This window comes from Eptesicus fuscus, chromosome 4 (assembly GCF_027574615.1).
Source record: "Eptesicus fuscus isolate TK198812 chromosome 4, DD_ASM_mEF_20220401, whole genome shotgun sequence".
Classification (NCBI taxonomy): Eukaryota; Metazoa; Chordata; class Mammalia; order Chiroptera; family Vespertilionidae; genus Eptesicus; species Eptesicus fuscus.
In genome coordinates this window covers 7,422,166-7,530,827 of record NC_072476.1, presented here as the reverse complement: position 1 = coordinate 7,530,827, position 108,662 = coordinate 7,422,166, and the positions used below count along the sequence as shown (strand labels likewise).

The 108,662-nt window shown below is 51.4% G+C and overlaps 4 protein-coding genes, 1 long non-coding RNA gene and 1 pseudogene across 8 annotated transcripts; 1 reads left to right on the top strand and 5 right to left on the bottom strand.

Moving 5' to 3' along the window:
- Window positions 1-30,575: 30,575 nt before the first annotated feature.
- Window positions 30,576-63,023, top strand: ITGAL (integrin subunit alpha L). Its single transcript, XM_054714139.1, has 31 exons — window positions 30,576-30,630; window positions 31,718-31,820; window positions 32,432-32,526; window positions 32,637-32,704; window positions 34,393-34,510; window positions 34,637-34,767; window positions 35,697-35,842; window positions 39,123-39,255; window positions 39,425-39,575; window positions 41,763-41,836; window positions 41,928-42,063; window positions 44,585-44,736; window positions 45,027-45,164; window positions 45,651-45,848; window positions 45,980-46,110; window positions 47,413-47,573; window positions 47,675-47,826; window positions 50,201-50,290; window positions 52,333-52,386; window positions 52,479-52,552; window positions 52,803-52,944; window positions 55,067-55,177; window positions 55,514-55,593; window positions 55,698-55,784; window positions 57,194-57,269; window positions 58,009-58,122; window positions 58,345-58,401; window positions 58,484-58,585; window positions 58,946-59,041; window positions 59,685-59,795; window positions 61,586-63,023. The coding sequence occupies exons 1-31, from the start codon at window positions 30,576-30,578 to the stop codon at window positions 61,757-61,759; spliced, it is 3,510 nt and encodes a 1,169-aa protein (XP_054570114.1). The 3' UTR covers window positions 61,760-63,023.
- A 4,390-nt stretch (window positions 63,024-67,413) lies between these two features.
- Window positions 67,414-69,992, bottom strand: ZNF768 (zinc finger protein 768). Its single transcript, XM_008152822.3, has 2 exons — window positions 69,523-69,992; window positions 67,414-69,228 (listed from the first exon to the last, which is right to left on the bottom strand). The coding sequence occupies exons 1-2, from the start codon at window positions 69,605-69,607 to the stop codon at window positions 67,736-67,738; spliced, it is 1,578 nt and encodes a 525-aa protein (XP_008151044.1). The 5' UTR covers window positions 69,608-69,992; the 3' UTR covers window positions 67,414-67,735.
- Window positions 69,993-73,936: 3,944 nt separating this feature from the next.
- LOC103296256 (transcription and mRNA export factor ENY2-like) lies at window positions 73,937-74,379 on the bottom strand (annotated as a pseudogene).
- Window positions 74,380-79,449: 5,070 nt separating this feature from the next.
- On the bottom strand, window positions 79,450-82,407 carry LOC129147064 (zinc finger protein 764-like). 2 transcript variants are annotated; one of them, XM_054714476.1, is made up of 3 exons: window positions 81,905-82,407; window positions 81,575-81,688; window positions 79,450-80,881 (listed from the first exon to the last, which is right to left on the bottom strand). In XM_054714476.1, exons 1-3 carry the CDS (start codon window positions 82,098-82,100, stop codon window positions 79,968-79,970), a joined length of 1,224 nt encoding a protein of 407 aa, XP_054570451.1. In that variant the 5' UTR covers window positions 82,101-82,407; the 3' UTR covers window positions 79,450-79,967. The 2 variants fall into 2 exon arrangements, with proteins under 2 accessions (XP_054570451.1, XP_054570452.1); XM_054714477.1 differs by lacking the exon at window positions 81,575-81,688.
- A 3,288-nt stretch (window positions 82,408-85,695) lies between these two features.
- On the bottom strand, window positions 85,696-87,401 carry LOC129148781 (uncharacterized). Its single transcript, XR_008555746.1, has 3 exons — window positions 87,099-87,401; window positions 86,494-86,617; window positions 85,696-86,076 (listed from the first exon to the last, which is right to left on the bottom strand). It is a non-coding gene; the product is annotated as an uncharacterized LOC129148781 (long non-coding RNA).
- A 4,956-nt stretch (window positions 87,402-92,357) lies between these two features.
- On the bottom strand, window positions 92,358-95,689 carry ZNF688 (zinc finger protein 688). 3 transcript variants are annotated; one of them, XM_054714478.1, is made up of 3 exons: window positions 95,211-95,689; window positions 94,798-94,911; window positions 92,358-94,064 (listed from the first exon to the last, which is right to left on the bottom strand). In XM_054714478.1, exons 1-3 carry the CDS (start codon window positions 95,686-95,688, stop codon window positions 93,541-93,543), a joined length of 1,116 nt encoding a protein of 371 aa, XP_054570453.1. In that variant the 5' UTR covers window position 95,689; the 3' UTR covers window positions 92,358-93,540. The 3 variants fall into 3 exon arrangements, with proteins under 3 accessions (XP_054570453.1, XP_054570454.1, XP_054570455.1); XM_054714479.1 differs by lacking the exon at window positions 94,798-94,911 and having other exon boundaries at window positions 95,141-95,689; XM_054714480.1 differs by lacking the exon at window positions 94,798-94,911.
- Window positions 95,690-108,662: the final 12,973 nt, after the last annotated feature.

Here is a 108,662-nt window from a genome sequence, read left to right as displayed (position 1 = left end):
GCATGGGTTCTGGTGCCCTTTCCACCACCAACTCTGTTTGAGTCTCTCTGTCTCTCTCTGTCTCTCTCTGTCTCTGTCTCTCTCTCTCTCTCTCTCTCTCTCTCTCTCTCTCTCTCTCTCTCTTTCTCTCTCGGCATCAGTTGACTCATCCAGACAACACAGCCGCTCACCTACTTTTCTCTTCTGAAGTTTCTGTATCCTCTAAGTTAATAGATGCAAGAATCTATGCTGTAGCCATGAAGGGTCGTTTGCCCGTGTCTATTAAAGTTATAACTGCACAGAATACCTTTGGCCCAGCAGTTCCAGTTCTAGAACTTGATCCTACAGATGTCACCAGCCCGAATGGAAAATAATACGTTATTGCTGTGCTGTTTATAATATCAACATACTGGAAACAACTTAAATGTTTATCCATTATGATTAAAATAAATTGATATCCTATATAATAAAGAGGTAATATGCAAATTGACTATCACTCCAACACACAAGTTGGCTGCCCTCATGTGGACACAAGATGGCCACCTCCATGAGGACACAAGATGGCCACCACAAGATAGCCACCACAAGATGGCCACCACAAGATGGCCAGCAGGGGAGGGCAGTTGTGGGTGATCAGGCCTGCAGGGGAGCGCAGTTGGGGGGACCAGGTCAGCAGGGGAGAGCATTTAGGATTGACCAGGCTGGCAGGAGAGGGTACTTCGGCATGACTGGGCTTGCAGGGGAGGGCAGTTAGGGGCAATCGGGCTGGCAGGAGAGCAGTTAGGCATCAATCAGGTTGGCAGGGGAGTGGTTAGGGGGTGATCAGACTGGCAGGCCAAAGCAGTTATGGGCAATCAGGCAGGCAGGTGAGCAGTTGGGAGCCAGCATTCCTGGATTGTGAGAGGGAGGTCCAACTGCCCGTTTAGGCCTGACCACAAACGAGCAGTTGGACTTCCCTCAAGGGGTCCTAGATTTGAGAGTGTGCAGGCTGGGCTGAGGGACACCCCCTGCCCCACCATGCACGAATTTTGTGCACCGGGCCTCTAGTATTTATATAATAAGCTACCAAGCAACTGTAAAAAAAGGATGAGAAATCATTGATGTAATTATATTGCTAATAGTTACAGTTCTAATAGGCACAGTTCTAAATCTTTACCTATATTAACTTATTTAATTCTCATGAAATCTTTTGAGAACGATTAAATGACCTATTCAAGGTTACAGGCAGCGTAGAGTGGAGCAGTATATGCATCCAATCTGCTCCAGAGACCACCAGGTTATGTGCCTGTGATGTTTGTTAAGTAAGCAAACTTCAGAACTGTACGTGTAGAATACTACTATTTGTTGTAAGAGGGAGAACTATATGCAACAGCATATTTCTGGAACTGTTAATATTGATTGCCTCTGGGAAAGGAATGAAATGCTTAGAGGATGCGAGATTTTTCAGTGTATTGCCTTTTTGTTTCTTTAACATTTAAAAATAACGTTTTTAAACATTTTAATGTATTACATACTTTTAAAAAACATCAGTGAGAGAGAATCATTGATCGGCTGCCTCCTGCATGCACCTTACTGGGGATCGAGCACACAACCCAGGCATGTGCTCTGGTCCGGAATTGAACCCTGGACCCTTCATTCCACAGGTCAACGCTCTATCCACTGAGCAAACCGGCTAGGGCAATGATAAAAACTTTTTAAAGCCTGGTCAGGGTGGCTCAGTGGTTGACCATCTGCCTATGAACCAAAAGGTCACGGTTTGATTCCGGGTCAGGGCACATGCCTGGGTGGAGGGCTCCATTCCCAGTAGGGGGCATGCAGGAGGCAGCTGATCCATGATTCTCTCTCATCATTGATGTTTCTATCTCTCTCTCCCTCTCCCTTCCTCTCTGAAATCAATAAGAAAATATTTTTAAAAAACGTTTTAAATGGTAAGAGTGAATGAATAACAAAAATTTAGCGTAAGGGTTACTGGGCTATGTTAAATTCTGTTCCTTGAACTGGGTGGTGTTGCACAGTGTTCTTAAAACCATACACATTTATTTTCCCACACTTTTTTGTAAGCTGTATTTAAACAATAAAAAAAGAAGCATACTATATTTCAGAATAAAAATACAAAAAGAATAAGGTCATGAAAAAGCAATAGATACAGAAACAAAAGACCTTTGGGTTTTGTCTGACCTTTGAATTTGCTCCCATTGAGCTGTCTGGCCTTGAGGAAGTTATATAATCTCTCTTTCTCTTTTTTTTTAGAAATTTTGTTGTTGTTAATCCTCACCCGAGAATCTTTTTCCATTTATTTTTGTTTGTTTTGTTTCAGAGAGTGGAAGAGAGGGCAAGAGACAGAGAGAAACATGGATGTGAGAGAGACACATCCACTAGTTGCCTCCCGCACACCCCTTGACCAGGGCTGGGGATCAAGGCTGCAACTGAGTTATGTGCCCTTGATCACATTCGAACCCAGGACCCTTCAGTCCACAGCCTGACGCTCTCTCCACTGAGCCAAACCAGCTAGGGCTATCTAACCTCTTTACATGCTAGTTTCCACTTCTGTAAAATGAGAGTCATAATCTCTGCTTAGAATCTTGTGAAGGGATCATATGAAACCTCAACTACCAAACGTTGTTTGCAAAATGTTCAGCATATTGTACATGTGAAGGATCCGCACGTCACTAAACAGAAACAAAAAACATTCTATTCCGCCTGTCATCACCTCACCTGGGTTAATAAGTGACTAGATAAGTTTGTTCCTGGTTATTTCTTTGGACTTTCCCCTTTGGACTGTTCCCTCTCAGCATTTAGCACAATTTGTAATTATTTTTTCTTCTAAGTTTTTATTATCATGACTTTTTTTTTTTTACTTTTATTGGTTGTTTTTTTTTTAATCTTTATTGATCAGATTATTACAGTTGTTCCTCTTTTTTTCCCTCCATAGCTCCCCTTCACCCAGTTCCCACCCCACCCTCTGCCCTTACCCCTCACCCCCACTGTCCTCTTCCATAGGTGTATGATTTTTGTTCAGTCTCTTCCCTCACCCCCCACTCCCTTTTCCCCTCGAGGATTGTCAGTCCACTCCCTTTCTATACCCCTGATTCTATTATATTCACCAGATTATTCTGTTCATCAGATTTTTTATTCACTTGATTTTTAGATTCACTTGTTGATAAATATGTATTTGTTGTTCATAATTTTTCTCTTTACCTTTTTCTTCTTCTTCCTCTTCTTAAAGAATACCTTTCAGCATTTCATAAAATGCTGGTTTGGTGGTGATGAACTCCTTTAGCTTTTTCTTATCTGTGAAGCTCTTTATCTGACCTTCAATTCTGAATGATAGCTTTGCTGGGTAGAGTAATCTTGGTTGTAGGTTCTTGCTATTCATCACTTTGAATATTTCTTGCTACTCCTGTCTGGCCTGCATAGTTTCTGTTGAGAAATCAGCTGACAATCGTATGGGTGCTCCCTTGTAGGTAACTAACTGTTTTTCTCTTGCTGCTTTTAAGATTCTCTCTTTGTCTTTTGCTCTTGGCATTTTAATTATGATGTGTCTTGATGTGGTCCTCTTTGGATCCCTCTTGTTTGGGGTTCTGTGCACTTTCTGGACTTGTAAGTCTATTTCTTTCACCAGGTGGGGGAAGTTTTCTGTCATTATTTCTTCAAATAGGTTTTCAGTATCTTGCTCTCTCTCTTCTTCTGTCACCCCCATAATTCTGATGTTGGTATGCTTGAAGTTGTCCCAGAGGCTCCTTACACTATCTTCATATTTTTGGATTCTTTTTTCTTTTTGCTTTTCCGGTTAGGTGTTTTTTGCTTCTTTGTATTTCAAAACTTTGACTTGATTCTTGCGATCCTCTAGTCTGCTGTTGGATCTCTATATATTATTTTTTATTTCAATCAGTGTATGCTTAATTTCTAGTTGGTCCTTTTTCATATCCTCGAGGGTCTCACTAAATTTATTGGCCTTTTTTAAAAAATATATATTTTATTGATTTTTTTTACAGAGAGGAAGGGAGAGGGACAGAGATTTAGAAACATCGATGAGAGAGAAACATCGATCAGCTGCCTCCTGCACCCCCCCCAGTGGGGATGTGCCCGCAACCAAGGCACATGCCCTTGACCGGAATCGAACCCAGGACCCTTGAGTCCGCAGGCCGATGCTCTATCCACTGAGCCAAACCAGTTTCGGCTATCGGCCTTTTCTAGAAAATTCTTGGAAAACCTTATAACTGTGGTTTTGAACTCTATATCCAGTCGTTTGCTTTCCTCCATTTCTTTCATTTGTGACCTGTTTCTTTGTCTCCACATTTTGGCTGCTTCCCTGAGTTGATAGAGTGGCTTTGTGTGCTAGGTGTCCTATAGGGCCCAGTGGCTCAGCCTCCCCAGTTACCTGAGGTGGACACTCTTGGTGCACCCCTTTGTGGGCTGTGTGCACAGTCTTGTTGTAGTTAAGCCTTGATTGTTGTTGGTATCACTGGAAGGAATTGACCTCCAGGCCAATTGGCTGTGAGGATCAGCTGTGTCTACAATGGGAGAACTTCTGTGCTGGAGACACCCTTATGAGGCAAGACTTGCTTCAGTGGGGCTTTGGTGCTCACTGAGTCTGCCCCCTGAGTGTATCCCTTATGGATCTGAGGAGTTGTAATCTGGATGGTCCTACTCTGACCCCTGGGTACACTGGCTCTTGGATGTCCAAGGAGGTGCTAATTTAGCCTCTGCATGAGGCCACCCAGCAGGAGCTACGGAGAGATCTGCAGATCCCTCTTCTTTGTTTGGGTTTTGGAGGTGCTCAGATGAGGCCCAGCTGTGAAGCAATGCAAGCTTCTGTGGGGCCTTGGGCCTTCTTTTGGATGTTCTGGGTCTCACTGACTCAGCTGCAGTTTGTTAGGTAAGTTTAGATTTCAAAGGACCCGGCCATTCATATGCAAAAGCCTCTGCACTCAGCTTGGTTGGAGTGGAGTCTCAGGGTGGAGCAAACAGCAATGGCTGACTGTCATCCTGGCCCCAAGAGGCCCCCGGGTCTCAGTGTCCCGCGGTAATCGCTGCAAGCACCTCTGAGAGAAAGCCGCCCTCGAGTTCCGCCTGCTGCCAGACAGTCCAGTTTCTCCCCATATGAGTCTGGGTCCCCAGAGTCTCGCCCGGAACTGGAGTTCAGAGCAGTCGGGAGCTTTGTCTCCCTGCAGATTGAAAAAGCCAGCCGCATACTCAGTTGCCAGCCCTCTCTGCGTGCACGCGCGTTCCTCCGTACCTCTGCCTTTACTTCCGCAGCTCTTCTTGAGTCTCAGTGTGCTTTTCTCTTCCCTTCTAGTTGTAGAATTTCCACTTAGCCAGCCTTCCTGTGGTTCTGGATGATGTCCGTTTTGTCTTTTAGTTGTAGTTTTGAAGTGGTTGTGCGCGGCAGCAAGTTCAGGTGTTTACCTATGCCGCCATCTTGGTTTCCCCCCTTTACTTTTTAAAAAATATATATTTTTATTGATTTCAGAGAGAAGGGAGAGGGAGAGAGAGATAGAAACATCCATGATGAGAGAGAATTATTGATTGGTTGCCTCCTGCACACTCCCTACTGGAGATGGAGCCCACAACCTGGGCATGTGCCCTTGACCAGGATCGAACCCGGGACCCTTTTAGTCTGCAGGCTGACGCTCTATCCACCAGCCAAACTGACTAGGGCTATTATCATCACTTTTTAAAAATAAGCATCCATATCAGTGTGGACAATGAGGCTGGGGGCAGAGGGGAGGGGAAGGGAGGGCAAGGCGTGGAGTAGGAATTCTCTATTGGTAGTAAAGCTCTAGGTTCATTCCATTGAGGATTTCATCTCCAATTTGTAATTCCTTTTTTAAAAAATCCTCACCTGAGGATATTTTCCCATTGATTTTTAGAGAGAGTGGAAAGGAGAGGGAGAGACACACAGAGAGAGAAATATCGATGTGACATCAATTGTTTGCCTCCTGCATTCACCCCACCCATGGTCCGGAGCCTGCAACCAAGGTACATGCTCTTGATCAGAATTGAACCCAGGACCCTTCAGTCCGCAGGCCGACACTCTATCCACTGAGCCAAACCGGCTAGGGCCAATTTGTAATTCTTTATGCATGTAATTACACCATGACTATCTGTTTGCCTCACTAGTCTGTCAGAGCCACAGGGCAGGGACTGCCTTTTTTCTCCACCCTGGTTTTCCTAGCACTTTACACGGCAGTAACATTTGTTGAATAAATACAGCATTTTATACAATACACTTTGCTGAGCACATATGATTTGCCCAGGCAAGGTGCTGAGCATTTCACACTTACATACCTGCTCATAGCAGCCACAGGAAATTAGTATTATTATTATTTCCATTTTACAGATGAGAAAACTGAGGTTCCAGATGGGTTAAGTCTTGCACAATGTCACCATCTGGAAATCAACCTGTGAAAATGCAGACCCAGGTCTGTTTGAACTGAAGGCTGCTATTCGACCCTCCGTCCTGGGGGCCCACTGGGTAATTTCAATAACCCGCACCAGGCCGCTTGAGGAAGCAGGACGCTTTTAGGGGAAGGTTTTTATTCATATAGTTCCCTATTGCTTCTACTTGGAAGCAATGTTCACTTGGGCCAGTGCAAAACAAGTCATGAATTTGTCTTGGCCGATGACCAACCCACTGGGCACAGAACAAGTTCATGTGCAGGCAATTCACGTGGGACTCTTGAGGGTGATTTTTGTGACAGTGTCATGGACATTTGAAAGCGTCCATTTAAACAAATATTTTTCTTGCCCTAGCTGGTTTGGCTCAGTGTATAGAGCATCAGCCTGCAGACTGAAGGGTCCCAGGTTCGAATCTAGTCAATGGCACATGCCCGGGTTGCTGGATTGATCCCCAGTAGGGGGCGTGGAGGAGGCAGCCAATCAATGATTCTCTCTCATCATTGATGTTTCTATCTCTCTCTGCCTCTCTGAAATCAATAAAAATGTATTTTAAAAAATATGTAATAATTAAAACATCTTTTTCTTATTTATTTATTTTTTTTTTACTGAGAGATCCATTAATCTAAATTTACCATTTGGATTAAAGTGTGTAGGTCAAAGATTGCAAAGGTAAAAACCTGGAGGTGAGGTTGGGAGAACAGGCAAAGGAGAAGCAAGAGAAGATCTGAGTACCAGTCCTCATTTGTTTTCCACAGACAACAAAAACATTGGGGCGAGGCTATTAAAGTTTATTCCCCACTGTGATAATAATTTAGAATTATAACACTACACTTTAAGGTTCAGTACACTTTTTTCCAATTAAACATTTATTCTTCATTATAGTTTACACACATATTATATTAGTTTCAGCTCTACAACTAGTGATTCAACATTTATATACCTTACAAAGTGATCACTGCAATAAATCTAGGAACTATCTGTCACCAAACAGAGGTATTACAATAATATTATGACCTCATGGCTAGGTGGGCCAGGACATTCTAAATTTCTAAAAAATTCTATTCCCTATACTGTACATCACATCCCTGTGACTTATTTTATAATTGGAAATTTGTATTTTTTTTTCAAACTTTTAAAAAATATATTTCTTTATTGATTTCAGAGAGGAAGGGAGAAGGAGAGATAGAAACATCAATGATGAGAGGGAATCATTGATGGGCTGCCTCCTGCACAACCCCCACTGGGGATCGAGCCTGAAACCCAGGCATGTGCCCTTGGCCAGAATCAAACCTGGGACCCTCCAGTCCACAGGCCGATGCTCTATCCACTGAGCCAAGCTGGCTAGAGCAGAAATTTGTATTTCTTAATCCCCGCCCCCTTTTCTACCCAATCCCCCATCTCCTACCTCTGGCACCATCAGTTTGTTCTATCAGTTTGTTTCTGTTTCACTTTACTTGTTTTTGTTTTTTAAATTCCACATATAAGAGAAATCATATGGTATTTGTATTTCTCTGTCCAATACTTATTTCAGTTAGTATAATACTCTCTAGGTCCATACATATTGTCACCAATGGAAAGATTTTATTCTTTTTTATAGCAGAATAATAAAGTATTTATGAATAGGTATGTACTTATTGCCATTTTATTGTTTCTGTGGATTTTTTTTTGTTTTTTTGTAGTTCTTCTCTGTTCTTTTCTTCTTTTCTTGCCCTCTTTTCTGGTACAGTGATGACTTTCTTTAGTGATTTGCTTAGGTTCCTTTTTCTTTATTATTTTTTTTGTATATCTATTATAGGTTTTGATTTGCATAACATTTATATATAAGAATCTATAGCCTTGGTTGGGTAGCTCAGTTGGTTGCAGCATTGTCTCAATGTGCCAAGGTTTTGGGTTCAATTCCCCAGTCAGGGCACATACAAGAATCAACCAATGAATGCATAAATAAGTGGAAAAACAAATTGATGTTTCTCTCTTTTCTTCTCTCTCTAAAATCAATACATAATTTTTTTTAAAATCTCTTTTTAAAAAGCTATATTTATAGCAACCTATTTTAAGTTGATGGTCACTTAAGTTCGAATGCATTCTAAAAGCACTACTTTTAGGTTGCCTGGGTTGTAAAAAAAACCAAAAAGCACTATTTTTAAAAAAATATTTTATTGATTTTTTACAGAGAGGAAGGGAGAGAGATAGTTAGAAACATCGATGAGAGAGAAACAACGATCAGCTGCCTCCTGCACACCCGCCACTGGGATATAACCGCAACCAAGGTACATGCCCTTGACTGGAATTGAACCTGGGACCCTTCAGTCCGCAGGCTGATGCTCTATCCACTGAGCCAAACCGGTTTCGGCACACTATTTTTTTTATAATTCACCCCCAACATTTGTTTTTGACATCACATTTTACATCTTTATGTGTTTATTTTTTAATATCTCTTTTTATTCTCACTGAGTTCATCTATTCTTCTTGCATGTTCATTGAGCATGCAAGAGACAATTCATTACTATAGTTACACATGCTCTTACTACTTTTGTCTTTTGACCTTCATACTAGCTTTATAATTGGTTGATCCACTACAATTACTGAATTTTTGCCTTTATTAATGTGATTTTTCTTTCCTATATTTTCTTTTTTTTAAATATATTTTATTGATTTTTTACAGAGAGGAAGAGAGAGGGATAGAGAGCCAGAAACATCGATGAGAGAGAAACATCGATCAGCTGCCTCTTGCACACCCCCTACTGGGGATGTGCCCGCAACCAAGGTACATGCCTTGACCGGAATCGAACCCAGGACCCTTGAGTCCGCAGGCCGACGCTCTATCCACTGAGCCAAACTGGTTTCGGCTCCTATATTTTCTTATTTTTAGTTTTGGCCTTTTATTTTTTAGTTAAAAAATATCTCTTTAACATTTTGTTTTGTTAATCTTCACCCAAGGATATTTTTTCCATTGATTTATTTATTTATTTTTAGAGAGAGTGGAAGGGTGGGTGGGGCGGTTTGGAGAGAGACAGAAAAACATAGATGTGAGAGAGACACATCGATTGGTTGCCTCTAGCAAGCACCCTGATCAGGCCCAGGGACCAAACCTGCAACCCAGGTATTTGCCCTTGTCTGAGACTTGAACCCACAACCCTTCCATGTATGGGCTCCAACCACTGAGCACACCAGCCAGGCTCTTTAACTTTTCTTTTAATGCTGGTTCAATGGTGATGAACTCCTTTAGCTTTTGCTTTTCTGGAAATTATCTCTTTTTCAATTTTGAGTAACTTTGCTGCATAGAGTATTCTTGGTTGTAGGTTTTTCCTTTTGTCATTTTTTTTTTTAATATTTTATTGATTTTTTTACAGACAGAAAGGGAGAGGGATAGAGAGTTAGAAACATCAATGAGAGAGAAACATCGACCAGCTGCCTCCTGCACACCCCCCACTGGGGATGTACCCGCAACCAAGGAACATGCCCTTGACCGGAATCGAACCTGGGACCTTTCAGTCCGCAGGCCGACACTCTATCCACTGAGCCAAACCGGTTTTGGCGTTTTTGTCATTTTTAATATATGATGCCATTCACTTCTGACCTGCAAAGTTTTTACTAAAAAATCAACTAATAATCTTATGCAGGAATTACTTGTATACAAATAGCTGCTTTTCTCTTGCTTCTTTTAAGATTCTTTAACTTTTAGCATTTTAATTAGAATGTGTCTTGGTGTGGGCCTCTTTGGATTCATCTTGTTTGGGACTCTCTGTGCTTCCTGGATTGGATATGTTTGCTTCATCAGGTTGGGGAAGTTTTGCCATAATTTCTTTTCTTTTCTTTTTTTTAAAATGTATTTTTAAAATTGATTTCAAAGAGGAAGGGAGAGGGAGAGAGAGATAGAAACATCAATGATGAGACAGAATCATTGATTGTCTGCCTCCTGCATGCCCCACACTGGGGATTGAGCCCGCAACCCGGGCATGTGCCCTGACCGGGACTCAAACTGTGACCTCCTGGTTCATAGGTCGAAGCTCAGCCACTGAGCCATGCCAGCTGGACCATAATTTCTTTAAATAGGTTTTCTGCACCCTAACTGGTTTGGCTCAGTGGATAGAGTGTTGGCCTGTGGAACAAAGGGTCCCAGATTCGATTCCAGTCAAGGGCATGTACCTTGGTTGCTGGCTCCTCCCCGGCCCAGGCCCTGGTTGGGGTTTGTGCAGGAGGCAACCAATTGATGTGTTTCTCTCACATCAATGTTTCTCTCTGTCTTTCCCTCTCTCTTCCACTGTCCCTAAAAATCAATGGAAAAATATCCTTGGGTTAGGATTAAAAATAAATAAATAAATAAATAAATAAATAATAAATAAATAAATAGGTTTTCTGTCTTTTTTTCTCTCTCTTCTCCTTTTGGGACCCCTTTGATTTAAATGTTCTCTCCACTAATATTAGCAACGAATATTTTAGCAGCTGATTGCTATGTCATTAGTCTTGTACTGACTTGTTTGGTGTGTGTAACAGGAAATATTTCACTTTTAGAGAACAAGAAAAAAAGCTTTATTTGTTTTTTGTTTTGTTTTGTTTGCTTGTTTGTTTTGTGTTGTTGTTGTTTTTTTGGTGGCCTGTACAGGGGGAAATAGCTTTATTTGTGTTACACTTATCAATTTATGCAGTTATTCAGTGTCTGGTAAGTTAATGTTCAAGAAAAAATATTAATTTTCATTAAAATGTTCTATTATTTTATGTTAACGATGACTCATTTATTTCAGCCCTTTGTATTCAGCATGTCTCTATTGAAATAAACCTACGTTTCTATGAAAATTGAAACTTTTGATTTTTGCAGCCCACATAAACTTAAACCTTGTTTATTTGGCCCAAGTTAGCCTTTGAGTTTGACATGCTTACTATAGGGTATTTTTAAAATTTTAGTTATTGTATTCTTCAGTTAATGATTGGTTCTTTTTAATATCTCTTTTTGTTCTTACTGAGTTCATCTATTCTTCTTGCATGTTCATTGAGCACCCTTAAAACTTGTGTTTTGAGCTCTTTATCTGGTAGATTCCTTGTCTTTGTTTCATTTACTTCTTTTTTCTGGGGTTTTGTCCCGGTTGTCCTGGTCTTTTGTTTGGAACATATTTTTCTGTTCCTTATTTTTGCTGTCTCTCTGTGTTTGTTTCTATGAATTAGGTGAAACAGCAACCTCAGCTGGTCTTGAGGAGTGGCCTTGTGTAGGAGCTTCCCCTCTGTGGACTCATGTGCTGTGTGCTGGGTCTGTTTGGCAGGCCAGCTGGAGGTGGAACTGGAGCTGGCATGGACCACAGGGAGACATGGGGGAAAGCCAGGTGAGAGCTGGAGTGGGCAAGTACCTATGGAGTCTCTGTGGCAGGCCTTGTTCAGGCTGCCTTGGCAGGCTGGTTGGGGCTGCAGTTGAAGACAGCTCAGTCCATAGAATCTGGAGCTGATGTGGGCCAGGGGGAGTCCCAGGGACAAGCTATGGAGCTGGTACGGGCCTGAGGCCTAGTGCTCATACTGACTGCATTGACCAACTGGCCAGAGCACCTCAATTGTGCTACTGCCTGTGTGATCAAGGGGGAGAGCAAGGGCCACAAATGACACTTCCCAGTGCCTCTGACACAGGAGAGCATTCCTGCAGTCCCTCCCGTTTGGCAGATGCTCTAGGCTTAGTAAGGCTTTCCTTTCCAGATAGTCTAGGTACCCTTTAAGTCACTGTTTATTTGTGCTTTTGTTGTTGTTTTTTAGATAGATTTTTACTGATTTCAGAGAGGAAGGGAGAGGGAGAGAGATATAGAAACATCAGTGGTGAGAGAGAGTCATTGATTGGCTGCCTCCTGCACGCCCCACACTGGGAATCGAGCCTGCAACCGGGGCCTGTGCTCCAACTGGGAATGGAGCAGTGACATCTCCGTTCATAGGTCGATGCTCAACCACTGAGCCACGCCGGCCGGACCTGTTTGCTTTGACTGTGCCCTGAGCCTTTGAGTCTGCGAGCACGCCCTTCAATGATCCCTGTCAACAGCGGGGCAGAGTGTTGGGTGGGGTTCCCATGGTACTCTATCTCTGTCTGCTACCATTTCTTAAGTCGTCTCTCTTTCTCATTTGTGGTGCAGAAGCTGTTCAGTCAGCCTTCAGACTTCTCCAGGGGCATTGCTCTGTCTGAAGATGTAAATGTGATGTGTTTATGGGAGGAGGTGAGTTCAGGTCTTACTACACCCCCATCTTGGACCAAAACTAACACGTTTAAAAATGGTCTTTACTGTGGTAAAATACACACTCAGTATATTTTCAGTACACTGAAAATACTTCAGTAAGTTCAGTACACTTTTGATTAATTGTTGTCATTGTAGAAAAATCACAAAGTGCAGCTTAGTAAGAAGGAAGTTGAAATAACTTGAAATCCCTCCTCCCAGACAGAAATAATTATTAACACCTTAGCTAAGCATATTTTAGTTTTCTTCATGTACATGGAGGGCCACCACCTCATACTGAACTCCAGGGGGCACCCTGTCACTCCCACCACACTGTGTTAAGCAGTGGACTGTGTGCTTTGTGTACTACGTATACATTTAAAAAACAAACAAAAGCAAAACAAAAATGGGATCATCTCGTGTTTTTTTTTTTTCTAGTAAGAATGCATGCACCCCTATGTTAATAGCAGCACAATTTACAATAGCTAAGATCTGAAACAGCCCAAGTGCCCATCAGTAGACGAGTGGGTAAAAAAGTGGTGGTACAGTTACACCATGGAATACTATGCATCAATAAAAAAGAAGGATCTCTTACTCTTTGAGACAGCATGGAAGGACCTGGAGAGTATTATGTTAAGGGAAATAAGCCAGTGAGAGAAAGATAGGTATCACATGATCTCACTCATATGTGGAATCTAATGAACAAGATAGATCCAGAGACATAGAGGCATGGAACAGACTGCAGAATCTCAGAGGGAAGGCAGGGGTGGGAAGAGATCAACCAAAGACCTTATAGGCATATATGCATAACCCATGGACACAGACAATAGGGTGGTGAAGGCCTGGGACAGGGACAGGGGCGGGGGCGGGCTAGAAGAGGTCAATGGTGGTGGGGGGCGGGTGGGGGGAATGGACATACGTAATACTTTCAACAATAAAGATTTTTTAAAAAAAAAAAGAAAACAATGTCACTAGACCAGAAAAAAAGAAATAAATAAAATAATGGCTGAAAAATATCTGGATCTAATAGATGCTCAACACCCTCCCTGGTTCATTCACGAGTATTTGTGAAAGGACCTCCTTTGTGCCAATCACTGCACTAGATACTGGAGCTATAGCAATGAACAGAACAGACAAAAATCCCTGTCCTCATGGAGCTGACATCCTAGTGGAGATAGCAATCGCCATAAAGAACCATTTGTTAGTTAGGGATAGCTACTAAGGAGAAAAAATAAAGTCTGCAGAAGGAGGGTCAGAATGTGTATTGTGTGATTGTGGCCAGATAAGGCCTGACTGAAAAGATGACTTTGAAGTAAAGGACTAGGAGAGAAATAATGCAGAAAGAGTCTGAGGCAGGGGTATGCCTAGGGTGTTCTAAGAGCAACAAGGAGGCCAGGGTGATGGTGAGCAATCAGAGGAGAGAGGAATGTAGGAATGATGTGGCACAGGGCGGGAAGGTAGCACAGGATGTAGGGCCTCATAGGTCATGGTAGGACTGACCTTGCTATAGCTTTTCATCTGCCCTCTAACCCCAGAGGTCCAAAACCTGTCCAGTTAGTCTGAGACTCCACCACTCTGGCCCAACATCCAGGTCAGTGTCCCCATTGCTGGTTCCTGACCTGGGCCTGACACAAGCCAGGCACGGTCCGGAGTTCCCAACCCTCCCCTCCCCTAGGCTGTCCCATGGGCCTTCAGCAATAGGCTCTGCCTCAGAATACTTGAGAAATAACACCCATGGCCACATCCCAAGTGGCAGGAAGCTTCAGCTTTGTATCTGGGGTAAATGTGAGAAGCCTTGGTGAATCACCTCTTGTCATAAGAACAAGAGAGAGAGAAGGAGAGAGAGAGACTCAGAGTAATGACAGAAGTCAGAGGAAGGAGGATTCGGAGCTACAGACAGGGAATGAGAGGGTGGTTTAAAGGTGGTGAGGGAGAAAGTGATGCGATAATCTGGGGGAACAGTATTCCAGGCAGAGAAACACCCATGGCAAAGGACTTGAGATGAAGCAAGCCTTGTGTGTTAGCGGAACTGAAAGGAGGCCAGTATGGCTTGTGACATGTGGTGAGGGAGAGAGCAGGAGGAGGTGATGTGAGGGAGGAAATGAAAGGCCAGATGTGTGTAGAGGGCACTGTAAGGCCTTTGGATTTGGCTCTGGGTAAGATAGGAGCCATCAGAAAGTTCAGACCAGAAGAGTGACATGGCTGTTGAGTGAGGTCAGATGGGATGGGGAGTAGATGCAGACAGACAGCGAGGGGGCTCCTGCAAAAACCCAGAGGAGAGAACATGGTGGCTTGTATGAGGTGTTACATTGGAGATAGTAAGAGGTGATAAGATTCTGGCTTTTTTTTTTTGAAGGTAGAGCCAACTAATTTCCTGATGGGTTGGGTGCAAGATCTCATGGGTCATATGAAGGATTTTTGGACTTTTTATCCTAAAAGAGAAGCCACAGGATTGGTTTTAAGCAAGGGGGTGACATGGTTGTATTTGTGTTTTTGAAAGATCATTTTGGCCTGGCCAGTGTGGCTCAGTGGTTGATCATGGACCCATGAACCAGGAGGTCAAGGTTTGATTCCTAGTCAGGGCACATGCCTGGGTTACAAGCTTGATCTCCAGTAGAGGGCGTGTAGGAGGCAGCTGATCAGTGATTCTCATCATTGATGTTTCTATCTCCCTCTCCCTCTCCTTTCCTCTCTGAAATCAGTAAAAAAACAAACAAAAAAACTACACTAATAAAAGAGAAAGATGCAAATTGACCGTACCTTCATGACGCCCACCAGCCAATCAGGCGTGGGTATGCAAATTAACCCAACAAAGATGGTGGGTTAATTTGCATATACAGGCGCCAAACGACCGGGAACGGGGCAGGACACTTGGCTCTGGGCCGAAGCGAAGGCAGAAAGGCGGCTCCGGCTAGAGCAAAGTCGGTGCCAGCAGCCAGGGGAAAGAAGGCCCATTCTTGCACGAATCTTCATGCATAGGGCCTCTAATATATAAATATATATATATATATGACCATCTGGCTGCTAGGAGGAGAATAGATGGGAGGAGTAGGATGCAGCAGAGAATCAGGAAGGTGGTGGCTTAAGCTAGGATGGAGTAGGGTGGAGGGGAAACAGAAAGCAGTGCAGTTCTCCCAGCTCTGGGCCTTTGCACAGGATGCTCTCAATCACCTGAAAGTCCTTTATTCCCACCAAACAGTATTATCTTCAAGGCTCCAGGAAGTCACTCCCCTGTGATCCCATAACCATGGGATTTACTCTGTTCTAGCATGTGTCATGCAAGGTTTTCTCTGACACCTGTGAGCTTCTCATAGCTGGTCTCCATAGCCCAAGGCCCAGTATGGGATCTGGTGCAGAAAAGGCCTAGGGAGCATTTGTGGAATGAGTAATTGGAAAGAATGTGAATGAGGGAAGAGATCAATACCCTGATAGAGCTCAAAAAGCACTGCAAATCCTTTATTATTAGTTTTTCTGTACTTTTAAAAAATATATTTTTATTGATTTCAGAGAGGAAGGGAGAGGGCGAGAGAGCTAGAAACATCAATGATGAGAATCATTGATTGTCAGCCTCCTGCACGCCCCCTACTGGGGATCAAGCTTGCAACCTGGGCATGTGCCCTTGACCAGAATCGAACCTGGGACACTTCAGTCCCCAGGCCGATGCTCTATCCGCTGGGGCTTTAAATATGTTTTTTTATTGATTTTTAGAGAGAGGAAGTGAGAGGGATAGAAAGAGAGAAACATTGATCGTTGCCTCCTGCACACCCCTTACTAGGGATCAAGCCGACAATTTGGGCATGTGCCCTGAGCCACATGGGCTGGGCTTTCTGTGCTCTTTAGAAATAAATTCAAACACTACAGATATATATTATAGTATGAAAGCCCCCCTCCCCAACCTCATCCTCTATACTCTAGAGATAACTCAAGACATCTCTACAGTCTAGAAATAACTATGCAGAATTTAGTAAAATTCTCCTCCATCTGTTTTAATATGTAGACTACAATAATAAAATGTTTAAGAGGCAGAGATGTGGGACAGAAAGACTGCCTGCTTAGCAGACAAACAAGATGTAACACACACAGTTTTGTAATTTGTTTTTTATAAAAAATTATTTATTGATTTAAGAGAGAGAGAGAGAGAGAAGAAAGAGAGAGAGAGATTTGTTGTTCCACTTATGTATGCATTCATTGGTTGATTCATGTATGTGCCCTGACCGGCGCTCGAACCCGACACCTTGGCATATCAGGAGGACTCTCTAACTAATGAGCCACCCAGCCAGAGCCTAATTTGCTTTTTTTTTTAACTTGCATTATCATGACAATCTTTCTATATTAGTACACGTCAATATGCTATATTTTGTTAAATAGTATTTTACAAAATGGATTTTTAAATCAATATAGCTAACTTCCTATTATTGCTGGATGTTTAATTGATTTTTTCCCCTTTTATATGAAAAGATTTATTGGAACACCTTTGTTGCATTTATTTTGAGACACCAGATTTTAGGAGGGTAGTTGAAACAGGTGTTTCTCCTGCGGTGGCAGAGGACTTGAGTCTGTGTCTTTGGGGAATAGTAGGTTTAACTGAGAATGTGCAGCCTGAAAGAGCGGAGAGTAAGGGGTGACATGAGCCCTGTCCAAATTTTTAAAAAATATTTTTTAATTGATTTCAGAGAGGAAGGGAAAGGGAAGGAGAGATAGAAACATCAATGGTGAGAATCATTGATTGGCTGACTTCTGCACGCCCCACACTGGGGATCGAGCTGCAACCCAGGCATGTGCCCTTGACTGGAATCAAACCCGGGACCCTTCCATCTGCAGGCCGATGCTCTATCCACAAAGCCAAACCATCTAGGGCCAAATTTTTGAGGGGGCTTCCAGATGGGGAAGAGAACAGACTTGTCCCGGGCCTTTCAGCAGGGAAGAGCCAAGTCTAAGCATGAAAGTCACAAGAAGGCAGATGAGCATGGAATACAACAAAGTATTTCCTGCCGGCAGTGGTATTGGGAACTCAAAGGATCTCCTTGAGAAGTCTCTGGAAGTGGATCAGCAGCGTCTGGTTGAAGATTTAGTACAAAGTAATACATCAGGGACTTGAGTGAGATGGTGGAGGGTTGAATTAGGTGATATTCAGGAGTCGCTTTTAAATCTGGAATTTGTTACTACACGTCTAGTCAAAGGCACCCTAAAGAATGGCCTGGAAACATTGGCATGATGCCTTACAGGACCGGGAAGGTTCTGACAAGCGGCGATGGGGGATGTATATTTCAGGCAAAGGGACAGGCCAATGTGAGGTAGAGGAGGAAAAGTAGGAATTGAGGCTAAAGAAAGTTGGGGCCAAGTTATGGAGTAAGACTGAGCTTCACCCCAGGTAACAAAGAATTTTTGGTGTTTCTGCCTACCCCTACAGCCTCTCCTGGAGAACTACCACCCCCCTCCCAGGGGTCGAGGGTGAGGCGGCCAGATTCTGGTTTGCATTTAGGATGTGACCCTGTTCCCTTGGCCGTAGCTGACGACTGTATGGTGGACATTTGTCTCCAGCTGGCCCAATCACATCCTCCCTCCTGAGTGTAGAATTCAGAGATCTCAGCGTCTGTGGCCTTTTCAATGAGTATATGTAAATCTGGGATTCGTCTGCCCCTGAGGGGCAACCACCTTCAACCTTTGCTGAGGTGGAGAAAGGTGGCCTGCAGAGCCACAGAGAAGGCTAGGGGAGATGAGGTGCTCTTTCCTACCACCTGGAAGACCCGATTGTGTTGGGGTTCCTCTAAGGCAGTGGTCGGCAAACCGCGGCTCGCGAGCCACATGCGGCTCTTTGGCCCCTTGAGTGTTCTAACACCACTTCTTCAAAATAGACTTCGCATGGGCCACGAAGTTTCAATCGCACTGTATGTGCGCGCCCGCACGTGGTATTTTGTGGAAGAGCCACACTCAAGGGGCTAAAGAGCCGCACGTGGCTCGCGAGCCACGGTTTGCCAACCATTGCTAAGGGCTTCATGATATCCTGTAAACAAACGTATCCTTTTTGTTTTAGTCAACTCAAATGAGTTCCTATTGCTTGCCACAATATGAGATTTGGCAAAGACCCTCTATATTAATCATCCATGTGTTTTTTGTCTTGTTTTTTAAAAATATATTTTTATTGATTTCAGAGAGGAAGGGAGAGGGAGAGAGAGAGAGAAACATCAATGATGAGAGAATCATTGATCAACTACCTCCTGCATGCCCCCGACTGGGGACTAAGCCTGCAACCCGGGCATGTGCCCTAACCGGGAATCGAACCGTGACGCTCAACCGCTGAGCCACGCGATTGGGCCATCCAAGTGTTTGAAGGGCGTCACCCACAGCTGCTGAAGGAGCCTTAGCATAATCAGCTGCCAGAGTTGTGGCAGAAGGGGTTGAGAATAGTCTGGTTGGTGGTGAGACCAGATTTTAGGAGGGTAGTTGAAACAGGCTGGCAGGGAGGAGGCCTTGCTATCATTTAGATATTAGCACCAGCTGCTGCTTCCTGCAAACACTTCACCTCAGCATGCAGTGCAAACACATCCGACAAGAATGCAGGCTACAGGTTCTGTTTGATTTGTTTCCTAGAGCCGTGGTCGGCAAACTGCGGCTCGCGAGCCACATGCGGCTCTTTGGCCCCTTGAGTGTGGCTCTTCACAAAATACCACGGCCTGGGCGAGTCTATTTTGAAGAAGTGGCGTTAGAAGAAGTTTAAGTTTAAAAAATTTGGCTCTCCAAAGAAATTTCAATCGTTGTGCTGTTGATATTTGGCTCTGCTGACTAGTGAGTTTGCCGACCACTGGGCTAGAGGCACTTACGCTACCTATTGAGAAGACAGGAAATGCTTTTCTTTTACCCACGGAGGTAGAAGGACGGAAGGGAGTTCATTTTCCTTGATGTAGCAAATAGAATACACTGGGTTGCCCTAGCTGGTTTGACTCTGTGGATAGAGTGTGGCCTGCAGACTGAAGGGTCCCGGGTTCAATTCCGGTCCAGGACACGTACCTCGGTTGCAGGTTCAGTTGGGGCGCATGCAGGAGGCAACCAATCGATGTGTTTCTCTCACCCTGATGTTTCTCTCTCTGTGTCTCTCCCCGTCCCTTCCACTCTATCTAAAAATCAATGGAAAAATATCATCGGATGAGGATTAACAAAAAAAGACAAAGCCCTAATGGTTTGGCTCAGTGGATAGAGCGTCGGCCTGTGGACTCAAGGGTCCCAGGTTGGATTCCGGTCAAGGGCATGTACCTTGGTTGCGGGCACATACCCAATAGGGAGTGTGCAGGAGGCAACTGATCAATGTTTCTCTCTCATCGATGTTTCTAACTCTATCCCTCTCCCTTTCTCTATGTAAAAAATCAATAAAATATATATTTTTAAAAAAGACAAAAACAACACACACACTGGGTATACTGATATCCCCATCACATATGTAGCAGGCCAAATTTGGGTGTAGGCCACTTCAGAAGTTCAAGAATGACTGGGCCTGTCTGGAGAATTAAGGAGGTGACCCTACAGAAGACTCTTCAAGAGGGAGCAGAGGAATTTCCTGAGGGTGCGGAGAGACTCATAATAGAACGAACTTGACCCAGAAACAAAGTCTTAGTTGTCAGAGAGGAGTAGTGATCCTTCATGTACATGGTAGCTATTTTTTCAAGTATATGTCTGGCTCAGTCCCCTGAACATAATCAGGGTCGAATAGGGAGAGATTGAGAACACCTGAAAGAGCTGCCCTACCAACCTGTACACACTGGAGCCCAGGAAGTAGCACCTGGGGCAGGGGTCCTCAAACTTTTTAAACGGGGCCAGTTCACTGTCCCTCAGGGTTGGAGGGCCAGACTATAGATTAAAAAAAACTATGAACAAATTCCTATGCACACTGCACATATCTTATTTTGAAGTAAAAAAACAAAACGGCAAAAACACCCACATGTGGCCTGCGGGCCATAGTTTGAGGACGCCTGGCCTAGGGGGACACCTGTACCATGATGTAACTCAACCCAGAGAGGTTCTCCTCAACTCCACCACCCTCTCCCCGCAGCTTTGGCATTTTCAAGGGTTTGAGACCAACAGTCAAGAATTGCTATATCTAAGGTCTTGGCTATAAAACAAGAGCCAAGGTGTGAGCTGGAGCAGTTCACGCACCAGGGAGTGGAGCCCAAGTAAAATACCGCTGGAGACTTTCTGAAATAACACAGGAGTTTGCAGGAAGCTGGAGACCTTGTAGCAGCAGGTGGGAGTAATAAGGCAACAAATGGGAGTCTTAAGATTAATATGGACCCCTTGACCTCACAGGTTGGTGAGTCCTATAGAAGTCTGAGCTGTGGACAGAGGAAGGAAGGAAGGTCCAGAGAGGTGAGGAGATTCATCTGTACAACATAACCAAACAGTATTGCCAGGAACTGCTTCCCAGGTCTCTGGCCCTGAACTGTATGTTCTTTTGGCCACAAAAATCAACCACATGCCTAGAGGCTGGAATGGAGCCCCTGGAGTGAGGTCATCCCATGACAACTGGCCCCATGGACTGGACTACATGTGAATGCCCAAGGCGTGACATACTGAGCAAATCCCTACCTGTGGTGCGTTCAGCTCAGTCCACCCTCAGAAAATCCAGGCAGAGTTTCCAGAACTTTAGAATGCTCTGCCCACTTGGCCATCTTATATAATAAAGAGGTAATATGCAAATTGACCCTCATGCCATCGCACAAGATGGCTGCCCCGATGTGGTCAAAGATGGCTGCCACAAGATGGCCGGCAGGGGAGGGTAGTTGTGGGCGATCAGGCCAGCAAGGGAGGGCAGTTGGGGGGAACCAGGCTGGCAGGGGAGGGAAGTTAGGGGCAACCAGGCCAGCAGGGGAGGGCAGTTAGGGGTGACCAGGCCAGCAGAGGGCAGTTAGGGGAGACCAGGCCTGCAGGGGAGGGCAGTTAGGGGTGACCAGGCTGGCAGGGGAGGACAGTTAGGGGTGACCAGGCTGGCAGGGGAGGGTAGTTAGGGATGACCAGGACAGCAGGGGAGAGTAGTTAGGGGCAATCAGGCTGGAAGGGGAGCAGTTAGGCATCGATCAGGCTGGCAGGGGAGTGGTTAGGGGGTGATCAGGTTGGCAGGAAGGCAAGTGGTTAGGAGCCAGCAGTCCCGGATTGTGAGAGGGATGTCCGACTGCCAGTTTAGCCCCGATCCCCCGAGGGGTCCCAGATTGGAGAGGGTGCAGGCTGGGCTGAGGTACACCCCCCACCCCCAGTGCATGAATTTCATGCACCGGGCCTCTAGTAAGATCATAAGGGCCTTGGAATAGGGTGGCCTCCAAGCCCCACCCACTGTGGGTTCCTCTGGGCTTCAGTGACCTCCTTTCCTCTGAGCCCAGCCTCCTTCTCTGGGGAAGTCCTCCTTGGAGCCTCCTGGCAGGTGGGAAGGAAGGGAAAGAGCACTGTGGTGATTCAGACGTTTCTGTCAGAACCGTCCTGACCTCCTGTCGCTGTACCGGGAGGAAGTGGTGGGTGGGGAGTCTGGGCCAGGAGATCACAGCTGATGGCAATCAGCAGCATTTGCACCAGCAAATCTTCTCTGTGAATATGAAGAGAGAAGGAGGGCCTTGTGGACAAAAAGGGGGTTCTATGGAAAGTAACCACACAGGGTGACCTGATCACAGATTCCAAACGGGCAGGTCATGGTGGGCAGTCCTGCTCCAGGCTTATAACTTCTTCAGTAAAAGGCTTCTCTTTACCATAGCGGAGATTTGGAAACAGCCTAAGTGCCCATCAGCAGATGAGTGGATTAGAAAACTGTGGTACATGTACACAGTGGAATACTACGCTGCTGTAAAAAGGAAGGAACTCCTACCATTTACAACAGCATGGATGGACCTGGAGAGCATCATGCTAAGCAAAATAAGGCAGTCAGAGAAAGATAAATATCTCATGATCTCATTCATTTGTGGGATATAATGATCAACATAATTTGAGGAACAAGAATAGATCCAGAGACAGAGAAGCATCAATCAGACCGTCAAACTCAGAGGGTGTAGGGAGCGGTTATAGGGTTAAGCCTCGGACTGACCTGCTGGCAAAGCTGCAAACAAGTCCCAGCTTGGAGGGCACAGCCCTCTTAGCATAATTAAGCTTGATCTTGTGGCTGCTCCCTAGATCCTTCCTGGGTAGCTAGTGGGCTGTGGGAGGGGCAGCAAGTGCTGCCAAAACAAGTGAAACTCACAAGAACATTGTAACTATGGTGACCACTACCTTGTTTACCTCTGACTATAAAATAAAGGCTCAGCTGGCCGTCTGGATCTGTTCTGTGGTCTCAGGCACAGAAGATCCACCTAGACCCAGCTTATTCTCTCTGTCTGTCTTTTCTTCATCCTCCGCTGGCCCTCCCTCAGGCTCTCCAAACCCTTGGCTGTGCTGGCGCGGCACAAGAGGGAAGATAGGGGAGGGTGGGGGGAAGGGGGAGAGATCAACCAAAAGACTTGTATGCATGCATATAAGCCTAACTAATGGACACAGACTCTAGGGGGGTGAGGGCATGAGGGGGTGGGGGGTGGGGAGCAATGCGGGAATAAGGACACATATGTAATACCTTAATCAATAAAGAAAAAAAGGCTTCTCTTTGCCTTAAGCAAGCCCTGTCCTTTGTTTCTGTGCATTTAAGTTAACACACCTTTGAAATGCCTCCTTTCAGACCCCTCCTTCTAAAGCAGACCACCCTCAGGAGAGCACACAATCTTTTTTTTATTTAACATATTTTATTGATTTTTTACAGAGAGGAAGGGAGAGAGAATTAGAAACATTGATGAGAGAGAAACATCAATCAGCTGCCTCCTGCACACCTACTGGGAATGTGCCTGCAACCAAGGTACATGCCCTTGACAAGAATCGAACCTGGGACCTTTCAGTCCGCAGACCAACACTCTATCCTCTGAGCCAAACCAGTTAGGCACACAATCTTAACTGGCCTGTAATCTGATCCCACCTTGCTTCCTCCCACCTCCATGCAATCTTCCCTCCTTAATTTTAAATGCATAAAGGAAATTGCAAAACTTATTCTCTGGAGCATTTGAGATCCTGCTCCCTGGCATAGTCAGTCTGACTCAAACTCATAAAAATTCTCTACAGGTTTGGATGTTTCTTATCTCCACTGCTGATTAGTGCTGAGTCTGTAGGCAGTCAGGCCTGGTGGGCCAGTATGGGGGTGGGGAGGCCTCAGTCTGCTTTTCCTGCTGCCTGCTACATCAGCCAGAGCCCATGAGTCCCCACGCATGCCCAGAGGCTTTTCTTTTTTTTTTAATACGGTTTTTAAAATGGATACTTTTAGCCCGGGGGGGGGGGGGGGGGGGAGGCGGGGGGCGAGAGAGAAAGAGAGAGAGAAACATCAATATGAGGGAGAAGCATCGATCAGTTGCCTCCCATACACACCCCAACTTGGGGACCAAACCTGCAACCTGGGCATGTGCCGTTGACTGGGAATCGAAATGGCGACCTTTTGTTACACGGGACAATGCTCCATCTACTGAGCGCACTGGCCGGGGCACACCCCTTCTTTTCTACATTTGATTCATTTAAGAGCCACGAGAGAGAAAGAGTTCAGTGTAAGTGTATGTGTGGACGGGGACTAGAGAGGCCACTGGGAATGGAGGTTGCCTTCCAAGTTATTGCTGTTCCTCGCTCATAGATCTCAGGATTCCTCTCTCGTGACATCTACTTCTCTGCAGGTCTGCACCATCTTCCCTTATTTCTAACTGTTCGATCCTCTCTACATTCTTAGAAGGTACCAACTGATCGCTTCCTTGCCTCCAGTTTATTATTTAATTTTATATATTTAGTAAATACATTCCTGGCTCTGGAAATTCAGCCCTCTTCCTTGGACTCCTTCCACCTGTCCCTTTTGGAGGTATAGTGTTTTGCTTCTAAGAGCCTAGACCTTAGAAAGCTAAAAGGCTCCACTCTCCTCAGGGGCGAGGGCAGCCCCAAGCAAGCATTCACTCACTTGGTAAATAGTTACTATGTACTTACCTACTGTGCTCCAGGCACTGTTCTAGGTACTGGGGATACAGCAGTGAATAACAACAGATACTACTACAGCCCCAGTGGAGTTTACATTCTAGTAGGGAAGAGGGACAATAAACTGGATGAGTAAATAAATTAGAAAGGTAAGCAGATATCTGTAAGTGTTAAGGATCAAAGATCTAAAGGAGATAAAAGAATGAGATGTGAGGCTTTTTTGAGGAAGCCAAGCAAGACAGCAGCAAGTTTCGGGTGAAGCTGGGTCCCAGGTCCGGGCGAGGCCATGCGCCCCTGGATCCGGGTGAGGCCACGCGACCCTGGGTCCGGGTGAGGCCACGCGCCCCTGGGTTCGGGTGAAGCTAGGTCCCGGGTCCGGGTGAGGCCGTGTGCCCCTGGATCTGGGTGAGTCTGGGTCCCGGGTCCAGGTGAGGCCGCGCACACCTAGGTCGGGGTGAGGCCACATGCCCCTGGGTCTGGGAGAGGCCATGCGCCCCTGGGTCCGGGTGAAGCCTCGCGCCCGTGGGTACGGGTGAAGCTGGATCCCGGGTCCGGGTGAGGCCGTGTGCCCCTGGATCCGGGTGAGGCTGGGTCCCGGGTCTGGGTGAGGCCACGCACCCCCTGGGTCCGGGTGAGGCCACGTGCCCCTGGGTCCGGCCGAGACCAAACCAGAGGGAGTCAGACCTCCGTTACCACCATTTGTCCACCATCCAGAGCTGAGGGGTCAGGGCTGACATGTACACATAAGGAACTGGTGGACATTGAAATTGGGTCTCTAAAGAACTGTTGGTCCAGAAAGAAACTCACTACAGACTGATTCATTTGCTTGTCAGCATAACTATTATTGCTCGTCTCACATTCAGTTCTTATAAGTATATCTCTAGTGACACATGATCTCGCTCATCTAGGGGAAAAGATGAACAACATAGACTGAAGAACAAGAACAGAACCAGAAACAAGGAGGCATCGATCGGACTATCGGGCCTCAGAGGGAGGATAGGGGAGGGTGGGGGGAGGGGGGAGAGATCAACCAAAGGACTTGTGTGCATGCATATGAGCCTAACCAATGGTTAAGTTCAACAGGGGGTTGGGGCATCCGTGGGGAGGGGTGTGGGATGGGAATGGGGGGATGAGGACAAATATGTGACACCTTAATCAATAAAGAAATTAAAAAAAAAAAAAAGACAGCAGCAAGTGCAAAGGCCCTGAGGCAGCGGTGTGCTGGAATGATGAAAGAATGTGACTGGAAAGGAATAAGCTAGAGAGGCCAGAGAGATGATGAGAAGTCTCATAGGTTAAAGCTTTCTGGGCTACCTGGAGAACTTTGGTTTGTAGCTTGAGTGAAAGGGAAAGTCAATGGAAGATTTTGAGTAAGGAAGTGACATGGTCTGACAGAGTTTTAAAGGGTCCCTCTGGCGGCTGCGTGGAGAAGAGGCTGTAGCAGGGATAAGGTTGGAAGCAGGTGGCCAGTTAGAGGAGTAATGCAAAATCCAGGAAGCACAAGATGATGCCATCTTGGACCAGGGAATGAGCAGTGATGAAGATGAGAAATGGCTGGACACAAAGTCCTGTTTACCAGTCTCCTATTATTGTTGTTGTTGTTAATCCTCACCCAAGGATATTTTTCCACTTTTAGGAAGAGTGGAAGAGAAAGGGACAGAGAGAAACAGCGACGTGAGAGAAATACATTGACCGTTTGCCTCCTGCACGAGTCCCGAGCCCCGACCAGGGCCTGGTCCAAGGAGGATCCTGCAACCGAGGTACGTTCCCTTGACCGGAATGGAACTGGGGACCCTTCAGTCCGCAGGTGACGCTTTGTCCACTGAACCAAACCAGCTAGGGCCTGTTTACTCTCTTAAGTGGAGCAAGAGAAAATGCTCTCTCATTGTTTTCTCATCCATATATAGAGAAATAAGACATTATTAAAATAATTTTACTTGACAAAGGACACAGAGGACTTGAGGCATCCAGACCACTGCCTCTGTCTTAGAGGCACAGATTCTGTGTACCCCAGGACTTCCCAGTCTAGGATCTCATTTGTGATTCGCCTGTGAGATTATATGTTTGAGTCATTTTCATGATCCTGTATGAAATAATCTTATATATATATATGTAAAAAAATGACCCTATATAATAAAGTTGTAGTATGCAAATTGTCCCCTCCAACGGGCATTCCTCCGGGAGTTCGACCAGGGGACGGGGCTGGCCGGGGGAAGGGAGGGAGGTCCCCGCCAGCAGCAGCTAGGGACCCTACCAGTGCACGAATTTCATGCACTGGGCCTCTAGTTCATAAGTAACCAAGGCATCTGAAGAGAGCTGGTATCTGTTGGGTTCCGTCTATCCATGGCTGCCTTTGCCCTGGGCCTTGATTTTGGGTCCCGTCAGCCATCACCTCACCAGCAGGGTCAGTTCCGACTGTTCATCTGATGTAGCCAAGATGACATCATGCTGCTGAAACTGCTTTCCTCGAAGGGGCTGCCAACACTGGAGCTTCATGCCCTCCTCTCTAGGCACTTGGTCTGTCTGAACCCCGGACAGAGATTTGCTAAGCTAGAGCCCAGGGCATGAGAGATCGTGAGGCTCTTGAAAGCCATGCCAGCAAGCGTGGACTGGACTTTGTGTGTGCAAAGGGGCATGGTGAGAGGTTTTAAAGCCTAAGAGAGACGCGCTCAGGCTTGTCAAGGTTAACTTGGTGGTTTGTGGGAGATGGAACCTTCCTAGGGGAGCCAGCTGAGGAAAGGAAGGACGGGAGTCGCAGTAAAGGTTCTGCTGAGAACTCATGGAGATTCAAACAAAAAGAACAGAATGGAGAGACAGTTCAGGGTACTTGGGCCCTCAGAGAACTGACAGTGTGAGATATGAAGTCAGCCAGTCCCCTGTGTGTATGTGTGTGTGCGGTGGGGGGGGGGGGGGCACATCCTGCCTCAGGGCATCCCCACATGGTCCCAGCCTGAGACCTCTGAGGTCCACCCCTTCAGGGGAATTACCTGCTCTCGGGGCATTGACCTCTGGCTACTTCCCAGAATCCTTGGGGCTTGCTTACTTGTACTTTGTAGCTTTCTCAGCTTTGTAGTCCTCAACCAGAAGGGGAAAAAGTATTCTCTTTTTTTTCTCTTAAACAGACCATGATAAATATGTAAACGAGTACACTTGCCTGCTGAGACACACAAAGGAGCTGTAACCCAAGCAGTGGAGACAGATTATTTCCTGAATGCCTTTTATCCCAGGGGTCGCTACTGACACGCTTAAAGTTTCTATAAACTTAAACCCTAATTCAAGCATCCAAAATTGTTTTTAAAATAAGCATTTTTATTGATTTTGAGAGAAGAAGGGAGAGGGAGGAGAAGCATCCATCGGCTGCCTCCTGCACGCCCCCTACTGGGGAATCGAGCCCACAGTCCAGGCTTGTGCCCTGACTGAGAAGCCACACGGGCCAGGGCGCATCCAAATGTTGAAGACGGCCCAAAGGAAACCTCACTGGAGAGAGCTGATTGGACTACTAATTCTCGGTTGATGTTCTCTGCTGAGATAATTACAGTTTTTCCAAACAGGCGAGACCTGTATGGTTGACTAGAACTAACAATATCTTGTCATGAAGATTGTACGGCTCCAAACTGTTAACATTGGTTACTTTTGAGATTTAGAAGCAGGAGGTGGATGTTAAAAAGAGAGTCTTTATCCTTTTACTTTACACACTTCTGTAACTTTTGAGTTTTAAAACACATAGTTTTGTAATTTCAGAACAAAACAAAAGATTTCGGTTAGATGTAAATTGGAACTGCCATACAGAGCATCAAAGAAGCCGTCTGAATTATCTGATTTTAACTGAATTTGAAAAAGACTATCTGACATCACCTAATTCCCAGGAGCCAGCTTGCCACCTGGCAGCTGTCGGCCGGAGATGATGAGTAACCTGCGTGCACACGCCTGCCCCAGGGCGGGACACTGGCAGGGGCCTTGCAGGGGGAGCAGGCCCTCCTCCCACACAGGGAAGTCTCGGTGTCCTTCCCACTTTCCCATAAACAAATACAGTGCTTCCATTCCGTTACGTTTTTAATATCTTTATTCTTTCAAAACTTCCCGTTATACATCCTCGTTGTAAAAGATGATTTTTCAGGCAATACAGAAAGTATAAACTTACTCTGTTTGGAGTTTATGTAGGGAGCAGCTCTAGAGTTAAGCCTCGGATTGACTTTTGTGGCAGAGCCACAAACAAGTCCCAGCTTAGAGGGCAGAGGCCTCTTCGCATAATTAAGCTTGACCTTATGGCTGCACCCTAGATCTTTCCTAAGTAGCTAATGGGCTGTGGGAGGTGCAGCAAGTGCTGCCAAAACAAGTGAAACTTACAAGAACATTGTAACTATGGTGACCACTACCTTGTTTACCTCTGACTACAAAATAAAGGCTCAGCTTGCCGTCTGGATCTTTCTCTGTGGCCTCATCCAGGCACAGGAGATCCAACCGAGCCCCCACTATATTCTCTTTGTTTGTCTTTTCTTTAATCCTTCGCTGCCCCTCTTCAGGCTCACCGAACCCGTGGCTGTGCTGGCACGGCACAGTTTAGTTGTGTGTCCTTTCGGATTTGCTTTACACTCACACACACACACACACATAATTTCAACTTCTATTCTTCATTTTTTGAGGTATAATTTACACATCATAAAATTACCATTTTAAAATGTATAATCCAGTGGTTTTTAATACATTCATAAAGTTGTGCAACAATCATCACTATCTAATTCCAGAACATTTCATCACCCCAAAAAGAAACCCTATACCCACCACAGCCACTCCTCATTCCCTACTCCCCCGATCCTCTCAACCACTAATCTACTTCCTGTCTCTCTAGATTTGCCTATGCTGGGCATTTCACTTAAATAGAACCATGCAGCAAGTGACCTTTCGTGCCTGCATTCTTTAACTTACTATAATGTTTACAAAGTCCATCCATGTTGTAGCATGCACCAGCACTTCATTCCTTTTTACGGCCAAATAATATTCCATTGTAAGGCTACAAACCACATTTTGTTTATCCATTCATCATCTGATGGACATTGCATTGTTTCCAGTTTTCCCAAAATGAATAATGCTGCTATAAAAATTCATGTATGTTTTCAATTCTTTTGGGTCTATACCTAGGAATCGCTAGGTCATATGGTAACTCTGTGTTTGCCATTTCTCTCTTTTGAGAAACTGTCAAACTGTTTTCCGCCATTTTACATCCCCACTGGCGAAGTACAAGGGTTCCAATTTCTCCACCTTCTCATCCACACTTATTTTCTTTTTTGTTCTAGCCATCCTAACGAGTGTGAAGTGGCATCTTCTTTTGGTTTTGATTTCAATTTTTCTAACGACTAACGATGTTGAGCATCTTCCCACGTGCTTGGTGGCCATGTGTATATCATCTTGGGACAAATGTCTATTCCAATTCTTTGCCCACTTAAAATAATGGCTTTTTATTGTTGAGTTGCAAAAGTTCTTTATATATTCTTGATTGAAGTCCCATATCAGATATATAACGTGCAAATATTTTCTCTCATTCTGTGGGCATTATTTTTTATTTTTTACAATAAAAATGAATTCCTACATATACTGCTCTGTAACTTGCTCTTTTTACTTCACAGGGTATTATGGGCATCTTTCAATGGCGAGAGACGGCCACCCCATTATGGCTGCACCACAGTTTATTGGACCGTCCTCTGCTGAGCTTTAAAGCGTCTCAGGTTCATGGGCCGTGGAAGACGAAGATGCGACGGCTCTTGGTGCTGTTTGCTCTTGGATGATGTGAAAATGCAAGCAGCACAGGAAATCTCTAACCTGCTTACACTTCCTCTCTGACACTTGGCAGCGGTTTCACAACCCCTGCAACCCTCCTTCACCACCACCCAGTGATATCAGCTGGTGCCTCTGTGAGAAAGTTCCACTTCAAGAGGCCCCAAGGCATTATCATTTCCTTCGCTCACCCCGTCTAGGTCGCCAGCAATCCCCAGGGTCCTCCGAGACCCGCCTGCTTCAAAGATGAACTCACTCACCACTGTAGCGAGGCTGCTGCTGTCGGGGCCTTTTCTCCTCGGTAAGCTTGAGAAGAGAGGCGGGGAGGGAACAGGTGGCTGCGGCCAGGGGACCGCAGGGCGTTACAGAACCAGGGCCCAGGAGGAGCTGCTGTCAGGGTGTGACTGGCCGTAGGAATCACATGGGGCCCAGGAATCCAGAGGAGCGGGGGCCGAAGAAAGAGAGTCAGAGTCCAACGCATAGGCCAGGTGTGGAGGAAAGACGGGAAGGGGGACAAGGACGGCAACAGTGAGAGATGAGGGAGCGGCCCCTCCTCCCGCAGGTGGTAATGGAGCACAGCGCTGTGCTGGGTCTGGCCCACCTGGTGCTCCTCTCTGTGCCATCTCAGGCAAGTCCTGCCCCCTTTCTGGGCCTCGGTCTCTTCATCTGAGCAATGCGGGGCCTCGGCTCTGACACCTGGGATGCTGTGAAGTAAGCCTGGTGCCTGGAAGGCGAGTGGCCCGAGGAGAGCTTGGGCCTGGCAGCCCGGGCTGCCTGAGGCTGGGCACCTGAGATCTGAGGCTGAGGAGGAGACTGGTCCCTGGTGGGCAGTGTGGGAGCAGAAGAGGAGGGAAGAGGGGGGAGTGAGGAGGGGGAGACGGGGAGGGGGAGACGGGGAGGGAGGAGGGAGGAAGCAGCTTCGCGGGGACCCTGAAACCCTGAGGCTGTGTGGGAGGAAGCCCGAGGAAAACCATTTGAGGTCCCTGTGCCCTGGGCCGCAGGCTCAAGGAGGAATGAGTGTGTGGGGAGCTACATCCTGCCTTGGGGCATCCCCAGCTCCTCCTGGGGCCCCTTCCGGCTGCTCCTCTCCCACGGGCCTCTGCCTTCTCATCCTTCCTTCTTTGCTGAGAGGCCGACGGGAAGTTGTGTCCTTCCCAGGCCCCGGGCAGCAGGGAGGCGCCGGCCCCTCTCTCCCTGGCCAAGGCCCCCCAGGCCGGTTCCAGCCCCCGCTCTGCCTGGTCAGGAGGCAGCCGGCCCTTCGGGGTCTACCCATCCCCTGGGGCACGTGGGCGGCAGCCAATCAGCGTGCGGGGCGCGGGGCGCGGGGTGGGGGTGGGCGTGGGGGTCCCTGGCCGGAAGTGGCTGACGCGCCCCTTTGCCGCCCTCAGCCCTGGCCTCCGGCTACAACCTGGACGAGCGGCACGTGCAGAACTTGTCCTTCCCACAGGCTGGCAGGCATTTTGGGTACCGCGTCCTGCAGGTTGGAAACGGGTGAGCGGATGCCCCGGGCCCCCCTGCCCCGCAGAGCCCGGGACGAGGCCCCCTGTCAGCCCGGGGCTGTGAAGGCCGCAGGTTCCAGGAGCCCGCGGTGGGACTTCTCAGGACCAGGAGCAAGGCCTGGAGGAGTTTAGGAATTCAGGAATTTAGGAATTTAGGAATTTAGGAGGGTAGGATGAGCCCCTGCCCCGCCAAAGCGCCACAGAAGTGAACCGGAGAGGGGACGTCCCAGCCCGCACACACCTGGCATTGCTGCCGTCCGGCTCTCCCTGGAGACAGGGCTCCGGCCCAGCCGAGCACCGGGTGGCCAAGCCGCAGGTCTTTGGGTTGGTGACTGGTTGAATGAACTTATAGTATAACAAGCTGGCATATTCTCTGGTCCTCAGTCTTTCTAGACTGTAGATGGAAACAGTTCTTAACTTTCCAGAATTCTGGCATCGTGGGTGATTTCTCTGGGATTCCATAAGGAAGAACTAGGTGGGGGCCCGGAGGAGAAGGCTGCATGGCTTTGGGGTACCTGGCGGGGGATAGGATACCCCTTACTAGGTAGGAGTGGGGAGGTGAGACCTGGGTAACTCCATCTCACCGGTGAGCTTTCTCAGCAGGGTTGTTGTGGGAGCTCCGGGTGAGGGGAGCAGCCCGGGGAACCTCTACCAGTGCCAGCCGGACACTGGGCGCTGCCTGCCAGTGGGCCTGAGCGGTGAGTGACGGGCGAGGGAGCCGGGAGGCGGTGCCTCGGGGACGTCGAGGCTGGCCCCTCCACTCCTGGATTGCCTAAATTCCTCCAGACCAATCTTATGGTGCCTACAGGTTCCAACTACACCTCTCAGTACTTGGGAATGACCTTGGTGACAGACCCCACAAATGGAAACCTTTTGGTAAGAATCCTGTGTAGTGTGATGTCAGAGCCCATGAAGCTCAATGCTAGGAAACTGATTGAAAAGAAGAAAGAAAAAAATGGATTAAAGGTCATATAGAAGGCCCTGGCTGGTGTGGCTCAGTTGGTTGGAGTGTCATCCTGTGCACCTAAGAGTCTTGGGTTCGATTCCCGGTCAGCATGCATTTCCACATTGTAGGTTCAACCCCTGGTCAGGGCACATACAAGGGGCAGTCGATCAATGTTTCTCACACCAACATTTCTCTCTCTCTCTCTCTCTCTCTCTCTCGCTCTCTCTCTCTCGCTCTCTCTCTCTCTCTCTCTCAGAAATCAATAAAGTGACACACTATCCTTGGGTGAGGATTAAAAAAAAAAAAGATCCTATAGAAGATTAAAGGTATCAGAGCGATTTGGAGAGTCAGTGTTTATTGAGAATAAACTATAGAAGACCTTACTTACCTAAGTTTTTTCAAGACCTTACTTACCTAAGTTTTTTCCAAATATTAAGTATCTATAACAATTGATATACAAGATGATTTTTGGTGGTACACAAGCTTAATATTTGAATAGTTACATATTTATTTAATGGACTAGTAGAAAATTTACAACAAGCATTTCAAATTCATGATTTCTTAGATTGCATTGGTTAGGATGAGGCTAAAGTATTTTTTAAGTAAATTTAAAGTAAGTAAAATATTAAGGAAATAATGGTATGAATGATATACCATATGGCTGAAATTGCAAAGTGCTACACAAATGCCTAAAGTTTGAAAAACACTTCTTTATCTCTTTTAACCCTCTTCACATTTTTACACATGAGGAAACAGGACCAAAGGGGAGAGACTTGGCCAGGGTCACATGGTTTTAAAGAGATAGAGCCGGGATTTGAATCAAATTTCCATTTGATTCCAAGTCCATTGCTCTTTACAGTTCGTTTCAGCAGCATCCAACAGCTACGTGAGAAATAGAAGACTGATTGAAATATCTATTCCTATTTAATTGGAGCTTGTTTACTTAGCTACTATTACATGCCAAGCACTGTACTAGGTGATGATGGGGGAAGGGGAGTGAGATCTAAAGATGACCATGACATGAGCCCAGACTTTCAAAATATTGCAGTCTAGCAGGAATCTATAATAATAAAAGCGTAACATGCTCACTAGACCGGACAGCCGAATAACTTTCCAGATGTCCTTCTGGATGACCTTCCGGACGAAGCCGGGGGCTGAGAGGGCCGAGGCAAGCCGCTGTGGCTGCAAGGGCTGAGCCCCTTGCACGAATTTCGTGCATCGGGCCTCTAGTTACAGTGATAAATGAAAGGAACACTGTGTGTATTCTGGGAATAGTGAGTAATTTTGGCTTAAACACAGAATGTGTGATTGGGAAGGAGGCGATGGGCCTGGAAATGTAGGATAGTGCCCACCTATAAACAATACGAATGCCAAACTAAGGCTTTAGATCCTATCCTCCAGGACCTAGAGTGGGCAGTGAGCATTGGTTGGCATAGAGCAGTGGCAGTGGGGATGGAGCTACGGGAATAAGAAACCTGGAGGCGAATTACCTTGGCTAAGGTAACCAGTTGGGTACAGGGAGTGGGGTCAGGGCCTGGTGACTCTGAAGGGTTTGGGCTGATGACATCCAAACACACCGCAAGAGGAAGCTGAAGCCCTTTACCGGTGCCTCCTTCAGGCCTGCGACCCTGGGCTGTCTCGGACATGTGACCAGAACATCTATCTAAGTGGCCAGTGTTACCTCTTCCACCCGGATCTGAAGGGTCCTGTGCTGCACGGGCGCCCTGGCTATCAGGGTAAGGAACTGGGGATGCAGTGGGTAAACATACCTGCAAGTGGCTGGCCGAACACGGGAGCCAGCATGGGCACGTGACCAACGTCAGAGACACGTGACCAAGTCCCTTTGTTTCTGGCTTCTGTAGAATGTCTCAAGGGCAACGTAGACCTGGTCTTCCTGTTTGATGGCTCAGGGAGCTTGCAAAAAGATGAATTTCAGAAAATTCTGGCCTTCATGAAAGATGTGATGAAGAAACTCAGCAACTCTTCCTACCAGGTGAGTGTGTTAGCTAGGATTCCTGGTTAGAGGTGCCTTCCCACGCTAGCTTAAGGCATAAAAGGAAATTTTAGAATGTCTAGGAAATTTTAGGAGTTTCCAGACCCTAAGGACATGGCTAGGTATAATTGGACCTCTGGAAGGGACAAGAACAAGGAATAGAAAGCTTCTAGAATTTCTTCTGGTTCCCATTTCTGTTTCTTTTTTACTTTTGCCTCCCTTTTCGCTTTCTCTCTCCGTGTGCGTGTGTAGAATGGCTCCCTCAGCTTCTTTGGATCACATGGGCCCGTGGAAAGTTCTTAAGTTAAAGTTTCAGGAGGTTGGTTCTTTCTCTCAACCAGCCCCTCCCACTGCAAATTCCAAATGCTCAGAGAAAACACTACTGGCCTCGCCTCAGTCAAGTGGCTATATTGGCTCAGCCAACTGTACCCTGTTTAGCAGGGTCACTCAGGAGCAGAGCCACCGGGAACCAGTCCTGCTGGTGAGGGAGGCAGACCCAGAGAACAGGAGCTCCACGGACAGCACTACACAAAGAGTCAGATTTATTTTATTTTATTTTGTGTTTGTTTGTTTTCAAAAGAATGATTTGAGGCAGGGCAGTGGAGTTGGGTGGCCCAAGTCCTGGATAAGAAGTAGAGATTGAAGCCTGCCCGGCCGGCGTGGCTCAGTGTTTGAATGTCAAACCATGAACAAGGAGGTCACGGTTCGATTCCCGGTCAGGGCACATGCCTGGGTTGCAGGCTCCATTCCCAGTAGGGGATGTGCAGGAGGCGGCCAATGGATGATTCTCTCTCATCATGGATGTTTCTAGTTCTCTTTTCCTCTCCCTTCCTCTCTCTGAGATCAGTGAAAGCATAAAAGAAAAAGAAGATCGGAGCAGACAAGTGAGAAGGCTTATGTAACATTTCATTGCTTCCTTCTTCTTATAGTTTGCTGCTGTTCAGTTTTCCACGACCTACCAAACAGAATTCAGTTTCTTGGATTATGTCAAACTGAAGAACCCTGATGTCCTGCTGGGCAAAGTAGAACATATGAGCGAGCTGACCAACACGTTTGGTGCCATACACTATGTCGCGTGAGTTCCCTTTTGCAGGAGAGAGTCCCCACCTCCTCACCCCCCCCCCGCCCCCACCCTCGGTCAGTCGCTCTGTGCGCCCTCGCTTCTTTAAGTTGGGGTGTAGAACTCAACAGATGGGTTCAGCGAAGGCAGGCTATTGTAAGAATTCAAGTGGAGCCGTTTTAGTGGAGGCTCTGGGTTGTAAGTAGCAGAAATTGACTTTATACTGACTAAATCCCAAGGGAGGCTGCAGGGATACTCATGAGCCTCTGAGACAGGGCGATGGCCAGGCCTCAGGAAGCGATTGTGAAGCCCGGCAGCCACAGCAGAGTCACTCCTCAGATGGGAATCGGCTTGGAAGTCAGCCATGAACAAAAATCTCAAATACTCACAATCATCCTTGAATTGTTCATAAAGTTCAATACGTTCAAGTCCCATACTGGAAACTAGTATATCTCGATTTCCTAAATTTACTACAGAAAAAATTTCCCCCAGTTGGATCAGATTGCTGTGTTTAAATTGAGACCTAAATGGACGTAGCTGGATCGTGTCAAAGGGCCACATTGTACATTTTTAAAATACCTATTTTTAAACATTAGACTGGCCGTGGAAACAGCAATTTGAGGAAGAAGAGAATTATATCTCCTCTCCCGTGTTCCCCTGGATGTACACTCAAGTTGAGTGAAATCGCTAGATGGGTCTCCTATAGTAGTACACTTCTCTCCTTTGCATTTCTTTGTTGCCAAGGATGTAGAGTTGAATTTGCACACGTTAAACATGCGTGTGATACACCCAGGGCTCTGCATGCGTGTTTCTAGCTCTTTTCTTCTGGGGCGTGCTTGACCTGTCATTATCCACGTCATTCTTTTCTCTCGGAGACAGCTTTGGTGGGCACACAGCCAGGCGACGTCCACTGAAAAAATGGCAGCTTCAGTTCCTCAACCTGAATCCCAGCCTCCAGGCGAGAACGTGATTGGCTAAGCCTGGGTTAGGTCCACCCAGCCATGGCCTTGGTCTACTTTATGGTGCAGAGTCACATGACACAAACACGGATTCTGGGGTCGCTCCTGGGGAAGGGGGTAATTCTTAGAGAAAGGGGTCACCGTAGGATGGGAAGACACCCTAACAGGTGTCAACTGTGGGAGCAAAAAGGAGCAGTCATGGAAGTGGATTTCTTTCTTTTCTTTTTTTAAAATATATTTTTATTGATTTTTTACAGAGAGGAAGGGAGAGGGATAGAGAGCTAGAAACATTCATGAGAGAGAAATATTGACCAGCTGCCTCCTGCACACCCCCCACCGGGGATGTGCCCGCAACCAATGTACATGTCCTTGACCGGAATCCAACCTGGGACCCCTCAGTCCGCAGACCGACGCTCTATCCACTGAGCCAAACCAGTTTCGGCGAAAGTGGATTTCATAAATACTTCTTGACATTCTGGCTGTGTGCCAGGCAGTGTTCCAGATTAAGAGTTGGCAAGTTGTTTTGTTTTTCTGTAAAGGACCAAATAGTAAATATTTTAGGTTTTTCTGGCCACATACGGTATCTGTTGCATATTATTCTTTGTTTGTTTTTGTAACCCTTTGAAAACAAAAATATGAGAACACATTTTTACCTCCTGGACCCTCTGAAAACGAGCTGAGGGCTGGCTTTGGCCTGCAGGTGGTGATTTGCCATGTTCTAGGGGCCGGGACGACAATAGTGAGTAGAACAAAGAAAAATCTCTGCCCTATTGGACCTTAACATCCGAGCAGAGGAGAGAAGTATAAGAAGCAGGATAAATACGTAAATTAGTTAATACAGCAGAAGATATGTTTGATTAAAAACAAAGCAATACTCAGTAGGAAGATCAGGGAAGGTTACGTTGGAGCCAAGACTTGTTGGAGCTGAGGAAGCGAGCCGTGTGGGGACCTGGGGGAAGACCAGGCGGCGGAACAGCAAAGGGCGGAGAGGAGGTGCTTGGGACCCCAGCGTGGCTGGAGAGAAGTGGGTGAGGGGAGAGAGCGGGGCGGGGGGGGGGGGGGGGCGGGGGGAGAGACCACGGGTGTCCGGAGGAGCTGGAGGCCTGGTGGGGACTTCGGCTTTTCTTCTGAGTAAATGAGGCGTCATGGGAGGTTTTGAGCAGAGGAGTGATCATCCCATTCATGTTTGGAAAAGGCTCCCTCTGGCTGCAGGGTTGATATTAGACTGTGCAGGGGGCAGAGACGGAAGCAGGGAAGCCAGTTAGGAGGCTGTTGAAAAATCCAGATCGGGTAGAGCTCCATGAGCAGGACCCATGTTGGGCCATGTCTGTGTGGATGGAGGTTAAAGAAATATTTTGCATCCAACGTAGAACCGGAGGTCTTGACAGCCGGTGTTTGGGGCCTGCCCACCGGAGCTCCTCCGTCTTTGGCCGCTTCCAAGTAACCTCCCAGCCCTCTCCCCGGGTCTCTCCTTCACCTCTCGCTGCGGCCTCTCCACGTGGCCTCAGCTTCCGCTCCTAAAGCAGGTCATGTCATAGCCAGGGCTTGTGGACTGGCTGCTCTTGGATTAACTGTCCGTCGCCGGGTCGCTGTGGGGTGGGGGAAGGAGGGTCGGATGGTTCAAATATAACTGTTGTCCCAGCAAAATCTGTGGGCCACCGATCTTGCTGCACAAGGAGGCTGCAGAAGGGCGGGACCTGGAGCCGGGCCTGTCCAGTATTCAGTCCTCCGTCCTGTTATTTCACACGCACTGAGCACCTGCTCTGTCAGCAGCCATAGGTACAGCAGCACATTAGACATGGCCCTTTCCTTGAGGAACTCCTGTCCCTGTGTTTGGGGGGAAATTGACACAGAAGTCAGTTACTTCACTTCCCCGGAGACTTGCTGCGGCACAGATCCACAGGCCGCCAGAGCGCCGGGCGGCGGAGATGGCGCTGTACGAGCTTGCTCCGGACTAGTGACTTTCCTGTTTTCTTCGTCATGGAACCCCCCTCTCCCCGAAATCTCACCTAAATCACCAACATATCTGATTGGAAGATAGTTGCCATGTGGTTGAAATGGAGGGTTGGGTGCGCAAAGTCTCCCCTCACCAATCCTTCCCCTTCCCACCGATGGGTTCTGGGGCAGCTTCCTGACGCCCGGTTCAGCTGAAGATGCTGGTTGAGGAGAGGGGTGGCAGCAAGGACGGGGTAGGAGGCTCAGAAGAGAACTTGGCAGGCTGGGAATCGCTGCCGGGGGAATGTGAGAAGAGCTTTTGTGTAATCAGCAGGGCGGTGAGTCAATGAGATTCATATGATTTGGGGGGAGTCTCTCACATCCCCCCTTCTTGAACACAGGACCCAGGTCTTCCGGAAGGAACTTGGGGCGCGGCCAGATGCCAGCAAAGTGCTTATCATCATCACTGACGGGGAAGCCACGGACATTGGCGACATTAGCGTGGCCAATGACATCATCCGCTACATCATTGGGGTATGGGCCCCAGGTGCCAGGCCCCTGCCTTCTTCCTACATCTCATCATCCCTCCCCTGGTTCTCATCCCCACTCCCCTTTCTCCGTGGAGCCATGGTCTCGTGAAAATAGTAGAAAACTGGCCTGCGATTCCGGGGATGTCAGCACTTCTCTCTTCTCTCCCTCGCAGATCGGAAAGCATTTTGAGAACAAGAAAAGCCAGGAGACACTAAACAAATTTGCTTCAAAACCGGTGGAAGAGTTTGTAAAGATTCTGGACACGTTTGAGAAGCTTAAAGATCTGTTCTCTGAGCTGCAGAAGAAGATCTATGTCATTGAGGGTGAGTGGCAGACCCTGGACAGATCGTTCAGGAAATCATACACAGAAACTCACTGGGACATGAGGTGAGAGGCTGAGCAGCAGTAAGGAGCACTTACTCAGTGGCTGACACAGTGCCAAGAGCTCTCCTGAAGAAAGACCTCGGGCAGGAATTTAGGAGAGAGTGACTTAGGAGCAGCTTCTGTTCCCTCTGAAACTCCTTCTTCCTCTTGAAGTTTAGCTTGGCCCAGGCTGAGGCCCAGGGCTGAACTCTGGCTTGCTGGAGTCAGCTGAGCCCTGTGGAATGACCATAATGCCTTCCCCCACCCTCAGCTTCTTCATTTCCGTTATCCTAGGCCTCAAATGGCATAAGATGGGTAAGCGGGCTGTGGCCAATTGAAAGTAGCCCATAGGCCCTCTTCCTTGGTCCAGAATAAGAGAAGACTTTGATTGGCATCACCAGATGGAGGGCTGGCCATGGCGGGGTGTTCCCCTGGGAGGCCTAGTCTGCTGGAGGGGACATGGTTCCCACAGGGAAGGCCCCTTTGCTGGGACAGAGCTCTGGTGTTCAGTTCAGCACTTTGGTGACATCTGGCCCAGCCCCACAGTCTTGCTGGAAAACCTCGGTTCAGCGTCCAGGAAGGGGGCCTGTGAGAGTTCAAGCAGCAATGTGGTGTACATAGTAGAACCAGGCAGACCTGCTCAAGAATCCGCTCTGCCCGTGCTGTGTGACCTCAGCCAGGTCACTCTCCCTCTCTGAACTCCTTGTTCTCTGTCACATGGGGATGATGACACCGGTCTCACAGGTTGGACTGCTGTGCTAGTTCCCTAGGTCTGCTCTAACCAAGTGCCACACAGCCGTGGGTACAGCAGCAGACATGTACTGTCTTACGGTGCCAGAGGCCAGGAGTGAGAACCCAAGGGGTCAGCAGGGCCAGGCTCTTTCTGGCGGGTCAGGAAGAGCGTTCTCCCTGCCTCTCTGGCTCCGGGTGTTTGCTAGCAGTCCTCGGCCTTCCTTGACTTGTACCGCGTCGCTCCGTCACATGGCTGTCTTCTCCCCTGTGTCTTCACGTTACCTTCCCTCTGTGCATGTCTGTCTCTCTGTCTGACTTTCCCATTTTACAGGGACGTCAGCCATATTGGATGGGGGCCCACCCTCATGACCTCATCTTAACTTGATTACCTCTTAAAGACCATATTTCCAAATAAGGTCACATTCTGAAGTACTAGAATTAGGACTTCAACATACCTTTTTAAAAAATATATTTTTATTGATTTCAGAGAGGAAGGGAAAGAGAGAGAAAAACATCCATGATGAGAGAGAATTATTGATTGGCTGCCTCCTGCACGCCTCCCACTGGGGATTGAGCCCGCAACCCAGGCATGTGCCCTTGACTGGAATCAAACCCGGGACCCTTTAGTCCACAGACCGATGCTCTATCCACTGAGCCAAACCAGCTAGGGCTCACCATACCTTTTTTAGGGACCACAACTCAACCCCTAACAACTGCTTAGCAAATTGCTCAGCACTAAATTATAGCTCTTATTATCTGTAGCCCTCATCTTCTCCTCTGACCTGCCCTTACTCATCCTTCAGGTCTTAGTTTACTCATTTTTAAAAATAATTTTTTTAAATTTATTTCAGAGAGTAAGGGAGAGGGAGAGATAGAAACACAAATGATAAGAGAAAATCATTGATCGGCTGCCTCCTGCATGCCCCACACCGGGGATCAAGCCCACAACCCAGGCATGTGCCCTGACCACCAATTGAACCATGACCTCCTGGTTCATAGGTCAACGCTCAACCACTGAGCCGCGCTGGCCGGGCAGGTCTCAGTTTAGATGTCACTTCCTCTGGCAAGTGGTCAGGTGTAGTTTGAAGGTGAACCAACGTGAGTTAGTGACATATTAGAGATGGGACAGGGGACAGGGCAGAATCAGGGTTGATTCCTGGGTTTTTAGCAGGGTTCCCGAGGAGGCGGGTGCCATCCGTTGAGGTGGGGAAGTCCTAGGAGGCACCGAAGTCGAATGCTGCATCTTAGACAGGCTGATGGCAGTAGCTGGACACCCCTCTGGGCTCATGGCGTGGAAGCCACTTCCCAGTGTCTCATTCCCAAGTCCGTGCTCCTTCTGCCCGGCGAAGGCTGGCTTCTTCCCCGCCCCGTCCTGAGTCTCACTGTGGTCACTGCTTTTGGTCGCCACCCCTTAGGCACAAGCAAACAGGACCTGACGTCCTTCAACATGGAGCTGTCCTCCAGCGGGATCAGCGCTGCCCTCCGCGGGGTGAGTGGCGGCCGGAGCCGCGGGCCACGGGCCACGGGAGGTCGTGGGGCGCGGCCGCCCGTTCTGACCCTGCTCCGCCCCTTCCCGGCAGGACCATGGCGTCGTCGTGGGGGCAGTCGGCGCCAAGGACTGGGCTGGGGGCTTCCTGGACCTGACGGCAGACCTGCAGGGCGACACCTTTGTTGGGAACGACCCCCTGACCCCGGAAGCGAGAGCGGGGTACCTGGGTGAGTGCGGCCTTCAGGCCGGGCGTTTGGTTTTAGGGGCCAGAGCGTCGCTCAGACTGACTTTCAGGAAAGTAAAGGAAGCCGTGAAGCAAGCGGCTGAACACGCTCAGTTTCAAGGTGGTGATGGCGTTCTTAGCTTCCCCCTTGATACCCCCAGCTGGGTCAGCCATGCTTTTGTTTCCCGTCTTTATGAGGCCTTAGATCCTGAAGCTTTGCTCACCCCAGAGACTGCCCCTCCCGGCCGGCTCACCCCGAGAGTAGACAACACCCTTCTATGCCAGCTGCTTCTTCCCTAACTTCTCACACCCGCCAGTCTCCCCCTGACCACGCACCCCGGGGCCGGGCACTCGGCACCCAGAGAAACCCCTGCAACCCAGAGCCCGCCAGCATCATTCAGACTGAGCCATCCCACACTGGCTCCGGCGTGCTCCCGCCTCAGTCCCTCCTCCCTCCTCCCTCCTCCCTCCCGCCTCAGTCCCTCCTCCCTCCTCCCTCCTGCCTCAGTCCCTCCTCCCTCCTCCCTCCCGCCTCAGTCCCTCCTCCCTCCTCCCTCCCGCCTCAGTCCCTCCTCCCTCCGACCCGCGGGGCAGGCTCCAGGCCGCACGCCTCCCTCCCCAGCCCCCTTCCTGCCCTGTGCCTCCTTCCCCTGAGGGTGGCTGGCCTGCTCCCGCTCTGGGGAGCTGAGAGTCAGAAGCTCTCTCCTCGGCAGTGACCTCTGTTGTCACCAGTCGTACCTCTGCATGGACCCAGGGACAGGTCACAGCCCGCGGGGGGGAGGACCGCACCGTCCGGCTTCCTCCTGCTGAGTCCCAGGGCTGCGGGGCTGGTGCGGGCCCCAGAGCTCTTCCGATGTCAAGCACGAGGCAGCGAGTGCGGTCACTCCGCGGGTGCCCCTGCCGCCCCGCCCGCCCCGGCCCGGGCAATGGCATCTCAGGCTGCAGGGGGCCTCGCCTTAGAGCTCGTCCATCACGTTCATGGCGTCAGCCTGCCCCACGGAGCCAACGGGACCCCGGAGCCCCGCTCTTTAAAGGAGGCCGCCCTCGTGGTTTGTCTCTTTTTTCTTTTTCTGATGTTCTCTGCTGAGCAGGCGCTGCTCTGAGTGCCTGACGTGCATTGACATACTTGATCTCATTTATCTCCCGACAGCCCTGTGAGGAGGTGTGTTATTACCTCGTTTATGGCTGAAGAGACTGGAGAGGTTACGTACTGACCAGGGTCCCAGACCTGGGAGGCGGAGCCCAGGGAGTCGGCCCAGGTGGGCCAGTACCTCACCTCTCCTTCCAGGGGGATTTCTGTACTTTAACATCCGTAAAACAGCTGCAGTGTTGCTCCGTAAGGAGGGAGAAATAACGCCAAACATTAATCTCCACCCCACCGCGTGCGCGTGTGCACGCACACACACGTACATATGTATGAATGCACTATGAATAAATATAATACTATCCTTCAGATCTTAGTTCAGATGTCACCAGCCTAGTGCTAAGCATTTTATAGCAACGGTCTTATTTACTTCTCAAAAACCACCCTGTAAGGTTGATACTATCCCCATTTTTTAAAAATCTTAATCCGAGGATATGTTTTTATTGATTTTTAGAGAGAGAGGAAGGGAGAGAGAGAGAAACATTGATGTGAGAGAGAAACATCTATCGATTGCCTCCCAGACGCGCCCTCTGACTGGGGATGGAACCCTCATCCTTTTGGTGGGAGCATGGAACGAAGCTCCAACCACTGAGCCACCCAGCCAGGGCACTCCCCATTTTTTTAGATGAGAAAACTGAGGCTCGGTAGCTTGAAGTAACAACACCAGGATTAAAACCGTGTCGCTCTGATTTCAAAGGGCAAGTTCTTAACCTTGTGCTTCAGCAACAGACGCGAGTGAAGGGGAGAGTGGCTCAGCCTCGGCTCCTGTGCCGTGGGGTCCCAGACCTCTCTGCTCTCCCACTCACTTTCAGCTGCGCTAAGCCGAGGAGATGAAATTGGGTCAGTGCGCTGCTTTCTGAATCGGAGCATTCCCGTTGGCTGGCGCCTGGCTCTGCTGACTGCCGGGTGCTTCCTGCAGCATTTTCTCAGACCTTTCATCAGTGCTGGGCGGGAGGGGCCGGCACCTGGCCAGCGAGGTGTGATGCACAAAGGTATCCTGAAGCCTTATCTTTAAGCAGGAAATGTTCTCAGTATTTGTGCAAACTTTGCATCCTTCTTACTGATCTATCCCATTTGAATGAATTATGTATTTAAAAACGTCGTCTCCTCACACCCCAGGGCACTGAGCGGCAGGAAGACGGGCCGTGTTTGCGCCGCGGCTGCTCGGCTTGGCTGGTGCTGCCCGGCCTGCGGAACGCAGCGTGGCCGCTGGCGGGTCTGCACGGCGCCCGGCACGCGGCTCCTGTCCTCAGGGGGCGCCTGGACGTTCCAGCGCATCTTTGCTACTGACCAGTCTCCAGGGTCTCTGCCCCTCCCCCTGGTGCTGCCCGCTCCCAGCAGTCATTGCGTTGCTGACTCCAAGTCCGTTCTCCCTCCTCAGGCTACACAGTGACCTGGCTGCCCTCCCGAGGTCTCACGGCACTGCTGGCCGCTGGAGCCCCCCGATACCAGCACGTGGGGCGGGTGCTGCTGTTCCAACAGTCGGGGGACAAAAGACAATGGAGCCAGATCCAGAGAATAGACGGGGTCCAGGTGAGCATGGCCCGCAGGGGCAGGGGCAGGGGCAGGGCCTGGGCCTCCTGTGGCCGGGGCCTCCCTGTGCCTCTGGGCACTGGCCCACCTGCTGTGTGGCCGGCCTGTGCCACGCCAAGCCCTCTGAGGCCAGCTCTGTCATCTCCACGTGCCAGTTAAAGAGACCGGACCTCGAGGAACCCAACTTGTCCCAGTTCATCCAGGCCCTGCGGGGGAGCGGACACGGACTGTCACTGGAGACGGTGTCTCCTGCTCACAGGCTCCTCCTCGGCACCTTCCTCTCCCTGCAGGTCGGCTCCTATTTCGGTGGCGAGCTGTGTGGCATTGACATGAACCAAGACGGGGAGGCAGAGCTGCTGCTGATCGGAGCCCCCCTGTTCTACGGGGAGCAGAGAGGCGGCCGGGTGTTCATCTACGAGAGGAAGCAGGTGAGGGCCGGGCCATGGAGCTGAGGCGGTGGGATAAACAGGTTTCCAGGCAGCCCAGGTCCCAGTGGTTTAGTTATTTTGAAAGTCTTTCCCGGTCGGATTGTGTGTGAATCAGACCCTTAGGACAGCAGACAGGCAGGCGGCAGCTAGTGCTCACGGACGGCAGCCTGGGTGGCCGGCCCAGCGCCACGCCTGTCCCTCTGTGAGCCCTTCTTTGACCTCCACAATCACCTCGCGAGGTGCCATGAGCTGTATCTTCCGAATGCAAACTCTGCGGCTCAGCAAGGCCGGGACCTTCCAGAGCCCCCCAGTCACACAGAGAGCGAGAGGGGAGCTGGGACTCGAACCCGGTTAGTCGGGGCATCACTGCCCTTCTGCGAGGGACCACGGCGGGCATCTCCTCAGTGTTCGTCACACGGGGAAGGCCTCGCCCTGCGGGAGCTTGCTGAGTGACTGAGGTGGGCCTGTCACCTTGCTCCTTCCCAGCTGGGGTTCGAAAAGGTCTCGGAACTGCAGGGGGATCCTGGCTACCCCCTCGGGCGATTCGGAGCAGCCATCGCGGCCCTGGCAGACATCAACGGCGACAGGCTGATGGACGTGGCAGTGGGCGCTCCTCTGGAGGAGGGGGGGGCTGTGTACATCTTCAATGGGCAACCTGGTGGGCTGAGCCCCCGGCCAAGTCAGGTGAGGTACCCGGCCTGCCAGTTAAACCCATTCCCAAGGGCCCCACCCCCCACCCCCCGCCTGACCCCACTCGCCCCACCCTCCAGCCAGTCCTCTTCCTACCTTAGCATGAATGTCTCTCTCGGTCTCAGCGGATAGAAGGGACCCAGGTGTTCCCAGGAATTCGATGGTTTGGACGCTCCATCCACGGGGTGAAGGACCTTGGAGGGGACGGCCTGGCAGACGTGGCTGTGGGCGCCGAGGGGCAGGTGATCGTGCTGAGGTGAGACAGGACTCCCACGTGCCACCCGACTGTCAGTGGAGCTCTCGTCCTTCCGGCGGGTGCTGTGCAGGCTGCTGACGGGCGCTAGCTCACGTGGTCTTCTCTCCGACGCTGGGAGCCGGGCTCTCTGTGCAGGCGTCATGCCTCACCCCGGGAAAACGGCTGCGGTGCAGCAGCAGACTAGGATGTGAACGCAGGCCTGTCTGACAGTGAAGCCCAGAGAAGCCACAGCATGTGAAGGCTCTAGAACCAAGGGACCTGGACTCAGGCTCTGCCACCCACTTCTCGGGTGACCTTACCTGTCACTCAGCTTCTCGGGACCTCCGTCCCCTCATCTGTGAAATGATGACTAAGTCCCTGCCTTACCCATCCCTTAGAGTTATGGGAGATGTCGTGTGGCATCAGATAGTGAATAGATATTTACTAAGCACCGACTCTCTTAAATACTGACTTGGGTACAGAGTGTAGAAATTAAAGAAATGGCAGTGTAACTGCAATTGTAAGAGCCGAGGGACATGAACGGGGTGCTGTGGGAGAGCCCAGCAGGGAGACCTACTGTAGATTGAGGGGCCAGACACGGCCTCTCTGAGCAGGTGAGGTCTGAGCGGGGACTTGAAGGATGAGGAGGAGCCAGGCCTGCAGAGGTCTGGGGTGGACCCTCCGGGTGGGAAGCCGAGGCTGGGCCGAGGCTGTGAGGCCGGGGCATGTTTGGTGTGGCTGGGACGCGCTCAGCCAAGGGGGCGTGTGCAGGAGAGGAGACGGGAGGAGGGCAGAGTGGCGTGGATAGTAAAACGTTTGGATTTTATTGGGAGTATCGTGGCATCCGTGAAGGGTTATAAGCATGGGAGTAGCTCAACATGACTTCTCTCTTTATTTTTAAAATACATATATTTTTACGGATTTCCGAGAGGAAGGGAGAGGGAGAGAGAGAGATAGAAACATCAAGAATGAGAGAGAATCATTGATCGGCTGCCTCCTGCATGCCCTCTACTGGGGATCGAGCCTACAACCTGGGATGTGCCCTTGACTGGGATCGAACCCGGGACCCTTCAGTCCGCAGGCCAATGCTCTATCCACTGAGCTAAACCAGCCAGGGCTGATTTCCCTTTTTAAAAGCTCACTCTTCAGTATGGAAAATGGGCCAGAAGAGTGCAGGCTGAACCAGGTGCCTAATGAGTTAGCATCATCGTTGCAGTCTGCCTTAGAGAGGGGGCCCCTCCGGACGCAGTAGACGGGGCGGTAGGCCTGACTGGGGGTTGCAGCTGAGGCCAAGGGAGAGAGTGGTTGTTTCCCGCCCTGCAGCTCCCGGCCTGTGGTGGATGTGGTCACTCGGATGTCCTTCTCCCCCGCTGAGATCCCCGTGCACGAAGTCGAGTGCTCCCATTCTAGCAGCGGCAAGAAGAAGGAAGGCGTTAACATCACCGCCTGTTTCCAGGGCAAGCCCCTCATGCCCCAGTTCCAAGGTCAGTGCTGTCCTCCTGCTGCCCAGAGCTTCTGCTCCCCCGAATCCAGGCTTACGGCCCCAGGATCCACCACCATTCAACTCCTGCCTTTTCCTCCTCAGGACCCCTGGTCACCAACCTCACCTACACTCTGCAGCTGGATGGCCATCGGACGCGAAGCCGGGGATTGTTTCCGGGAGGGAGACGTGAGCTCAATGGGAACATAGCTGTGACCGACGTCGAGTCCTGCATTGCCTTACGGTTCCACTTCCCGGTAAGGGAGACAGCCTTACGGTTCCACTTCCCGGTAAGGGAGACAGCGAGGCTGCACCAGGAAGTGAAGGGGGGATGAGCTGAGCCGAGAGAGGCAGCTCTGGGTGCGAGGCTTAGCTCTGGGTCACGCTGAGTCTGAGTCATTTTGATCTCTCTATACTACCACTTCCTCTTCCGTACGACAATAGTAATAACACCTGTAGCCTGTTTCCTTCCAGTCCTTAATCTAGATCAGTGGTCGGCAAACTCATTAGTCAGCAGAGCCAAATATCAACAGTACAACGATTGAAATTTCTTTGGAGAGCCAAATTTTTTAAACTTAAACTTATTCTAATGCCAATTCTTCAAAATAGACTCGCCCAGGCCGTGGTATTTTGTGGAAGAGCCACACTCAAGGGGCCAAAGAGCTGCATGTGGCTCGTGAGCCGCGGTTTGCCGACCACTGATCTAGATACATGGGCGTTTTCCACAGGACTATGATTGTAAAGTACTTACCATTCTTTCCTACTCTTTTCCTATGTCATGTATTAATGCTGCTGCCCAGCTTCCATAATTATTTGTCAGGACTACAGAATACTCAGGGGAGAATGTCACTGTTTGCCAGTACACATGGGCAGTTTTTATTCATCTCCATCTCAGAAAAAGGTCTTTTAATATTGACTTAAACAATTGCTAAAACACCCCAATTCAGTTTGCTCATCACGGTGCTGTGTAAAATAGGTTTGACTTTAAATTATTCTGGTCTCTTGAATATTTCATAAGAGACTCGGTATATGGTTGGTGTATAAAATCTTGCAGTTGGCTTTATATTTTTTATTATGAGAATGTTCAGGCATACGAAAGTACAAAAAAATAGTTGAATGAACCCCCAAGTACCTCTCACCCAGTTTCAACAATTATCAACTCAATTTTATTTCATTCACAGCTCAACTAGTGCCCCCCTGCCTCCTCACAGACACCCCCCATTACTAAACTTGGAAATTTTACATATGAATGAACAACAAATATGTATCTATCAACAAGTGAATGTAAAAACCAAGGGAATAAAAAAATCTGATAAACAGTATTAACTGGTGAATATAATAGAATCAGGGGCATAGAAAGGGAGTGAACTGACAATTCTCGGGGGAAAAGGGGAGTGGGAGGTGCGGGAAGAGACTGAACAAAAAGCGTACACCTATGGATGAGGACAGTGGGGGGAGGTAAGGGCAGAGGGTGGGGTAGGAACCTGGTGGAAGGGAGCTGTGGGGGAAAAAAAGAGGAACAATTGTAATAATCTGAACAATAAAGATTTATTACATTAAAAAATAATAAAGTACACCTGGAAAAAAAATTTTGCCAGCGAAGAGGCTCTGTGATATACTAGAAAAAAATTAAGTTTAGACTTGGGAGTTGGAAATACTTGGGTTCACTTCCTAGTTCTAGTCCTTAGAAAAGTTGTGTCACCTTTTTAGACCTTGTCTTCCTCCTCTTTAATGTGGAGGGTTGGTAGAAACTAGGTGAATATGATTTGAGTAACTTCAAATGTCAGGTCAGGCACTGGTAACAACAAAAAGACTGAGACCCACCCCTGTTTTCAAGGAACTAGGCTATCCTATATAATAAAAGCCTAACATGCTAAGTGTCCAGTTGTCCAGTTGGCCGTTCAACCAATCAAAGTGTAATATGCTAATGATATGCTAAGACCACTCAACTGCTTGCTATGACATACACTTACCACCAGGGGACAGGCACTCTGACCTGTAGGTTAGCTAGTTGCTGGGGTCTGGCTGATTGGGACTGAGTGAGATGGGCCAGACATGCCCTGGAGCCCTCCTGCGGTTCCTCCCCGGCTGGCCAACCTGGTGGTCAGTGGCTCAGCCACAAGCTGGGCTGGTGGCTGGCGCGCAGTGGCCTGCCTCTGTGGCAGCACTAAGGATGTCCGACTGATGGCTTAGGCCTGCTACCAGTCAGACATCCCCTGAGGGCTCCCCGACTGCGAGAGGGCACAGGCTGGGCTGAGGGCTGCGCCCCCCTCCTCCCCCCCCCAGTGCACGAAATTCTGAGCCTCTAGTTCTAGAATAGTCTTTTTTTTTGGTGCAAACTTTGATAAAGGTTGCCTAGAGCAGTTGGACAAAGATTCGGGGCTTCTGTCAGGACTCCATGGAAAAAAGTGCTGTGGTGGCTTAGCGATGTCTGTGTGGAACTGGGGCTGAGGAATGTCACCTGGGCTGAGAAGCAACCCCGATGTGGAGTAAATGTATTCCTGTTACTAGTACGAAGACAACTAGTTACCAGCATTCCATCAGTTATAAAACTCAGACAAGGGGTGCATGTCCCTGGAAGTGTGGCAAAGGTTAAACTCTTGCCGTAAGATGTGTTCTTATCTCCCTCAGGTATGCATTCAGGACCTCATCTCTCCCATCAATGTCTCCCTGAACTTCTCTCTCTGGGAGGAAGAAGGGACACCGAGAGACCAAAGGACGGTGAGGAGACGTCAGCTGGGGGAATTGCTAGCAAAGAGAGGAGAGTAGAAATTCAATTTAGCAACACTGTGTTATAGAGGAGTCTTGGTTTAAAGCAACAGAAACCAAATATGACTTACTTAAGTAGGAGAGGAATTTATGGGAGTTTGTATTTAAGAGAAATTTGGAAAAGCAAGATTGGGAAGAAGAGGAATCTGGGTGGAGGCTCGAAGGCCTCTCCAGGGGAAGAAGTGATGGATGGACTCTTCAGGGCACACATCTCATTGGTCAGAACATAGTCACATGGTCACACCTGATTACAACAGGCTGAGAAACACATGTGGTCATGTGACCAGATTTTTTAAATGGAGGCTCTACTTTATTTATTTATTTATTTTTAAAATATATTTTTATTGATTTCAGAGAGGAAGGGAGGGGGAGAGAGAGATAGAAACATCAGTGATGAGAGAGAATCATTGATCGGCTGCCTCCTGCACACCTCACACTGGGGATTGAGCCTGCAACCGGGACATGTGCCCTGACTGGGAATCGAACCATGATCTCCTGGTTTATAGGTCGACACTCAGCCACGCCGATCGGGCTGGTGGCTCTACTTTAAAGGTAGATGGGGAGGGAGGATATATGGGGACAACCAGCACTCTGCCATTGGCACTAATTTTTGAAAAGCCAAAGTGTGTGATATAGGAACTCGGGGTAGGAAGGTGATCTGCGGTCACTATTGTCAGAAGAAGACTTTCTGGGGGAGGCCCATTGCCTTCGGGTCCTGCCGAGTGAGTGGGCTCTGGGTAGGCGGAGAGAGGAGAGGCAGAGGGCACAGCATGAGGAAGGGTCTGGGGGTAAGTTCCAGGCAAATGGGAGGTGGGCTTGGCTTCTGGCAGAAGGACAACTGAGCAAGACAGAGGCCCTGACTGCCCACTTGGGGGCTGGCTGTGGTCCAGCGGGTGGTGGGAATCTGTGTGAATGCTGAGGTTGGGTTGGAGCAGTCAGCAGAGGCTGCCAGGACCCCTGCCCCTCAAGGAAGTCAAGAGGCTGCTTGGCAGTTGACCTGGAAGCAGAGGAGGCTGGAATCTCGCTAGAACAGCGGTCGCCAACCTTTTGGACCTCACGCACCACCAGTGGCCCGCACACCACCGCTTGGCGACCGCTGCTCTAGAACATACAACTGATAACCCACAAAATACTTCTAAGATCTCATTAGGCTCAGGATGAACTCCAACTCCCTCACAGGCTTGCAGGCCCAGGGGATCTGGGCGGGCCGCCCTCTCCTGCCCTCCGACACATGGCCCTGCACAGGCACAGCTCTCTGGCCCTGAGCCTTTGTGTGGACTGTCTTCCTCCCCCCACCCCCTCCCTGTCCTTCAGGGGCTCCCTCCTGCTCATCCTTTAGACTTCATTGGAGAGGCCCTTCCTTCAGGAAGGCCAACCCCCACCCCCACGTGTGGGTGGGATTTCCTCCTACATGATCTAAAGACTCCCCTGCCCCGCCCCCCCCATAACCCTGAGGATGCCAGGTCGTTTCTCCCACCAGGTTGGGAGGGCAGAGTGTCCATTTGGTTCTTGGTGCATGCGCAGTGCCCGGCATGGGGCCTGGCCCAGAGCGGAAGCTCTGGAAATATTGCAAAACCTGACTTTGATCTAGAGAGCTGTTGTAGGGGCGCTGGGGGTCCCAGAGGGAGCACAGTAGCAGTCACAAGCCGGTGAGCCCAGAGGACATTCCTCCAGGGAAGGAGATGGGCCGGGAGGAGCTGTGCGGCTGCTTGGTCAGGCCTGACCTCCTGTCCAGAGGGGATGGACACCCTGGTCCGCAGCGCGCCCCCCCCCCCCCCCCCCAGCAAGGAGCTACCACCAGAGGACGACTGCTCAGATGGCCTTGGGCTGATTCAGGGGGGCGGGCCCTGCCCTGGAGGGGGGTGCTCCTGGGAGGGGTGACCACAGCTGGCCCAGCTGAGCCCGAGCACGGAGCTCCTCCCTGCCCCTCCACAAGTGCTGATGCCTCACTAACCGCTCCTGTCTCCCGCCCTCCCACTCCCCGTGTTCAGCAGGGCAAGGACATCCGGCCCATCCTGAGACCCGCCCCCCACTCAGAGACCAAGGAGGTAAGAGGGGAAGAGTGGCTGACGGGGAGGCCAGCGCCAGGCCCTCCTGGGTCTGGGGGCCTGAGCCTCCCGGTCCTTTCTTGGCCTTTCAGATCCCTTTTGAGAAGAACTGTGGAGAGGACAAGAAATGCGAGGCAAACCTGCGGCTGTCCTTCTCCCCTGCAAGGTCTGTGAGGCTCCCCTCCTCCTGTTCCACTCGGAAGACCCGCATCCGCACCCACTAGATGTGTTATCTGGGCCTCAGTTTCCTTCTCTGAGAAATGCCAGTCCCTGCGCTCTCCTGTCAGGGTTAAACGAGGTTGCAAAGCGTCAAGCCTGCTCGAAGGAGCTCTCTCTGTGGGTTTATGTTTTCTGGACTCCGCAGTGCCGAAAGCGCCGCCTCCGATCCCGCTTCCTTTCCCCTGGTCTCCCCCCAGATCCAGAGCCCTGCGGCTGACCCCCTCTGCCAGCCTCGCCCTGGAGCTGACACTGAGTAACTCGGGCGAAGACGCTTACTGGGTCCGGCTCAGCCTGGGTTTCCCCTGCGGACTCTCCTTCAGAAAAGTGGAGATGCTCAAGGTGAGAGGAGGCCGAGGCCGCCCGGATTCCCGGCGTGTCCCTGCAGCTTCTGCCCCCTCTGGACACCCAGCAGCCAGGCGTGGGCAGCCGCATGCAGAGGTCTTCGGGCCACGTTCGGGTTCGCAGCCTGCTGGCCACCCTCAGGTTGTGTGGCCTGAGATACAAGGTTCCCCTCTCTGAGCCTCAGATTCCACAACCAACAAATGGGGCTGGGGACACCCTCAGGGTAGTGAGAGGGTCCCGTGACAGAGGCTCTTGGACCTGCTGAGCAAGAACATGCGCACAGGGTCAGTGAGACCCAGCTCCGCCCTCCGCCAGGTGACCAATGTGTTTTTGAGGCCTGGGTTGTCTTAAATACAACTTGTATTTTTAAAATTATGATTACAAAAGTAATACATGATCCCCACAGAAACTTGGGAATTATAGAAACGTTTAAAGAAGGTAATCACCCAGGAGGTAATCTACAACTCAGCAATTACTACTTTGAATATTTTGGTATTTATCCTTCTGTTTGCATATATATATATATATATATATATATATATATATATATATATATATACACATACACACACACAGTATATATACAAGAGGCCCGGTGCACGGATTCGTGGGGTCCCTCAGCCTGGCCTGCGGGGATTGGGCCAAAACCGGCTCTCCAACATCTCCTGAGGGGTCCCGGATTGCGAGAGGGTGCAGGCCAGGCTGAAGGACTCCACTGGTGCATGATCAGGGCAGGGAGGGACCGCGGGAGAGCTCCAGGGCATGTCCGGTCCATCTCGCACAGTCCTGATTGGCCAGACCCCAACAGCAAACTAACCTACTGGTCAGAGCATCTGCCCCCTGGTGGTCAGTACACGTCATAGCGACTGGTGGAACTGTTGAACTAACAGTCAGACAGACACTTAGCATTTTAGGCTTTTATTATATAGGATTATATATTTTTATTGATTTCAGAGAGGAAAGGAGAGGGAGAGATAGAAACATCAATGATAAGAGAGAATCATTGAGCAGCTGCCTTCTGCACACCTCCTACTGGAGATTAACCCCTCAACCCAGTAATGTGCCCTTGATTGGAATCGAACCTGGGACCCTTCAGTCTGCAAGCCTATCCACTGAGCCAAACCAACTAGGACAATTTATTTATTCTATATTTGTTTTTTTACTAAAATGGCATTTCCCCCCATTTTTTAAAATGTTTTTATTGTGGTAAAATATGTAATATAAACGTTACCATTTTAACCATACAGTTCAGTGGTTTTGAGTACATTCATGATGTTGTGCAACCATCACCGCAATCTATTTGCAGAACTCTTTCATCATTTCAGAAGTTCTGTACCCTTAAGCAATAACTTCCTGTTCCCCCTTCTGCCCATGTGACTCTAATCTGCTTTCCATCTCTGAATTTGCCTATTCTGGATGTTGCATCTGAGTGGAATCATATACTTGTCCTTTTGTGTCTGTATGACTTCTCTCAGAATAATTGGTTGAGGTTCGTGTGCCAGCACGTGTAAGTTCACTCCCCTTTAAGGCGAGGTAATTTCCCGTTGCGTGGACAGACCACACTGTTTCTCCATTCACCTGTCCGGACACTGGCCTCGTTCTTATACAGCAACATCCAGTGCCTCCTTAAGGGGCGTCTAGTGGAGGGACCAAGAACTTGAGATGCGGAGCCAGATCCCTGCCAGCTTCCTCCGCTGTGAGACCCTGTGCAAGTCACTCACCTCCCCCCCCCCCCCCGCCTCTGTTTCCTTATCGAGTTCCCTTCCCCACCTGCGGCCCAAACCTGTTCCTCGCAGTGTGATGACGAGGAATGGTGTTGCATTGCTTCCATCAAGCGCTTTAGAAATGGTTGCTGGACGTGTGGCTGTAAGAGCAGTGTAACACCCTCACAATATCCTCTGCACCACCATCGGCCGAACCATTCCTGCCTCTTTGACGGCTCGGTCACTCCCGGTGTTCCCTATTGTAAACAGCGCGGCACTAACCCTCGCTGTGCCCCGTTCTTGGGCCCCACCCCTAAGAAGGTGCCCTGAAAGGGGCAGAGCTGAGGGTCGGTGGCCTCTGGGGAACCCTTCGCCTTGGCCGCTAGAACACTCGTCCTCTCTCTCCTCACCCCCAGCCCCACAGCCAGCTCCCTCTGAGCTGCGAGGAGCTGCCCGAGGAGCCCCAGCTTCCCACCAGAGGCCTCTCCTGCAACGTGAGCTCTCCCATCTTTAAAGCCGGCAGCTCGGTGAGTGCTCAGGCCCGGGAGCAGTGAGCACTCCGGGGTGGCAGAGGGAGCAGTGAGCACTCCGGGGTGGCAGAGGGAGCAGTGGGCACTCCGGGGTGGCAGAGGGAGCAGTGGGCACTCCGGGGTGGCAGAGGGAGCAGTGAGCACTCCGGGGTGGCAGAGGGAGCAGTGGGCACTCCGGGGTGGCAGAGGGAGCAGTGAGCACTCCGGGGTGGCAGAGGGAGCAGTGAGCACTCCGGGGTGGCAGCTGCAGTGATGCCGTGACGGGGCTGGATTGGGGGCTGTGGTGCCCCCGGGGCTCAGGCCTGTCCTCCCCCGCCCCTCCCCCTCTGCCAGGTTGTTATCCAGGTGATGTTCCACACGCTGCTGAACAGCTCCTGGGGGGACTCTGTCAAGCTGCACGCCAATGTGAGCTGGTGAGCAGGCCCAGGCAGCCCCCCAGCCCTGCCCTGGGCTCACCCTGCCGTGCAGCTCAGGCCAAGCCCTGCTCTTAACACGGCCCTTCCCTGCCCCGATGCAGCGACAACGAGCACTCGGGCCTCCTGGAGGACAACTCGGCCACCACCAGCGTCCCCGTCCTGTACCCCATCAACATCCTCACTGAGGAGTGAGTCTCGCCTCCCCACCCAGGGCCCCGACCTTGCCCCCCCAGCTGCCCCTCAAAGCCCCTCCCTGTTCCAGGGTCGTCGCCCCCCTCACCCCGGGGTCATTAGAATCGACTCCAGCTACAACCCAACAGTTTTCAACGCACAAAAGAGCGAAGGCCCTTTAAGAGCTGAGTCAGATCACCGTTTACTGAGGGAAGAAAAGGCACATGGATTCTGACCTTCGCAGACCTTGTGCTCAGCCCACGGCCCTCCCCGGGCTTTCGGCGCCTGGGAGAGCTGTGCTCCCCGTTTCACTAACGAGCAAACGGAGGCTCAGAGTCCACGGCTAGGACGCACTGACGCCGGAATCTGAGCTTGAGTCTGAGTCCAAGACCCCAGCCAAGCTCTTTAGTTCCCAGCTGTGCCGGGCGCCCTGCCTTCCGGCAGCGCTGCGGGCGGAGGTGAGAGAGGAGCTCTCACGGGGCTCTGCCCCTCAGAGCTGGCGCTCAGATAACAGGAACTGTGCGCACGCGGGAGCGGTGGGTTTCAGGGTGTTGTGGAGGGAAGGGCCAGGGCGGTCACTAGTTGGATTTTCTCATTTGCAGAAAAGGAGGTGAAGCCAGAAAAGTGGAGGAGGGGCTTTTCACGGTGGCTCAGCGAGACCAGCACGGGGCCAGGCCTGAGCCAGGTCTCTGGTGCTTGTGAAACAAATGCCAGACACAGTGATACTGTCAGACGCGCTATGACGTTAGAGCCGGAAAGGATGTGTGGGTGGAGGAGAGATGGAAGGAGCAGGGGACGTTGGGGCTTGAACCGGGGTCTGGAGCGTGAGGACCAGGCCAGGGAGGAGGGGGACATTCTCATCAGGGACGGCAGCCTGGAGAAGGCCTGGAGGCAGCCGGGCAGATCGGGGAGCAGGGAGCGGGCGACTCAGGAGACGGCAGGTCTGTGCGGGGCCAGCAGGCAGGCAGACCGGGATCTGGCTTTGGACCTGACCTTGTGGGGGCTGGGAGCCTCTGATGGGTTCTGTGTGGTGAGTGGCAGGATCAAGGGTGCTGTTAGGAAGGGAAAGATGGGGTGGGGAGGCAGCGGGGGGCTGGCGCACTTGCGTAGGCGATGAGCAGTGGCCAGCACAGGGAGACCCTGTGAGGTGGTGTGTGCTGGGGAGAACATGGCTCCAAAGGCACCCCCTGGGTTCCACCCCCTGGGTTCCGGTCCTGGCCCTTCCCCGCAGGACTCTGGGCAAGAGGCTGACCCCTCCCACCAGCCTTAGTCTCCGAAGGGAGATAGCGGGGCGTTGTGAGGATTACGAGGTGCCAGCGAGGTCCCCACCAGTGCTGGCCACTCAAAGGCTTCCCGTGGCCCAGCCCCTGGGTTGCCTCTGGATTGCTGTCCCCTCTACCTTCTACCTCTGCTCCTCTCTCCACAGCCAGGACAGCTCCACACTCTACATAAGCTTCACCCCCAAGGGGACCAAGGTCCACCATGTCAGACACATCTACCAGGTATGAGCCGCAGTGCGCAAAGGGCCCTGAAGGTCACGTTTGTGCAGCCCCTGAGACCGAGGCTGCAGAGACAGTTAGACGGGGTCTGGCCCGCGGGGGGTCCAGCCTCTGCTGCTCCCCAGCCCTTTCTGCGCTGTCACAGCCCACAGCAGCCTTCCGGGTCAGCACAGGGAGCTCTTTTGTGCAAAAGGCACTCAGGAAACATTTCTCAAGTTAGGTCAGCGCAGTTGCCAAAATGAGTCTTTCCCAAGCCTGGTTGTGCAAATAATTCTTGCATCTAGCCTTGTTAAATGTCATTCATGCTTTTACTCATTCAGAAAATGACTCTTCTTGGGGCCTCTTATGTGCTAGTGTCTGTGCCAAGCTGTAGTGCCCCGCAGGTGAAATAAACCGCAGCTCCTGCTCTCAGCAGCCCACAGCCCAGGGGAGACACCGACGCGCGAGCAGACACGTGGCCATCCGCTGGGGGTGTAGAATGCTGTGGGGGCACAGGCGTGGGCGGCTGCCCTATTCTTGAGGCAGACTTTCAGGATGGTATCTGAGCAGTGACCTGCAGGACGTGGGAGGTGTGCCACGTGGAGAAGGCAGAGAAGCACATGGGACCCGCACATGTCATTGAGGACAGGGCGGGGGTGGTGCCCACAGCCTAAGGAGTGGGCCTCAGCCAGTGAGGACTGGACTTGGGGGGCATGAGGGTGGCTGGCGTCAGGGCTCAGCAGCCATTTGTCCTCTGTACCAGGTGAAGATTCAGCCGTTTGTCCGTGACCACAACGTGCCCGCCCTGGAGGCCTTGATTGGGGTACCAGGGCCTCAGAGCGAAGGACCCATCACTCACAGCTGGAATGTGCAGATGGTGAGTGCTGGCCAGAGGGGAGCATGCCCAGGTCTGTGGGGGGAGTCTGAGAAGGTACAGATGCTGGGGAGGGAGTGAGGAGGGATGAGTCCTGCCCCACTCGGTGATGTCTGAGTCTGCCAAGGGCCAGGAGGAGAGAACCGGCATGCCAAGGTCTGCCTTTGGGGTGGAGGGGAAGGCCAGTGTCCTCTCAGCTCTGGACTAACTGATCCTCATTCCTAGGAGCCTCCTGTCAACTGTTCTATTGAGAACCTGGAAAGGCCACCCAACGTGGCTGAGGTAGGGACATGCGAGTAAGGAGGGGGCTGGCAGCGCAGCGGGAAGGACAGGCGCTCAGTCCCCTGCTCTTCCTGATTCCCAGCAGCCTTGCTTGCCTGGAGCCCAGTTCCGCTGCCCAGTGGCCTTCCAGAGGGAGATCCTCGTCCAAGTGACCGGGACTGTGGAGCTGGTGGGGGAGATCAAGGTAGCGCTGCTGGCGAGACAGGAGGGCTTGGGGGGGGGCGGGGGGGGGGCTTGTGGGATGGGGGTTCTCACCTGAGGTCTTCCTGTATTTCCTGTTTTATCTTGAAAAGCCCCCGATGTTTACGCAGTTGCAGATGAAAGAACCATGATGTGTTCGAAGTTGCAGGGCGGTTTTCATGGGTTCTTTATGGGAGACTTCCCTGCCCCAGTGGGAGTGGCACACGGGCCCGCGGCTGGCCGGCTGCGATGCACCCGCTCGGACCCATTCTCCTCCGCCTCCCCCTTGAGTGGAGGTGGGGCAGGAGTCAGCGGGGTACTCGGGCCTGTACCCGGCCCTGATGCCTTCCCGCCCCTCCCACAGGCCTCCTCCATGATCAGCCTCTGCAGCTCCCTCTCCGTCTCCTTCAACAGCAGCAGGCACTTCCACCTCCACGGCAGCAACGCCTCCCTGGCCCAGGTACCCGCCACCTCCGCAGAGGCCCCGGGGGCAGGGGGCAGCGGAGAGGCCTGAGGGACGCAGGGCAGAGCTGGAAGTGGGCAGCCAAGGGGAGGTGTGGGCTTAGCACAGTGGGAACTCCCCACAGCAGAGCCACCAGCCTTGGCAAAGCCGAGGGCTCTCACCGCCGCTGGTAGGCAAGCCGACCGCAAGGCCACCTGCCGAGATGCGTCAGGTCACGATGGATTTGGCGGCAGCTCAGCAAAGGGCCCACGTCACAGGCAGAGCATGACCCGAAGACGCTAAGGCGATAGAGCAGCAAGGGCAGGGCCAGAGTTGAGGGGGGTGGGGCAGGTTTAAGAGCAGAAGGCAAGTTGCAGCTAAAGAGGTGAGCGGAAACGCTCTGGGAGGCTCTGCAGGCTGAGCTGCGATTCTGGCATTTTCTCCTGGCGCTGAGGGAGCCGCCTCAGGGGACTGTGGTGCCTGTTTGCCAGCTCACGCTGGTGGCCGCGGTGGGAGGTGTATGGAGAGCGGGCCTGGATCAGAGCCTGGTGTGACACCGTCCAGACTGGAGGTTCGAAGACCTAGAGACTGAGGCCAGATTCGCAAGACATCTTGGGGTCGGGGGCTTCTTCTCTGCACTCCCTCCTCTCGTCCTCCCCAGGTCGTCCTGAAGGTGGACGTCATATATGAGAAGGACATGCTCTATCTCTACGTGCTGAGCGGCACCGGGGGGCTGTTGCTGCTGCTGCTGATTTTCCTGGCGCTCTACAAGGTCGGAGCTAATGGAAGGATGGGCATGGCTGAGCAGACAGGCTGGGGGATGGGGAATGGCAGAGCCAGGGCGGAGAACGGCAAGGCCAGGGAGCATCAGCGCTTCGAAGGGTCTCAGCCTACTCCCTCCTTCTACAGACAAGGCCACTGAGGCCCAGAGAGCAAGAGAGACTTTCCCCATCCCTCCCCCGAGCCTGCCCAGGGCGGGGCTGGGGGGCAGGGAGAGGAAGAAGCGCTCGCCCACATATCCAGAGACGCACTGGGGTGCAGAGGCGCGTGCCACAGCATGGCCCTGCCTCTGTGGGGCTCACAGTCTCTTGGGGGAGACACGTGACGGAGGCTCCCCTGCGGGGCCTGCGTGCTCCGGAGCCTGTGGCACAGCCGCCCCGCGTAGGCCTCCCGGGCGAGTGGCCTGGGCTGGGATTGAAGGGTGAGTGGGAGTTAGCCAGAGGAAGAGCGCCGGAGGGCAGGTGTTGCCTGTAAAACATGCAACTGTTCCAGGAAAGAACATAAAATTAAAGTTTCTTTCTATTGAACCCCCAGAGGGTTGTCATTAAAACAACCTTTTTGTTTCTATTCCATAGGTTGTGGTTTTGTTGTTAACGTGTGTGTATGTGTGAGCGTGAGAGAGAAATCAGCCGATGTGTGTATATGTAGGAAACATGAATGGATTAGACTGTGTTAAGCCTGGGAACTTGTATTATTCCCCGATACCACACCTCGACGCCCTCCCGTCTAGCACAGTTATGTCTGCTTCTTGCTTTGTAACCAGTGGTTCCCTGCCCTCTGGGTGCCCCCAGTTTATGTAACACGTTCTCTGCTGGTGAACATTTAGATTGTTTGTAACTTACGTCTGTTTCAAACATTATGACGGAAAAGGTTCTTGTTACCCACATCTTCGCACACTGGTCCAAATAGTCTTTCAGATTAATTCCCAGCCCTGGAATTGCTGAGCCAAATAATATATGTGTTTTGAGCTTTCAACAGAGACCGCATGACACATACTAAGCGCTGTATAAGCATGGGCTCTTGTTAATATTACTAGATATTGTAGTATGCACCCCAAGCTACCCACCTAAAGTATTGGTACCTGGCGTTTTTCTGAGCCGAAAGAATGAACCAGTAGCCCTAGCCCAGTGGTGGGCAAACTCATTAGTCAACAGAGCCAAATACCAACAGTACAACGATTGACATTTCTTTGGAGAGCCAAAATTTTTAACTTAAACTTCTTCTAACGCCACTTCTTCAAAATAGACTCGCCCAGGCCGTGGTATTTTGTGGAAGAGCCACACTCAAGGGGCCAAAGAGCCGCATGTGGCTTGTGAGCTGCAGTTTGCCGACCACGGAGCTAGCTGGTTTGCTGAGTGGATAGAGCATTGGCCTGCGGACTGAAGGGTCCCGGTCCAGGTTCGATTCTGATCAAGGGCACATGCCTGGGTTATGGGCTCAGTCCCCAATACAATAAGGGCCATGCAGGAGGCAGCCGATCAATGATTCTCATCATTGATGTTTCTCTCTCTCCTTCTCCCTTTCTCTTTGAACTATATATGTGTGTGTGTATGTGTGTGTGTGTGTGTGTGTGTGTGTGTATTTTTAAGAATGAACCAGGAAACGTACAGCTTTTTAGCATTTGCCAAGAACCAGGTGTGGCGGACACTCACCCATCCCTGGAGTGGACGCCACGTGTCCGTGGCTCTCGGGGATTATTAACATAAAGAGTGCTTTCATGTTTTGCCGGGACCAGCTGTGCTCCATGGACCGTCTGCTCACTCAGCCCTGGTCTCCCTGCAGGTCGGCTTCTTCAAACGGAACCTGAAGGAGAAGATGGAGGCTTCCGCCGATGCCGCCAATGGGATCCCTGGAGAAGGCCCTGGGCAGGTGGCGTCTGAGGAAGAGGCCAGGGACCCGAGCTGCGTGGATCTCCTCCCCAAGGAGGAGGCCCTGGAAGGAGGCGGCACAGACTGAGGCCCAGGCCTGGCGCAGAGGGTCCGGGACCGGACTTGGGGTGCTGGTGCCACTCTGCCTCTACCTGCACGTCACTGTGTCCTCTAGCCCAGCGGTCGCCAACCTTCCGGACCTCGCAGACCACCGGTTGGCGGCTGCTGCTTAGCCAGTCTGCCCTCCCTCGGCCCCGGGTTTCCGTCTTGAACACGGAGCTCACTCCTGCCTGCCCCCAGGGACGGGCCAGGAAGCGGCCAAGGTGAGGCCTTGTGGTTACCGGCTGGTCCTGGCTTCTAAGCCCCTCTTAGCTTCCCCCCTGGAAGAGAGCGCTGATCTAAATTTGGGGAAACGAGTGACACTCCCAGCCCTCACACCCACCTGCCCACAGAGGCCTCGGGCTCCCAGAGCCTCGCCCGCTCTCCTGCCCGGCGCCCGGCTTCCATTCCGCCAGAGAGATCTGACCTGTGTCACCGCTTCTGCTGCAAACCCTTGCGCCTTAGCTGGAGACCAAACTCCTTCCAGACCTGCCGAACAGCCTCAGGGTGCCCACGCCAAAGGGCCCCCCCACCCCCGCTGCCTCCCCGCCCCTGGCAGAGCCCTCCCACCTCCCTGCTAAGCTCCAGTTACACCGGCCTTCTCACTTGCTCCCTGAGCTTTTTCCTGCCTCTGCCTTCACCCAGCCTGCTCTCTGCCCAGACATCCCCCCCTCTCTGCCCGGCTGGCTCTCATCGGTCTTCAATCTCATGTCTCACATCCCTTCCCCAGGGCAGCCCGCCCCTGACTCACCTGGGTCCCCACTTCCTGCGCGCTGCCGCTAGCCTGCAATTGTCCATCAGAGCAGGGATCCCACTAGTTCATTGTGAAAGGACTTATTGCTTATCCGTGTCTCAGATCCAGCAGTGAGCTCCACGGGTAGGGACCGTGCCTTGGAGTCCCTGGTGATATCACAGGCCTAGACACGCAGTAGGTGCTTGACACCATGTCACTCAGTTAGTGAGGGAGCCTGTGGGAAGATGGAGGAAACGTTTGGATGGGTCCGTGGCATCCCTCTTAAGGCTCCGTCTTCCACAGGCGCCTACTCCACAGCCCCCGCCAGGACTCGGTCACACCCCCACCCACACCCCCTAAGAGACTGAGCTCAGGGGTGGGGACCCGGCTCCCGGTGCCAATAAATGGGAAAGTCTGTCCAATTTGGTGCTGTTTCTGTGCTGGTGCCACGTTCCAGCCCGGCTCATTAAGTGAACATTTTCTTCTCAACCCTTCCACTAAGTGGGACCCAAACAGCTCTTCTCTCTCTCTCTCTCTCTCTCTCTCTCTCTCTCTCTCTCTCTCTCTCTCTCTCTTTCTCTCTCTCAGCTCTAGCTCTAGCTCTCTAGCTCTCTTTCTGTGAGGACCCTAAGACTGGCCTGCACCTGCTATTGTGAGCTAGTTCAAAAGAGAAGCAGAGACACAGGAAGGGAGGAAGGCTGGGGAAGCACTGACTATTGACTAAGAGGTGAGAGTAGACTAGACTCTCCCTCTTTTAAGAGCCCTGCGGCCCCTCCTGTAGACTGGACAGAGGGCCCAGGCACTACTGCCCTCTCGTGGCCCCTTTCAACGGTCAGGAATGTCACACAACTACTGCAAGGACAGTGTCTGCAGGGGAAGCCTGTCGGGTTGTGCTCACGAATATGATATTTCTTTGAAGGCTTTGGGTCATACTCTGTTCTGTGCTCCGAGCACATGGGATGAACATGCCCTCAGGAAGCTTCGCTCCATCGAGAAAACAGTAAAAAAGGGGAAATGTGCTTCCAGGTAGCGATAGGGCTGTGAAGGGATACCAGGTTAGAGGGTGAGGGAGAGGGTCCTCTTGGATAGGTGGTCAGGAAAGTCTCCCTAAAGAGGTGATATTCTGTGAAGGGGGCGGGGGGGAGTCGATATTTGCATCCAGGTTGGAAGCAAAAAAGCACAGAAGATCTGGGAGGCTTGCCCTGGCCGGTGTGGCTCAGTTGGTTGGGTGTCATCCAGTGCAACAAAAGGTTGCTGGTTCGATTCCCGGTCGGGGCACATGCCCTGGGCTTTGAGCTCAGTTTCCAGTATGGGGAGAGCAGGAAGCAGCCAATCACATCAGTGCTTCTCTCTCTCCCTTCCTCTCTAAAAAGAAAATATTTTTTAAATTAATTGTTTTAAAATGATCTGGAGGCTTAGTTCAGGACCAGACCTCCCACCTCCCTTAGTTCAGGACCAGACCTCCCACCTCCCATCATCACCCCCAGATCTCCCACCTCCCTTACCAGCACCTGTCCTCGCAGATCTGTGTGTCCTTTCCCGCCCTGTGCCTTCGCACATGCTGTTCCCCTCACCAGCATGTGCAGTTCCACCCCTTTTCCAGCCGTGAAAACCGTCCGACTTCAAAGCTTTTCTCAATCCCACAATTCCTGGACAGAAGTACCCAGTCCACAGCACGTGGTTTATACCTCACCGGGGCACATAACACTGACTGTGTGAGCTCCTGTCTCGAGAGTAGGAGGTTCTGGAAGGCAGGCCTCAGGCCTCACTCAGATATGTTACCAACACTGACCCCTCACCAGGGCTGGCACAAAGGAAGCGTTCAGTGTGGCCCTCAAATGTTTTGGTTTCAGGACCTCTTTATACCCTTAAGAATTATTGAGGATCCCCAAAGAGCTTTTTTTTCACATGGGTTACATCTAGTTGCATCCAAGTGAAGAAATTAAATGGAGAAAAATGTAAAGCATAACACCCAAGCCTACATGCCACACAGCACATGTGAGTGAGGGTATCTGCCATGACGAATCACGTGGCCTCTAGGAAACACTCCGCTCATGGGAGAGAGAGACGGTGACAAAGCGAGTGACATCTTAGTGTTGATACGAAAGGAGGCCAAACCCAGTCAGCCCCGGGTCTGAATCCTGCTCTGCTGTGTGACGTGGGGCAATTATCCTCTCTGGGGCTCATTTCTTCATCTGTAAAATAGAAATAACTGTACAGGGTGGGCAAAAGTAGATTTGCAGTTATTTGTGTGGAAAATAATAAATAATACAAGAATAAACTCTGTGTTTCACATACTCAAAACTGTACACCTACTTTTGCTCCATCTCAGAGCTGGTAAGAGCATTAAATAGCACTTGTAAACTGGGGATCACTGTTCCTAGCCCATCAGTGCCTGATAACAGTGGGCAGAAGTGGTGGTTTAGATGTGCAGGATGGTGTGGTAAAAGCAGCATCCTGGGCTGAAAGTCAAGACAGCTGCTATTGGAGTTCTGGCTCTCCCACCGTGATCTTGGGAAGACGCATACTCTTCCTGGGTCTGGTCTGCCCCACCTGGGATCTGGAGGTACCTCGGGAATTGTCACAAGAGGAAGGGGTGGGGGCTGAGCAGCTGAGCCCCACCCTCATTTGATCAGCTTTTATATACTAACTACAGGCCTAGTGCATGAAATTTGTGCACGGGGGTTCCCTCAGCCCAGCCTGCACCCTTTCCAATCTGAGACCCCTTTGGGGATGTCCGACTGCTGGTTTAGGCCCGATCCCAGGGACTAATTTAGTCACAATCCGGGACTGCTGGCTCCTAATTGCTCACCTGCCTGCCTGCCTGATCACCCCTAACTGCCGCCCCTGCCAGCCTGGTTGCCCCTAATTGCCGCCCCCCCTGCTGGCCTGGTCACCCCTTATTGCCCCCCCTGCCAGCCTGGTCGCCTCTAACTGCCCCCCCACCAGCCTGGTCGCCTCTTACTGCCCCCTGCTGGCCTGGTCGCCCCCAACTGCCCCCTTGTGCTGGCCTGGTCGCCCCCAACTGCCCCCCCTGCCAGCCTGGTCACCCCACGCAGCCTGCTGTTCAGTTGTTTGGTTGTCCCTCATTAACCCCCCAGTCGGCCTGGTCATAGGCAGCCATCTTGTGAGGGTGTGAGGGTCAATTTGCATGTTACCTCTTTATTATATAGGATGTCTGTGCGTACAAGCTACTTTATCAATTAAGCACCACAGGCACCGTGCCCAGGGCCTCCCAGCCTAAAAGGGCATGAACATGTTTGGAAGCTGAAAAAAGAATTAACTCCAAAATATGAAAATTAAATTGTGTAATTGAAATAAATGCTGAAGTAATGTCTCCAAATGTAGTATTTCAGGTAGTGAAATGCAGTTCTATGTATATACTTACGTATGTGAACTATATTAAGTATAGGAGTCAGTATTTTCATATTTGAAATTTTGTATGGTAAGGTGTCTGTACAAAAATGTGCATAACGTTTATAAAGATCTTTAAAAGACTGAGATTTTACTTTAAGGGTTCTACTTCCAAAAATAATGGAAACTTTGAAAACCACTAAACACAACCAAACTCTACTGAACCACATGATCTCTAAGGCCCCTTCCAGAGCTTGCAGATCATGAGAGGCCAGATTGAAATGTGCTCGGAGAAGTGGTTTACTCTTGACAAGTTATAAGGCCCTGAGGATGGGCATGGGGGTGGGGATGATGTCAGGATCCTGAGGCCCTGGAGACCTTATAGAGCAATGACTCCCCACCTTGAGGCCAAGCTGGGGACAGGTGGAGCCAGGCAGACCTGGTCTGAATGTCTTATCTGCCTCTTAAGTCACAGAGTGACTTAGTTCTGTGAGCTCCGTTTTCCTAATCTGTGAAATAGAGTAAATAAACCTTCACAGGGCACTGTCAGGCCCTTAGCAGGAGTTCATCTCAAGATGTGCCTAGCAGCTAGGTGACTCCCCAAGGCATGGCCTATCCCCTCAGCTAAGGTATCACAGGCCACCCCCACCCCACCCCCCCATCCCCAATCACTGACGGCACCAACTTCCCATCCTTTCCTAAGGAGCCAAGTGTCACGAGTGCTGAGGCTCAGATGGAAAGTAGGATAAAGGTGGGGTGGTAACAGAGTGATCCCACGGAAAGGTACAAGGGTCCTAAAAAGAAGGCAGAGCTGTGGCAAATCAGGCCAGCCTGGTGGGAGGGTCTTAAAAGCTGACATCCAATCCTCGTACTGGGTCCAATACAAAGACCCCTATGGATGGGGTTGAAACTTGAAGTTCTGGTCAGAGTCAGGATCTGCACAGAGTGGTGGCTAGAGGTTGCAGCTGGTGGGGTGTGGGGTGTGGGGTGGGGGAGTGGGGGTGGGAGAGCGGCACAGCTGGGGAGAAATGGTGCACAGGCTCCATGCCCAGCTATGAGAAGCAGGGTCTGTTTTCTGGCCCAAGGGCAGACCCTCCCTGTTTGGGAAGAGGGACAGCCACACAGTTTGAGGCTTTCTCAAACCCACAACAGGCCCCTGTGTCTGTGCAGCATTCAGAGCACGGAGGATGACTTGGGCAGCTACGGGCAAGGCACTTCTCCTGAGCCTCTAAGAGCAGTGAAACCCTGACTGGAACACACTTCCCAGACACGGCCCTCTGGCTTCACTGGCTCTTCACAGCATGACCTGGTGCCTCCCACTGCCCGGGGCACTGTCCACGCACACATTTTAAGGACAAATCTCTTTAACCACATAGAGGTTTTTATTGAACTCAAATTCAGGGGCTCCAAAGCCTGAGGAAGACAAGGGAGACTGGGGTTTGCACTCAGAGGCCCAGGCCCCACTCTGGGCTTCACTCCCCATCCCACCTCCCCTCACCCCTTCCTGACTCAACAAGGGTCTCAGTAGCTACGGAACTAAGCTACCCCACTCTAATTAAGTAACCCTCCCCCCCTCTCCCTCCCCCATCTAGCACTGTGCCAAGCAGGCGGACACGAAGGGGCATGCTGCTGCTGAGGCCAGCTCTCTGTTGACCTCTTTCTGGATTCTTCCAGAGCCTCCTGCTGCCTGTTTGGCCTACCTCCAACCCCTCATTACCCATTTCCCATAAATCTCCAGGGCATATAATTTTCTCCTCCCTGGCCCCCTCTCCTTCTAGAATCCTCAACTCCTCCAGCTTTCCCACTATTCTAAAGGCTTCTCTAGCTCCGTCCCCTCCTCTTCTGCCCACCACAGCCCCGCCCGGACAGGGCCCCAGGTCAGCGACGGCCAGCGGCGTGGGTTCGCTGGTGGCGGATGAGGTCGGAGCTCTGCGAGAAGGCCTTTCCACAGTCATCGCACTTGTAGGGCCGCTCCCCGCTGTGGACGCGGTGGTGCTGCAGCAGCGTGGAGGAGCGGCAGAAGCCCTTGCCGCACACGGCACACCTGTAGGGCCTCTCGCCTGTGTGGGAACGCTGGTGCTGGATCAGCGTGGAGGAGCGATTGAAGGTCTTCCCGCAATCTGGGCAGCTGTAGGTGCGGCCTGGCAGGTGGGTGCGGGCGTGGATGGCCAGCACGGAGCTCTGACCGAAGCGCTTGCCGCACTCAGGGCACTTGAAAGGCTTCTCGCGGGCATGGCTGCGGGCATGGGGGATAAGTGCCGAGCGCTGGGAGAAGCTCTTGCCGCAGATGCCACAGCTGAAGGGCCTCTGCCCGGTGTGCACCCTCTGGTGACTGCGCAGGGATGAGTTCTGGCTGTAGCATTTGCCGCACTCAGGGCAGCTGTAGGGCCGCTCGTGGCTGTGAGTGCGCTGGTGCCGCAGGAGGTAGGAGCTGTCTCCGAAGGCCTTGCCACAGTGAGGGCACTTGTAGGGCTTCTGACCAGAGTGAGTGCGCTGGTGGCGAAGCAGGTAAGAGCTGTCGGCGAAGGCCTTGCCACAGCGGGGACACTTGTAGGGCCGCTCCCCCGTGTGGGTGCGCTGGTGTTTGATGAGGTCAGAGCTCTGAGAGAAGGCCTTGCTACAGACCTCACACTTGTAGGGCTTTTCGCCCGTATGGATTCGCTGGTGCTGGATCAGGGTGGAGCCCCGGCCGAAGCTCTTCCCGCAGATGCCACAGATGTTAGGCCGAGGGCCCTGTCCACCCCTGGCCCGGCCACCCCGTCGGCCTGAACCCCGCAGGGTTCCTGTCAGGCCCAGAGGATTCTGGAGCATCTCAAACTGGGGTGTAGCCAGCAGGGCCCCTGTGGGCATCTCAAAAGGTGGCCCTAGGGGAAGGCCTGCTGTGGGCTGCTCCCCAAACCCCTGTGTGAAGGAGTCCAAGGGATGGCCTCCCAAGGGGATGCTCAAGGGATTCTTTTCCTCGGGATTGAGAAGCATCTCTGTACCTTCCTGGAATTTGGAACTTTGAGCTTCAAATTCAGGGCTTTGGGTTTTGAACTCAGGGCTCTGGGATTCATATCCAGGGCTCCGGGGTTCATACCCAGGGCTTTGGGGCTCATACCCAGGGCTTTGTGGTTCAAACTCAGGGCTCTGAGAATCTGAATCAGGGGTTCTGGGTGCAAATTCAGGGCTTGGGGGCACAAACCCAGGGCTTCGGGACTCAAAACCTGGGCTTTCAGGCTCAAACCTGGGGCTCTGGGGTTCAAACTCTGGGCTTTGTGACTCAAACCCAGGGCTCGGGGGTTCAAGCCCAAAAGGTATCTCTTCGACCTCATAGTCCCCAGTGCTTTCTTGCTGAGAAATTTCCTCTTCCTCATTCTCACGCATGTTGCCTGCAGGATCAGAGAATTACAGAAAACCCAGATTGTGTGGAGCCGGGAAGGTCGCTGGGTCCCACCATTAATTAGTTGCACAAACGTCTCCCTGCTCCTCAAACATGGTCGCTGGCCCTGGTGCAGGTGCTGAAATTCCCACCTTCCCCACAGCAAACCCAGGACACCCGGTCCCCGCCCCCACCTCCTCCAAGTCCCAGGTGTCCAAATCCCCCATTCCCTTCCCCACCCACGGACCACAGCCCCCTCTCCCCCTCCCAGGCACGCTCCTTGGAGGGGCGCTCCCTCCCTCACCTTTGAGGGACCCTTCGGGCCCCACTTCGTCAGGACTTTGCACATCCCGGGGTTCGAGGCCCCACGGCGACGCCTCCCGTTCCATCCCCGCTGGCTCCCAGTGCGGCGACGGCGGCGGCGATGGCGGAACGATCCTGCGACCCGGCCTGAGTGCCCTGAGACCCAGGCCCTCGCCGCCCGCCCACTCAGCGACGCCCAGGGGACCCGGCTGCCCAGCCCCAGCCCCCAAGGCCGGACGTCTTGACCCTGGGCCTCTCTGGCCGGCCGGGCCCCTCCCCTCCCCGGGGCCCCGCCTCCACCCACAAGGTCTCGGCTTGCTTTGGGGCCCTCACAGGCCCCCACGCGTTGTGTCCTCGGAGACAGGGGGGACTCCACGACTAGCCCTGCTGCCCCCAGGCCCGGCTCCCCGCCCGAGACCCCGCCGTCTGGCCCCCAGCCCCAGGCTGGGCTGCGGCAGCCGACCCCTCCCCCCGCACAGGAAGTGTCCGTCCGCGGCCAGTTTCCCCCGGTGGCTAGCGCCGCGGCCTCTCTAGGAGCGGCTGGCGGTGGAAACTCGTTGGCATTAACCCTGGGCTGGATGGCCCCGGCGTTGAGGTGGGCGAGGACGAAGCACCCTGGAGCCGGCGGGAGGGGCTGGGGCGGTTTGTGTGCCTGTGTCCTAGGTCTCCGTCCGTCCGGGGGTCTATCTGTCCTTCTGCTGGGCTCTGCATCCGTCAGTGACTGTGGCCAAGGGCGAGGTGACAAGCGAGACCAAGGTCAGCGAGAAGGAGCGACGCTTCCCGGCGCCAGCGGGGGCGGTGTCTAGCTCCCCCGGTCTCGGGCCTCGGGGTCAGCTCCGGTCGCGCCTCGGAAACCTGGGCGGGCCCCCGCCCCTCCTTGAACTCATGGAAACTCTGGGACACCCCCACACTCCCACTAGAATTCCTCTACCCCCGCCGGCGTGCCTGCCCCCACTCCTCCCTGCTCCCTCCTCCCTGCTCCTAATTCCACCCTCCCTACCCCTGTCCCGCTGGGCTAGGATCGTTGCCAAGGCAACAGCTCCGCCTCGGGTTTCCAGAGGCACCGCCCCTACCTCTCAGAGAGCTCAGTGATTGGCCAGCAGAGCTCGTGCTCTCACCGCCCCGCCTCCTCCCGCTACACCGGCTGCTCGGCGTTAATGGTCGCCGGGGAACGCGAGGCACCTTTCTGATTGGTGGGAGGTGCGCAGGCTGGCCCCCCTTCCCCGTCCGACCAAAGTGCCTGCGGGAAGAGTGGGCCGGACCTGCCTGGCGTCTCCCCTCGAGCTGGGCCTCTGCTTTCAGAACTCTTCCCGCCCCCGGTTTCCCTTCATGTTTTATCTTTCGGAAGCATGAAAGCCCAGAGAAGTGAGGACAGACACCCTTCCTCCCGGGTCTCCCCGCACTCTGCCAGCGCCTTCCTGAAGGAGCCCGTTGGAGACCCGCCCTCCGAGAGGAGGCTGCTTTCTTTGCCTTCACCCTGCCTCTCCCCTCCTCCCCGAAGCCTGAGTTTAACTCCGTCCCTGGGAGCCCTAGTCCACGGTTCCTGGGCTTTCTCACAGGGCGGCAAGGATCGTGTGGGGATTTCTTCCAGGTGAGGGTGGAGAGTGATAAAGTTCGGAGTGGAAGTGGACAGAGGGAACCATCTGGCCTTTAAGTTGGCTAAGAACTTTCCTGTCCCTTCTTGGAGAGAGGCTCGTAAAGAAAGGAAGCCTGAGAAACCCTGCCCTAGGTGCAGCTTTGAATCAAGGGGGGAGAAATGACCCTAGAAGACAACTTAACAGGATCCAGTTCGTGTTTCTTGCTGCTGAAAACTAGTTTGGTCGCCTTCTTGGTAGCTGAAAAGCCACGTTCTCTCTCTGTGTGATGCAGGAGCCATGCATGGTGTGTGTTTCTTGCCTTCCCAAATAAATGAACGGAAGAAGCTGGTGAGGAGGAAGATGGCTTCTTCCATTCTCCTGAAAAGAGGTGAGAACAGAATTTGGAGAATTCCAAGTGGTAAAAGGCTGGAGAGAATTATCTCAATAGAGGCCTACAAATAGAACCACTGATACCTTCCTACAAACAAAGCGGGCATACTTTTCTGCCCTCCAGAGCAACAGCTTCCAGCTCCGTGCCGCTCTCCGTCCCCATGTCTGTCTGCCCTGAAACCTCTTTTAGGATGAACACCTACAAGTGCACTGATTGGGAAGTGCTGGACCTGGGATACCCCCTGGTCATCCCCAAAACACTCACACCAGTGAGAGACGAGTCTCCTTCATGAGACTTTCTGACCTGCTCACCCACCAGAAAACTTACACAGGAGAGCAGCCGCTCTGCAGAGTGAGGAGCAAAGATTGCAGCCATGGGTCTGACATGGCCCACGGCCTGTGCTCTTCACAGCGTGGCTAAAGCCCACACGGAGCAGAAGTCGGTCCAGGGCTTCAGGCTGCCCAGGCACCATCACTGCCACGTGGAAATTCAGTCTCACTAGTGCCTAGGCCAGTGGTCGGCAAACTCATTAGTCAACAGAGCCAAATATCAACAGTACAATTGAAATTTCTTTTGAGAGCCGAAAACCGACTTCTGGGCATGGGCCGAAGTTTCAATCGCACTGTACGTGCGCGCCCGCACGTGGTATTTTGTGGAAGAGCCACACTCAAGGGGCCAAAGAGCCGCATGTGGCTCGCGAGCCGCAGTTTGCCGACCACTTGCCTAGAGGAAGAGTGGCCGGCTGGCTTCCGGGCAGCCTCCTCTAGCACCAGACCTGTCTATGCAATAGGCTGTCAAGAGGCAGCCAGCAGGCAGCCAGCCCCGTCTGCCACCCACAGAGCGAGAGGCTCCAAGCACAGGAAAGCCTCTGATGCCGGTTCCCACTTGCCCCAACGAGGGTGCTAATCCAAGGTAGGAGTCCCTGGCCTTGTTCTACCTCCGTGTGCTGGAGAGGAGCCTGCGTGTGTCCCAAGGTGAGCAGCCACTTTCTCCACATCATCATCCCCTGGTGTGCTCCTTCCCTCTCTTTAAAATCAATAAATTAACAGAACCTGCAGCTCCCCAAGGGCCTGGGTCAGGCTCCTCTCCCAGGCCAGGCGGCTCCATGGCCCTGGGGAGGCCTCAGCACGTCCTGGAAGAGGACGCCCCGCGCTGGTGTCGCGTCTTTCAGAGGCTCAGCGCCCTCAGCTGCTTCGCTGCCAACTCGCGGGGAAGCCGGCGCCCTCGAGAGCCACACATCGGGTCGCGGTGGAAATGAAGCCCTGAGAGAGGCGCCAGTCTACTTGACGACTTACATAAACATTTCTCCTTCCATCGCTCCCGTGGAGACACCATGACCGCCATGGATAGAAGCAGATGAACGTTGCTGCTGTCTGGGCTGTTGTCTCTTACGTGGTCGCAGACATGGAGGAAATGCTGCCGAGGTCCCAGCAAGAACCAGAAATGAGGCACCTTTGCCCTTTCTAGTCAGGAATCCTGGTCTCCAGCTTCAGGAAGCCCCTCTTCACCCAACAATGTCATCTGATTCATTTTCAAAGAACATATTTTTTCATACTATTACTACGTTTTCCGATACTGTCCACATCCTCTGTTTATAAAATAAGGAATGATTCATAAAATCAATATATGGCAGGGATCACAGTGGAGGCATTTCTTTATACCACCTGTAAAAAATATTATTTCTACTTTTAAAGTAGAATACTGGATTAGAAATTCTCTAATTTTTATAAGTGTATTTATGAACATTAAATCAGATATGTGACACTAAAAATTAATTAATTAATTAATTAAGTTCAGAAGAAGTACACAGGAAGAGACCTGCCACAGCACAGACCCCTTTGGCAAGAACAAAGGAAATGGTCTGTGTCTAGCTAGGTCATCCCCTGACCTAAGATTTGACACAGGCCCTGAGACCAACCCCGCCTCTTACAAAAGCTAAGAGCAGCTAGAAAATAACATTTCGTTCAGAGCAGTGGTTCTCCAAGTTTAGCAGGCATAAAATTCCATCCCTGGAATAATACTTTAAACAATAAAGAACTTAACTTTTAAAAAAAGCCAAATTGAAAATATAAAGAGCATTTTTAGAAAAAATATAAATTAAGTTGTATTATAGTAAATTTTATTGGGTTAAAAAAATCTAGTAGACATGTAGTACTCTAAGCTCCCATCAGTCCTAAATTAGACACTTATATTTTCATTTTCATATGGATAAAGTACCTTACCAAATACTTTGAAGGCTAAATAAAAAATGTAAATGGAGACTTTTAAACTCTTTGGAATACTAACACTAATGCTAATTGAAGTAGCTCTGGATCTCATTCCAAAAAAAAAAAAAAAATCCATCCCTGGAGCTTCAGAGTCACTAGCTGGAACGGGGCCTGAGGAAGGAGCTACATTTTGTTGTTGCTGTCAGGCCTCACCAGAGGATATTTCTCCATTGATTTTTTTTTTTTTTTTACCATCATACAAAAAAGGATTTTATTTTGGGAAAGCGATTCCTAATGTATGGCAAGTTTTACTTTCAGAAATAAGACCACAAAACAACACATCTAATTCAACCTTAAAGGCTGGCATGCTGAGCAAGGAATGTTCTTATTCTTTGTGGAAGCTCCTTCTTTACCCTGTCAGGTACCAGGGCTCTGCCTGTTGGTGTGATTTCAGCCACCAAGTCAGCAACAGCAATGTGTTCTGGTCCTTTTTCTTTAATTACCTATACAGTGTGCCTTCAATTGATCCTTCCAGCCACATTCAATTAATGTTCTCTTTCTCCCGTTTCTATCAACTTCTGGTTAATCGCTGCTCTCATCTGCGCATCTTTGTTCATCTTGCTAACCACACTCTTCGGCTGCCCGGACTTAGACCCTCAGTAGCTCGGGCGCCTAAGCACACAGAAAGCTTGAACACGCATTTCCTTCTCCACTGATTTTTAGAGTGAAAAGCAGGGGAGAGTCAGAGAGAAACCTCAGTGTGAGAGACACACATCGATTGGTTGCCTCCCGCGTGCCCAGACCAGGGCCGGGGATCGAGGTACATGCCCTTGACCAGAATTGAACCTGGGACCCTTCAATCCACGGTTGATGCTCTGTCCACTCAGCCAAACCAACTAGGGTGCGAGCTATGTTTTTAAGAAACTGTGTGATTCTTCAGCAGGAAGGCCTTACTTTGAAAAATACTGGCCTAATGCAGGCTTTAGCTTTTCTGGGTCACAGCTTTGCACATCCTGTTCCCAAAAAGATGCACGTAAACATTCCTAAAAAGTTTAGGGGACTTTGGAACTTAGGGACATGTGGTCATGGCCTCATGCGGGGGCCTGATGCGGGGGGGGCCAGACATGACGGGGATCTCCCTTTTCCGCATCCCACGCGGAAAGCGAGATGAACAAACCAGTTCTAAATGGAGGCGGCCAGGGATTGAGAAATAATAGAAATAAAGAAAGAAGATGCAGAAATAGATTTAAAGCTGGGAGCCTGGGTGGGACACCATCCTTCCTCTCTGATGGAGAGGCTGCAATGATGACGACGACGACCTGAGCCACGCAGTGCGTTTATTTTAAAGGCCTAGATTGACATATCTAGACCCGCCCCTGCCGACACCTGGGCTGCTATGAAGTCAGAATGATTAACATGTCCAGCCTCATTGGGGAAGCATGTTCCCAGGGCGTGGCTCTGCCTACACCTTGAGTTCAGCTGACGATAATTAAAGAAAATTGCCCATGTGCCTTCCCAGGCGGCCCTCCACAGCCTCACCTCTCACAATGGCCACATGGATGGGCTCATATCTGGTACAGACAAGCATTTCTCCAATGAAGCCCTAGAAACTCTCTCGGCTTAAATTGTTTCGGGTTCTGAGCATCAGAGACCTGCAGTAGCAGAAGAGAGCCCTACCCTTGGTGGAAGTATCCGTGCCAAGCAATGAGGAGTTAAGAATGGAATGAGGCCAAGGCTTAAGTATTTCATGACACTCAAAAATTATCTTTTAATGGTGGTAAGTTGGGTCCTGAAGGCAGGAAGCAGAAGAGCTGGGTCTGGAGTTTGGGCCTTAAGCAAGCCTGCAAACTTCAAAGCACGCAGAGAAAGTAGTAATTATGGCACCTTTAATGGGCAAGCTGAGTGAGAATGGGCTTCAGGCTGTTTCCCCAGGCAGCCTGAGGTAGGAGACTTACACTGCCTTCTCTAGGGAGTTAAAAGCTGGTACAAAGGTAGCTCCTACCACTCAGGTGCCTCCTCACACCACGTCCCACTTATGACAAGGTGGCCCACCAGCCAATCCTCCCAGAAAGGCTCAGGTGGGCTCAGACTTGGAATCAAGTCAGTTCATTCCTTCACCTGAACAGTGTCTTTCCCCAGATGTTCTCTTGCTTTAGAAGTTTCTCCAGATTGACAGGTCTTCCTCCCCAAGGTAGGCAGACACGGGGCTGAGTAAAGGCAGTACACAGGGCCAGCAGAGGACATAACCCCTATTCCTCCTCAAGTGAAGGGCTGTCCTGACCAGAGGCAGGACAGGGTCTGCCCATGGCTGGCTGCTTCCATCGCCTGGACAGGGCTGGGCTCTGACCACAAAAGAATTGCTAATGGATGGATAATGGAGTCACAAGGTGAGAGCTTGTGTGCAGGGCTTGGGAGTATAGATGAGTACAATTCCCTCTGGCTATTTCTCCCAATGTTCCTGGCCTAGCTCATGATGGTGGGCACAGAGTGAAGATCAAGCTTTGCTTGTTTGCCCTGAACTCTTGTCTCACGTTGGTTTCTCCCTTGCCTTGGTCTGCTACGTGGCCATTTTGCCACTCATCTCATACTGGGCTGGGCTGTCTCCTGTCCTGGTCAGTGCCTGGGTGCCCTCATAGGGAGTGGGCAAATACCTCCAGAACCCTGGCTGAGACACTTAAGAAATTCAGGAGCGGTATGATCAAGGCCACAGTAAACCAAGAACCCTGCCATCTCTGTGTGACCTTGGTCAGGTTGCTTAGCCTTCCCCAATCTCAGTGTCCCCAGCTGCAAGTGCTCAAATCTCTTCCAGTTCTAAACGTGACGAGGCCCTCCTGGCTGGGTCTAGGGTGGATAAGGCCTGAACCATCTGGCTCTCCTGGGGAGGCCCAAGGATGACTGGAGGGCACTCTTCAAAGCCAGGAGCTGCTGGTCAGCTGAGAGCAGTGCTGTGGCAGAAATGCCATTGGTTGCCGGAACCGGTTTGGCTCAGTGGATAGAGCATCGGCCTGCGGACTGAAGGGTCCCAGGTTCGATTCCGGTCAAGGGCATGTACCTTGGTTGCGGGCACATCCCCAGAAGGGAGTGTGCAAGAGGCAGCTGATCGATGATTCTCTCTCATTGATGTTTCTAACTCTCTATCCCTCTCTCTTCCTCTCTGTAAAAAAATCAATAAAATATATTAAAAAAAAAAAAGAAAAAGAAATGCCATTGGTTTAGGGCAAAGATTCAGTCCTGCCTGCCTCTTCCTGACGGGGCAGTTATGAGGGTGAAATAAGTTCATGGGAAAGATAGTACTTTGTAAACCATAAAATACAATGCAAGCGAGATCTGAAAGCCTGCTTTTACTTCTCTCCTGCGCCCTTTCACATATAATCTCTCTACCTAAATCCCTGATTCAGGGAAACATCAACGCTATAGACCAGCACCTGCCAACCGATGGCCCGCCCCTGGTGGTCTGTGAGGTCCAAAAGGTTGGCGACTGCCGTTATAGACCAATGTTTGCAAACTCCAATTACCACAGGAGCCCAACAGGTCATGTAAAGGGGTGGAAAACACCAGGTGGAGCGAGCCTGCCTGGAAGAGACATGGGCAGGACATGAGTGCCAGCTGATGCTGGTCGGGAGCTGATGAGGGTGGCGAGTACGCCGGACTGGAGCACAGACTCCGGCTCCATCCAAAGGGAACAGCTGCCCCCAGCTCCTGCCACCTGTGGTTTTGTGGGAGCATAGGTAGAGTTGCCAAATCTTTGGATTTCTCAAGAGAAGTCAGAAACCCAGATTTTGTGTGAATCTTAACCAATAATTTGTAACATTTTAAAATTCTGACTAGGCCAGGAAACCAAGATGGCGGCATAGGCAAACACCTATACTGCTGCCTCGCACAATTTCAAAACTGCAACTGGAAGATAGAGCGGACATCGTCCAGAACCACCGGAAAGCTGGCTGAGTGGAAATTCTACAACTAGAAGGAAAGAGAAAAGGACACAGACTCAGAGGGGCTGTGGAGGTGCGGAGACCTGTGCGCGCAGAAAGGGCGGGTGGCTGAATACGCGGCTGGCTTACTCACGGCGCACGGAGAGGGTGGGCAGCAAGCGCACGGCTAGCTTTCTTGTTTGGGAAACAAAACCTCCCGACTGCACTGAAATCCAGCTCCGGGTGAGACTTTGGGTACCAGACTCATTCGGGGAGAAACTGGACTGTCTGGCAGCGGGCGAAACTCGAGAGCAGCCTTCTCTCAGAGGTGCATGCAGCCATTGCAGCGGGACACTGAGACACAGGGGCCTCTTAGGGCGGGGCTGACGGGAAACCAAGGCTGTCTGCTCCACCCTGAGACTCCGCCCCATCCAAGCTGAGCACAGAAGCTCTCCCAGCGGAGACACTGCTGATCCTCACAGCCAATTGGCCTGGAGGTCAACTCCCCCCAATGATACCAACAACAATCAAGGCTTAACTACAACAAGACTGCACACACAGCCCACAAAGGGGTGCACCAAGAGTGTCCACCTCAGGTAACGGGGGAGGCTGAGCCACTGGGCCATAGAGGAAACCTAGCACACAAAGCTACCCTACCAATTCAGGGAAGCAGCTAAAATGCGGAGAGAAAGAAACAGATCACAAACGAAAGAAATGGAGAAAAACACACGACTGGATATAGAATTCAAAACCACGGTTATAAGGTTTTTCAGGAATTTCCTAGAAAAGGCCGATAAATTTAACGAGACCCTCGAGGATATGAAAAAGGATCAACTAGAAATTAAGCATACACTGACTGAAATAAATAATATTATACAGAGACCTAAAAGCAGACTAGAGGATCGCAAGAATCAAGTCAAAGATTTGGAATACAAAGAAGCAAAAACACTCCTCCGGAAAAGCAAAAAGAAAAAAGAATCCAAAAAGTTGAAGATAGTGTAAGAAGCCTCTGGGACAACTTCAAGCGTACCAATATCGGAATTATGGGGATCCCAGAAGAAGAGAGAGAGCAAGATACTGAAAACCTATTTGAAGAAATAATGACAGAAAATTTCCCCCACCTGGTGAAAGAAATAGACTTAAAAGTCCAGGAAGTGCACAGAACCCCAAACAAAAGGAATCCAAAGAGGACCACACCAAGACACATCATAATTAAAATGCCAAGAGCAAAAGACAAAGAATATTAAAAGCAGCAAGAGAAAAGCAGTTAGTTACCTACAAGGGAGCACCCATATGATTGTCAGCTGATTTCTCAACAGAAACTATGCTGGCCAGATGGGAATGGCAAGAAATATTCAAAGTGATGAATAGCAAGAAACTACAACCAAGATTACTCTACCCAGCAAAGCTATCATTCAGAATGGAAGGTCAGATAAAGTGCTTCACAGATAAGAAAAAGCTAAAGGAGTTCATCACCACCAAACCAGAATTATATGAAATTCTGAAAGGTACTCTTTAACAAGAGGAAGAAGAAAAAGGTAAAGATAAAAATTATGAACAACAAATACATATCTATCAACAAGTGAATCTAAAAACCAAGGGAATCAAAAATCTGATGAACAGTATTAACTGGTGAATATAATAGAATCAGGGGCATAGAAAGGGAGTGGACTGACAATTCTCGGGGGGAAAGGGGTGTGGGGGGTGTGGGAAGAGACTGAACAAAAAGCGTACACCTATGGATGAGGACAGTGTCGGGGGGGTAAGGGCAGAGGGTGGGTGGGGAGAACCGGGTGGAGGGGAGATATGGGGGGGGGGGGGGGAAGAGGAACAATTATAATAATCTGAACAATAAAAATTTATTAAATTAAAAAAATAAAATAAATAAGAACTGGCTAATTACAAAAAAATAAAAATAAAATTCTGACTAGACCAAAAAATAAAAGAGCTGCAGGCCAGATTCAGTGCAGTGAATGAGGCCCTCCTGGTTGGGTCTAGGGTGGGTGTGCCCACCACCATGATGCAGTGAAAAGGCAAACGGGTAAACAAGGTTCTCTTCCACCTCAGTCCTCTTAACACATCTGAGAAACGGCCTTTTCTTCCCACAGCGGAGGTCACCGGGGGTCTTACCTCAGTCCTAACTCAGCAAAGGGGCTTCTAGAGTCTAGGCCAGCAGAGACGGAGGTGTTCCCCTGTCAAGCTGGAGAGGCCTAAAATATGATGGGCCTCGTCCCCCAGGTCCAGCTCTTACAAGGCATTCTACGACCTCCCTGGAGCCCCCAGAGGTTCAGTACTGATCCCAGCTTGGGCCTCAGGAAATGTTTAGCTCTTCACTCTTTGTCTTCTCATTTTTGAGGCCATCACCCACACTCCTGGAATATCTCTGGGTAGTGCTGGAAGCTCACAGGTGGGTCCAGGTCCCCAGGGCCAGGGGTCAGGGGCACAGGCAACCCACTGGCACCCTGGCCCTTGTGTCTCCCGGCACCAGGCCTATGGACCCACTGGTGCTTCGCCATGGCCGACTTCTGGCCAAAGCACCTGCCGCACTGAGGACAGGGGTAGGGGCGCTCCCCGCTGTGGGTTCGCCGGTGGGCTGCCATTTCGGAGCTCTGCCGGAAGCAGCGCCCACAGTCCGGGCACGGGTAGGGCTTCTCGCCTGTGTGGGTGCGCACGTGGCGCCGAAGGTCTGAGGCATGGGCAAAAGCACGGCCACAGTCTGGGCAAGGGAAGGGGGTCTCGCCACTATGGATCCGCTGATGCTGGTAGAGGGCAGAGCTCTGGCTGAAGCGGTGGCCGCAGTCAGCACAGCGGTAGGGCTTCTCCCCCGTGTGGACCCGCAGGTGGGTGGTGAGGGCAGAGCGCTGCGTGAAGGCCCGGCCACAGTCCGGGCAGCGGTGGGGCCGCTCCCCGCGGTGGATGGCGAGGTGCTTTCTCAGGGAGGAGGACTGGCCAAAGCTCTTGCCACAGTCGGGGCAAGAGAAGGGCTTCTCCCCCGTGTGGGTGTACAGGTGCTCCACCAGAGTGGAATGCCAGGCAAAGCTCTTCCCACACAGGTAGCAACCATGACGATGGTCTGCCCTTGGGACAGGGGGATGGGCAAAGAGTGGGGGGCGACCCCGGTGAGGCACCTTGGATAGCTGCTCCAAACTGTAAGGGAGACCAGCAGAAGGGGGTTTGAGAGCCTTCCGCCCCAGAGACTGAGCGTCCATAGGAAGGATCTTCTCCAGGGCCCCGGTGCCTTCTCGTAGTCCTTTCTCTTCCTTGTTTCTGGAATCTGGTGGGAGATAAGGGGAGAGCTCAGACCCTGGCTTATTCATCCTGCTCCTTGAATCCCACAGCCCATGTGATGAGAGGCCTGCCACACAGCCACCTTCCGGACCCACAGCTGCCTCCGGGGCTCGGCTCCGGACAGGCAGGGAAACTGACGACACCTTCCTCAGCTGCAGAGGACAAAGCAAAGCATCGGAAACAGAGGAGGGAGCGACAGTACATTCTCCCTCGGGGCCAGGAAACGGCTGGGGGGCCGGCAGCAGGTGTGTTCACTGGATCCCGGGGGTGAGGAGGTGAGGCTCAGGAGGCTCCGGGCAGCAGGCGCCGCAGAGACCTGAGCTCGGCTGAACCAAGTGCAGAGGGGCTGGGGATGCTGTGCAGCAAGCGGAGGACGGATTAGCAGAGAACAGCACAGCAGAGGGACAGGAAGCTGCTCCAGGACAGAACAAACAAGAAAGTAAACTAAAGCACAGGGCGGAGGAGGGAGATGGAGGCGAACAGGAGGGAGGATGGGGAGCAAAACCGAGCTTCAGGCCAACTCCACGTGAGGGGCTCCGAGCCACACGTGGGGGTGGAGAGCCGGCCACACAGCCCTGCCTGCGCCTTCGCTGGGAAAGCGCTTCGGGAGGGACTGAGGGGCAGCAGGATGGGTCGGGCCCGGGGGAAGCCCCACGAGACGGCGTCCCCGGTACTTCACCCGCGTCCTCTTCCGTCAGACACGCTCCCAGCTCCGGATCTCGGGCATCTGGCCCCCACAGCTCAGCCTCTTCCTCCACCCAGGCGATGAGGGCCGGCTTGGTGCCGCGGAACCCTGGGGAGGGGAACGCACGCCGCGCTGCCGGGAGGCCGCCGCCCACCCGGCCCCGGCGCCCCGATCCGGGGCCCCCCTCCCCGTGCGGGGCACCCCCTCCCCGTGCGGGGCACCCCCTCCCCGTGCGGGGCACCCCCTCCCCGTGCGGGGCACCCCCTCCCCGTGCGGGGCCCCCGGCTGCGCAGGGAGAGGGGCCGGCGAGCGGCAGGGCCTCACCGAGCGCGCCCAGGTGGCCGTAGTTCTCCCGCATCACGTCCCGGTACAGGGCCCTCTGCGCGGGCCGCAGGCACCCCCACTCCTCCGGGGAGAAGTACACGGCCACGTCCGCGAAGCTCACGAGCTGGGGGCTCCTCCCCGCGCGCGCGGCCGCCTCGGGTTCCTGCGCGGGGAGCGAGGCCGGAGGCGGCGCCATGAGAAGCGCCGGCGCTGGGACAGCCGGCGCCGCCCCGTCCGCGGGCCGCACGCGCTCCCGGCCGCCTGCCCGGGCGGCCCTGCGGGGACCCCGCGGCGGCTGAAGGTGCAGAGAACCGGGCGCCTTCCTAAGAAATGGCGGCCACGCGGCCTCACGAACTTGGCTCCTACGTAGCTTGGCCCAGATGACGCCACCCCGGGGTCTCCGGGGGGCGGGGGGCTTAGTCGCCAGCCCTCAACCAAGATGGCCGCACCGGCTTCCCCGGCGGGAGCGGCGCCCGCCACGCCTGGGCCAACCCGCCGCCACGTCCGCGCCCGCCCGGCAGCCCCGCTCGTTGGAGGACCCGCCCGGCCGGCGGGAGGTCGGTGCCCGGCCACCTGCTCCAGCCCTGGCCCGGCCCCCTCGGCCTTGGGGAATTCGGACCTCATTCTTCGTGGCTGGGCCGTTTGTAACGGGGCTTTGGCCCGTCACTGGGTGCCAGCACCTGTCCCCAAATGTTGGGGGAAAGGAGTGAGTAAGAGACCGTTCTCCACTGGGAGCCTGTTGGGGCCTGGAACTCTGGGGCCTTCTCTCAGGAGATCGTGGGGCAGCTGGGGGAGGGCAGGTAAGATCTGAGCAAGGCCAGAGGACCCCCTCTCTGCAGCTTACCTCCCCACTTGTGCTGCAGCACGCCCCCCAGCATCTGTTTGCCTCTCGCTCAGACCTGGCTCCCGAGCTCACCTGCCACCGTGCCTCTGCACATCAGACTTGGCCTGGCTCAAGCCGAACACACCCCTTTCTTCCTCCCGCCTGCCCCTCCTGGGGTCTTTATCTCAGCAAATGCACAGACTCTCCCCATCATTTCAGTTATTGCCCGCCTACTTCGGGCCCCCACACGCCTTCATAAACACCCTGCCCTAAGAAGACTTGGTACTTTTCCTCTGGCCGACAAGTCAATCACAGTATTTCCCACGTTCCGTGGAAAGGCACGCCCGTCTTCAGCAGGTCTGGCTGCAGTCCTGAACTTCTCCTGCTTGCCTCCATCTGCAGTGGGTACCAGATAGGCATGAGTAGGAACCACAGGCCCGGTGCGGGGGGGTCATGAGGAGGAGAGTCCCAGGTGTCTAGCAACCGGCAAAACCACAAGCCCTTGCAGGACTCCCATAAGCATTAACCCCTGGGGATGGCATCTAGGCCTCAGCTGGGCTCCAGGCCCAGCGGAGCAGCAAAATCAGTGACTGCCATGGCTGGCTTCGGGACCAGCTGTCTTGACTAATGACCCTGGAGCCAACCAATCAGTGGAGACTCCACTCTGAGGGGCACACCAGGAAAGCTGATGAATGTTCTAGTGGATCCTCCCCTGGGACCCGAGATAAAAGGATAAAAGCTGGTAAGACAGGGACCTAGAGTGTGCTCGCTCTTTTCCGGGGCATGCTCAAGCCTTTCCTGCCGCTCCCATCTCTCAAGGCAAGTCTCGCTCTCTCCCTCTCTCCCTCCCTCCCTCCCAAGCTCCAAGGGCCCTTCTTTTGGCTCTGTAGCTTGTTTCCTGAGCCCATTTCTTCTATGGCTCACTTCTTCTACCTCTGGGACTTTCTAAATAAACTTTCTCTTTTTAAAAAAAAAAAAATTTTGATTTCAGAGAGGAAGGAAGAGGGAGAGGGAGAGATAGAAACATCAATGATGAGAGAGAATTATTGATTGGCTGTCTCCTGCACGCCCCAAACTGAGGATTGAGCCCACAACCCAGGCATGTGCCCTTGACCAGGGATGGAGTCGGGTCAACGCTTGACCACTGAGCCACGCTGGCCGTGCTAAACTTTCTTTTGTAGTTTGAGTCTTAGCTCTTAATTCTTTCTTAGCCAGAACTCATGCACTGAGGTTGCTGAACTGAAGTCTAACACCTGGCACTGTTTAGCTGCCAACATTTCCAAAGGCCTTCCGGAGGCTTCCGCCTGACACGGGGTGTGTGGTGGATGCTTCTCCCCACCACCAGGGGAGCTTGAAAGGAAAGACTTGATTATGGCAGAAAGGGGAAAGGAGGAGACAAAAAGTCTGGAAGGGTGACTGCCAGGGTTCAGAGTTGCCCAGGACTCAACCTCAGCCCCAGCTCTGTCAGCCTCTCCCAGCCTCAGCCCCAGCTCTGTCGGCCTCTCCCAGCCTCAGCCCCAGCTCTGTCGGCCTCTCCCAGCCTCAGCCCCAGCTCTGTCGGCCTCTCCCAGCCTCAGCCCCAGCTCTGTCGGCCTCTCCCAGCCTCAGCCCCAGCTCTGTCGGCCTCTCTCAGCCTCAGCCCCAGCTCTGTCAGCCTCTCCCAGCCTCAGCCCCAGCTCTGTCAGCCTCTCCCGGCCTCAGCCCCAGCTCTGTCAGCCTCTCCCGGCCTCAGCCCCAGCTCTGTCAGCCTCTCTCGGCCTCAGCCCCAGCTCTGTCGGCCTCTCCCAGCCTCAGCCCCAGCTCTGTCGGCCTCTCCCAGCCTCAGCCCCAGCTCTGTCGGCCTCTCCCAGCCTCAGCCCCAGCTCTGTCGGCCTCTCTCAGCCTCAGCCCCAGCTCTGTCAGCCTCTCGGGAGCCTGAAGGATAACAAGAGAAAACAGGACTTTTCCATTAAGAGCAACAGCATTTTGTCACGTGTCAGTGCCCACCCCTTGCCATGGCGCCCATGGCACACAGGCCTGGAACAGCTCCGGGTGGTCCTAGACACTCACTGGGCGGCCTGGATCCCCCTGGGGAACCAGCTGGGGCAGGGCTGGAACCCCTGGGTTGGCCCCTGGGGCCTATGGCACCAGGCTGGCGGGCCTCTTGCTGAAGACGTACCTCCTGTAGCGGGGACAGGAGTAGGGCCACTTGCCTGGGTGAGTCAGCAGTTAGCATGAGAGGTGCTACCTGAGGCAAAGGCAGGTGCCACACTAGCTGCAAAGGGTCTGTGGGAGCACACAGCTCCTTGATCCTGCTTGACTACATCCAGCTTCTCGGTCGCCAGGTATTAGACGGAGACAGGAGAAGGCGTAGGCACATGGGAGAGACTTTATTGTAGACGAAGGAGCCATCAAAAGTAGTTCTTCAAAGTAGCCACACAAAGCGCCCAGCCCCCCTGGTTAGTCAGTGGCAACTTATATACATGCTCAAACAGAAGAGGCCTCATGCCAATTAGTGACACAGATGCTACATTAACATAAACAGTTACACCCTCGCCTGCACGCACGCATATCGCAAATTGGCCTTGATCAGCTGGCGTATTCTGATTAGGGTTCCCACAGGGTCCCTCTCCAGAGAGTGCTCTGGACCAGGTTAAAGATGATGGCAAAGGCCGGAACCGGTTTGGCTCAGTGGATAGAGGGTCGGCCTGCGGACTCAAGGATCCCAGGTTCGATTCCGGTCAGGGGCATGTGCCTTGGTTGCGGGTGTATCCCCAGTAGGGGGTGTGCAGGAGGCAGCTGATCGATGTTTCTCTCATCAATGTTTCTAACTCTCTATCCCTCTCTCTTCCTCTCTGTAAAAAATCAATAAAATATATTAAAAAAAAAAAAAAAAAGATGATGGCAAAGCATGACTGCATTCGGGGCAGGGAGGAGAGTGCTGCATTAGTGCCGGATGTTGAGGCTGGGCACAGATGAGAGGAGGGGGCTCATGACAACTCCCAAATAGACTCCTCCTGGCCCTTTCTAAATGGATTGTTTTCCTGAGTGGCTGCTGTGAAACAGCAGATTCAAAACTCGCCCTGTTAATTGTGCGAGGTCTACTTATGTTCAGGTGCCAGAGCCAAGCTCCACAGCGGCAGAAGCATTCAGGTGGGTGCCTCGCCCCGAAGCTGTGTTGGCTGATTGAAGGGCTCATGAGTCAGGGACATTCCCACCGACCTCGGGATCAGCCAGAGTAGATACCCTCAACTGCAGGGCCCAGGGACCTGCCTCCAGCCTAAACGTGAATTCACACACTGCCACGGAGCTGGAGACTGCATGATCCATTCAGTGTGGCCTGATCATGGGACCACTGGATGTCCGTCAACTGAGAAAGAGAAGGTTAAGATTTCAGTCTTGCCCTGGCCAGTTTTGCTCAGTGGAGAGAGCACTGGCCCTTGGACTGAAGGGTCTCGGGTTTCATTCTGGTCAAGGGCATGTGCCTTGGTTGCAGGCTTGATCCCTGGCACTGTCAGGGCATATTTGGGAGGCAACCAATCAATGTGTCTCTCCTACATTGATGTTTCTCTCTGTCTCTCTCTCCCCACTTCCTTCCACTCTAAAAATCAATGGGAAATATCCTCAGGTGAGGATTAGCAAAATAAAACCAAAAAAATATTTCAATCTCCAATGGGTGTCAAATTCAGGTCCAGAAAAATTAGTAAGGAACATGTAGATGATGTTTCTTGCTCAATAAAACATTTTCCCTTCCAGCTGGAACTGGGACATTGCCCCCACTTCTCACCTTTCCATCTTTCTCAGGCTTCCTCCCTCCTCCCCAGGAGCATCTGCACCCCACAGCTGGGTCTCCTGCTTTATCCAGGAGGGCTGGTTTGGGGTCTGGGAATCCCGGGGAAGAAACTAAACCACTAGAAAACAAAAACAAAAAACCAATACATTTCTTAATACTACCTATGCATTCCTCAGGCATCAAGATGTTCTAGGTGTTGGAGGTATTGGTGAACCAAGATAACTTCCTGCTCTAAATTTACACTAAACTAAATTTACCCTAAGGTATGAGCTCTGCTGGCACAGGTATGGAGACCTTTGGGCAGACTGTGCTCAGATCTGCATAGACACAGCCGCGGTTCTGAGATTTTCTGCGTGGGGCGGAAGAGGAACTTCTCGGAGACAGCACTGAGAAGGGCATTGAAGGATGTAGGTTTGGAGGTGTGTATACAGTGCAGAACAGCAAGAGCACAGGCTCACTGAGCTAGAGGCGTGTCCAAACAACAAAGATCCCATTTACCTGGAGCCAAATGGGATCGCTTGCCTGTAGGGAGAGGGAGATCTGGTTTGAACTGGAGGTTAGCGTGCCGGGGGCCTTCGTGTTGTGGCACAGGTCCTGACCTGTTTGCCGGAATCCTGAGAGCCACTGGAGGAGTCGGCCAGGGGAGACTCAGCTATGAATTTCAGGTTAGGGTGATCTGGCGGGCATCACAGGAAACGGAGTCACCTGGGGCAGGAGTGGGGGCGAGTAGGGCATCTGTGCCTTCCCACCCCACCTGCCCCTTCACTTTTCAGAGATCAGGGATGGCCGGCCCTCCGGGAGCGCGCCCAGGGGGCATTAGGTCGGCCGCATCGCGTGCGGTCCAGGGCCCTCTTCGCGGGCAGCGGACAGCCCACTCCCGGGGAAGAAATACACGGCCACGGCCACGAAGCTCACGGCGCCTGGCCTTTCACCTCACCCTCCCTTCCATCAGGACCTCGGCGGGCACCTCCGCGGGAAGCCGGGGGCACGCTCCTGGTGCAAGCCCGGCCCCATCATAGGAGGGGTGCCGCTGGGGGTTCGGCCTCCGGGGCCCTAAGAGACCGGAACCAGCTCCGGGTGGGGCCGCTCTAGGACGCCGAGAACGGGATGTGCGAACTCGGTGATCCCAGGACCGGGAAAAGGAAGGAGCCCTCGGAAAAGATGGTGGTACTCCGGCGTCTTTATTTTTAGAGGAAGGCGTTGAACAGCTTCAGTGTGGGTCTGATGTTGATGACCTGGTTTGTTAACCCCTCGAGTTTCTTCTCTTGCTGTTCGGCAAGCGGCCTTGGAAGCGCCCTTGCCCACAGTTAAGATGGCCGCAGCCACTTCGGTTTCCCTTGGGGGCGCGGAGCGGGAGTGAAAGGTGAGGCTGGGGTGCGGGAGCGCCCGCGGCGGCGAGGGCTCTAGCAGAGGGGGACACGGGGCCAGCATTCAGGGGTCACTGGCCAGATGTCCACTTCCTAATCCCCGCCAGAAGGCCCACTCCATGGCCTTAATAAAAACAATTTTTTTTTTTTTGCAAACCAATTCGTTTCTCAGTTTCTTTTTTCATTTACAAGGTATAGAATAATATTCTCTCTTCCCACCCTATTCCTCTTAACAGTTTCCTAAATATCCCCCAGAGATGGTCTGTTGGTCTCTGTATGCATGTATATGTCACTCTATTATCTATATCTGGTATTTCCAACATTTACTGTATCTTTAACTGAGGACACTGAGCCGAATGCCTCTCTGCCTTAGAGTTCAGTTATTTCGCAGAAAAGGAAACTAAGGCCCATTTGTTACCCAAAGTCAGGCAGCCCATGTGACTCAGGGTCTTCAGACTCCTAAATGCCAGCCTTTTCCACCACCTCCTCCTGCCTCCTCAGGCCTGTTTCAGAAAAGCAACATGAATATTTTGAATTTACTGATCCCTGCTGATCTTGTGAAAGTGAACTGGATTCTTTTTTTTTTTTTAATATACTTGATTGATTTTTTTTTTTTTTTTTTTTTTTTTTTTTTTTTTTACAGAGAGAAGGGAGAGGGATAGAGAGTTAGAAACATCGATGAGAGAGAAACATCGATCAGCTGCCTCCTGCACACCCCCTACTGGGGATGTGCCCGCAACCAAAGTACATGCCCTTGACCGGAATCGAACCTGGGACCTTTCAGTCCACAGGCTGGTGCTCTATCCACTGAGCCAAACCGGTCAGGGCTGAACTGGATTCTTTATTCAATTATGCTTGCATAGAAAATTAGATGAGTTACTGGATGAGGGCACATTGTTCTAATGCTTCATTTAAATGTGCCCCCTGATTTCCCAATTCGAAGCTCTCCTAACAGAATAACAACAGACTGCAAGAGCTGCAGCTGCTTCTATGACGAAGACTAATAATCTTCGCTTACCTTGAACACTTACTATATGCCAGCCTCTGCTCTACTAGTAAGTGCTTTTGCTTGTTAACTCATTGGACCCTCACACTTCAGAGATAGGTCCTTTCTGGATCAGGAGGCTGAGGCTCGGAGGGATGACCTGCCCCAGGCCTCCGACTCCAGAACCCATGCTGTGTTGCCTCAAATGATTGAAGGCACAATCTCAGCAACCAAAGGGAGGTGAGATTTTAGACCAGGTTACCAAGATGCAGTTGTAATGTGGGGCAGTGTAAGCAGCAGGGACCTAGGAAGTCAGAAGAGCTGCTTCTAATCACACGCACACAATTCCGTATTATCATATAAATGTAAAGAGAAAAATTTTAAATGATGGGCTATGATATCATAAGTATTGAAAAGTAAATATGAGGCTTATGTTTAGGAGTCATGTCATGGGGGAAAAAAATGTCATTCAGGCCCTGGCCAGTGTTGCTAAGTAGTTAGAGCGTTGGCCCGTGCACCAAAGGGTTTCAGGTTCGATTTCCGGTCAAGGGTACTTACCTGGGTTGCAGGACGGATTCCTCAGCCCTGATTGGACACTTGTGGGAGGCAACCAATTGATGTGTCTTTCTCACATCGATATTTCTCTCTTCCCCTCTCTCTAAAATCAATGAAAACATAAATTTTTTTCCAATGGCAAATTCTGTTGTGCATATTTTACTGCAAATAAAAACCCACTGACCTCCCAGTATATTTAGAAATAAGTCCAAACTTTGCATCATGGCAAGCAAGAGCTGTGACCTGTACCTTCCCCCGGTGTGTCTCAGTTGGGCGTCATCCCTTGCACTGAAGGGTTGCCGTTCAAGTCCCTGATCACAAATGGGGGTATGCAGGAGGTGGGGGCCGTGCAGGAGGCGGACGATTGATGTGATCGCTCTCACATAGATGTTTCTCTCTATCCCTCTCCCTCTCTCTAAAAAATCCAATAAAAATCTTTTTCTTTTTTTTTAATGTCTCGTCCTTACCAAGTCCGGCCTGGGTATCCATCTGCAACAGGCACTTTCAGCACATCTTCTGTTTTAGTTCCTTTGTAGTGCTTATTATTTGCAATACAGTACCTTGTCTTATTTATATACCGGCTTAACACTAGTCTCCCCCCTCCCACCACTCAGAGGTAAGTTCTAAGAGGATTCCTGTGTGTTTTCCCTGCCATATCCTGACACACAAAATAGTTCCTAGTACACGGTAAATACTTAGTAGATTTCTGTTAAAGAGATAAATGAGGAAGCAGACGGCACTCATCCTGTGCTTCATGCTGACCTTGGCGGGCAGTGCTGTGCTTGACACACTGTGCCTGGTTCTGCTCCCCCTCCCTGTGGCACCTCCTCTCCAGCTCCAGCTTCTCTTTGACCCACCCCTCCCCCGTACTGGTCACCCCTTGGCCTTCACACCCTCCCACTCCTGACTGCCCTTGCTCCAGTCAGGCTCCCTTGCTCCAGCTATCTGCTTGAAACCTCTGGGACTTACTTGTTCACGGCTCACATTGGCAGTCACTGAGCCATGCAGATACTATGGCAGAAACCTCTCATGAGTATCTTCCCAATTCCAAGGTCAGGAAGCAAGAAACGATCTTGCTCTTTAGCTTGGTCCCAGCTCCTGATCAGTTCTATCTGGGAGATCAGCTCAACAGGTCTTTAGTAACCAGTCTCCTCCTACAGGTCACACTTTACACTACTTACAAAGACATCTTTTAAAATAAGTTTTTTTCTTTATTGATTTTTAGAGACAGGGAGAGGGAGAAAGAGAAACATCAATGTGCAAGCAGAACATCTATCGGCTGCCTCCTGCACACCCCTACCAGGGATCAAGCCCATAATCTGGGCATGTGCCCTGACCAGGAATTGAACCAGCAACATCTTTGGTGCACGGATGACGCCCAACCAGCTGAGCCACACCAGACAGGGCCAAAGGCATCTTCTGAGAGTACCTACCAAACAACTTTGCTTCTGCTAAGAATTTGCCCTGGCTCCTCCGGGTAATCCTTAAGCTCCTCTACTGGGATCTGTTGGCTCTTCCAGCTTGGCATCCCCCTCACTGCTGCATCTTCCGTTATTCATTATCTAGTTCTTTTCTTTTTAATTGGTTTTAGAGCCCTGACCGGTTGCTCAGTGGTTAGAACATTGGCCTACAGTCTGAAGGGTCTTGGGTTTGATTCCCAATCAAGGACACGGATCTGGTTGCAGGCTTGATCCCTGGTCCCAATCAGTGTGTGAACGGGAGGCAACCAATCTCTCTCCACACCTCCTGTCTCCCCTCCACTCTCTCTAAAAAAAAATCAATGGGGGAAAAAATATCCTTGGGTGAACATTTTATAAAATTTGGTTTTAAAGAGAGGAAGCGGGGGGCGGGGGGGCGCGGGGCGGGGGGAGAGAGACATCTATGGTTGCCTCCTGGATTCACCCTAACTGGGGATGGAACCTGCAACCTGGGTATGTGCCCTGACTGGGAATCAAACCTTCCACCTTTGGTGTATGAGCACGACGCTCCATCCGAGCCACGCCGGCCAGAACCATTACCTCGTTGTCTATGTTTCAGTCATACTACTGTTCCTTACCCATGTCTATCCTGGTTGGAATCGTTCTCATCCTTCAAGGCTAACTTAAACCTCTTCCCCCAGGAAACCTTCCTGTTTCAGACCTGCCCAGGTCTCCTCTTGGTCCTCTTCACAAACTATTTTGTATTGATTAGAATAATAATAAAAACCGGTGTTTATTAAATACTAATAGGCAAGGTAATCTTCTACATTATCTTACTTAATCCTACAGCAATTTTATGAGGTAGGTTTTATAGATGAAGAAACTAAGGCACAGAGGTGGCTTGGGGTAAGAAGTAACTTGCCTGAGACGGCACAGCTAAAAAGCAAGTGAGTCAGGATCTGCGCCCAGACAGTCCGGCTCCATAGACCAGGCTCTTACCTTTATTCCACACTGTGTCCATTTTATAGCCTTTTCATGGAACAAGGCTCCCTTGCTGCTCCCTCTGCCTGAAAATCTCCCCACACAGCAATTACCACCTAGTGCTATGCGAAGCACAACCCTCTCCTTCTCCAGATGCAGTTCCTGGTGTATCGCCAACCAGGGCGGGTTAGGTGGTGCCTCTGGCACATCCTTCACCACAGCCGCGATCAGGTCACTCTTTTCTGAGTCAGCCTGTCCCTGGAGCCCGGCACAAAAACCCAGAGGCCTCAGGTGTTGCTTGTGAATGACAGCATGGAGCCAGCCTTCCTCAGCCCGGATTCCCTTATCACCTAGCTGTCTCTCCAGCAGGTCACTGCGTGTTGGCTGTACCTTTCTGAGGGAAAGGTCACTGGCTTTGGCAGGGCTCCGTTTTCTTGTTGGGATTCTCCCAGACAGGCAGGGCTGGGCCCTGCGTCCTGAGGAGCCACCCCTCCAAGGGGTGGCCACTCTCTGGCTGGGAAGTAAGGACCAAAATACCTTTTTTAAAAAAAATTCATTTATTGATTGAGAGAGAAAGGACAAGATACATTGAGAGAAACATCGACCCATTGTTCCACCTATCCATGTATTACTGGCTGATTCTGGTATGTGGCCTGGCCGGGGATAGGACCCACAACCTTGGCATATTCGGATGATGCTCTAACCGAGTGGTCGGCAAACTGCGGCTCGAGAGCCACATGCGGCTCGAGAGCCGCGGTTTGCCGCTCTGTTGACTAATGAGTTTGCCAACCACAGCTCTAACCAACTGAGCTAGCTGGCCATGACCAAAAAACCTTTCCTGTAGTTGCTGTTGTTTGCTGTCCTGCTGGCTTCCTGCCCAGATCTCAGCTCTCACCTCACTCTCACCTGAGCAGGACCTGTGTTCTACTGACTGCTCAGAGAAAGTGGTAGACATATTTGGGCTCTGTGTCAGTTTCCAGCTTTGCTGTCTTAAACCAGTGAAATGTTGAAAAAAAAAATCACTTAATCTCTGAGCCTCAGTTTACTCATCTGCAAAACATGGCTATTGATATCCATGTCCTGCCTTCTTAGCCTTTCTGAAATGTAAAATGTCCATAATTCACTCTTTCAACACATTTATTGCACATTTACTATGTCATACATACTATATTGTTTAAATTTCAGTCTTCACAGTAACCCTTTCCCTTGAGGTAGACATTAGTAATCCTCATTTTACAGATGAGGGCGTGAGGCTGGGAGGGCGAGACTCACCAGCTGTGCCTGTGCAGAGACCAGCTCGGTGCCGGCTTCTGTGCTGCGCACCCGCTCCCACTCCCCGGCTCCCTGCAGGCGTCAGCGGCCGGGCCTGCCCACGCCCTCCACCCCTCCATCGGGGCCCTTCCCCAGGCCTCAGGCCTCAGCATTACCTCTCATGCAGGTAAGCAGCAAGGGCGGTTTTTGAGACAGCAACGATCTTGGTTGCACCTGCTACTGAAACAACACTGAGAGAAGTCTAGCGTCTCACTCATCTTTTAGAAAAACTGGGGAGAGGGGTGTCAAGTTTAATCTAGTTGGATCTTTACAGGCACTTTCCTTTCTACATGTCTGAAAACCTGAGGGATCCTGGAGGGAAGCCCAAGGGATGAATTTGGGTTCCCACGTCCCTGATTTAGGGGTCAGGGCCCAGTCAGTCCTTATGGCCGAGGTCAGGCTCAACCCCACGCGTGGGAGCCACTCACCCGCACTCCTCAAAGATGTCTGGGTAGTGCCGGAACAGCACGGGCGGGTCCCGGTCATCCCGAACCGGGGCCTGAGGCACAGCCCGGATGCCAGGCCTCCGGCCCCGCCGGCCCCCGGAGCAGGAGCGGTGGGTCCACTGGTGCGCGTTCACGGCGAACTTCCTCTTGAAGCGCATGCCGCACTCGGGGCAGGGGAAGGGCCGCTCGTCCGAGTGCATGCGCTGGTGGCTGACCAGCAGCGACGGGTAGGTGAAGCGGCGCCCACAGTCCGCGCACGCGTGGCGCCGCTGGCGGGCCTGCGAGCCCCGGCTGGGCACCGGGGCCGGGGGCGCCCCCGTGCGCGGGTCCCAGGCCGCTTTCGTGGGCGCGGGCGGCGGTGCTCTCGCCGAGGCCTTGCCGAGGGCCCCGTCGGGGTTGTGTTTCACCAGCTCCCCGGGCCCATCCTCCCCAGGAGTCCCTCTGGGTCCCTTGGCTCCCGGCACTGCTTCGGGCTCCCCTTCCTTCTTGTTTGGGGCACCTCCTGGGAAACAAGAATCAAGAATCAGGATACATTTTAAAACACATGTGCTTAGAGTCTCCCTCCCTCTAAAAAAGCCAATAAAGATCTCAGGTTAAAGGGTGCTTTTACTTCAAGACGTGCCAGGGAAATGCTACACAGTGATGGACACCGGGCTTTGAAGGACAGTGAACGAGTCCGAGTCTCCTGAGCCTGGCTCCTCACGTGTCAAGTGCGATCACGATGACGCCTTTACAGGCTGTTTGTTGGAGCGGCCGCATCAGCGGGAACATGCCGAGCTCTAGTCAGCGCCCCGCGCCGGTAGCCATTACCGCGTTTTCTCCGTTTCCCGAGGGGCCCTCTCGGCGGGAGGGCGCTCTGGGGGGGGGAGGGGGGGGGCCGGGAGCCGGTGGCCGTGGCTGGGCCTGTCCTCATGTACTACTGGGCTCTGCTTGAGGAGCGTGAAAGGCGGAGCTGAAGTCACATCTATTCTTAGGGGGTTTTAGTTCCTGCAAAAGGGAGAATGGGTGGTGTTTCTACCACCAGGACCTGGAAACCTGAGTGTCTCAACCTACTCTGGTCTCAACATGGTGACTCTCGCGTTCTGAAAACTTTGTCCCCGGTCCGCCTCCTTTCCTCTGTCACCCAGCACATGGCTGCTGCGTCCCTCAGGGGTGCCGGGGGCGGGGATCTGAAGAGAACACCGCTGGACCGGGCGCCCCGGCGCCAGGCAGGCGGGGGACGGGGAGTCCCTCACCTCGCAGAGCTCCTCCCACGCCGGCCCCCTCCTCAGGGTCCTGGGCGGCCGGGCTCCAAGCCTCACTCCCCCGCTCCATCCAAGAGATGAGGTCTGGCTTGGGGCCTGGGAATCCTGGGAGAGAACGGATCACAGGCAGGCCTGAGCGGCTGCCTGGGAAGGTGGCGGCCCCGGCGGGGCGAGGGCGCGTCCTCAGAGCTGAAGTTCCACGTGGATGAGCCTCCGCGCCCCCTGCCTGCGGGAAGCGGCCGCGGGTGGCGGCGCTCCCACGGGGCACCCGGCCCTGGGCACAGGGGGTGGCCGGTGCTGAGGGCGGGACGGGGCGCGACTCGGGCTCACACACCTCCGAGTCCCTCCATCATCTCCTCTGTGAACCCCAGTGAAGGAGGAGGGGGGCTCCGACCCGGCCTCACCGAGCGCGCCCAGGTGGCCGTAGGTCTCCCGCATCACGTCCCGGTACAGGGCCCTCTGCGCGGGCCGCAGGCACCCCCACTCCTCCGGGGAGAAGTACACGGCCACGTCCGCGAAGCTCACGGACCCCGGCTTCTGGCAACCGGGCCGGGTCGCCCCCGCCGTCAGCGCCGGGAGCGGGGCTGGGGGCGGCGCCATGGGGTCTCCCGGCCCCGAGCTGCGGCCGCCGGGCCCCCGGGGCCCCCGCCTCCCCGCTCCCGGCTCCGCCGCGCCGTCCGCAGGCCCGCTCCCCAGGCCGCGGCCCCTGCAGCCGGGGCGTCCGGACGCCGCCGAGGGAAGCGAAGGCGCAGGGACTGGCTGCGGGGGACTCGGGGGCTCTGACAGGGACCCCCCAACCCCTCGGTGTTTATTCACTTCTTGGCAGCGTGGCCACGGGCACCCGAGTGACCCGGAAGGCGCCGTCAGAAAACAGGGCCACATCCTGGCTTCGGCGGCCGCGGCCGCTCCCGGGATCACACCAAACATGGCGCCCGCCTGCCTCCTCCGTCTCCTCGTCCACTTGCCCTCAAATAAAATGGCCGCTCTTAGGGGGAAGACGGAACGGAGGGGAGCCGTGGGGGAGCCTTCTTGCCTTCAAGAAAGATGGACGGGCCGCGGCGGCAGCACCGCCCTTTCGGCGGCCCCGCGGCGGCGATTGGCCCGAGCGCGGGAGGCGGCGCCGCGGGCCGGGCCGGCGGCCGTTGGGGAGGCGCCCGCGCCCGCGCCCGGCGTCCCGGTCGCCTGGCTCTGGACCCGATCGGACGGGGCGTTAGTGGAGTCCGGGGAGGTGAGCCCCACGGCCTTCTCCCCGCGCCTCCCGGCGGCGGGTCCCGGCGCCAGCCCCGCGGGAAGCCGCTCACACCCTGGCCCGGCGGGGACTCCGGTGGGAAGGCCGCCGGCCCGGGGCTGCGGGGCCACCTCGCCCTGCGCGCTCGGCTCGGCTCCCTCAGCCCCGACTGGAGCAGCGGGCGAAGGACTGTTTGCTGAGGTTCGAATTGGAATGGGGAAAGGGTTACATTTTCTCTTTTTCCAAATGGATTAATGCATATGGTTTTTAAAAAGTTTTTGTAATGAAAAAAATCAGTTCCCTGTACCCTTTCCCTCTAGTCTCCAAAAGGCAACTACTTTAAGCTTTTTGTTAATTTTAATTTCATTGTACATACAGTAAAATGCACAGATCTTCAGTGTAAAATTGGCCAAGTTTTGACAAACGTGTACAACCATATTAACCATCAGTCACCCCCAACAATGTTTCCTTCTGCACAATTTTTTATTGTGGTAAAATACACGTCACATAAACCATTACACATCAGCCATTTAAAACTGTACAATTCAGTGGCATTTAGTACATTTACAGTGTAAACCCGTCATTACTTGCATCACCCCTCATGGAAACCACCTACCTACCCACTGAACAGCCACTCCCATTCTCCCCTTCCTGCAGCCCAGGGCAGTCACTAATCTGCTTCCTGTCCCTACAGATCTGCTTTTCCTGCACATTCCATACCAATGGAGCCATGCACTATGTGTGGCCTTTCCTTCTGGCTGCTGTCTTTAGCATGTGTCAGTACTTCATTCCTTTTTATGGCTGAACAATATGCCATTGTATGGCTGTATCCTACTGCCCATCTGTTGATGGAGGTGGACATTAGGTTTTCCACTTCTTATCTAGTACTGCTTTGAACATTCGTGTTTGTACCATAGGTGCCCCAACGGGGGATTGAACCTGCAAACTTTTTTTTCTGGCAAACTTTTTAAAATTATATTTTTATTGATTTCAGAGAGGAAGGGAGAGGGAGAGAGAGAGAAACATCAATGATGAGAGAGAATCATTGATTGGCTGCCTCCTGCACGCACCCCCACTGGGGCTGGAGCCCGTAACCCAGGCATGTGCCCCTGACTGGAATGAATCTGGGACCCTTTAGTCCGCAGGCCATGGCTCTATCCACTAAGCCAGTGATGGCGAACCTATGACATGCGTGTCAGCACTGACACGTGTAGCTATTTCTGATGACACGCGACCGCTGAGGCGGCTGCATGCCAAGGATGAAACATTTGCTGCTCCTGAGGATGAAACATTTGCGAAATAATGTTTTTTTCCTCAAAGTGACACACTACCCGAGTTATGCTCAGTTTTTTGGCGAAGTTTGACACACCAACCTCAAAAGGTTGCCCATCACTGCACTAAGCCAAACCAGCTAGGGCCCCTGCAAACTTTTTGGTGTACGGGAGGGCACTCCAACCAACTGAGTCACCTGGCCAGGGCCCATTTTAACCATTTCTATATTCACAATTCAGTGGCATTAATTGCATTCACAATGTTGTGCAACTGTCACTACTATTGATTTTCAAAATGTTTCTTCACCAAAAAAGGAAACCCAGAACCCATTAAGCAGTCACTTTCCATTCCCCTCTCGCCAAGCCCCTGGTAATTTCTCATTTTTCTGACTATGAATTTGCCTGTTCTGGTACCTCATACAATATTTGTCCTTTTGTGTCTGGCTTCTTTCACTTAACATAGTGTTTTCAAGGTTCAGCCATGTTGTGGCATGAATCGACACTTCATTCCTTTTTTATTTTTTTAATATATTTTTATTGATTTCAGAGAGAAAGGAAGGTAGAGGGAGAGAGAGAGAAACATCAATGATGAGAGAGAATCATTGATAGGCTGCCTCCTGCACGCCCCCTACTGGGATAGAGCCTGCAACCTGGGCATGTATGTGCCCTTGACCGGAATCGAACCTGGGACCCTTCAGTCCGCAGGCTGACACTTCATCCACTGAGCCAAACTGGCTAGGGCTTCATTCCTTTTTTAAAAAATTGTGGTAATGCATAACATAAAAGTTACAATTTTAACAATTTTTAAGTGTACAGTTCAGTGGTATTAATACGTTCATATTGTTGTGCAACCATCACCACTACCCATCGCCAGAACTTTTCATCTTCACAAACTGAATCAATAATCAACATATTTCCTTTCTTGTCAACTGTTGTGGTTTTTAAAAATTGAAATATATTTGGCATATAATATTGTGTAAATTTAAAGTGTACATGTTGATTTGATACATGTATATATTGTATTATAATTGCCATGATCACTTTGCTTTCCTTGAATTTTCTAATTTTTTTTCTCCTTATAATATCTGCCCTTTCTGCTTCTTTTAAAAAATTATATTTTATTGATTTTTTACAGAGAGGAAGGGAGAGGGATAGAGAGTCAGAAACATTGACCAGCTGCCTCCTGCACACTCCCCACTGGGTATGTGCCCGCAACCAAGGTACATGCCCTTGATCGGAATCGAACCTGGGACCCGTGAGTCCGCAGTTCTATCCACTGCTTCTTGAACTTGTTGCAAATTACCCAGGAGAGCATCAAATCTCAAATCCCCATTTTCCTCCTGGGGAACCTTTCTCCTTAGAGCCCTCAGTCCTTTCTTTCCAAAGCGGGGTCAGCCTCAGCTGCCATGCAGGGTCTTCCCGTCCTGCTCTCCTGGGTGTGGCCTCTGTTTCCTACACTCAACATCTTCCTGTATTTTAGTTAAGATGGCTCATTTTTTTAAAAATATATTTTATTGATTTTTTACAGAGAGGATGAGAGAGGGATAGAGAGTTAGAAACATCGATGAGAGAGACACATCGATCAGCTGCCTCTTGCACACTTTCTACTGGGGATGTGCCCGCAACCAAGGTACATGCCCTTGACCGGAATTGAACCTGGGACCCTTGAGTCCGCAGGCCGACGCTCTATCCACTGAGCCAAACCGGTTTCAGCTAAGATGGTTCATCTTAATGGATTGTGGCATTGGGCCGTAAGTACCAGATGTCTTCGTCCCCAGGTGTGGGATATTCCTGTAATGAGGCAGGATGCCAGGCAGCATTAGTTCAGCCTGGGGTCGGTCACTGGAGATAACAAACAAGACCTACGAGGTCTCCATTGGCGGCAGCCCACAGTCTGGTCTCGGGACCAGTTCTTGCTTGGCTCTCTAACACATGCTCAGTCTCCCCTTTGTGTTCAGGAATGTCCTTTGCTGATCAAGCTAGTGCCTTTCGGTCTTTTATTTTCTGGTCATACCCTTGCTGTTTGTTTTTAACCAGGAATACGTTCTGGCTAAAGTGTGACTTCTGCTGATTTAGCTTCTACAATCATCTGCTTATTTTGTAACTTTAACTTTGAGTTCTGGAGGTGCCTCATTGCACTCATTATGGTGAATAGTGTGGAAATGGAGTAAGGAAAAATATGTCCTCAGGAAAGAGTCTACTTTTAAACAGGAGGATCAACTTTACCTACAGAGATAGTATAAAGCATTTCACCTGGACCAAAAAATACTTTTGTTTACTCGGGTACTATGTTGTAAATTGATTCTCTCTGCTCTAGGAACAGAAAAGACTTATGAAGATGGAGCTTAACAACAAACTGTTAACTAGTCAGATTGACACAAGCTTTCAAGACTAAAACTGTTCCATTGTAAGTGGCTGAAGTCATGTGGTTGTTTTTTATCCTGCCAATCATAAAAATACAAAGATGCTCTTGCTTTCAAATTGCTTTATTGTCTACCAAATTGTAAATATTTGTTCAAGAATCTTGATCAAATTATGAGAAGTTATAAAATATTCAGGAGATAATTATGGTTCATAAATTTTACTTGTCAATAACGGTGTACATCTGAACTTTAAGGGAGAGCTAAAGTTTCTTGCATATAAAGTTCAGTCTTACTTTGAAGTATTTAGGGGTGAAGTATAATTTCTGCAACTTACTGTGAAATACATTAAGATGGATAAATGAATGGATAGAGGGATATAAATTCAGATTGCAGGGATAAATGGACTGACACGTGATAAAATAAATACAGCAACATTAAAGAATCTAGGTTAACTGCAGAATCTAAGTGACATGAGTATTTACCATAAAATTCTTTCAACTCTTTTGAACCTTTGACAAATGTTATAATAAAGTGTTGGGGAACAGCTGCTATTGGTTCTTCAAACTATAAAGACATATAAGGTGCCTTCACATATTTTATCTCTGATGATCCTGTGAAGGTGACATTAGCCCCGTTTTCTAAGCAAGACAACTAAGGTGCAGAAATGTTGAATAATATGCTTAAAGCCACCCAGCTGGTGGGGACTGAGCCGAACCTGGAGTCTGGGTCTACTAACTAAGGAGAGGTTATGTGGGGAAGTAAAAATAACACCCGGTTCCCATTAAGAATCATCTTTGGAAACCAAGGGTTCAGAGAAGCAGTCTTTTGCTCAAAGGTATTTGAGTCACCCAGGGCCACTCCTGGCGCGCAGACATGCTTACTCTCACCCACCTCCTTGCTTATTCCTTCAGCAGAGTCTTGTTCTGAAGTAGGGCGAGCATATCGAAATGGGTCAGAAAGACATCTGAATTGTTGACACGTTACAGAAAAAAATTAGACTGAAGATACTGTGCTTGATTTCAACTCTTAATTACAAGTAATTATTATTTTAAATATATTTTATTGATTTCAGAGAGAGGGAGATAGAAACATCCATGATGAGAGAGAACCATTGATTGGCTGCCTCTTGCACGCCCCCTACTGGGGATCAAGCCTGCAACCCAGACATGCGCCCTTGACCAGAATCAAACCTGGGACCCTTCAGTCCACAGGATGAGCCAAACCAGCTAGGGCTCAAGTAATTATTTTTTTAAAGTCCCTAACATTATATATTTCCAGATGCTGTGGCCCAAGAATACATTGAGAAGATGTAAAATCCAGGAAACATGCAGATATATGAAGAAGAAAAAACACTGCAATCACTAATTCATAAATATTTTGGGGAAACTTTATATTCATTAGGCTTAATACTTTTGCACACTGTGTGCAGAGTGAGCTTGGGCAGGAGAGTTCCCCACCTGAAGCCTTTTCTCCTCTGTGGCCACCTCTACATCTGTAAGACCAGAGCGCCACAACGGCTTGTACTGCATGGGTCTGCCTGCCAGACACTTCACTTGCCCTGACTGAAAGGCAGAATCCCTGCATGAGCTTCCTGGTGGGGACAGGCCCAAAGTGTGCCCTCTGTTCCAGGGCTTCTCTAGAGTGGGTGCCAGCTCCTTTAATAGGTTTTCACATCTAAAGGACCCCATCTCTGGGGAACAGGGGAGATATAGACCAGAATGCTCTGAGGGAGAGAACAATCCAGAAAGAAAAGCCAGGTGAATGGTTTGCAGTGAAGTAACCCCAACTGGGACTTGGAAGTGGGAGCAGGAACCTCAGAACATGGGTTCAGTCCTAGGCGGTCATTCACATTGCAGCCTCCTCTTCCAAAGGGCCTTCCCTGTGCCCCTCACCTCTGCTCATTTCCTCACACAGAGCTCTGTTTCCCTAAATGCCCACTTCCTTTCCTTACCCCGCAAACACATAAGCCTTGCCTCTTCCTTTCCAGAGAAAACCCTAATCATCTCATGTGAGCTCTATCACCTAACACTCTTGAAGTAGATCTGGAAAGTACCAGAAATTACCTGGGGGATCCTGGCCTCCCCAAACAGGACTGGCTCTGAAAGCCCCACCACAGGCTGCTGCCACTGGGGCTCTTGTCGGAGGGATTGACCCACTGATGGTCCTCCAGGCCGTACTTGGCCTGAAGCCTTCCCCACACTCGGCCAGAGTGGACGTGCTGATGACGGAGGAGAGTAGGTAAAGCAGAGGCCACAGTCGGGGCGGGGGTAGGGCTTCTCGCCTGTGTGTGCACCTGTGTGGAGCCGGCAGAGGTGCCTGTAGGCAAAACGGAGGCTGCATTTAGGACGGCTGTAGGGCTTCTCGCCCGTGTGCTTGTGCTGGTGGATGGCCAGCCGCTAGGGGTCAGCGAAGTGACCCTTGCAGTCTGGGCATTGGGAGGGCTTCTCCCGGTGTGAGCCCGCCTGCGGATGGCCAGGGAAGCCCTCTGGCCGCAGCATGGCCGCGATGGGCAGGAGATAGGCTTTTCACCTGTGTGGATGAATTAGGCTGGAGCAGGTACTTGCACTGGGAGAAACAGGTTTGACACTGGTCACAGAGGAAGGACTGCTCCCCAAACTAGACCCACTTGTGGAGGGAGGGATGGCTGAAGTTGTAGCCAGAGTCTAGGCAAGAGTAGGGTGGTCTGTGGGTTGGCGTGTCCTTGAGCCACGGCTCAATGGAGCTCCACCTGAGTTCCAGCAGAGCTGCGGGCAGGCAGCTCTGTGACTGAGGCCAGGGGGTGTGCTGGATGGCAGCCGCTCCTTGAGGGGCACTCCCGTGCTCCATCTCTTTTTGGACTCTTCAGCCCTTCTTTCCTCAGTCCCATCCCAGACCCCAAGACGGGGAAAAGGATAAAACTTGAAACTTAGCAGCATGTTCCAGAACATGACCTGCCCTGGGAGGCAGCATGAATAGCTGAGTATATGACCCCGTGGGAGTAAGGCTCAAAGATAGGGGCCTCAGCAGGCCCTGAAAGCTAGCCCGGAGTAAAAGCAAATTCCGTTGTCTGGAGGTTAACACAGGAAAGCCCTGAAAACTGGAGATAAATGGAGGAGACAAAACAGTAAGCCCCTACTCTGTCTCAGGCGTTGAGGGTGGTGATGGTCCCAGCCTTCATACAGCTTACAATCCAGAACCTGTTTATAATCCTCTTGCAACAAGGACATTAAGTGACCTCCCCAGGTGCCACTGAAGGCCATCATTATAAAGTCTACATGTGGACTGCTTGCTGTCTAGCTTCCACAGAAACACCTTCTGGGAACAGACATTTATTATGACACTAGAGGCCTGGTGCACAACATTCGTGCACTGGAGGGGGGGGTCCCTCAGCCCGGCCTGCACCCTCTCACAGTCTGGGACTCCTCAGGGGCTGTCCACCTGCCAGCTTAAGCCTGCTCCCCCAGGGGTCCTTAGCACTGCCACTGCTGCACTCGCCAGCAGTGAGCCTGGCTTCTGCGTTGAGTGTCTGCCCCCTGGTGGTCAGTGTGCATCATAGCGATTGGTCATTCTGCAGTTCCATCAATTTGTGTTAGCCTTTTATTATATAGGATTATCATATAGGATTATGCCTGCAGGCAAAACAACTTTCCTTTTTTAAGTCTCTGATGAATGGCATTATCCATTACACTGTGATCCACATAATTAATATCCAAAGGAACATTTGTCTTCATTATATCACACAACAAAAAATCAGATTACATGTGCTCCCCCTTATCTTCCTTGGAAGCTCAAACTCTATTTGGCATTAAACTGGGGTTGTCCAGGATGACTAAGTGGCACCGGAAGTCCCAGTGTAGCTGTTCTGTTGAGCCACTTGGCAGTGAGAGGAGACCCTTTCTGGCGATGAGGTGCGGGGAGGCACCTGGGCTTTAGAGGGAGCAGCGTGTGCTGAGGCTCCAGGGGGAGGAGGGTGCTCAAAGGTCACATATGGGGTCTGAAGTGAAGCACCTGTGTGGCTTTCCCTTTCCCTCGCCTCCGCGGACAGATGCTAAACTCTCACCCTCTGGATCCTGGACCTCCACGCCCCCACCTCTCCCTCCTTCCACCCAAGAGAGAAAAGCGGGTTTGGGGCCTGAAAATCCTGCGAGAGGAAGCACTGGGCTCTGCTGAGACCCGGAGGAGAAGGGAGAGGCTGCTTCCTCAGCGCCCCACACTTGCAGGCCATCCATCCCCCTTCCCAGTGCGCGGGCCGCAGACACCCCACTCCTCGGGGAGAAGTCCCCGGCCACGTCCCCGAGCTCACGGCCCCTGGGCTGCCCTCCGTCCTCCGGCGGCGCCACGGAAAGGCCCTCATTCTCCGCAGAGAGGCTGCAGGATGCGGAAACCTAGAGCTTCCCGGCTTCCTCCGAGAAGGTGCTGGAGCGCGCCCAGTCCTGCCCCACCGAGTGGCGCCGCTCCGGCCTCAGCACCCCTCCCTCCCCGCCCGCCCGGCCGCCCCGGGGGCCGCAGAAGCCGGGAGGCGGCGCCAACCGCGGCAGGCTCTCTAGGTTAGGCTTTCAGCCCGGAGGTAAGAGGGTTTGACCGGAGAAGCTACCCCCTCTGCTTGTTACTGAAGCCTCTGACCGCAGGTCCGGAAGTCCGGGACCAGGAGGTGAATGGAAGCCGAAGGTCGAGCCCAACCGCATGGCTCGGGGTGAGCGTCTCCCTGCGAACCAGGAGGTCTCGGTTCAGTTCCCGGGCAAGGGCACGTGTTGGGGTTGCGGGTTCGGTCCTCAGTAGGGGGCGTGCTGGAGGCAGCCAATCCATGATTCTCATCATTGATGTTTCTCTCTCCCTGAAATCAATAATTTCTCTGAAATCAATAAAAAATATATAAAGATGGTATTTACTTATTAAAAAAAAAAAAAAAACCAAACACGAAGGACGAAAGAAAACTGAGGCGAATAGAGGGCGGGGGGGGGGGGGGGGTGGCGGTTGGGGGTCCGGGCCCAGCACAGCTCGGAGTGCTCCTGCAGGCCTCGCCCTAGCCAGCTGCGCTGCAGAGGCAGGTGCCCTTTGGGTATTTGATTGGGCCCATGCCCAGAGGTCACAGAAGTCTTCCCTTTTTCAGACGCAGAACCCGAGCGACAGAAAGGCCAGGTGACTGATCACCAGGGCAGAGTCGGATTCAAAACTGAGCCCAGTAAATTTGAAGATCTAATTGGCTTTATTAGGCGATTCATATATGGGGCATCAGCCCATCTGGTAACTAGAAGGACACTCCAAGGGTTGTACAAATGTAGATTTTATATATAGATAGATAGATATAGATATAGATATAGATATAGATATAGATATAGATATAGATATAGATATAGATATAGATATAGATATAGATATATTGATTTCAGAGAGGAAGGGGGAGGGAGAGAGCGAGCGATAGAAACTTTGATGAGAGTGAATCATTGGTTGGCTGCCTCCTGCACACTCTCCACTGGGGATGGAGCTCAAAACTCAGGCATATGCTCTGACCGGAAATCGAACTGTGACCTGATTCATAGGTTGATGCTCAACCTCTGAGTCACACTGGCCAGGCCAAACGTAGATTTTATAGGAAGAAGATTGGGGCAGGGATGCTATTAGCAAGAAAAGAAATGATTATTTTGGGGCCAGGACATCTTGTGGGAAGAGAGGGGAAGGTCTTTGTTTCTTAGGTTGCTTCTTTTGGTGGAGGGGTGGGCTGAGGGTGAGGCACGGTCGGAGGGAAGAAGAAGGGCCCACTTGGCAGATTACCTCACTGGTGATTGACCAGAAAATACCATGTTGGTTGATCAAGATTGTCTCTGGGAGAGGTTGAAACTGCAATTAGAACAGGTATTAAATCTAGGTTTGGTATCATGGATTTTTTTTCCCAAATATTTTATTGATTTTTTACAGAGAGGAAGGGAGAGGGATAGAGAGTTAGAAACATCGGTGAGAGAGAAACATCGACCAGCTGCCTCCTGCACACCCCCTACCGGGGATGTGCCTGCAACCAATGTACATGCCCTTGACCGGAATCGAACCTGGGACCTTTCAGTCCGCAGGCCGACGCTCTATCCACCGAGCCAAACCGGTTTCGGCTGGTATCATGGATTTTTAGCACGAGGCCCCATTTGGGGCCTGTGGGTTTTTTCTTTAACAAAAGTCATCTTCTGGCTCCCAGGTTTAGCTAATCGCTTCGTGTAGAACCCTGCACAAAATAAGTACTTAATAAATATGAGCTTATAGTTGTAATTGTAATTATATTTCCATCTGTACCCTGTCTTGATAAGAAAACTTGGCTTCAAATTATGGCTCATAAATGAGTAATAAAACTGGGAAATGAACCGATCATCTCTTAAGACTGTTTTTCAAACATTTCCAAACAAGTATTCATAAGAGCAGACAAGGAAAGTTCTAGAGGTATAACAAAAAGCTGCCTACCCCAGCAGTGAAATCACTTTGAAGACATGGAATGGCTTTAAAATTCATGTAAGTTTGCATTCTATTTCATAATACACCCAAATTACAAAGAATATACAATCAAAAGTAAGTCTTTCAAGTGCTGAACACTTACACTGCTGGTAGAGTGTAAGTTAGTATAACCACTTTGGAAAACTGGCAGTTTCTACTAATTGCAACACACAATTCTACTTCTAGTTGTATACCTGACAGAAATACATACATATGTTTATTGTAAGACATGTGCTCAAATGTTCACAGTAACACCAGTTGCAAGGGCTAAACACTGGAAACTTTGCACAACAGTAGAATGAATAAATTATAGGATATTCATTAAATAGAATACTATTCAGAAATGAGAATCGTCTACAACCACATGCATAATATGGATGAATCTTGTAGACAAATGAGTTGGCAAAAGAAGCCAACACAAAGTAGTATCTATACTAATAATAGCCTAGGTGGTCTTCACATCCTCATGTTGTCACAAGATGGCCACCACAAAATGGCCGTCATAAGATGGCTGCGCACAGCGGAGGTGGGGCCCTGCAGCCACTCAACACGGTGAGGCCTGGGGGTCCCGTGGCTCTACGCGGTGCAGAGGAGGCTGGTCCCAGGGTCTCCACCGCCTCGTGTGGAGGAGGCGGGTCGTGGCAGGGGAGGACAGTTGTGGGCGATCAGGCTGGCAGGGGAGCAGTTAGGTGGCGATCAGGCTGGCAGGCAGGCGAGTGGTTAGGAGCCAGTGGTCCTGGATTGTGAGAGGAATGTCTGACTGCCGGCAGTCAGACATCCCCCGAGGGGTCCCAAATTGGAGAGGATGCAGGCTGGGCTGAGGGACACCCCCCCATGCATGAATATTGTGCACCGGGCCTCTAGTATTACATATGATTCTATTCACATAAAGTATAAAAACGGGCCCTGATGGGTTTGGCTCAGTGGATAGAGCGTCGGCCTGCGGACTCAAGGGTCCCAGGTTAGATTCCGGTCAAGGGCATGTACCTTGGTTGTGGGCACATCCCCAGTGGGGAGTGTGCAGGAGGCAGCTGATCAATGTTTCTCTCTCATGGATGTTTCTGGCTATCCCTCTCCCTTCCTCTCTGTAAAAAATCAATAAAATATATATATTTTTTAAAAGTATAAAAACGGAAAACTAATTCAAGCTATTAAAAATCAGGATAGCCCTGGCCGGTTTGTCCCAATGGTTAGAGCGCCGGCCAGCTCACCAAAGGGTCTCGGGTTGGATTCCTGGTCAAGGGCACTGTACCTGGGTTGCAGGTTTGGTGGGGCGAGTGTGGGAGGCAACCAATCAATGTGAGATGTCTCTCCCCCGCCCCCCACTGTCTCTAAAAAAAAATCAATGGGAAAAAATCCTCAGGTGAGGACTGACAACAACAACACAACAAAGAATCAGGATAGTTCATTACCCTGGGGTGCTTCTAGGGTGCTTGCTAATAACATTCTGTTTCTTGATTTAGGTGCTGGTTGCTCAGATGTGTTGAGTTTTGTGAAAATTTAGCTTTACTCTTATGATATGTGAACATATCCTTATGTATATTCTTCAATTAATAAAAATGGCTCCTTCTTCTAGTCCCCATCCCCTCCCTAGATGCAACTTTGTTACCTTATGTCCTTCCTGAGATAGTTTAGGTGTAGAAAAGCATATCTTATGTTTTTTCTTTTCACAAGTAATATAGTAAACACACTGTTCACCTCCGCTCCACCCCCCGCCACCCCCCAGTCATGCAGCGGCCTCCCGTGGTCTCCTCTGCAAATGGGCTCCATGGCCTAGCACCCCCATTCCCACCCCCCGCCCCCCGTGATCGCCTTAGAGGGGTCACCACCGAGGTTTCCACCAGTCCACAAGCAAGAGCATGGCAGCCCTCCCCTCCAGCGGCTAGCTCGGGCCACCACAACTGCTTGGGTTCCACTTCCAGTAACAGCCCCTGTGGAAGTGCCAAGTACCCTGGGAAACCATCCCCCACTACCCTGGTCCTCCCAAGCCCAGCCCAGGTCACTGGTGGGTGAGCTGCTTTTTCGGGGAGTTCACTCTTGTGTTCATGGCCACAGTGCTGGGGTCCCCAGAGCACTTGGAATCTCCCCAGGCCTCCAGCAGCATGATCACCTGTGACCTGGCCCAGAAAGCCACAAGGAAGCAGCCTGGCAGCCAAAGTGGGCCCCATCCTGAGTGGCCACCACCAGCCACCAGACTTCCAGAGGCGCTAGACTCTTTTGAGCCCCTCTCCCTCCTCCTCTATCCCCTTCCCCCTCCTCACACCCCCGCATAGACTGGCAGTCTGCAGCACGCAGAACCAGCTGGGCTCTTTATGTCAAAATAGCAAAACACCAAAAACCAAGTTGAGAGAGCCCCACTCTTTACTACCCAAGCCACAGTCAAGCCTTCCTGACACCCCATAACCGTGTGCCTTATACCAAATGGAAAATAAATGACAAGCAGCCAGAAAAAAAAAATACTGCTCACTTTGCATTTTTTCTCTCACTTAAATCTTGCAAATTCAGCACATATAGACTGCTTCTTTTTTTTTTTTTTTATAT

What these genes read in the sequence shown, in the direction of transcription:
- ITGAL (XM_054714139.1), top strand. Translation starts at nt 30,576, where the DNA reads ATGAACTCACTCACCACTGTAGCGAGGCTGCTGCTGTCGGGGCCTTTT. An exon ending in TCAGCAACTCTTCCTACCAG is followed by an intron (nt 34,768 to 35,696) that starts GTGAGTGTGTTA and finishes TTCTTCTTATAG; the next exon opens with TTTGCTGCTGTTCAGTTTTC. An exon ending in CCCACTCAGAGACCAAGGAG is followed by an intron (nt 52,387 to 52,478) that starts GTAAGAGGGGAA and finishes TTGGCCTTTCAG; the next exon opens with ATCCCTTTTGAGAAGAACTG.
- ZNF768 (XM_008152822.3), bottom strand. Translation starts at nt 69,607, where the DNA reads ATGGAACGGGAGGCGTCGCCGTGGGGCCTCGAACCCCGGGATGTGCAA. An exon ending in GCCCGAAGGGTCCCTCAAAG is followed by an intron (nt 69,229 to 69,522) that starts GTGAGGGAGGGA and finishes CTGATCCTGCAG; the next exon opens with GCAACATGCGTGAGAATGAG.
- LOC129147064 (XM_054714476.1), bottom strand. Translation starts at nt 82,100, where the DNA reads ATGGCGCCGCCTCCGGCCTCGCTCCCCGCGCAGGAACCCGAGGCGGCC. An exon ending in CGGCCACCTGGGCGCGCTCG is followed by an intron (nt 81,689 to 81,904) that starts GTGAGGCCCTGC and finishes TCCCCTCCCCAG; the next exon opens with GGTTCCGCGGCACCAAGCCG. An exon ending in TCTGACGGAAGAGGACGCGG is followed by an intron (nt 80,882 to 81,574) that starts GTGAAGTACCGG and finishes ATCTCCCACCAG; the next exon opens with ATTCCAGAAACAAGGAAGAG.
- ZNF688 (XM_054714478.1), bottom strand. Translation starts at nt 95,688, where the DNA reads ATGTGGCCCTGTTTTCTGACGGCGCCTTCCGGGTCACTCGGGTGCCCG. An exon ending in CGGCCACCTGGGCGCGCTCG is followed by an intron (nt 94,912 to 95,210) that starts GTGAGGCCGGGT and finishes GTTCTCTCCCAG; the next exon opens with GATTCCCAGGCCCCAAGCCA. An exon ending in CGTGGGAGGAGCTCTGCGAG is followed by an intron (nt 94,065 to 94,797) that starts GTGAGGGACTCC and finishes CTTGTTTCCCAG; the next exon opens with GAGGTGCCCCAAACAAGAAG.